The sequence below is a fragment of the Musca autumnalis genome, unplaced genomic scaffold, assembly GCF_047663935.1.
Source record: "Musca autumnalis isolate F117 unplaced genomic scaffold, ASM4766393v1 scaffold_2, whole genome shotgun sequence".
NCBI classification, from domain to species: domain Eukaryota; kingdom Metazoa; phylum Arthropoda; class Insecta; order Diptera; family Muscidae; genus Musca; species Musca autumnalis.
The window spans coordinates 26,144,429-26,288,607 of record NW_027411755.1 but is presented as its reverse complement, the minus strand read 5'-3'; the positions used below and the strand labels follow the sequence as shown (position 1 = coordinate 26,288,607).

Sequence of the window (144,179 nt, the reverse complement as noted above, 5' to 3'; positions counted from 1 at the left end):
AATTTCTCCACCCGCCGTATTAACTACAATTGGTTTAATTAAGGGTGTACTTCCGGCAGACAGGTCTGGGCTGCAAAAGTTTTTGTTCGAGCCGGTGTCGATCAAAAACTGTAATATCCTATTTTTTCGGTCTACGTATTCTATGTAAGGTAGGCTTGATGGCCTTCCTCCATAAAATTCTGTTCACTCGTCTCGTCATTGACTTCGTCAGGCAGTGCTTCCTCACTGATATCATGTGGATCAGGATCTTCACAATTAGCATCTAGGTGAAAAATACGCGGCTGTTTGTCCCTATTATGAATTTCAGATCCATGTCTTTTCTCAGGTTGCCTGGGGCGATTCATGTAATTAACATTCCTTGATTGTACAGAACGATCCACCTCCATAGGCTCATGCTTGATTTGCGGTTTCTTGGGGTATGGAACTGGCCTATAATTCGGGTTATAGTCATGACTGTTATTCTTTGATTGCCAGTTATTGGCTTTGAAGTTATTGTTCTGCCTGTTGTAATTATTGTAATGTTTGGGTGGTCGAGCTGGTGTAGGTGGAGATGTATCTGTTGGACTGATTGTTGACTGCGAATTCTTATGCGTTCCTGGATGCAAAATATTATTCCTCATTGTTAGATTTTGTAGTTCAAGACAAGCAGAATATGCCTCGGGCAATGTCCTTGGTCTTTGTATGATCACCATTCTGGACAGAGCCGGGGTAAGACCTCGTATAAATATGTCTAATGATATTATCATAATGAATGATAATATTTTCTTTACGTCTTTCCAGTCACTGTCGAAGATGTTGTAGGACACCAATGCCGTGTCCGCTTCTCCAATAACTTTTTGCCTAATACTTTGCATGATTGTCCTATATATTGGCTTATCCTTTACGATCTCGAAGTCCTTTAGGACCATCTCCACAGAGTGGACCCAAGAGACATAATGAAGCGGGTTACCGTCAAAAGTGCGCAACTCTTTGACACTATCCGGTAGCCGACATATTGACTTAAGGTCTTCCTCAGTTCTAGGAACTGCTAATGTATACACCGCTTCCTCAGTGTTTGGGGTTCCATTTTGCCTTAGCCGTTCTAACTCGTCAAGTCTCCTATTAAATTCCGTCATATCATTTGATTGTTCAAGTCTCCCTAGTCTATTCTCTACTAACTTGACCTGTTCTAAAAGCCTATTGACCGCCCCCGTAAGGGTTGTCAAAGTCGTTCTCATTTCCTCCATTATTGTCACAAATTGGAATGGTAAAAGGACTCACCTGGTTATACGGCTTGTTTCGTTTTTGAACACTCTCACTTCACTTCTCACTTTATAGGATTTTTTATTTAAGATTTATTTTCTTTTCTTTGGATTCTATTTGAAAAAATTTTAAGGATTTCTTCCTTTTTTTTCTCTCTCTTTCCTTTTTGGAATATTTTCTTTCTTTTCTTTTACAATTTTTTTAAGGATTTTTTCCTTTTTTGTTTGGTATTTTTGATTTATATTTTATTCTTTCTTTCCTATTTAAGGATATTTCTTTCCTTTGTGGAATATTTTTCTTTCTTTTTTTTCAATTTTCTAAAGGATTTTTATTCCTTTTTTGTGTAGTATTTTTGATTTTTATATTTTATTCTTTTTTCCGTTTAAGGATATGTATTTTTTGCTCGTTGAGCCTTAGTTACGCGACGCGACGCGATCGACTGGATATCCTTTGTTATCCTCGCGGAAGGTCCGTATTTTTCCTTTTTGGAAAACCGCTTTTATGCTCACGGTAACCTACTCGGGTACGGGTAGCTTCACATTCACTCCGGTAACCTTCTGTGATATTTTAGGGTTAATTGATCACCAGGAATACCGGTTTGGCGAAGGAGGATAACTAACAATGATTCTGGAGGGTCCCGTAGGATTCGCAGAATTTTTTGTTATTTTAAGGATCCCGCTTTTTTACACTTTTCACTTTTGTAGCGGTGTCCCTGCTCGGGCGCCAGTTAAGGATTTCCAGTCGAGTTAAATTAAAAAAATATATTTCAAAGGCAAACCACGGTGCCTGTTTCTTATTAGTAAAACACTGAAGTTATCACTTTTAATTCACTTTATTAATTTACTTGACACTTATATTATTACTTTGAATTACTTGACACTTTAATTATAAGACAACGTTTACAATCGACTGCGTAACTAAGACTGACTTCTGTATTCGATTAATGTCTCCAGCAGAACTCCCAATCGATGGTATTGCATATATTTTGAGTCGTGGGAAATGCATGATCAGGGAATAGTGTAATTGGGCCGGATGCGCGTGCAATGCTTGGTCAGTGGTTTTAGCTGGTCGTAAGTAAAGGTGAATGGAACTATGCTTTTGATGATGGTATGAGTTGGGCGCGTGCAGAATTAATATGCTGATTCGAACAATTATAATTGGTCGGCAGTGTCGACTACGTTCTTAACTATCATAATAATAATAATTATAATAATAATAATAATAATAATAATAATAATAATAATAATAATAATAATAATTATAATAATAATAATATTAATAATAATACTAATAACAATAATAATATTAATAATAATAATAACAACAACAAGAACAACAATAATAGTAATAATAATAATAATAACAAAAATAATAAAAATATTAATAATAATAATAACAACAATGACAACAACAACAATAATGATAATAATAATATGATAATGATAATAATTAATAATAAAAATTAAAAATAATTAAATAATTTTTTTAACAAATAGGTATTGACCGACATATTTTATATTGGAAGAGGATCTAATGTGCCAACCAGCTATTCTAGTTGGTCACATTAGGATTTTCCAGAGCTTTTTGGTAATTATGTTAAGAGGTACGGACTTGCCCACGAAAAAAATTCGTCTTGTGCCTTCGAACCTGTACCCAAAATAAGTTATAAGGGGAAAATTTTCAAGTGATTTTTTACAACAAGGCCTGAAATGAAGCGGGGTTGTCCGCATACACTTTAGACTTTACATATCCCCACAGGAAAAAATCTAACGGTTTGATATCACACGATCTTGGTGGCCAATCGACCTTCAAAAAACCTGAAATTGCCTGCTCATCGAATTGTTATCTTAATAAATCCATTGATTGATGTCATGTGGGGAAGAAGCGTCTCCTTGTTGAAACCAAATTATAGCCGAGACCACGCGCTTCTTTTTCAAGCACCAAATATTCGGCTATCATGATCGCGATTGAAGGTTACGTTCTCACCGAAATCATTTTGGAATAAATATGGGCTGATGGCCTTGATGACCTTGTCCCGTATGGGATGTTTGTGGAACAATTATATATGGGCTGATGGTTCTACCAGCGGACAAACCACACGAAACCGTTGTTTTTTCTGCATGAAGTGACACCTCTTTAATCTCTTTAGGTTGCTCTTAACCTAAATGCGGCTTCTTTCCTTGTTTACATACCCATTAAGCCAGAAATGGGCATCATCGCTGAACAAAATTTGGCTCCAAACACATTCCTTAAAGAAAGCGAATTTTCGTAATAAAGTTGAACAATTTGCCAAAATAACATGATACCATGACACGACTCACACGTGATCAGTCAACAAAGGCTATTGAAAAAAGTACCTCTAGTTGGATCACACTTTAGAATCGTTGTTACATAATGTACTTTGAAGGCCCATATGTCGCGAAGTATGGATTTCCGCAAGAATAAATTTATCGCACGTGTTCAACTCACGTTTTATAGTTTTCGAACTGTGGGTCCAACTCTTCATGGGTATAATTTCAAGAAGTCCCAACATTTTCGATATCGCAAATTGATTTCAGATATGGACTGCATATATTTCGGTAGCTAGTGGAGGCACATTTCATTCCCCCGTTGGCGCTTGTTCCCAGGTTTTATAGTTTTCGAACTGTGGGTCCAACTGTCCATGGGTATAATTTCAAGGCGTCCCAACATTTTCGATATCGGAAATTGATTTCAGATATGGACTTTATATATTTCGGTAGCTACTGGAGGCACATTTCATTCCCTCGTTGGCGCTTGTTCCCAGGTTTTATAGTTTTCGAACTGTGGGTCCAACTCTTCATGGATATAATTTCAAGTAGTGCCAAAATTTTCGATATCGGAAATTGATTTCAGATATGGACTGAATATACTTCGGTAGCTACTGGAGGCACATTTCATTCCCCCGTTGGCGCTTTTTCCCACGTTTTATAGTTTTCGAACTGTGGGTCCAACTCTTCATGGATATAATTTCAAGAAGTCCCAAAATTGTCGATATCGGAAATTGATTTCAGATATGTGCTTTATATATTTCGGTAGCTACTGGAGGCACATTTCATTCCCCCGTAGGCGCTTGTTCCCAGGTTTTATAGTTTTCGAACTGTAGGTTCAACTGTTCATGGGTATAATTTCAAGAAGTCCCAACACTTTCGATATTGGCTTTTTGTTAAAAAAAACGATACCTAATAATCATCTCCACCTACTGGAAAATCTCCCATTTTTTCTACGTCGAAAAATACATTTATGCCAAATTCCATGCCTTCAGAGTCAGTACTTATGTATCAAAAGTTATTTGTCGTATGGACCCTTTGCTCCTTTCACCAACATTTTATAACGATTTTTTAAAGTACTTAAAGTGAACTTACTCCCACCCAATGCCAATAATGGTGTTTCCTTAAACAAAGAAGAGTAATATTTGTATGCCAATACACTTACTTCAGTGCGGTAGCTCTGAATTTTATTCTTATTTAGTTTTTCCCACTGAAAAGTGCCCAGAATATAAAAGCGGAATATTAAAATAAGAAAATAATATTCCCACATATACGTAAATATTATAATGTTCTTATTATAGGAATAGGGAAACCCCCAATAAAAAATTGAACTTAAGTTTTGTAGCTTCCACCAACCCATTGCTCTGTTCCAGAACCTGCAAGAAGCTACTATTTTTTACTACAATAACATTTTTTCCTTTATATTATCGGAAAAAATAGTAGAAATTAGTAGATTCTTGCAGTACTGGAACAGACCACATGTAAATTTTTGCAATCAAAATATAGCAACAATTGAAAAGCAATGATAACAAAGGGCATCAAAGTAAAGACTTAAGATATGTCATCACCTTCCTTCCTCCCGCACACCCCAACGCTTTCTTTCATGTGTCTTATTGCTTTTGAACTTACCTGCAATGTGTATTTTTCTCCATCTACATCAATATCTTTGTTCATGAACTCAACCCCAATAGTATGGAAATTATTTTCATCATAACGATTAGAAACAAACCGATTCATAAGACAAGACTTTCCCACACCACCATCACCTAAAATTACGACTTTCAACAGGGTCGTTTTGTTGGGGGGACGCATATTCGTCATGGTTGGGTTGGTTGATTGAGCAGCGGAGCTGGTATTTGTATTAGGGTTTGGATCACGGGTGCGGGTAGTTGCAGTCTATTTTGTTTTCTGTTTTCCAACAGACGGAAACGATGGCAACAACCACAACAGCCTAAACTAAGTTTCCAAGTTAATGACACAGAAAAACAACAGCAACAAATTCAATTGCAAATACATAAACAACTATTACACAAGAAATCAATCTGTAAGAAAATAATACAATGGTTATTTTATTCATTTAAAAGGACAATTTTAAGCAGAACTTACATGTTATTATCCTTTTTGGCCAGAACAATCAGAATCTGATTTCTATTATTCTCACAACAATAACAACATTCCTTGATAATTTTGCTACCTATTGCGACTTCCGTCGTTACAATTACTCCTTGTTATTTATATTGTTTAATTAACTTTTAAATGGCATTTAATTGTATTTTTTCGGTATCTGTGTCTCCCTTATCTTTTTTATTGTCACTGTCTTTTTATTTTCTTGAATCGTTTTTTTTTTCTACCAAAAGAAAACAAACAAACCGACGCGACAGACAACCCGACACATCAACTTCATGAATGAAAGCAACAATGCAATTTTTATGACATTGGAAAGAAATCAAACATTTCATGTTTCGAGCTATAGATACATCATATTTATCACGAAACCCTAACTAGAGAACCCTGGCAAAAAAATAAAAAATATACTATGTTTACATTTACGAAATCCACTCGATTTCATCTGTTATAGGCCGTTTACATATAACCGGATTAACCCAGTGAGTCTGGGTTTCAAATGTCATTTCCATTGTGTATACTTCAAATAAATACTCATAAAGAAGGTTAACCCTGCAAAAAACTATAATATAAACGCCGTATTAGTTCCATTGTGTATACGTCAAATGAAAACTCATCCTGTAATGGATTGGATTTCATTTGATGTTTGAGCAATGGAATTGACAGTTGAAATCGAGTGGGTTTCGTAAATGTAAACATAGTATTATGCTTGGTTTACGAAAGCGTTTCGTGATTTCGCGCGGAATCAAGCAAAATTTATCATGATTTCGCATACAAAAATGAAATCATCTCATTTCGTGATTTCAGCCAAATCAACATCGAAATCACAGTACTCATGATATACAACCCTGCTTCTGCCTAAAAAAGTACCAAAAGTTACAACACTTTTCGCGTATCACAATAAACAAGGTAGATGGTCATTTGGTGCAACAAAAAATTTTAGTATCAAAATTTGTACAATGTAAAAAATATTAAATTACTTTGCTACAATGCTTTTCATTGTATTCCCGTACTTTTTAATGGTAATGTTAGCAAAAAGAGCTAATTGTCAAAAATTGTTTTCCAATACAAATTTCTTAAAAAATGCGGGAACGGAAAAATGACGGAAATTGCGAAAACTTCAGAAAAAATTCAAAAATCCATCGTTTTCAGATGCCAAACATGCTGCTATTTTCTACTAGGCCATTTTTTTTAGCAGAAAACAGGAGAAGTGGTTTTTATTTAAAAAGAAGTGCAAGTCTTGCTAGATTTCGAAGTACTGGAACGCATTTCTAGCACCAGACGGGAAAACTACTGCAAGTAGTAATATTTTCCAGGTATGATCACAAATTTTATCTATCAAAATGTATTAATAATAAATTATTATTATGATGTCCCAACGATAAAATTATTTTTTTATTTTCATTTTTTACTATTATACACAATTAATACGATATATAGATAATTTTACTATAATTTTCGAAATAAAGCAGTAAAGTTCTATATTGTTGTCTATTTTTGATGACTAATTCAATTTACAAAAACTTTTTTTGAAGATTCATGTTCGATCAGCTGCGCCTATGCATCTACCTTGATTATTGTGATATGTTTGAAATCAAGAAATAAATACAGTGCCCGAAATAAACATAGGTTCACATGTAAATTTGTAATTTTTTCATAATTCAGATGACTTTTATAGGATTTTATAATTTTGTATTTTGGAGTTGGGCATTCCCCATGATGTCAATATATGAGTTATTTGGTTTTGCGACAAAATAAAAATATAAAAATTTTTTTCCTTATTTTAGGTGCGAAATAATGATAGGTTCAGGGCAATTTTTGCGGATTTACGCGTATAAATTTGAGGAAAACTTTTTACACATCGTTGTTTTTTTAGATCGCCGATGTCCAACGAGTAATTTAGTTTAGAAATTGTCTCCGAATTATTTTCAAAATGCTGATTTGTTCAACACTTTAAAGCAGTTTTCAAGAAACAAATTTTTAACGTGGGAGAGGAGGCGAATCTTTAGTTGTCAGAGGCAAGGATCATTTCAATTTGCTGAAAAGAGTAACAATCAAACAACTAAATCCAATTTTTTAAAAAGTTTCATAAATTGGGCGCAAAATTTGAACGTCAAAAAAGTCTGAGGGTTCTCCAACACCACTTTGACGGCAAGAATCGCTTATTTTTCCCATTTATTGGAGTTAAAATAATTTTGAATCTCAAAACAACAGTCAACGTGATCTTCCGGTATCGAAAATGCGATTTAAACAAACGTTAGTAAGCTCGAATCGACCTAGGAAGAATACAAAAATTGCTAAGGAAAACAGCAATCGAGGCTGAAGAAGAACAGACGTAGGTTTAGGTAAAAATGCTTATGAAAAATGGATGGGAAATTGTTTGAGTAATAGAAAAAATCACAGAATTTTTAGTCGAAATCTGGCGGTTTTCTTTTTTGGGCTCGGTTGCAGTTTTACTTGGCAATTTTTGTATTCTTCCTTGGTGGATTCGAGCTTCCTAACGTTTGTTTACATCGCATTTTCGATACCTAAAGATGAAGTTGACTGTTGTTTAGAGATGCAAAATTATTTTAACTGCAATAAATGGGAAAAATAAGCGATTCTTGCCGTAAAAGTGGCGTTGGAGAACCCTCCAGACTTTTTGACGTTGAAATTTGCGCCCAATTTATGAAACTTTTTAAAAAACTGGATTTAGTTTTTTGATTCATACTCTTTTCATGCAATCTGAAATGATCCTTGCCTCTGACAACAACAGATTCACCTCTTCTCCCACGTTAAAAATTTGTTTCTTAAAAACTGCTTTAAAGTGTTGAACAAATCTGAATTTTGAAAATAATTCGCCAACAACATCTAAACTAAATTACTTGTCGGACATCGGCGATCTAAAAAAACAACGATTTGTAAAAAGTTTTCCTCAAATTTATTCCTGCAAATGCCCAATAATTACCTTGAACCTATCATTATTTCGCACCAAAAATAAGGGAAAAATTTTAAAATTTTACAAATTTTTATTTTGTCGCAAAATCAAATAATTGATATATTGATATCAAGGGGAGTGTCCAACTCCATAATACAAAATTATAAAATCCTATAAAAGTCATAGGAATTATGAAAAAATAGAAATTTACATGTGAACCTATGTTTATTTCGGGCACGGTAAGTGTAAACACCGGGATGTATTTCAGGTTTTCGCGAAATCCAGTGGATTTTGGAGCGTGAATGTAAACTTGGCATTATTCTTGGTTAACATATACGAAATCCACTCGATTTCAGCTGGCAATTCCTTTGTAAAGATTATTTTTATTCATCGTGGATGTTTTAAAGATTATTTTTTCATTCACTTTGGATTTTTAAATATTACTTTTCATTGATCGTGGATTTTTTAAATATTTTTTCATTGATCGTGGATTTTTTAAATATTTTTTCATTCATCGTGGATTTTTTAAATATTTTTCATTCATCGTGGATTTTTTAAAAAATATTTTTCATTCATCGTGGATTTTTTAAAGAAGAATTTTTAATTTCATCATTTTCATTCCATTTTACGATTCTAACTTTCCATCCCTGTAGTTCGAGAAACGAATTTACTGCCTTTGATTCATACAAAAGATACATGCTGTGAAAACTTAGTAAAGACTGCAACCGTTGTTTGTGTAACTAGGCGTTTACACACAGACAGTATTGGCAAGACAATAGCAAAGTTACATCCCTGTAGGAAATGTCAATAGTGAATCTATACTGACTTACTACTGACATTGTCAACAGTACTACTGACAAACTGTAGACAACTAATGTAATTTCCTATAGACATTTTATATGAACGTGTCATTCGAAAGTCAGTACTGACAATGGAACTAGTATGTCAATAGTAAGTCAGTAGTTCCTGAGGAACCATGTGTTGACATTGGAGGTAGTGAGTCAGTATAGACATTGGAAGTAGTAAGTCAGTATAGACGATGGAGGTAGTGAGTCAGTATAGACATTGGAGGTAGTGAGTCAATAGTACCAGATTTTCAATACTACATTTTTTAGCTTATTTGGAACTTTTCATAGATAAAACAGCTATATAGTACGTTTAATAAGAAGATGAAGCTACACATTTATTTAAATACTATATTTCATTAAAGAATAAAACAAATAATATTGAAAATGCTAAAAATGTACAAATTGCGTATTACAGTATTTTTATCTTTTTAAATGGCTAAGCCAAAGATTCCACATAAGTGAAAATTAGTAAATAAAGACAATGTTTTCAAGGCTTCTTAAACATTTTAACATATAAATAATAAAAAACGTTTTCGATTTATTTTCTTGGCCAAGTCGCACCAATGACTTGTCTGCTTAATATAGTTCTTCTTCTGTTGCACTTAACGTTTTATCAGGCGATTCGCTGAATGTTGATATAACATCTAGGAATTGAAAAGAATAAACATGTATAAATAAACATAAATAAAAAATATGTCATTAAATTTGCTTGCCTATTACAGCTGTATAACATTGGAAAAATCTCACAATCGATTTTAGCCAAATAATTCTTCAACATTGTAATTCATTATTATGTTTAGTTGCATTCAGCATTTCCAGCGAGACGGGACAATATATACATCAGGCTCCACAATCTTCTCTAAAGGTTCCACATAATGTCTAATTGTCCAAATTTCACCACAAATGTTAGTCGCCTCAGAATTCGTACTTTGCTATAGAATTGTTTATTTTTCACATGTCTTTTATATTTTCTTTTGCTCATACTTGTTTTTGAAATTATATGCTTTAAGTTTTCACGATATTTTATTGATTTTTAGAAAAACACTTTTTCACCAACCGCAAAAATTATTTTACGCCAAACAATTAAGAAAATTAAAAATGGATGCTTCGTTGGGCTATCATCTGTCAATATACACAATGCTTCTTCTTATTAAGGTAAAGGTATCAATAGTTGACAACCTGGTGACAAAGTGTTGACTTTGTCACCATATTAGTAGACAAAGTGGCGACATGTCAACACATGACCCCACACTTCCTACAGGGATTACAAACCATTTTCACCAATACATTCACACTTTTCTCTCATTGTAGAACAAATATAAGGTAAAGTTAATACTACAACAAATACAACTCGAACAACAACCACAAAGGAATTTGTTTTTGTTTGTAACGTTACTGCCAGTTGTATTTGTAAACAAAACAAGGAAATGTCTATAAATTATTGGAATTTAAAAAACTAATAATTTTTCACATTTGGTTGAATATTTTGGAAAACATGAATGAAAATTCGTTACATTTTCAATTTTTATGTTTCCACATCATTCCACTAAATGCATAAATTCTCGCAGAAAGTAGAATTCTTGCAGAAAAGTTTGGGGTCGCTGGAAATTCATAGAAAAAGGAGAAGCTGTTTCAATGTTTTGTTTTGGAAATCAATGAAGCACACGTTTATTAGGGCTATATTTTTTTTTAAATTTTAACAAAATACCTCACATATTAACAAACGTTGTATCGCCTCTACAAGCGGGGATTTACTGCGCGGCTTATCGTTCGAATTGGAGGAGGTTGCATATCATTGATATGAAGAAGTCTTTCTGGGAAATGGCTTTTTCCGAATGATATATTTTTTTCTAAAAAAATATATGTCCCTAATGTACATCGAAATAGAAATAAATGTATAAAATGTCATATGAAATTTGACACTAACGTTACAACCCAGTTCAGTCAGCTGTGTATTGCTGCTACCTTTTCTTATTCTACCATGCTTTTCTCTATACATATTTAAAAATTTATAAATGTAGTTGTGAAAAAGGTTTGTATTTTTGCTATTGTCTTGCCAATACTGGCATTTGTAAACGCAGGGTAAATATCAAACTCAAGGGGGTTAATGCTTGGTTTACATTTACGAAATCCACTCGATTTCAACTGTCAAATCCATACGCTAAACGTCAAATGAAATCCAGATGAGATTTCACTTTCATGCACTCGGCTCGATACATTTTAGAAGCACTCGCTTATAGATCCCTAGCCAAGCAAGCCAATTTTTTGATCCCTACAGTCGCATTCTTTTTTTTTTTTTTTTGAACACAAGAAAGAGTGTCTAAAATTATAAGAATTTGTTAAAAAAAAAATAAAGAAATACAAACTAAGAATACGAACATTAGCTTTGTTCCTTTACTTTTTAATGGTAAAAGTGGTAAAAGAGAAAAGTGTCCAAATTTCTGAAAATTACTCTCTCATGAACATTTTTACCAGAAAAGTAAAGGAACGGAAAAATGGTAGGATCTGGTAGCAATGTCAAAAAGAAACAAAAAAAAACATTTTCGTCTTTTATTTCACAGTTTTTAATTTAGTTTTGTCAGCGTTCTACTTTTTCTTCTGTTTTCTGACCATCTACCTTGTTCATTGTGATACGCGAAAAGTGTTGTAACTTTTGGTACTTTTTTAGGCAGAAGCAGGGTTGTATATCATGAGTACTGTGATTTCGATGTTGATTTGGCTGAAATCACGAAATGAGATGATTTCATTTTTGTATGCGAAATCATGATACGAAACGCTTTCGTAATCCAAGCATAATACTATGTTTACATTTACGAAACCCACTCGATTTCAACTGTCAATTCCATTGCTCAAACATCAAATTAAATCCAATCGATTACAGGATGAGTTTTCATTTGACGTATACACAATGGAACTAACTTTATATTATAGCCTTTTGCAGGGTTAACCTTCTTTATGAGGATTTGTTTGGCGTATGTGTAATGGAAATGACATTTAAAACCCAGTGGGTCTGTTAAATCCGGTTATATATAAACGTACTATTACAGATGAAATCGAGTGGATTTCGTAAATGTAAACATAGTATATTTTTTATTTTTTTGCCAGGGTTCTCTAGTTAGGGTTTCGTGATAAATATGATGTATCTATAGCTCGAAACATGAAATGTTTGATTTCTTTCCAATGTCATAAAAATTGCATTGTTGCTTTCATTCATGAAGTTGATGTGTCGGGTTGTCTGTCGCGTCGGTTTGTTTGTTTTCTTTGGGTAAAAAAAAGATTCAAGAAAAGAAAAAGACAGTGACAATAAAAAAGATAAGGGAGACACATGTTTGGTTTACATTCGGCGTCTTTTCGTGATTTCGAAGGCGTTTCGTGATTTCGCGCGGAATCAAGCAAAAATTATCATGATTTCGCATACAAAAATGAAATCATCTCATTTCGTGATTTCAGCAAAATCAACATCGAAATCATAGTACACATGATATACAACCCAGTTTGTGACTTAAAAAGTACCAAAAGTTGCAACACTTTTCACGTATCACAATAAACAAGGTAGATGGTCAATTGCTGCAACAAAAAATTTTAGAATCAAAATTTTTAAACAATGTGAAAAAAATATTAGACTACTTTGTTACAATGCTATTTTTCATTGCGTTCTCGTACTTTTTTAATGGTAATGTTAGAAAAAAGGGCGAAATGTCTAAAATTGCTTCCCCATACAAATTTCTTAAAAAATACGGGAACGAAAAAATTACGGAAATTGCAAAAACTGCAGCAATTCAACGTATCAGCTATCGTATTTAGATGATAATGAACATGTTGCTAGTTTCTACTATGCCAAAATTGTATGGCAGAAAACAGGAGAATAGGGTGTTATTCGGCGCTATTTTTGTTTAAAGAGAAGTGTAAGTCTTGCTAGACTTCGGAGTACGGGAACGGGTTCTATACACAATGAATACGATATATAGATAGTTTTACGATAATTTTCGAAATAAAGTTGTAAAGTTCTATATTGTCGTATATTTTTGATGACTAACTCAATTTGCAACAACTTGTTTTGAAAATTCATGTTCGATCAGCTGCGCGTATGCATCTACCTTGATCATTGTGATATGTATGAAATCAACAAAAAAATAAGTGTAAACACCGGGATGTATTTCAGGATTTCGTGAAATCCAGTGGATTTTAGAGCGCAAGTGTAAACTTGTCAACAGATACCGAAAAAATACAATTAAATGCCATTTAAAAGTTAATTAAACAATATAAATAACAAGGAGTAATTGTAACGACGAAAGTCACAATAGGTAGAAAAATTATCAACGAATGTTGTTTTTGTAGTGAGAACAATAGAAATCAGATTCTGATTGTTCTTGCCAAAAAGGATAATAACATCCCTGTAGGAATTGTGGGGTCATGTGTTGACATGTCGCCACTTTGTCTACTAATATGGTGACAAAGTCAACACTTTGTCACCAGGTTGTCAACTATTGATACCTTTACCTTAATAAGAAGAAGCATTGTGTATATTGACAGATGATAGCCCAACGAAGCATCTTTTTTTAATTTTCTTAATTGTCTGGCGTAAAATAATTTTTGCGGTTGGTGAAAAAAGTGTTTTTGTAAAAATCAATAAAATATCGTGAAAACTTAAAGCATATAATTTCAATAACAAGTATTAGCAAAAGAAAATATAAAAGACATGTGAAAAATAAACAATTCTATAGCAAAGTACGAATTCTGAGGAGACTAACAACATTTGTGGTGAAATATCGACAATTAGACATTATGTGGAACCTTTAGAGAAGATTATGGAGCCTGATGTATATATTGTCCCGTCTCGCTGGAAATGCTGAATGCAACTAAGCATAATAATGAATTACAATGTTGAAGAATTATTTGGCATAAATCGATTGTGAGATTTTTCCAATGTTATACAGCTGTAATAGGCAAGCAAATTTAAGGACATATTTTTTATTTATGTTTATTTATACATGTTTATTCTTTTCAATTCCTAGATGTTATATCAACATTCAGCGAATCGCATGATAAAACGTTATGTGCAACAGAAGAAGAACTATTTTAAGCAGACAAGTGATTGGTGCGACTTGGCCAAGAAAATAAATCGAAAACGTTTTTTATTATTTATATGTTAAAATCTTTAAGCAGCCTTGAAAACATTGCCTTTATTTACTAATTTCTACTTATGTGGAATCTTTGGCTTTGCCATGTATTACGTATTACAGTATACGCAATTTGTACATTTTTAGCATTTTCAAATATTTTTTTTATTCTTTAATGAAATATAGTATTTAAACAAATGTGTAGCTTCATCTTCTTATTAAACGTACTATATAGCTGTTTTATCTATGAAAAGTTCCAAATAAGCTAAAAAATGTAGTATTGAAAATCTGGTACTACCTCCAATGTCTATACTGACTCTCTACCTCCATTGTCTATACTGACTTACTACCTCCAATGTCTATACTGACTCACTACCTCCAATGTCAACACATGGTTCCTCAGGAACTACTGACTTACTATTGACATACTAGTTCCATTGTCAGTACTGACTTTCGAATGACACGTTCATACAAAATGTCTATAGGAAATTACATTAGTTGTCTACAGTTTGTCAGTAGTACTGTTGACAATGTCAGTAGTAAGTCAGTATAGATTCACTATTGACATTTCCTACAGGGATGTAAGTTCTGCTTAAAATTGTCCTTTAAATGAATAAAATAACCATTGTATTATTTTCTTACAGATTGGTTTCTTGTGTAATCGTTTATTTATTTGCAATTGAATTTGTTGCTGTTGTTTTTCTGTGTCATTAACTTGGAAACTTATAGCACGGTTACACTACAGCTTTTTGCCGGGTTAACCCACTTCATGAGGATTTATTGCTTAATCTGGTCAAATCTGACCAGATTTGCCATACAAAAATTAAATCCTCTCACGACTGGGTTTATTTTAAATCCGGCACAAATCCACCAAAAATACAGTGTTGTATTCGGTATTTGTGCAAAAAAATCCAACTCTACTCAAAAAGTACCAAAAGTTGCAACTGGTTTTGCAACAGAGTTAGTCGTGTTTTACACGTTTACGATTGGTCGCATGAGATTTTATGGAGTTAATAAATCTAAAGTTATTTGAAAATCATAAAATTATTTATTTTTTTTTTACATTAGACACTTTTTAACAAAAATTACGCTTGATATCATGATACAAAAATGTATCCCTGTGTGTAAAATATACCAATATTAGCAAAGAGGGGATGATATCTCATACGAGAAATTGTAAAAGTGTAACACACGACTTTATTAGTTATTTTGTATGTATACGTAAACAAACATCAGCTGACAGTTTATATCCTCGAAATGCTAAGTGTAACCAGCAAAGATTAACCCACTGGATCTATTAAACCCAGTGGGTTAACCTTCAATAGTGTAACCGGGGTATTAGTTTAGGCTGTTGTGGTTGTTGCCATCGTTTCCGTTTACTGGGCTTACAACTACAGAAAACAAAACAGACAGCCAGCCCGTACTAGTAGCAACTACCCGCACCCGTGTTCCAAACCCTAATACAAATACCAGCTCCGCTGCTCAATCAACCAACAAACCCCTCTACGCACATGTGAGTTGGGTACCGATACAAATTACGGATCATCATCAACACCTCTGCCACATTCGAATCAGAATGTGGTAAACATGTTGCGACTCCAATCATACATCGGATTTGAGCAATTAAATCAATCCGCGGCTAGCTGACAGCTATCCCAAAGTTAGTAAATGTTATTGATTGTCTGATGGACCAAATCCTTAGATTCCCCATCCTTGCTAGTGTTAATACTTACGCTCTTGTAGACGCTCTTCTAAAGCCGGTATTGCTGTCGTCCCTATTATCAGAGCTTATGACTTTCCAAGACGGTCTTCCAATAGCATTCAAATGATCCTCACTAATACTCATGGTGGAATAGGAAGGTGTTGCATCAAATCATACCAAACGTCAAATTTGGTCACAATAAGTACTTCTTATATCTCTTTTACTGAAAAAGTTTGTTATCGAACAGCATTTTGTAAAAGTTTGTACAAATTTGTACAAATTTTTGAGTCATCGTACAGACCTTATGTATTATTGTGTATTGCTTGTTTACATTTTGTATGTGTTTTTATTCACAATAATGAATTTTGACAACTAGTGTGACAACCAGCTGTTTTTGCCGCTATACCTGTATTATTGTTCCATGCATCAAATCATTGGTCTGTTCCTTTACTTTTAAAAATGGTAACAGTGACAGGAAATGGTAAAAGTGGTAAACTGCTATCATATAAATTGTATGCTATTAAAAGTAAGGGAACACTTTACAGGTTAAAAATGGTAACCTCAGGCACGTAAAGAAACAGAGCACATGTCAAACGTCAAATTTGCTGACAATAATGCATTACTGTGAATTGCTTGTTTACATTTTGACAACTGGTATGAATATCAGCTGTTTTTGGCGTTACACCTTATTATTCCACCATGCTAAGGGCGAACGCGTGTTGCGTGTGCGTTAAAAAAAAAAAAAAAAACAAAAACAAAATACATGTGTTTTAATTTGAGTTGAACAACTTTGTTACCCTTTCGGAAAAATCCCTCACTCTCTCTCTCTTCTTTAAAAAGACAGAGAGAAAAGGGAGTTTACATTCATGATCGGGCTCCATATCATTCGGTAAGTAGCAAATGTTGCTTTGTTGTAGCAATTCGCCGATGCAGCAGGTAATTAAATTGCGATTTTTCCTCACTTCATTACAAAATTGACCAGGAACTTCTACAAACTAGGACACCCGCTATCGCCGCTGTCGAAAATTGGCATCCAAGATGCCCAATTGGCTTAACCGAATCAACCACAACGAAGCTGAGAAGATATTTCGCTGATACATGTGAAAAAGAAAGGATGGCGGCCTTAGCTTCTACTCGCTACGAGTTAAGGTCCCAAATAGAAACCTTAAGAAGATGCAGTATGCATTCATTCTAACCGGCCTCTTCGAAGATTGGACAATTTTCATCGGCACATTAGGCCAAGAAAGTGAAACAACAGTGGTTGATTTGAAAAATTTATTAAGAATAGTGTACACAGCAGATGAAAACATCAACGTCAAAATTGTATACAACGTTTGCGACGCATTCAGTTTGCATTTAACGCTATTGCCAAGTCTGGGTATAGGAATTCCAATTTGTGATCCTGCCGGACGATTGGGAACCAGCCGCATGAAGCTTTGGGGCCTCGATGCGCATCATATCCTCGTCAACTTATCGAAAGCTTTCAAAAACAACAGATTGTGGTACCGCAAAACAAAGCTGAATTTTGAGTATGTTAAGAATTTCTGCAGCGACCTAGACCGATTTGGAAAACGGTATGCATATGAGAAATTTACAATGGAGACGTATAAGCAAGTCTTCAGCGCTAATGTTGCGCGAAATTTGAGAAATCGGACTGTGGCTGGTCACCAACGAAAAGACTTGGCGTATACAAAAAAGTTTGTATGCGTGACGACTAAATTCATCCGCCTATTTTGCCAAGATGTCCCTCTGGAAGTGAAAATAAGCATACTATCCGAAATGCGAACACTTTTTGAAAAACTTAGAGGGCCGAAAACAAAATATTATTTTAGTACTGTGAAGTCTTGGGAAGAAATGCTGAAAATACACGGCGATGTAAATTTTAAGAAATTAACATCTCATCATACCGTTGAAAATTTTTTCTACAAAATAAGAAGACGTTGTACCGGTACGCCAACTATCGGTACACTGTCTTACGCCAAACGAAGATTCGATGCGGCGATAGAAAATACCAACAATAATATAGATGCAAATAAATTATTTTGGGTCGATAAAAGATTCCCAAGATAAAAATTCCCATGTTAATGTTAATAATAAAACATTAAGAATTAAATTAAGAATTAAAAATTATTTAAGAATTAAAAATTATTTAAGAATTAAAAATTAATAATTATTTAAGAATTAAATAAATAAATGAATTGAAATTTAAAATTTTATGTAACTTCTTTAAAGGGGGTTTCTTATAAATTTTTTTTTTGAAACCAATGTTTCGTACATTTACTTCGGAAATACTTCCGGTATTAAAATTTTTATGGAAGGATCTTGCCTAGAAGACGATGACTGTTTTTAGCCACTGTACCAAAAGTATGGTGACAGTGAATCATTGGCGGCAGATGGCGGTGACTATTTCTAGTCGACACACAATTTAATGAGTTTTCTCCGTCATCGGAGTCAATTCCCATAACAGATGGGGAAGATCTTAGTGAGGAAATCTGAAATATCTGATATTTTCTTCAGCCCAAATTCTTGAAAATTCTGAATTGATCAATTTTATTGATTCAGTACAGATTCATAAAGAAGTTATTTTGATTCTACTAGAAGTTTCTCTCAAACGGAGTATTCAAACCAAAAAAAAGGAAAAATTTCTTAGACAACTTGTTAATCAAATACATTTTCGGTACAGAACCTTCTGAAGAATATAATTTTGCATTTTAAATTTCCAAAAATAAAAATAATTTTAGAGAAAGCACGTAATAATTTGTTAAAGTAGCTCAAAAAATGTATCGGACCAAACCATTTCGTACGTACATTATCTGAGTCTGTTTCCAGATATCCTTCATCATCTTGATGCTCTTGAACCACTCAGCGGCCATGACCCGTATATATATCATAGCTGATAATCGGGTATCAAAAATATACACAAACAGATTTGCAAACGCTAGCTGATTAATATGAAACTACATTCCATATGCAAATTTTACAAAATTCAAAAAAAATTTTATTGGCAGTACAGTTAGAATAGAATATGTTGCTCAAAATTTCGAGTGGATCGGACAAAAATAGGCTGAGAATATGGGCGTTTCATATACATATACACTTTCATACGGCCTCATTGAAATAATGGTTTTATGTTTGGACGAAATGTGTTTCAGACAATTTGGAATTGATTTAGCATGTTTTTGGGGCCCTAAAATCCAAGGTGGATCTGACTGATGTAGGTCTGTACCATTTTACCTTAACCCAGTCGTACATGTAGTACATCTATTATTTTTAGGTTCCAGTGTGGCAAATTTTTGGAGGAATCTTATGATATCGCAACTGTACCCGTCGATGATGGTGTGAATAATTACATTGCAGATGAAGATTCTGGACATGAAAATGAAGCTAATTTTAAAAAATTACCACCTCTATTATTAAAGGATGATGCTGTCTTTTTCGAAATTGTAGAGCATGTAATCAATAGATAATATGAAATTTCCAATAGCTCTTTTGTTTCAGCATACAAATGCGTGAGAAAATCGGACGCAGGTGATGTTCCTTCAGAGTCTTTCTTTATTTATTGTTCGTTGGCTTCCTTGACCAAATCAATTTTATTTTAAGCATCCATCATCACATCAATCAACCTCTAAAATTCATCTTTGGGATACCAAGATAATGACAATGGTGTCCTGACATCCAAATTTTTTAAATCTTGCTTCTGCAAATTTGTTTTTCGTACAGTCTGTGCCTACTACCTAAGAAGGATGAAGGGAACTACATATCTACATATGAAGAGTACTACTTACTTTTTTTCTTCAATTGCAATTGTTATTTCAAAATTAAATTTTTTTGTAATTTTATTCTTATTCATTGCAATTTTCATTTCATTTAATTCTTTAATTCTTCTAAATTAATTGCTTAAATTTGTAAATTTGATGTTTTGATGTTTACAAGCCAAGAACAAGAAAAAATAAGTTTATCTAAGTTGTCACTTCCGAATGAATAGATAAGATAAGTCATCTAAGTTATCACATCCGAATGAATTTTTTACACGTTTTTCCATACTCTCATATTACTCAGTAGTCACACGCGCAAAATTTGCGGCGAAACTTTCCCATTATTTTGGCGTTCACAGATCGAGTTCCATACTAAAGTAATTTTATGGAAATGCTGTATTGGGGAACTCGATCTATGAACGAAAAAATAATGGGAAAGTTTTGTCGCAAATTTTGCGCGTGTGATTACTGAGTTACACGCTAAAACTTTCATACGAAACTTTCCCATTATTTTGGCGTTCATAGATCGAGTTCCATACAACAGTAATTTTATGAAATTACTGTAATGGGGAACTCGACCTAAGAACGCCAAAATAATGGGAAAGTTTCGTATGAAAGTTTTAGCGTGTAACATAAGTGATAAGAGATAATTTCCATAATTTGACGTTTCGGTTCAGTTAGGGTACTCTAGATTGAATCCGGCAAACCTACATTTACATCAAACAAGATTTAAGATTTCAAATGAAATTTTTATGTATTCAAATGGATTGTTGTGACAACCCCACACATCAACTTCATGAAAGAAAGCAACAATGCAATATTTATGATATTGGAAAGAATATCAGACATTTCATGTTTCGAGCTATAGAGACATCATATTTATCACGAACCCACGAACCCTGTGAACCCTGGAAAAATAATGCTTGGTTAAGATTTACGAAATCTACTCGATTTCAGCTGTCAATTCGGCCGACTTCCGTATTGTCAGTTGCTTTGTCGATGGTCAGACCACCAAGGTTTCTTGAAACCAATTTCGTTAAAGTTTCTTTTCATGTTTCGTTAGTGTCCACACACGCTAACGTGAAATTTAAGATTTTTGCGTGTCCTCTTTATTTTACCATTCGCGTTTTTTGTGTTTCTCATACCAATAAAAACAAAACAAACATAAATAAACTAAAAAACAATACAAAATAACGCTGCAGTTACACATGCCAGTAAATTGGTGCCAGTTGAGTACATGTATTATACTCGAAAATGCTGAAAAAGTGTTCGACTGGCATGCAGTTTCCTTGTGTGTCTACAAATGCCAGTGCAAGTTCACTTTCAAAATTATTTGAAGCAGCATATAACACACAAAATTGCATTATATTTTAGATTTAAAACGTAATCCACAACATATTTTATTATTTTTATTTTATTTCGTTTTAAAAAGTTTGTCTTCAATCATAAACATAATGAATCTGGTATTGCCGTCTATTCAGTATTGTATAATCCCAGAGGGGACATTATTTGTCAACCTATATTTTCATGAAAAAAAAAATCAAAATTATGACTTTATTTATTATTGCAGCTACCGAGATGTATTATTTGTGTTTCATAACCTTTTGAAAATATGCATTAAATCTTTACATTCTTAAAAGAAACAAAAAGGTACATGGATTAAAAAATAGTCTCGGCAACTCTTTTTTCATTTTCGACATATCACTGTATGTATTGAATTTTTCGAACTGTCACTGGCATGTGTAAACGCTGGGTAATTAACATTAATAATTAAATTAATATTAGCTTTGTTCCTTTACTTTTTTAATGGTAAGAGTGGTAAACGAGAAAAGTGAAGGAACGGAAAATGGTAGATCTGGTAGCAATGGCACAAAGAAACACAAAAAATCAATTTTCGTCTTTTATTTCATAGTTTTTAATTTAGCTTTGTCCGCGTTCGACTTTTTCTTCTGTTTTTCGTCCATTTTTTTTCTTCATTGTGAAATAATCATCAAACAAAAGTCGAAAAATCAGTTCTACCTTTTTTTACCCGAAGAAATTTGTCTGGTAGCCTGTGGTAGAAGAGAAAGGCATATATGCTCTCTCTCTCTCTTCTCTCACTCTCTTAAAAATTGCTGCCGGTTTTACCACTTTTTGGGGTTAAGGAACGCTTTACAGGTTAAAAATGGTAACCTCAGGTAATACCCCGGTTACACTATTGAAGGTTAACCCACTGGGTTTAATAGATCCAGTGGGTTAATCTTTGCTGGTTACACTTAGCTTTTCGAGGATATAAACTGTCAGCTGATGTTTGTTTACGTATACATACAAAATAACTAATAAAGTCGTGTTTAACACTTTTACAATTTCTCGCATGAGATATCGTCCCCTCTTTGCTCATATTGGTATATTTTACACACAGGGATACATTTTTGTATTAAGTATCAAGCGTACTTTTTGTTAAAAAAGTGTCTAATGTAAAAAAATAAATAATTTTATGATTTTCAAATAACTTTAGATTTGTTAACTCTATAAAATCTCATGCGACCAATCGTAAACGTGTAAAACACGACAAACTCTGTTGCAAAAACAGTTGCAAATTTTGGTACTTTTTGAGTAGAGTTGGATTTTTTTGCACAAATACCGAATACAACACTGTATTTTTGGTGGATTTGTGCCGGATTTAAAATAAACCCAGTCGTGAGAGGATTTAATTTTTGTATGGCAAATCTGGTCAGATTTGACCAGATTAAGCAATAAATCCTCATAAAGTGGGTTAACCCGGCAAAAAACTGTAGTGTAACCGCACTATAAGTAAAGGAACACAGCTATTACTAGTTAAAATTTCACTATTTCATTAATGTTTTTATTAAATCTTTTTATGTTTGTTTTGTTGTTAACGTTTGCTTGAGAAAATAAAAATGAAAGAAAATGGAAGAAAAACACTTGCAACGAATAACAGGAAGAGGCAACACAACAAACACAGAAAACCATTTACATGGGTTTCACTACTTCATACCCCTCGCCTATAAACTTGACGTCGCCATGTTGAAATCGTGCTAGTCCGACCATCGACTTAGTGTCCACACACGTTAACGTAAAATTTAAAGCTTTGTTTACATTTACGAAATCCACTCGATTTCAACTGTCAATTCCTTTGCGTATACGTCAAATGAAAACTCATCTGAAATCCATTCGATTTGATTTGACGTTTAAGCTATGGAATTGACGGTTGAAATCGAGTGGATATCGTAAATGTAAACCTAGCATAAGATTTTGCGTGTCATCTTCATTTTACCATTCGCGTTTGTTGTGTTTGTTGTACCAATAAAAACAAAACAAACTTAAATAAACTAAAAAAACAACACAAAGTAATTAATAATTAACATTAATGAGATGAGATTGCTTAAGAAAATAAAAAATGAAAGAAAATGCAAGAAAAAATCTTGCAACGAATAACAAGAAGAGATTCGTGCATGAAACTAGGGGTTCTTAAATCGAGTTCCATACTAGAGTAATTTTATGAAATCGCAGTAGTGGGGAAATCGATATAAGAACCCCTAGTTTCATGGACGAATACAAAGCAACTGACAATACGGAAGTCGGCCTTTGGAAGTCGTCAAATCAAAATCTCATCCGAAATCTATTGGATTTTATTTGACGTTTAAGCAATGGAGAATTGACAGTTGAAATCGAGTGGATTTCGTAAATGAAAACCTAGCATTAGTATTATAGTACGGTTAAACTAGAGTATTTTGCCGGGTTAACCCACTTCGAGAGGATTTATTAGACGTTTGCGCTATGGAATTGACATTTGAAATCCGGTTAAGTGTAACCGGGGTATTACACTAAAGTTTTTGCCGGGTTAACCCACTTCGAGAGAATTTATTTGACGTTTGCGCTATGGAATTGACATTTGAAATCCAAACCCACTGGGTTAATCCGATTAAGTGTAACCAGGGTATTAAATTGTATTTCAAATCCAGTAGACTTCGTAAATACGTTTATATGTAAAGGAATTATTACTGTACAAGGGTATGTTTACATCAAACAAGATTTGATAAAACGCGTCGTTTGTTTATAATTTTATGTATTCAATGGAATTGACAGCTTATAAAAGGTGTTTTTAAACGCATTTTACACTTGAACTTATAACAGGTGTTTTGGGAGTTTACGTCATTTATTTGACAGATATTGTATGGAATTGACAACTCATATGATGCATGTTTTATAAAACATGTTAAATGTAAAATGCGTTTTAGCCCGTTTGAGTTTGATCATGGCAGAACTACCAGGTAGTGGTATCACACCAGCTGATCGAATATGAAAAGTCAAATCCCTTTATAAAAAAATATTTTTGTTGTAATTTCCCCAACAACATAAAGAAAGTTTTGACATAACATATTCATAACATATTTTACGATGCCACTACCTGGGTAATTGTGCCATGAGTTTGATATTACACACAAACAACACAACGGTTGCAGTCTTTACTAAGTTTTCACAGTATGTATCTTTTGTATGAATCAAAGGCAGTACATTCATTTCTCGAACTACAGGGATGGAAAGTTAGAATCGTAAAATGGAATGGAATGAAAATGAAGAAATTAAAAATTCTTCTTTAAAAAATACACGATGACTGAAAAAATGCTCTTTAAAAAATCCACGATGACTGAAAAAATGCTCTTTAAAAAATCTACGATGACTGAAAAAATGCTCTTTAAAAAATCCACGATGAATGAAAAAGTATTCTATAAAAATTAACGATCAATGAAAAAATATTCTTTAAAAACCCCACGATTTATGAAAAAATATTCCTTAAAAAATCCACGATCAATGAAAAATAATCTTTAAAAATCTAAAATGAAGAAATAAAAAAAATCTTTACAAAATCCACCATGAATTAAAATAATCTTTAAAAAATCCACGATAAATAAAAAAATATTCTTTAAATAATTCACGATCAATGTACAAATATTCTTTAAAAAATCCGCGATCAGTGAAAGAATAATCTTTAAAAATCCAAAATGAAAGGAGAAATACTCCTTGAAAAATGCAGGATGAATTAAAAAATAATCTTTAAAAAAGCCACGATGAATTAAAAAATAATCTTTAAAAAATCCACGATTAATGAAAAGATAATCTTGACAAAAGCCACGATGAATTAAAAAATATTTTTTAAAAATCCACGATATATGAAAAATCTTCTTTAAAAAATTCACGATTTATGAAAAAATATTCTTTAAAAAATCCACGAATAATAAAAAAATCCACGACGTATTAGAAAGTATACTTTAACAAATCGACGATGAACGAAAGTAAATTCTTTAAAAAATCTACGATCAATGAAAAAATATTCTTTAAAAAATGCAAATTAGTGAAGTTGAATAATCAGGATCAATCTCAAGGTAGTAAACAAGTTGGACCAAACTCACCCTCATTTGCCTAAGAGAAAAAAAGTTGTAAGAAGCACCGTTTCCTTCAGAAAGGTTGTATAGAAGCACATCTTCTTTCAGAAGGGGTTTATAGAAGCACATCTTCTTTCAGAAGGGGTTTACAGAAGCACTCTGTCTTTCAGAAAGGTTGTGTAGAAGCATTTCTAAATTCCTGTAGTTAGTTCTCTTTAAGTATCATGAGAAGTATGGACTTTCCCAGGGAATGTTTTATATCGTTGTGATCAGAGTTCCAAGGACTACCTATGGGAAAAATTTCAGCCCGATCAGAGAGGTGCCCCTAAACTAGACTCATTCCTTTTTTAAGATTTGTGATATATTTCAAGTGCATTTAGGTCCACCACTCTGGAGGGTATTTAGTTTAACCCACATAAAGCCACTGGCCGTTTAAACGCCACAAAAAATGGTTGCAAAAATTTACGAGTTTTACGGGCATTTTTAGATATTTTTGTGGGTTTTTTTTGCATTTTGCTATAATATTGTCTATTATCTATTATTACAAGCTTCATTTGGCCTCTGCATTTCCATGCAATTGGCCTCAAACCCAAGCTATTCAAAAAATGGACTTTTTTGTAATTTTAGACTTTTTAATGAAAAATTTAAATATGCGATAAAAATTTAATCATAATGGCCGCGGCACATACGGCACGTGGAGCGTCGCGTTACAACAACCACATGAAAACTTCAAGAACAAACTTGGTATCACTTACACATTTTTCATGTGGTTGTTGTTTTCAACGACCGTATGTATTTGGCCCATTAGAATCATATAAACTCAGGGATTTGTTAGGAATGTAGTAAGAGTATTTTCTTAATCAAAAAGAAAGGGATTATCATGTAAGAATACACCTGCATATATTACCCTTCAAAGTTTTACAGCAAAAAGTTATTAGGAGGGTTGGCGTTTTTTTATTTGGGATGGCAACTTCTATTTTGTTTTTCAAAATACTACAACAAATACAACTCGAACAACAACCACAAAGGAATTTGTTTTTGTTTGTAACGTTACTGCCAGTTGTATTTGTAAACAAAACAAGGAAATGTCTATAGGTGTGTACGATAACTTTCCCAGCAATAATTACTCAGTCAGTTCCAGCAACCTCTCTCAGTGAATTTTACTCTCACAAGCAAGAAAAATTTCAGAAAGTTATCGAACAGCATTTTGCAAAAACTAGCAAGAAAGTCAGCTGTTTCCGAAAATGTATGAAATTTGTTTTTGTTTCTTTTGGTATTTTAAACCAAACGGAACAAAAACATAAATTTTAAAATTGCAGTTGACTTATTTAATGCTATAATCCTATCCAGAACGCTTTAGAATCTAAAAAAATGTGAATTGTGAAATTTTCTTGGTCAAAAATGTTAACATTTCGATTTGTTTACATTGAACAGGTGATTAAAAGTCAGCTGATCAGACTTGCAAATTTTTGCGGGACAAATTTTCCCAGCAAAAATTTGCAACTTCTCAGTCACAAAACTCTCCAAAAATCTCTCCAAACTCGCTCTCTTTTGCTGGATAATTTTGTTATCGAACAGCATACAGCAAAAATTTGTACGAATTTGTACAAATTATTGGGTTATCGTACACACCTTATATGTGTGTTCGTTTACTCAAAATTTGTACAAATTGTTACTGGATGTTGTTCGTTTACTCTACAGTACAATGCAAGAGACCTTAGCCGATTACCAAAAGTTACTAGACTTGTAACAATTTGTACAAATTGTTGAGTAAACGAACACACCCTATAAATTATTGGAATTTAAAAAACTAATAATTTTTCACATTTGGTTGAATATTTTGGAAAACATGAATGAAAATTCGTTACATTTTCAATTTTTATGTTTCCACATCATTCCACTAAATGCATAAATTCTCGCAGAAAGTAGAATTCTTGCAGAAAAATTTGGGGTCGCTGGAAATTCATAGAAAAAGGAGAAGCTGTTTCAATGTTTTGTTTTAGAAATCAAAGAAGCACATGTTTATTAGGGCTTTATTTTTTTTAAATTTTAACAAAATACCTCACATATTAACAAACGTTGTATCGCCTCTACAAGCGGGGATTTACTGCGCGGCTTATCGTTCGAACTTGGAGGAGGTTACATATCATTGATATGAAGAAGTCTTTCTGGGAAATGGTTTTTTCCTAATGATATATTTTTTTTCTCAAAAAATATATGTCCCTAATGTACATCGAAATAGAAATAAATGTATAAAATGTCATATGAAATTTGACACTAACGTTGCAACATAGTTCAGTCAGCTGTGTATTGCTGCTACCTTTTCTTATTCTACCATGATAGTCAGGCTTAATCACATAGTCGTTGTTTTAATATTTTATTAAAACAACTTTAATTTATTAGTGGGAAAAAATTGGCGATGTTTACCAAGGGGTAAGGCAGGGAAGACTATAGTTTCAGATCTCGCCACAGATCTTCATCACTAATAAATTATAGTTGTTTTAATAAAATATTAAAACAACGACTATGGGATTAAGCCTAACTATGTTGAAAAACAAAATAGAAGTCGTCATCCCAAATAAAAAAAACGCCAACCCTCCTAATTGTGAGACCAGGGGGCTGGATTCTTGTTCTATGAAAATTTGAAATGAAAAATATTTCCTTTATAATTTTTTCATTTGACAGTTTTTTCCTTTATAAAAGTTTTCATTTCACATTTTCATAGAAACAGAATTGAGCCCAAGTTTTGAGTTTTCTCGCAAAAAAATTCTCTGGCTTAGAGGATTAAAAATATTTTTTTTTTTAAATTTTGGCGATTATTTTCTAGTTCGGGAAAGTTGTTATTCTTTCTGATAATTCCACCTGTGGCAGAAAACCGCTAAATTGACAACATTGGTCAATAGATAAATCCCACAACGGTCCGGTGAGAATCTCGGTGAGATACAAATGTTTTGCGAAAGCAATGCTCAATTTTAATAAAGATAAATAGGAGAGTAAAAAAATGGAATCGGTGGGAGAGTAGAAAATCGAGAAACAAATTTCAAATTTATTTATTTTAAAACTTTCAAAGCGAGAAGATGTTAACGTCGGAATAAATTTTAAATCTTAATAAAGCGGTTCGAAAGTTAGTTGAACGGTGTGCGATACTTATTTTTTAGTTGTTAATTTTAACGTGTGTTTTTTTTTTGTATTGAAAGGAAAGAATTAAAAAAATAATAATAAAAAATAAATATTAAATAGTAATGGAAGAGCGAGAGAGATGCATGGATTATTACACAAAAATTGTGATTTATTAAACAATTTCTTTTACAATTTATCCAAGAATAATGAAATAAAAGTCTGATCAACAAAAAAATACATCCAAAAAATAGTGTTTCAATTCTGCTTTGAAATGTTGTATTTGAAAAGAAGCAAACAAAAATAAGTATACATGAAGAAGAGAGGAGAAATGCGGTGGTGCGTGTGAGAGCGAGTGCCAAATAACAACAAAAATATAGCCCAGAAAAAATATAATTTTTTATGTAAAGGTCATTTGATGGGTAGAAAAAGAAGAAGCAGATGAGAAGAGTGTAAAAAATACAAAAGAAAAAATAAAATGTAAAACAACATCAGTGGAAAACAACAAAATAAATAAAAAACCAAAACAAAAAATAAATTTATTACGAAAAAATAAAGTGAATGTTGTGCATTTTATAAAAAAAAAATAGAATTTTTTGAAGAATTTTTTTATAACGTCGAATTTTTTATGAAAGTAAAACTAAGAATTATTACAACTGGATTTTGTTTCCCATTTACATTTTTCTTTTGTTACTAAAGGTAAGTTTGTAGTTTCCTTTCAACTTCTTTTTATTATTTATTTTCGTCTTGTTTGTATACCCACTTAACTACCAGTCAAGCCGAGCAACAAAATGTATTCAAATAGAAAAAGAAACAACAAAAACAACACTACAAATTGAAGGTTATTTTAACATGATGGCACGTAGTAGATACCCTCTCTGGCTCTATATTCCCTCTCTCTCTAGTTTATCTCATCTGTTTGAAATAACCTGCACTACTCTCTCTATATCTGTAGTTGCGTTATGACGACGAATGTAAACAAAAAATCAAGTGTTTGAATTTGTTGTTGCTGCTGTGTTTGCGGTGTTGTTATCAAGAGAGGGAGATAGAAAAAAACATACGTCCAATAAGCAGCAGTGTTGTTAGTACTTTTGAAAAAATTAAAAACGCCAAAATGAAAACATCTTTGGAAAATAATCAACCAAAGATTGGAATAATTTAACACAAAAAATTAAGTAAACAATAATTATCACTAAATGAAACCACAATAACTTAAAAATATGGCAGCTGCTAAAAATTAAAAAAAGTAAAACTAGTACTTCTACTATTTTTGAAATTTCCCTCAAATATATGTATAAAGGAAAAAAGATTGTAAAAATCAGCTGCCCCACCCTAGATCCTATTTTGTTTTGTGAAATTTAGCTAATTTTTATTTTTTATTAATATAAGTTCAAAATTTGTTTGACTGTTATTTCACATTATAGAAAAAATGAACAAAAACAGAAGAAAAAAAACCGTGTTTTTGTGCGATATTGGTATCGGATCTTACATTTTTTCGTTCCTTTACTTTTCTGGTAAAATTAGTCATGAGAGAGCAATTTTGGCAGTTTTCTTTTTTAGCAAACAAAGCTATACATACAGTGAATCACAGTCAAAAGTATCCACTTCAGTTTCTTTCATTAAAACTGCGATTGCTAAGAATTGGTTAATGATAGCGATTTCATTCCTTCTTATATTTTTACATTAGTGTCTTAACTTAAATATAATAAAATAAAATTAACGAAATTCTGGTAAATTTAGATAAAACAAGTTAAAAAGTGTCAGTCGGCTTTGCCGACAGATATATACCCTCAGCCAATGTGAAGTGAAACTTTCACCTACGGACAGATCGAATGTATTTAAGGTATCTTCAGAATTTTGTGACCCTTTTTGGACATTTAAACTTGCCTACAAAAATGTGGATTAGGAATTAACTGCACTACTTAGGGAGGACCTGCAGGTACCCTTAGAAGTTAAACTACATTTTGATAAAATATTAGATCCAAAGTTTGGACCAAATTGGTTGCCCCATTCTAGTGATATCGTCCTAGCATTTTAGTGAAATTTTTTAAGTATTGGGGAGATGTACCGAAAGTTGTGGACCGGTATTGCCCATGAAACTAAGTTTGGATATAATATGACGAAGACGAAATGTTGGGCCAAATGGGTTGAACTGTTCAAGAGTTATCGTGCTCTCCGACCGCCACATATGGTGACATAGGGGTTTTTTACACCTTTCGGGCTGTTTTCCCAAGAAATATGGACTTGCCCCTGAAAAAACTGTTACCGTCGTAATGGAGGTAGCGAATGCAAATCGCTTCAACAAAAATCAAAGTGATTCGAGAGCAGGTCTTAAAGTGAACTTGTCCGAAATTTTGTGTGAGAGGTACCAGAAGGAGTAGACAAATATAGTCCATATTCGAACCTGATCTATATCTAAAAATTTTTCCGAACATTTTATGGGGGAGGTACCTGAAGGAGTGGACCGATATAGCCAACTTCGAATTTAAACTATGTTTTGATATAATATTACGAAGGCCAAATTTTGGACCGAATCGACAGATCCGTTCGAGAGTTATCTTGCGATCCAAACACTACACAAGGTGTCATAGGGGCTTTTTGCACCTTTCCGGCCATTTTCTCAGGAAGTATGGACTTGCCCCTAATGAAACTTGTACCGTCGTATGGGGGAAAATGAATACAAGTTGCTGCAACAAAAATCAAAGCGATTCGAGAGCAGGTCCTAAACTGAACTTATCCGAAATTTTGTGTGGTAGGTACCCGAAGGAGTGGGCCGATTGAGTCCATATTTTCCCCTCATCTAAGTCTGGTAAAAATTGCACGATGTGCAAAGTATGGATACTCCCTTCAAGAGTTATCGTGCCCACAAATTTTCCGAACATTTTGGAACTTTTGTGGGGGAGGTACAGGAAGGAGTGGACCGATATAGCTCGTCTTCGAACTTAAACTAAGTTTGGACAAAATATTACGAAAGCCAAAATTTGAACCGAACCGGTTCATCCGTTCGAGAGTTATCGTGCGCACCAGCCAGACAGACGGACGGACATTGCTAAATCAACTCCAAATTGTCTGAAACACATTTCGTCCAAACATACTTGGGGTCTAAAACCATTATTTCGATGAGGCACATTTTGCCCTTTCTAGCCTAAAGGCTGAGGGTATAAAAATAAAAATGGTTAAACAACATCGATTTCTACCTCACAGTGAAAAGTATGCACTCTAACAGTTTCGTGAAACAAAAAGGATTTTTTAGGGTTTCAGCCCTTGATATGACATCCTTTGTTATCCTTTACAGCTTTTAGCCTTTTTATACCCTCAGCCTTTAGGCTATGAAGGGTATATACACTTTCATACGGGCAAAATGTGCCTCATCGAAATAATGGTTTTAGACCCCAAAGTATGTTTGGACGAAATGTGTTTCAGACAATTTGGAGTTGATTGAGCAATGTCCGTCCGTCTGTCTGGCTGGCTGGAGCGCACGATAACTCTCGAACGGATGAACCGAATCGGTTCAAATTTTGGCTTTCGTAATATTTTGCCCAAACTTAGTTTAAGTTCGAAGATGAGCTATATCGGTCCACTCCTTCCGGTACCTCCCCCAAAAAAATTCGAAAATTTTCGGAAAATTTGTGCGCACGATAACTGTTAAAGGGAGTAACCGATATGGTCCATACTTTGCCCATCGTGGAGCGTGTAAAAGACTTAGATCAGGTTTTAATATGGACTCAATTGGTCCACTCCGTCGGGTACCTCCCACACAAAAATTTGGAAAAGTTCAGTTTAGGACCATCTCTCGAATCGCTTTGATTTTTGCTTTAGCAACTTGTATTCACTGCACTCCATACGACGGTATAAGTTTCATCAGGGGCAAGTCCATACTTCCTGACAAAATAGCCTGAAAGTTGCAAAAAACCCCTATGACACCGTGTGATGAGGTTGGAGGGCAAAATAACTCTCGAACAGGTCTGCCGATTCGGTCCAAAGTTTGGTCTTAGTAATATTTTGTCCAAACATAGTTTAAGTTCGAAGATAAGCCATATCGGTCAACTCCTTCAGGTACCTCCCCCACAAAAGTTCAAAAATGTTCGGTAAAATTGTGCGTACGATAACTCTTGAAGAGAGTGGCCGAATTGGACCATACTTTACACATCTTAATATATCTACCAGATATAGATCAGGTTCAAATATGGACTATATTTGTCCACTCCATCCGGTACCTCCCACACAAAATTTCGGATACATGTTCACTTTAAGACCTGCTTTCGAAGCAACTTGCATTCGCTGCCTCAATTACGATGGTAAAAGTTGTTTCAGGGCAAGTCCATACTTCTTGAGCAAACATCCCTGAAGTTGTAAAAAACCCCTATGGCACCATATGTAGTGGCTGGAGATCCATTCTTTTTAGTATCTCCTCCGCAAAACTTTTGATCTCTAATCCTAATCAACATTTTTGTCAGTTAAAACGCCCAAAATTCCCTAAATACATGCGTTTTTTTTGGAAAAAAATTGTTTCAATATACACAGGCTGAGGGTATATCTCTGTCGGCCAAGCCGACTGATACTTTTTTACTTGTTGGCAAAGATTTAACTAAGTTTTCGGGGCAAGATATCGCCATTTTTCCCCATGCTTTTTATATTGATAAAATTGAAATGTTGTCCCAAATACCATTTTTTCAGCGCCTAAATTTCAAATTATCCTTTCATAATGTTTAAATAGTACATCTTATCCTTAATTCCTTCGATAAAGACACGATTTCCTACACCGGAAGCAGTCATACATCACCATACCACAACAGAGTCTCCTCTGTGCTTTACTTTTGAAATTGTGTGTTTGGGGTCCAAGGCGCTATTTGCCCTATGACATACCTTAATTGGTCCATATGATGAAAACAGGCCGCCAATGAAAGCAATGAAGACAACTTTAACCAGTGATGCACAAGGTTTACAAAGAAAATTCAACTATGCTTGGCTAGACCAATATGCGCCATGGTTAGTCTATTCTAAGCTTTTAAAAGGTGCTCTTTGCAAGAACTGTGTACTGCTTCCACCAGTTCCTGGAACTATCCGAGGAGTATTGGGTTCATTTATGATCCGGCCTTTTTCAAGATAAAAGCACGCGAGCATAAGTCTTCACCTAACTGCAGCCGCTGCAGCAAAGGCTTTTGTTGATGATGTGCTTATAGATGTGCAATTACAAAACAGTAACCAAAAAATTACAGAAGAAAATAGAAGCATAATGTCATCAATTATTTCATGCATTATATCTTGCGGAACTCACGATATGCGTGCTAATAGATTTAATAAACCTGAGGATCGATTCAGGTGACGCTATATTGAAAACCCATATAGAAAAAGGCCGCCGAAATGCAATTTACACTTCACCACAAATTCAAAATGAGTTAATAAAAATTGCCGGGGAAGTTATTAAAGGCCATATAATATCCGACGTAAAAAAACAGTTGCTTATTCCGTATTAGCAGATGAAACTGCTGACATATCCGGGAAAGAGCAGCTATCAAATGGTTTGCGCTTTTACGATAACGCAGAGGGTAAAATAAGAGAAGAGTTAGTAAGATTTACAGAGCTCACATCACAAGACGCGCATACACCATTGCTGCTGAAATAGACAAATTTTTGATTAACAGCGGATTAGCATCAGAATATTGCGTTGGATTTGGCTTCGATGGCTGTTCTACAATGGCAGGTAAAGAAGGCGGAGTACAAGCCATTTTAAGAAAAAAGTATACTCGCGCACAAGACTTCCATTGCGCTAACCACAAACTGAATCTTGTTGTAAATGACGTTAACGCGGTTCCACCAGAAATAAGAAATACTGTTTCTACAATAAAAGGTGTGATTAACTTTTTCCGAGAATCGACAACGCGTAGGAATAATGCTCCTAATATATCCCGTTTGCGTGAAACAAGATGGTCTGGTACAAAGCAATTAGTAAATTTGCTCAAAATTTTACTGATATTGTCAATGCTTTAATTAAACAAGCTGTCAATAGAGGAAAACTCTTGCACAAGAACGTTTAGCAGTTTTATTCTGCACATACAAGGCCAGTGGTCATCATAGCTTTAATGACAATTGTAAAGTATTCAGCTTTATTGGAACCTACAGCAAACATTTTGAAAACAAACTTCATTGCGGTTGGTCAGCACATTGAAAATATTTTGTGTGTGCTTCAAAATGATCGCATAAATGCAGAGGGAATCGCAGAGGAATTGATTGGCAAATCGCGAATGATTTCAACCGAACTAGGAGCAGAATTGTCTCTGCCACGTTCAGCTAAAAAACAGAAGTAATCCACCAGCAGCTAATGATAATGAATACTGGCGACGCTCTATAATTATACCGTATCTGGATTCACTAACAACATCTTTGCAACTATGATTTTCAAATGAAAAGACTCCGGCTTTTGCATTATCTAGATTGCACCCATTACATATGAGTGAATGTTCTATGGAAGAGGTACATAATAACTCTAAGCTTTTCCAATAGATGTATGACCTAGATATCGAAGGTGAATTGCTTATTTGGTACAATCTCTGGAAGAAAAAGAAATTGTGCGAGCAAGACTTGAAAGGTATTGAAGTTATTGAGCTATTTAATGACACAAACGAATTTCTTCCTACGATACATAATCCATTTCTATTCTGAGTGCTTTGCCATGTACAACAACGACTGTGGAGCGTTCCTTTAGGACACTTCGTAGAGTTAAAACGTGGTTGAGGAGCACAACTGGGGAGGAAAGACTTTCCGGAACATGTCTGATGAGCGTGCACAAAAAATTGTTAATGAAAACCATATGATGATTGAGAAGGAAATAATTGCAAATTTGCAGAAAAAGACAAAATACCAAATTTCAGCAAATTCGGTGAAATAATGAGGCTACAACTTTCAAAATACCGATAATCGGGAGGTACCGTTCATCAAAACGTTGACCTATACCGACACATTTCTGAGAGACATTTTTGTAGCCCAGAAAAATACTAAATACCAAATTTCAGCCACTTCAGTGGAATAATAAGGCTAAAACCTTCGAAATACCGAAAATCGTACGGTACCGTACCTTTGGGAGCTATATAAAGACGTTTTACACCCTCAACGAAGACTATGTAAAAATTTTTAGCCATTTCAGTGTTATAATGAGGCTAAACCCTTCAAAATACCGGAAATTGGGATGTACCGTTACATGGGGGCTAAATGAGGGCGAGGACACAAATTTCTGAGGCAAAGTTGTATACCGCCAACGAACACTAAATAAAAAATTTTAGCCAAAGAAATGTATATAGATGTAGAATTGTACGCTGATCAAGAATATATATAGTTTGTGGGGTCTGCAATGATTATTTCGAGTAGTTACAAACGGAATTCTTTTTTATTTACTCATCCGTTATCCGGATATAAGTGATCGTATATTACATTTTGTTTTTTAATATTTATCGCATTATATTTATGTTATTGTATCTTGCAGCATTGGGTCCAGTCCATGATGTTTTTGAGCCAGGATGTTTCTTTTCTTCCTCTAGCACGCCTTCCATCAATTTTTCCTTTTAAAATTGCTTGTAAAATTTTGTATTTGTTGTTCCTTAATTCGTGTCCAAGATACGCTATTTTGCGCCTTTTTGTTGATGTTATTAATTGCCGGCTTACATTCATCCTTCTTAGTACTTCGTCATTAGAAATTTTCGCAGTCCATGGTATTTTCAGTACTCACCGGTAAATCCACACTTCGAAGGCTTCCAATTTTCTTTCATCAGAGGATTTGAGCGTCCAAACTTCTGTTCCGTATAGCAGCACCGACCAAACATAGCATTTTATAAAACGTACTTTCGTTGCTACGTTTATGTCATGACTTTTTATAAGTTTTTTGTATTTGCAAAAAGCATCTCGCGCCATCTCTATACGACTAACTTTTAATCTCTTTCGAGGGATCCCATTGGTTTGGTCGTTTATTAGTATCCCTAGATATTTAAAAGATCGCACTCTTTCTATTTCTGTACCTTGTACTTTTAAGGTCACATCTGCATGGGGATTTTTTCTGCTTATGAACATATACATATTTCGTCTTCTTCATGTTGATTTTAAGGTCATATTTCTCACTTACACGTGCAAGTTTCTAGAGACCGGATATGCTTGACATCGTCCGCATACCTTATGTTGTTGACTATTTTCCCATGAATTTTTATTCCGACGTTTTCTCCTTCTAGCGTTTCTTGAAATATTTTCTCCGAATATACATTGAATAATAAGGAAGATAGAAGACATCCCTGTCTAACAACCCTTGAGATGCCAATTTCTTTTGTTGGTTCCCCACTTACTTCAATTCTTTCCCACTGATTCCAATAGAGACTTTTTATGCACATAAGTTCATTGTCTTTCATTCCTATATCATGTAATATTTCCATTAATTTGTCGTGTTTGACGGTATCGAATGCTTTTTCGTAGTCAATAAAACACATGAATACATCTTTCTGGGCATCCCTACATTTTTGTGTTATAATTTGGATGCAGTATAATGCTTCTCTTTTACCCATTCCTTCTTTAAACCCAAATTGGGTATTTCCCATGTGTGCTTCACATATTTTGTATATTCTACTATGAATAATCTTTAGAAATATCTTCAAGACATGACTCATTAAGCTAATGAGTCTGAGGTCACTGCATTGTTTTTCATTATTTTTCTTGGGTATTGCGATGAAGTTTGATTTTAGCCATTCTTCTGGATAGTTTCCAGTGTTGTATATGTAGTTAAAAAGGTTGACTAGTAGGTGTATATTGTTGGAATCAATAAGTTTCAGTAATTCTGATGGGATTTTGTCCGGTCCTGTAGCCTTTTTGTCTTTCAATGATTTTATAGCGCGTTCTACTTCGCTCTGCGTTATAGGCGTCCCTCTTCTTGGAATTTCCGAAACATCATCATAAGGTGATCGTTCGCTATCAGTAAAAAGATTGGTAATATATACCTCCCATATCTGTTTCCTACCCTCCAAGTCAAAGACAGCTTCATTGTTTTTGTTAATTAGAACCGGATTGGTTATTTTCTTTCCATATACTCCGGCGGCTTCCTCTAGCTTCTTGTGGAGGTGAAAATCATCGTGTATACTTTGTAGAAATTCAAATTCCTGGCATTTGGCATTCAAATTAGCATTTTTGGCTGCTCGGGTCGCAGATCGTATCTTCTTATTTATCTCCCAGTATTTTTCATAGTTTTTATTTCTGTATTTGCTTCGCTCATTCCATAGTTCTCGAATCTCGTCGGTAATCCATGCTTCTGTTCTTGATGATGTTCTCTTTCCCAGAGTGTTTATTGCAGTCGTGTTTATAACATCTTTCACCTTGTTCCACAATGCGTGCATATTTTCTTCATTCAACTGCTGTAATTGCCCATTTATTATTGCAGCTCATGTTTAATTGCCGAGTTTTCGATATTCATTTTATTTTGAGTTGTTTTGTCCGATTTGATGCGAGCTTAATTCGTATATTTGTGACTAGTAAGTTGTGATCCGATCGCACATCTGCTCCTGGGTAGGTCGAACATTTTGTAACACTGGAGAAATATCTTTTGTTTATTATTATGTAGTCTATTTGGTTTCTTACAATTTGGTTTTCATTGTCCTGTGGGGATTTCCAGGTGTATAACCGTCTGGGATGTAGGGAAAAACCCGTATTGTTCACTTTCATACAATATTCCTGACAAAATTGCACTAGTCCATCTCCTCTATCATTTCGTTCGCCTAGGCCATATTTTCCCGTAATATTTTTATTTTTTTTTTGCAAACGGAATGGCAAACTTAATATACCCCCCCATCTTATGGTGGAGGGCATGGTACAATAATTCATAGGTCGGCCAGGTATGAGAATCGCCAAAAAATACAACCCTGTCGCTATGGCGTAAAACGTCAAAATTGTTTTGATGAATGATAACGGATGAGTAAACAAAGAAGAAGAAGAAGAACGAAATGTTGAAGTGAAAACAAAACAGAGTTGAATTTTTTGATCAATAATAAATATCAACTCTGCATGTCAACACGGTTTTGACAGATTAAGCCATAACAAACCAAAAAATTGTAATCAGCTGTTAGCTGTGGCCTACCTAAGAATTATTGTACCATGGTGGAGGGTATAAAAATAGAAATACATTTTTTTGTCACTACAAGTTTTTTAGCTTGACTAACTTCCAATAGCGACCAGATTTCAAAAGATCCCACAATCGATTTTAAGTGATAGGCAATTGATGTTTGCAGGGAATTCAAACTTACTTACCTATTTGTTAGTAGACAAAAATTCACTTTTAATTTTGGTCTTTATAAAATTATTCTAAGATTTCTTATTCTATTTATTCGATTCATTCCATTTGTTTAAATTCGCCTTCCGTTTCATTGAGAACGCATCTTTTACATTTAAAATAATCGCCAAAACTTTCCGAAAAACATAGAGTTGACATTACTGTGCAATGAACACAGAAAGATAAATTCAATTTTGTTTTGTGTTTTTTTGTTGCACACACTGGGCGAGAGCGTGAGAGAGAGCGCAAGGTAAAATACACGGTTGCCACCGGGTAGAAAAATTGTCTACCAAAATTCTCCAAAAATATTACCAAAAAGTTACCAACAAATTACATTTGCCATTTCGTTTGTTAACATCGAACTATGCATCGGAAACCCTGTAAAATGTATATATGTCCCAATTTACATTAGGCGAGTTTACTTGCGGCAATTGTCAGTTTGTGGATGAGAGAGAGTGTTGAGAGGCAAAGGGTTACCATATACCTCCCCTTCTCTCCGTCAAACTGACAATTGCCGCAAGTAAACTCGCCTAATGTAAATTGGGACTATTGTAGATCAAGGCATATTTATATAAGTCGAAGGTCACACTAGAGTGGTTTCATTGAAACTTTTATGGATTTTTAAATCGAGTTCCCCACTACAGTAACTTCATGATTTTACTCTAGTATGGAAATCGACCTAGGAACCCTGGATTTCATGAAATTGTTTCAATGAAACCATTTAGTGTGACCAAGGACTAATTAAATGCATGAATTACAACAACTAACAAATTTACAAAAACAACATTGTTGTTATTGAAAATTTAATGTCAAAGAAAATATTGAATAATGGGGTCGTTTTAAAAAATTTCTCATGAAAAACATAAATACATTTTAAAAATCCTCTAAAATAGAACAAATTTGAATCAAAATGCAAATATAAAGCATACGGGACTGTCGCAGGTCATTGTTATTACACGTTTACGATGAAAAGAAGTCTTTTATGGTAGCAAATTTCGATGTTTCAAATTTCATGAGTAGACCCTATTACATTTTGAAAACCAATGGTATGTTCCCGTACTGCAAGAATCTACTAATTTTTACTATTTTTTCGATAACATAAAGGAAAAAATGTTATCGTAGTAAAAATAGTTGCTTTTTGAAGGTTCTGGAACAGAGCATTTATGGTTTGTTCAATCAAAACTTAAAAAAGTTACCAAACCAAAAACGAAGTTACCAAGTTACCAACCCTATAAAAAGTTACCAAATTTGGTAATATTCTACCAACTGTGGCAACCGTGGTAAAATAGCATTCTCTTGTTTTCAGTTGTTGTTGTTGTTTGAAGATTCCCTTCTCCCCCTCATCACTTCCCTTAATTATTTTCGCTGTTTTTACTATCCCAAACTAAAACTCTTCTTATTGACAATGGCACAACACGGCTGACGATTCTGATTGTTGTTGCCTAGGCTAGGTGTGCAAGAATGTTTGTGTGTGTGTGAAGATAGTGTGTTAGTCATTTGTTGTTGTTGTTTAGTATCGTCGTTCATTTGAGAAATGTCAATAAACTCTTCTTTATGTTTTTAATGTTTGTTGCTGCTTGGCGCTGCCCCTCTGCCGCTGTGTACCATAACGTTGTGATGATTGCCGGTCGGTGGTGATGTTTCGTTGTATCTTCTCCTGTTCTTATTGCCACCATTATGAAATCCGGATAGGTAATCAAATTTACTTGGGGTCCAATCTTCGCTTAGGGAATGGATTTAGAGAAAAAGTGTCATTTAGGCCTTAAATGGCCCTACATTTTTGGGTCACCTCTCGGCCATTTAGGGTCGCCCTAGGGTCTCAGTAGTACCCTGATAAAGTATACTTAGTCCTAGATAGAGATGGCAAAATATCGAAAGCACTATCGATACTATCGATATTTTATTTTTTGGGCTAATATCGATTGTTATTTTTCTATCGATATTATCGGCAGAATTCCGCCATTAGAAATATTGAATGAATAAGCAAAAGAATAACGCCAAAGTCAAAACAAATGAAAATTGTTTGGTTCAATCAGAACTGAAAAGTCTTTTTTATTTTTATATTTTTCTTGCCACACAATGACTAACCCGTAGGAAATCCATTGGATTTCAGTAGTCACCTTGCTCTTTCGTCAAATAAATCTTTGCAAATAAATCCAGTGGGTTTTATTTGACTTATTCTCTATGTAGTTGACATTTAAAATCCACCATTTTGATTTAAAATACAGGCGATGAAAAACTAACGATAGTATCGATATTTTTATAAGAAATATCGAAACTATCGAATGGTGCGACTATCGATAGTTTGCCAGCTCTAGTCCTAGAGTCCCTAAACCACATTTAAGCCGGATCTGAAACCATCAACGGATCTAGGGGTGTGTGGGCGCCTCTCGTTTTTTTCCCACAAAATTTTAGCATTTTTTCTATATTTCCTTCGTTTGAAGTTTTGTATAATTCTAATGGTCATTATTTCACTGAGATTTGATGGATTAATAATTAATTTGTAATAGTTTTATTTTTTTAACTTGTTTTCAATTTATATTCGTGGTCTGTTGCCAAGACAAAAAGAATATGTGGTTAAACTCTATGATGAAGACTTGATAATAATGCTTTTGAATTAACGCGGACTACTTGCCAATGATGTTTGCAACTTCATGATGATGATGATGATGATTATAATGATGACGTATTTATTTATTATCATGCCTATGACAATGATTTGTGGTTTTTTAGTTTGTTTTGCTTAAGGTAAGGTCACATTAGGCAAATATTTGCTCCAGCGACCGACATTGTGCGCTTACTGAGATTAAGTGGTGTTAATAACACTGTGATACAAAAGTGGACAAAATTTTTTTGCAGGATTTCTGATGCACAAATTCGGTTTTGTGGGAGTCCATAGAAGAAGAAAATACCTTTGGTTTCTTTGGGTCACTTCGGGTTTTGATTTTATAACGGTAAATGTAGTGAAAAATGGGCTTTCTTGGATTTTCATATTTAAACGGACATTACTTCATTTTTCCACAACCGACTTGCACACACTGTTTTTCATTATAAAGGTGAGAGTAATGCCTTTCGAACAAGCCATAGATCTTTAAAATTGGTTAACAAATGGCTAAGTAATAGTGGTTTAAGTGTGACAAAAACGCATTAAAAAACAGTAAAATGTTTTTCCTTGAGCTCTAGGCTGCGCAAACGACACCTAACAGTACAATTATTTACTGTTAACAAGTAGGAAATTTAGTTGGCTTTCCAAAATGGGAAAAACCAACGAAATCGGTTGAAAAATGAATGCGTTATGGCATTTTTTGTGTTTCAACTTTTTGGTTTTTTTCATATTTTCCTTTATAAAAGATGGGTATCTTAGCATGTAGGATTCTAATTGTGATTATCCTGCTTAACAATTACGCACAAGGTATCAATGCTTTATAAAGGAAAATATGAAAAAAAAACCAAAAAGTTGAAACACGAAACATGCCATAACGCATTCATTTTTCAACGGATTTTTTTGGTTTTTCCCATTTTGGAAAACCAACTAAATTTCCTATTTGCTAACTGTAAGTAATTGTACTGTTAGGTGTCATTTACGCAGCCTAGAGCACAAGGAAAAACGTTTTACTGTTTTTTAAGGCGTTTTTGTCACACTTAAACCACTATTAATTAGCCATTTGTTAACCAATTTTAAAGATCTATGGATTGTTCGAAAGGCATTACTCTCCCCTTTATAATGAAAAACAGTGTGTGCAAATCGGTTGTGGAAAAAAGAAGTAATGTCCGTTTAAAGCTGAAAATCCAAGAATGCCCATTTTTCACTACATTTACCGTTATAAAATGAAAAACCGAAGTGACCCAAAGAAACCAAAGTTTTTTTGGTCTTCTGTGGACTCCCACAAAACCGAATTTATGCATTAGAACCCCTGCAAATTTTCACTGTAGCACAGTGTAATACATTGAATTTAAGCTAACTTGCTCTCAGTAAGCGCACAATGCCGGTCGCTGGAGCAAATATTTGCCTAATGTAACTCTACCTTTAGTCATTATTTTGTTTTACTTTTTGCAAAGATCACAATTGGAAACTTTTCTTAAGGAAAGATTTACAATTTCTTACATAAAAGTTTCCATTTGAAGACTTTTCTTATAAAAAATGTCCATTTGGAGAAATTTTTTATGGAAAACTTGATAACTGGAGACTCTTCTTAAAGAAAATTTACAATTGGATAATTTTCTTATAGAAAAGTTTACAATTGGAGACTTTTCTCATAGATAAGTTTCTATTTGGAGACTTGTCTCATAAAAAAGTTGCCATTTTGGAGACTTTTCTTATTGAAAAGTTTCCATTTTGCAGAATTTTCTTATAGAAAAGATTCAATTTTGGAGAAAATTTTCATTTTGGAGACTTTTCTTATAGAAAAGTTTCCATTTTCGAGACTTCTCTAATAGAAAAGTTTCCATTTGCACACTTTTCTTATAGAAAAGTTTCCATTTGCACACTTTTCTTATAGAAACGTTTTCATTTGGAGACTTTTTTTGTAGCAAAGCTTCAATTTGGTGATTTTTTTTAGAAAAGTTGTCATTCGGTGAATTTTCTTATAGAAAATTTTCTATTTTACAACTTTTCTAATGTAAATTCGGAGACTTTTCTTATTGAAAAGTTTCCATTTTGGAGACTTTTCTTATAGAAAAGTTCCATTTTGGAGACGTTTCTTATAGAAAAGTTTCCATTTTTGGGACTTTTCTTATAGAAAAGTTTCCATTTTAGAGACTTTTCTTATAGAAAAGTTTCCATTTTGGAGACTTTTCTTATAGAAAAGTTTCCATTTTGGAGACTTTTCTTATAGAAAAGTTTCCATTTTGGAGACTTTTCTTATAGAAAAGTTTCCATTTTGGAGACTTTTCTTATAGAAAAGTTTCCATTTTGGAGACTTTTCTTATAGAAAAGTTTCCATTTTGGAGGCTTTTCTTATAGAAAAGTTTCCATTTTTGAGACTTTTCTTATAGAAGAGTTTCCATTTCGGAGACATTTCTTATAGAAGTGTCCATTTGGATACTTTCCTTATAGAAAAATGCTAATTTGTAGACTTTTCTTACAGAAAGGCGCTTACTGGTAGACTTTTCTACTGGAGACTATTCTTATAGACGTGTCCATTTGGAGACTTTTCTTTTAGAAAAGTGCGGATTTGGAGACTTTTCTAATAGAACAGTGTCCATTTGGAGATTTTTCGTATAGAATAGTGTCCATTTGGAGACTTTTCATATAGGAAGGTTTTCATTTTTCCATTAGAAAAGTTTCCATTTTGGAGACTTTTCTTATAGAAAAGTTTCCATTTTGGAGACTTTTCTTATAGAAAAGTTTCCATTTTGGAGACTTTTCTTATAGGAAAGTTTCCATTTTGGAGACTTTTCTTATAGAAAAGTTTCCATTTTGGAGACTTTTCTTATAGAAAAGTTTCCATTTTGGAGACTTTTCTTATAGAAAAGTTCCGTTTTGGAGACTTTTCTTATAGAAAATCTTCCATTTTGGAGACTTTTCTTATAGAAATAATTCCATTTTAGAGACTTTTCTTATAGCAAAGTTTCCATTTTGGAGACTTTTCTAATGGAACAGTTTCCATGTGGAGACTTTTCTTATAGCAAGTTTCCATGCGGAGACTTTTCTTATAGAATAAATCCATTTTTTTTAAAGTCTCCAAAATGGAAAGTTTTCTATAAGAAAAGCCTCTAGAATGCAAACTTTTCGATAAGAAAAGTCTCCAAAATGGAAACTTTTCTATACGAAAAGTCTCCAAAATGGAAACTTTTCTATACGAAAAGTCTCCAAAATGGAAACTTTTCTATATGAAAAGTCTCCAAAATGGAAACTTTTCTATACGAAAAGTCTCCAAAATGGAAACTTTTCTATACGAAAAGTCTCCAAAATGGAAACTTTTCTATACGAAAAGTCTCCAAAATGGAAACTTTTCTATAAGAAAAGTCTCCAAAATGGAAACTTTTCTATACGAAAAGTCTCCAAAATGGAAACTTTTCTATACGAAAAGTCTCCAAAATGGAAACTTTTCTATAAGAAAAGTCTCCAAAATGGAAACTTTTCTATAAGAAAAGTCTCCAAAATGGAAACTTTTCTATAAGAAAAGTCTCCAAAATGGAAACTTTTCTATAAGAAAAGTCTCCAAAATGGAAACTTTTCTATAAGAAAAGTCTCCAAAATGGAAACTTTTCTATAAGAAAAGTCTCCAAAATGGAAACTTTTCTATACGAAAAGTCTCCAAAATGGAAACTTTTCTATACGAAAAGTCTCCAAAATGGAAACTTTTCTATACGAAAAGTCTCCAAAATGGAAACTTTTCTACACGAAAAGTCTCCAAAATGGAAACTTTTCTATAAGAAAAGTCTCCAAAATGGAAACTTTTCTATAAGAAAAGTCTCCAAAATGGAAACTTTTCTATAAGAAAAGTCTCCAAAATGGAAACTTTTCTATAAGAAAAGTCTCCAAAATGGAAACTTTTCTATAAGAAAAGTCTCCAAAATGGAAACTTTTCTATAAGAAAAGTCTCCAAAATGGAAACTTTTCTATAAGAAAAGTCTCCAAAATGGAAACTTTTCTATAAGAAAAGTCTCCAAAATGGAAACTTTTCTATAAGAAAAGTCTCCAAAATGGAAACTTTTCTATAAGAAAAGTCTCCAAAATGGAAACTTTTCTATAAGAAAAGTCTACAAATTGTGGAGACTTTTTAAGACAATTTTTTCGAGGTATAAAAAATAAATAAATAACGGTGTCCACGCTATTTGGTTTTATTATTTAATGTTATAAACTCTGTAGAAGAACCAGATTTATTCTCCACATTCTTTCCTGTTTCAAGTTCTTCTACATCCGCCATTGAGCTGCTGCAGCAACACGTCACTGATTGAATTATCTCCTATACTTTGTGCTCTACATGATGTCTTATTCAATGTTCTCGATTTGATATCTAGCAAATACACAGATACAGATGTGAGGTAAATGTCAACACAAAAACAACAATAACAAAAAATAAAATAAGATAAATAAAAAATAAAAAATAAAAAATAAAAAATAAAAAATAAAAAATAAAAAATAAAAAATAAAAAATAAAAAATAAAAAATAAAAAATAAAAAATAAAAAATAAAAAATAAAAAATAAAAAATAAAAAATAAAAAATAAAAAATAAAAAATAAAAAATAAAAAATAAAAAATAAAAAATAAAAAATAAAAAATAAAAAATAAAAAATAAAAAATAAAAAATAAAAAATAAAAAATAAAAAATAAAAAATAAAAAATAAAAAATAAAAAATAAAAATTAAAAATTAAAAATTAAAAATTAAAAATTAAAAAATAAAAAAATAAAAATAAAAAACACAGTAGGTACCCAAAAGGCAACTACGTTTCAGGGATTAGTCATCAAAACAGGATCCAAGTTGCAGCTGAATGCGAGAAAATTAAACTTCTGGAAGAAACGAGTTAAAAAATTCAGGTTTTGCTATTTGTTGGGCTAGAAAAAAATCTTTAAAATCCACGTTTAGTGGTCCATTGACCTTAAAACCAGCATTCTTTGCTCATTGGTCCCATGGCCCTTGAAATAATGCCTTAAAAATGTCTCCAATGGAGACTTTATTTTCTTCTCCTTTTGTCAATTTTATTTATGATGCTGTTGTTGTACTTTACCAATTAAAAATGATTAATTATATCAACTTCGTTGTCATTGCTGTTGTTGATGCTGCTGTTTTATTTGTAAAACACCCCCATAACCTACCTTGGCAACGCTCAAGGTCATGCTGAATGATTTATTTGTTTAAATGTGGTCGTTCGCTTTGTGTATTTTGTCTGTCTGTCAGATTTGTAGACTATGATATCTTTCACATTTCTTTTGTTACCACAGACGATGATCAGTTTTGTGGGTTATGTGTTGGTGTTGCAAACGAAGAAGAAGAGAAAAAAAAAACAAAATTAACTTTTTTGGAAAGGCAACTTGTGTGGTGGACCCACTTGCAAAAATTATTAACGTTTTTTTGCTGCCTTAACCAAAAATATTTTTTTTGATTTCTGCTCTTTGCGGACGACACAAATTAATTTTTTGGGTTCGACCATTTTTCGCCAATTATGGCTGAGATATGCATTTATTTATGATTGTCGGATGGCTGGTTGGTCGGGAGATTGTATAATAACTACTGACCAGTTTTATGTTGTTATTTTTAGTCCGTCTCCCTGTCTCTCTTTTTCTCTCCTCACTCTCTTTTTGATAACTTCTTGAAATGCTTATCATTCGATTTTAAATATGCCGCATGGAATTGTGGTTGTCAATAAATTTAGGTCAGTAACCAGCGTCAGCAGCAGCGCAATTTTTGTTTGCTTTTTCTCCAATCAATTGTCAAAATTTGAAGTTCTGCAATTTTTGCATTTGTGGTTTAGCAAACTTTTGGAAGTCATTTGTGAACGTCTTATCACTTAGAAAATTTATTTATAATGCATAACACCCCTCTGCAGGTGTTTTCATTTCAATTTCGCAAGACTCCAAACAACAAACGGCGGGGAATCTTATCAATTTCCCTTAATTAAAAATAGAGCATTTTATGGGGGTAAATATTTGCGAGAAGTGAAGATTATTGAATTATTTATTAAAACACAACAACAAGAGGTGTGAATCATGGCACTTCAGAACAGAACTGAAGTAAATATTAAATAATAATGGGAAGGGCTTCTTTCAATTTTAAATGGCTTCAAATGGGGCCTTTTTTCTGAAAGACTTTTGAAATGGAAATATTTTAGAAGAAATGTCATTCTCTATAAAATCTCTAAATATAGACTTTCTATAAAAAAATCTTCAAATGGATCTTTATCGCAAAAGGGAAAGATTTCTGTAAGAAAAGTCTCCAAATTAAAATTTGTCTTAAAGGATTGTCTCCAAATGGAAACTTCCATAAGAGAACTTTACAAATCTAAAATTTTCTTGAAGAAAAGTTTCCCAATGGAAACTTTTCTAAAAGAAAAGTCTCCCCATAAAAACTTTTTTATAAACATTTTTTTTTTATCGTAAAAGTCTCCACATGAACTCTTTTCCATAAGAAAAGTATTCAAATGAAAAATTTTCTACAAAAAGGTCTCCTAAAGGAAACGTTTCTATAAGAAAAGTCTCCAAATGGACACTTTTCTATAAGAAAAGTCTCCAAATTGGCACTTTTCTATAAGAAAAGTCTCCAACTGGAAACTTTTTTATAAGTAAAGTCTACAAAAGGAAACTTTTCTAAAAGAACTTTCTCCAAATTAAAATTGTTCTTAAGAATAGTCTCCAAATGGAAAATTTTCTATAAGCAAAGTATTTATATGGAAACTTTTCTATAAGAAAACTCTCCATATGGTCACTTTTCTTTAAAAAAAGTCTCCAAATGGACACTTCTATAAGAAAAGTGTCCAAATAGACACTTTTCTAGAAGAAAAGTCTCCAAATGGACACTTTGCTAAAGGAAAAGTCTAAAAGAAAAGTCTCCAAATGGACACTTTTCAAATGGACATTTTTCTATAAGAAAAGTCTCCAAACGGACACTTTTCTATAAGAAAAGTCTCCAAACGGACACTTTTCCATAAGAAAAGTCTCCAAATGGACACTTTTTTACAAGAAAGGTCTCCAAAATGGAAACTTTTCTATAAAAAAGTCTGCAAAATGGAAACTTTTCTGTTAGAAAAGTCACCAAAATGGAACATTTTCTATAGGAAAAGTCTCCAAATTAAAACTTTTCCATAAAAAAAGGTCTCCAAATAGACACTTTTCTATAAGAAAAGTCTCCAAATAGACACTTTTCTATAATAAAAGTCTCCAAATGGACACTTTTTTATAAGAAAAGTCTCCAAATGGACACTTTTCTATAAGAAAAGTCTCCAAATGGACACTTTTCTATAAGAAAAGTCTCCAAATGGACAATTTTCTATAAGAAAAGTCTCCAAATGGACACTTTGCTAAAGGAAAAGTCTCTAAATGGACACTTTTCTAAAAGAAAAGTCTAAAATAGACACTTTTCTATAAGAAAAGTCTCCAAATGGACACTTTTCTATAAGCGAAGTCTCCAAAATGCAAACTTTTCTATAAGAAAAGTCTCCAAAATGCAAACTTTTCTATAAGAAAAGTCTCCAAAATGGAAGCTTTTCTATAAGAAAAGTCTCCAAAATGGAAGCTTTTCTATAAGAAAAGTCTCCAAAATGGAAACTTTTCTATAAGAAAAGTCTCCAAATTAGCATTTGTCTATAAGGAAAGTATCCAAATGGACACTTTTCCATAAGAAAAGTCTCCGAATGGACACTTTTCTAGAAGAAAAGTCCCCAAATTAGCATTTTTCTATAAGGAAAGTATCCAAATGGACACTTTTCCATAAGAAAAGTCTCCGAATGGACACTTTTCTAGAAGAAAAGTCCCCAAATTAGCATTTTTCTATAAGGAAAGTATCCAAATGGACACTTTTCCATAAGAAAAGTCTCCGAATGGACACTTTTCTATAAGAAAAGTCTCCAAATGGACACTTTTCTATAAGAAATGTCTACAAATAGACTCTTTTCTATAAGAAAAATCTCCAAATGGACCCTTTTTTATAAGAAAAGTCTCCAAATGGACACGTTTCTATAAGAAATGTCTCCAAAATGCAAACTTTTCTATAAGAAAAGTCTGCAAAATGGAAACTTTTCTATAAGAAAAGTCTCCAAAATGGAAACTTTCTATAAGAAAAGACACCAAAATGGAAACTTTTCTATAAGAAAAGTCTCCAAAATGTAAACTTTTCTATAAGAAAAGTCTCCAAAATGTAAACTTTTCTATAAGAAAAGTCTCCAAAATGTAAACTTTTCTATAAGAAAAGTCTCCAAAATGTAAACTTTTCTATAAGAAAAGTCTCCAAAATGTAAACTTTTCTATAAGAAAAGTCTCCAAAATGTAAACTTTTCTATAAGAAAAGTCTCCAAAATGTAAACTTTTCTATAAGAAAAGTCTCCAAAATGTAAACTTTTCTATAAGAAAAGTCTCCAAAATGTAAACTTTTCTATAAGAAAAGTCTCCAAAATGTAAACTTTTCTATAAGAAAAGTCTCCAAAATGTAAACTTTTCTATAAGAAAAGTCTCCAAAATGGAAACTTTTCTATAAGAAAAGTCTCCAAATGGACACTTTTCTATAAGAAAAGTCTCCAAATGGACAATTTTCTATAAGAAAAGTCTCCAAATGGACACTTTTCTATAAGAAAAGTCTCCAAATAGGCACTTTTCCAGAAGAAAAGTCTCCAAGTTTTCATTTTTCTTAAAGGAAGGTATCCAAATGGACACTTTTCTATAAGCAAAGTCTCCAAATGGACACTTTTCTATAAGAAAACTCTCCAAATGGACCTTTTCTATAAGAAAAGTCTCCTAATGGACCTTTTCTATAAGAAAAGTCTCCAAAATGGACCCTTTTCTATAAGAAAAGTCTCCAAAATGGACCCTTTTCTATAAGAAAAGTCTCCAAAATGGACACTTTTCTATAAGAAAATTCTCCAAAGTGGAAACTTTTCTATAAGAAAAGTCTCCAAAGTGGAGTTATCAATTGTTTACTTTTCTATAAGAAAAGTCTCCATTTGCAAACTTTTCTACAAGTAAAGTCTCCAATTGTATCCTTTCTTTAAATGAATATTTTCATATAACATTTTCGTTGGTAATAACAACCAAATATTTCCACAATGACTCATCGTATTGCAATGTGTTCCTAAATTGATGATATCGATGTCTACATGAACGAAAAAAACTGCAATTTTACTGACAAAAACCTGATATTTTTATATTTGCCAAGTGTTGGCTACAGAAAGTTGAAAAATTCTCAAAGAGAACCTCCTCAATTGTTTTTTTAAATGCCTTGAATCCACCAACAACTGCACCAGGTTGTTGTCTGTCAACCCACAAATCCGGCTGTCATATGCGAGCGACATAAAGCCTCCAAAAAAATTGATTTAAAATTTGCAGAATATTTCTTTTTTTTTCTTTGATTATTTCCACGAATTTGCCGAATGTTGAATGAATGGCAATTGTGGCAGAGCTGTTGTCACTGTTGCTGTTGTTGGTGGTTTTGAGGTGCCTCCACACAGCAATTCTTCTAAAGTGCAGCCATGCAACAATTCGAACATTGTCATTTATTTTTCTCCGGGTGCTGCTGCTGTTGTCTGAAATGTTAAAACAAATGAAAAAAGTAAACAATGATTTTTTTTCTTTTGGCTGCACAGTGGGACACAGTGTAAATCGAAAGCTTTTCTACCAAGAATCAACAAATAATTTCCCTAACTCCCAGGCATACCCACTGTTCCTCCTCGCTGCCATCCATTAGTGGTGGGTATGAACCACGTATTGCCTAGCCTGGCTCTGTTGTCTTTGTCGCCGCTGCATTCGTGTTCCAGTTGATTCCGTTATTTCGTTCAAATTTTGTTGTGATTTTATTTGGCCAACTCTTTTAGGCAAGCTTCTTGGCCAAAATGTAACAGCAACACGCATTCGGAAAATAAAAAAAAAACCCAAAAAGGGGGAACAACTGCATATTTGGTTCATTTGTAGGCAGCTCGTTCCGCTGGTGTCTGTCTACCAGCCTGCCTCCCTGCCTGGGTAAAGTGAAGTCTCGTTTCGTTGTTTTTTTTTGCAAACCTAAATGTCTTTGTTGTTGTCGTCATGTAATGCACTCACTCAGCCACTCAGTCAGTCAGCCAGCCAACCACCAGCCATACAGTTGCAGCAGCAACAGCTCACTAAAGTAACTGTTTTTTAGGTTAGTTTCCTTTTTTCCGCTACCTTGCTGATTTTTTCGCTATGGCCACCACCACAGAAGAGAAACTGGTTTCTTTTGTTTTTTGATTACTGGTGTTACCGATGTTGTTGTTGTTACTGCTGTTGTTGTTGGATATGGATGTGAAATTTCCTATACAGAAAATTTTTATTTAGGTTGCTATTGCATTTTAATTCATATAATTTTGCAGAGGGCACTGTATGAGAATCGTTTGGCTTTTTCGTTTAATGCTTAAGGGAGAGAAAGGTAAAATGTCAGAATAATGTTGAAGGTTTTAACGTTGAGAAAAATTCGTAATTGGAGACTTTTCTTATAGAAAATTTTACAATTGGAAACTTTTCATATATAAAGGTTTGCAATTGGGGACTTTTCTTATAGAAAAGTTTACAATTGGAGACTTTTCTGATAGAAAAGTTTACAATTGGCGACTTTTCTTATAGAAAAGTTTACAATTAGAGACTTTTCTTATAGAAAAGTTTCCAATTGGAGACTTTTCTTATAGAAAAGTTTACAATTGGAGACTTTTCTTATAGAAAAGTTTACAATTGGAGACTTCTTTACAGAAAAGTTTTCAATTGGAGAATTTTGTTAACGAAAAAGTTTTCAATTGGAGCATTTTCTTATAGAAAAGTTTACAATTGATGACTTTTCTTATAGAAAAGTTTACATTTGGAGATTTTTCTTATGGAAAAAAGTCAATTTGGAGACTTTTCTTACAGAAAAGTGTCCATTTAGAGACTTTTCTTATAAAAAGCGCCCATTTGTACACTTTTCTTCCATTTGGAGACCTTTCTTATAGAATAGTCTCCATTTGGAGACTTTTCTTATAGAAAAGTTTGCAATTGGAGACTTTTCTTATAGAAAACTTTTCATTTTAGAGACTTTTCTTATAGAAAAGTTTTCATTTTGGAGACTTCTTATAGAAAAGTTTCCATTTTGGAGACTTTTCTTATAGAAAAGTTTTCATTTTGGAGACTTTTCCTATAGAAAAGTTTTCATTTTGGAGACTTTTCCTATAGAAAAGTTTCCATTTTGGAGACTTTTCTCATAGAAAAGTTTCCATTTTGGAGACTTTTCTCATAGAAAAGTTTCCATTTTGGAGACTTTTCTTATAGAAAAGTTTCCATTTTGGAGACTTTTCTTATAGAAAAGTTTCCATTTTGGAGACTTTTCTTATAGAAAAGTTTCCATTTTGGAGACTTTTCTTATAGAAAAGTTTCCATTTTGGAGACTTTTCTTATAGAAACTGGAGACTTTTCTTATAGAAAAGTTTCCATTTTGGAGACTTTTCTATTTTGGAGACTTTTCTTATAGAAAAGACTTTTTTTATAGAAAAGTTTCCATTTTGGAGACTTTTCTTATAGAAAAGTTTCCATTTTGGAGACTTTTCTTATAGAAAAGTTTCCATTTTGGAGACTTTTCTTATAGAAAAGTTTCCATTTTGGAGACTTTTCTTATAGAAAAGTTTCCATTTTGGAGACTTTTCTTATAGAAAACTTTCCATTTTGGAGACTTTTCTTATAGAAAACTTTCCATTTTGGAGACTTTTCTTATAGAAAACTTTCCATTTTGGAGACTTTTCTTATAGAAAACTTTCCATTTTGGAGACTTTTCTTATAGAAAACTTTCCATTTTGGAGACTTTTCTTATAGAAAACTTTCCATTTTGGAGACTTTTCTTATAGAAAACTTTCCATTTTGGAGACTTTTCTTATAGAAAACTTTCCATTTTGGAGACTTTTCTTATAGAAAACTTTCCATTTTGGAGACATTTCTTATAGAAAAGTTTCCATTTTGGAGACTTTTCTTATAGAAAAGTTTCCATTTTGGAGACTTTTCTTATAGAAAAGTTTCCATTTTGGAGACTTTTCTTATAGAAAACTTTTCATTTTGGAGACTTTTCTTATAGAAAACTTTTCATTTTGGAGACTTTTCTCATAGAAAAGTTTCCATTTTGGAGACTTTTCTCATAGAAAAGTTTCCATTTTGGAGACTTTTCTTATAGAAAAGTTTCCATTTTGGAGACTTTTCTTATAGAAAAGTTTCCATTTTGGAGACTTTTCTTATAGAAAAGTTTCCATTTTGGAGACTTTTCTTATAGAAAAGTTTCCATTTTGGAGACTTTTCTTATAGAAAAGTTTCCATTTTGGAGACTTTTCTTATAGAAACTGGAGACTTTTCTTATAGAAAAGTTTCCATTTTGGAGACTTTTCTATTTTGGAGACTTTTCTTATAGAAAAGACTTTTCTTATAGAAAAGTTTCCATTTTGGAGACTTTTCTTATAGAAAAGTTTCCATTTTGGAGACTTTTCTTATAGAAAAGTTTCCATTTTGGAGACTTTTCTTATAGAAAAGTTTCCATTTTGGAGACTTTTCTTATAGAAAAGTTTCCATTTTGGAGACTTTTCTTATAGAAAAGTTTCCATTTTGGAGACTTTTCTTATAGAAAACTTTCCATTTTGGAGACTTTTCTTATAGAAAACTTTCCATTTTGGAGACTTTTCTTATAGAAAACTTTCCATTTTGGAGACTTTTCTTATAGAAAACTTTCCATTTTGGAGACTTTTCTTATAGAAAACTTTCCATTTTGGAGACTTTTCTTATAGAAAACTTTCCATTTTGGAGACTTTTCTTATAGAAAACTTTCCATTTTGGAGACTTTTCTTATAGAAAACTTTCCATTTTGGAGACTTTTCTTATAGAAAACTTTCCATTTTGGAGACTTTTCTTATAGAAAACTTTCCATTTTGGAGACTTTTCTTATAGAAAAGTTTCCATTTTGGAGACTTTTCTTACAAAAAATGTTCAATTTTGGAGACTTTTCTTAAAGAAAGTTTTGAAATTGGAGAATTTTTTTAAATAACATTTTGTAGACTTATCTTATAGGAAAGTTTATAATTGTAGACTTTTTCTCATAGAAAAATCTACAATTGGAGACTTTTCCCACAGAAATGTTTGGAATTGTAGACCTTTCTTAAAGAAAAGTTTTCGATTGGAGACTTTTCTTAAAGAAATTTTTGCGATTGGAGACTTTTCTTATATAAAAGTTAGCAATTGGAGACTTTTTATATAAAAGTGTGCAATTGGAGACTTTTCTTATAGAAATATTTATAAGCGGAGACTATTCTTAATGAAAAGTTTGCATCATTGAATAACCTTCGCCAAACTCCAATCTGATGCCCCAAACTTTTGCAAACAGACCAAAAAATTAAATTGAAGAAGTGGCTTTGGTTTTCTTCTGATCTTGACATGACTGACGCCCATAAAAACCTGAATTTGCTGTTAACCACAAAACGCAACAGCTAAAAGTTTGCCAAGAACATTGCCACAATCATCATCGGCACCACCACCACAATTTCATCATCTTCAACCATTTTCAAGTGGAATAGATTATCATATTACCCCTCCTCCACCGATCCACAGAGAAAAAAATAAAAAAAAAGAAATCAACAAAACTGATCCTCTTCCAATTTCTCTCTTCCTTACCGCCTCCTCCACAATACCTTAAAACACCTTCATTGTTCATAAGAGAGGAGGAGGACATGGTGATGATGATGACAACCACCTAAATGTTTTTTTTTTTTGTTCATTCGCTTAGTTTCTTTTTCATGTTTTTGCGCCTTAGTAGCAACATTTTGGCCGTTTCATTAACTTTATCGTCGTTGTTGTCATCGTCGCATTCGTGTCATCGTAAACCGAATAACCGCAAAAAATCATTAAAAATATGTTTTTATGTGCTAAACTGAATTATGATAGTTTATTGCCTGCCCGTCTTCTTCTTCTACTGCTGCTGCGGCGGATTTTATGTGCAACGGCAGCAGGCACTCTTCACTTTGCCATTGACTGCTGGCTGACAGCTTGTGCGGATTTTCTAGGTCAAATGCATTAAAAGGCAGAAGAAATAAAAACAAAATTAAAACGGAGAAACGACGTTCATAAAAAAACTCCTCGGCAACTGCAGTTAAATTAAGTTTTGCACCAACACACACAGCTAGTCAAGTCTCCAAATTGAATCTTTTCTATAGAAAAGGTAACCAATTGAACACTTTTCTATAAGAAAAGTCTCCAAATAGACAGTTGTCCATATTAAAAGTCTCCAAACGGACACTATTCTATAAGAAAAGTCTCCAAATGGACACTATTCTATAAGAAAAGTCTCCAAATGGACGCTTTTCTATAAGAAAAGTCTCCAAATGGACACTATTCTATAAGAAAAGTCTCCAAATGGACACTATTCTATAAGAAAAGTCTCCAAATGGACACTATTCTATAAGAAAAGTCTCCAAATGGACACTATTCTATAAGAAAAGTCTCCAAATGGACACTATTCTATAAGAATTGTCAAATGATCGATAAGAAAAGTTTCCAATTGTAAACTTTTCTATAAGAAAAGTCTCCAATTGCAAACCTTTCTATATAAAAAGTCTCCAATTGTAAACTTTTCTATAAGAAATGTCTCCAATTGTAAATTTTTCTATAAGAAAAGTCTCCAATTGTAAACTTTTCTATAAAAAAGTCTCCAATTGTAAACTTTTCTATAAGAAAGAGAAGTTTCCAATTGTAAACTTTTAAGTAAGAAAAGTATCTAATTGTAAACTTTTCTAGAAGAAAAGTCTCCAATTGAAAACTTTTCAATAAGAAAACTCTCCAAATGGAAACTTTTCTATAAGAAAAGTCTCCAATTGTAAACTTTTCTGTAAGAGAAGTTTCCAATTATTAAATTTTCTATAAGAAAACTCTCCAATTGTAAACTTTTCTTTAAGAAGTGTCTCTTCTATAAGAAAAGTCTCCAAATAGAAAGTTGTCCAATTGTAAACTTTTCTATAAGAAATGTCTCCAATTGTAAACTTTTCTATAAGAAAAGTCTCCAATAGTAAACTTTTCTATAAAAAAGTCTCCAATTGTAAACTTTTCTATAAGAAAAGTCTCCAATTGTAAACTTTTCTATAAGAAAAGTCTCCAATTGTAAACTTTTCTATAAGAAAAGTCTCCCATTGTAAACTTTTCTAAAAAAGTCTCCAGTTGTAAACTTTTCTATAAGAAAAGTCTCCAATTGTAAACTTTTCTATAAAAAAGTCTCCAATTGTAAACTTTTAAGTAAGAAAAGTCTCTGATTGTAAACTTTTCTAGAAGAAAAGTCTCCAATTGAAAACTTTTCAATAAGAAAAGTCTCCAAATGGAAACTTTTCTATAAGAAAAGTCTCCAAATGGAAACTTTTCTATAAGAAAAGTCTCCAAATCGAAACTTTTCTATAAGAAAAGTCTCCAAATGGAAGCTTTTCTATAAGAAAAGTCTCCAGTTGTAAACTTTTCTATAAGAAAAGTCTCCAATTGTAAACTTTTCTATAAGAAAAGTCTCTAATTGTAAACTTTTCTGTAAGAGAAGTTTCCAATTGTTAAATTTTCTATAAGAAAACTCTCCAATTGTAAACTTTTCTATAAGAAAAGTCTCCAATTGTAAACTTTTCTATAAGAAAAGTCTCCAATAGTAAACTTTTCTATAAAAAAGTCTCCAATTGTAAACTTTTCTATAAGAAAAGTCTCCAATTGTAAACTTTTCTATAAGAAAAGTCTCCAATTGTAAACTTTTCTATAAGAAAAGTCTCCCATTGTAAACTTTTCTAAAAAAGTCTCCAGTTGTAAGCTTTTCTATAAGAAATGTCTCCAATTGTAAACTTTTCTATAAGAAAAGTCTCCAATTGTAAACTTTTCTATAAAAAAGTCTCCAATTGTAAACTTTTAAGTAAGAAAAGTCTCTGATTGTAAACTTTTCTAGAAGAAAAGTCTCCAAATGAAAACTTTTCAATAAGAAAAGTCTCCAAATGGAAACTTTTCTATAAGAAAAGTCTCCAAATGGAAACTTTTCTATAAGAAAAGTCTCCAAATGGAAACTTTTCTATAAGAAAAGTCTCCAAATGGAAGCTTTTCTATAAGAAAAGTCTCCAAAATGGAAACTTTTCTATAAGAAAAGTCTACAGTTGTAAACTTTTCTATAAGAAAAGTCTCCAATTGTAAACTTTTCTATAAGAAAAGTCTCTAATTGTAAACTTTTCTGTAAGAGAAGTTTCCAATTGTTAAATTTTCTATAAGAAAACTCTCCAATTGTAAACTTTTCTTTAAGAAATGTCTCTTCTATAAGAAATGTCTCTAAAATGAAAACTTTTCTATAAGAAAAGTCTCCAAAATGGAAACTTTTCTATGAGAAAAGTCTCCAAAATGGAAACTTTTCTATAAGAAAAGTCTCCAAAATGGAAACTTTTCTATAAGAAAAGTGTCCAAAATGGAAGCTTTTCTATAAGAAAAGTCTCCAAAATGGAAACATTTCTATAAGAAAAGTCTCCAAAATGGAAACATTTCTATAAGAAAAGTCTCCAAAATGGAAACTTTTCTATAAGAAAAGTCTCCAAAATAGAAACTTTTCTATAAGAAAAATTTCCACAATGGAAACTTCTATAAGAAAAGTCTCCAAAATGGAAATATTTCTATAAGAAAAGTCTACAAAATGGAAACTTTTCTATAAGAAAAGTCTCCAAAATGGAAACTTTTCTATGAGAAAAGTCTCCAAATGGAAACTTTTCTATAAGAAAAGTCTCCAAATGGAAACTTTTCTATAAGAAAAGTCTCCAAAATGGAAACGTTTCTATAAGAAAAGTTTTTTCTATAAGAAAAGTTTTCAAAAAAAATGGAATGGAAAATTTTCTATAAGAAAAGTCTTCAAAATGGAAACTTTTCTATTAAAAAAGTCTCCAAAATGGAAACTTTTCTATAAGAAAAGTCTCCAAAATGGAAACTTTCTATAAGAAAAGTCTCCAAAATGGAAACTTTCTATAAGAAAAGTCCCCAAAATGCAAATTTTTGGAAGGGAAAAGTCTCCAATTGCAAAAAAAGTCTCCAATAGGTATATTTTTTATAAGAAAATGTCTAATTATAAACACTTCTTTAATTTCTGTCTACATCTTATTAAAATCTCTCAAAATAGTTCAACATAGCCATTGTTGTCCACAAAAATAACCTTGAGAGTTCCTTTAATGTGTTTTTATTGATGTTCGGTTTCTAAAAATATTAGCTGCGAACAAAAAATAATACATAAAGAACACATTTCCAAAGAACTTAGTCACTGAAAATTGTTTTTCAGATTTTAGTGAAGTGAAAAAAAGACACACAAAAGAATCCCAAACTGAAAAAAATAAGACATAAATCCTTGAAATTGTTGATGCTGTTTGTATAGGCATTTTTGAATTCTTGTTAAGAAAAAACAAAAAAAAAAAACTACGACTTACTACAAAAAAATCTTTTAGGCTTGTTCAAGGTCTCAACGCAGAAGAAGAACAAGAAGAAGCTGTAGCTTCTTTTTTCTACAATTTTAGTTTCCCATTTTGAATATTATCTCCAACTAAGATCAATATAGATGAATCATTTATCTTCAAGGAACTTCTGTGAACTTCAAGAAGCACAGCAGCAACAAAAGAACTTCGCATAGAACACAAAAGAAGATGTATTATTTTCTATAACCGACCAACCAACTAACCAACCTCTCAGCGAATCAGCCAATAACCATAATTAAGAGCCATTCATACAACAGCAACAAAAAATAATAATAATAAAGAACATGCTATGGCCATGAAGCCCAAACATGGAACGGGAATAAAGAACTTCAATAGAAGAAGCAACAAAAAAAGAAGGCAAGCAGGCAGCAAGATTTGCCAACTGGTAATGGAATTATTGTGGAAGCCAACAACAAAGTTGCTGGCTAACACTCAGCCAAGTCGCAGAAGTTGAAGAAAAGAAGAAAGCCAAACCAATTAAGGCAAGAAATCCAAAGTAAAGCCAAAGAAGCAGAAGAAGAAGTAGAAGTATAGAAAGAAAACAAAAAACACATGCCAATACCAGTAAAAACCGTGGCGATGCTGCTGCTGCTACATCTGACGATGATGATGATGACGGTGTTCAAGACGATGAACATGGCAAAGATGGTTGGATGGTTGTTTGGCTGGTTGCTTGCCTGATTGCCTGCCTGTCTTATAAGAAAGCAGAAAACAGCAGAGGTTATTTGCGGTTATTGACTTTGTCTCGTTGAAATGACCTTGCCCGAAAAATAACACAAAATACAAGAGAGCCACGTTTAACAACAAAAACAAAAGGCAAGGAAACACAACAACAATAAAAGAAATGTAGATTAAAAACAAACAAAGAAGATGAAAGAGGTGGAATTAAGATAAAGGCAACCAGGATGTCACACATACAAACACAATAATTTAAAAAAGGGATGTGTTCATCGTGTCTTCTATAAGATCCACATTTATGGGTTCTTCGACCCTTGAAAAATATTCTTTAAAAATCCACGGGGTGCTTGGACCCTTGAAAAACTATTCTGTAAAAATCCAAGTGGTCTTTGGAGCCTTGAAAAAATATTATTTAAAAATCCACGTGGTCTTTGGAGCCTTGAAAAAATATTCTTTAAAAATCCACGTGGTCTTTGGAGTCTTGAAAAAATATTCTTTAAAAATCCACGTGGTCTTTGGAGCGTTGAAAAAATATTCTTTAAAAATCCACGTGGTCCTTGGAGCGTTGAAAAAATATTCTTTAAAAATCCCCGTGGTCTTTGGAGCCTTGAAAAAATATTCTTTAAAAATCCACGTGGTCTTTGGAGCCTTGAAAAAATATTCTCTAAAAATCCACGGGGTCTTTGGAGCCTTGAAAAAATATTCTTTAAAAATCCACGTGGTCTTTGGAGCCTTGAAAAAATATTCTTTAAAAATCCACGTGGTCTTTGGAGCCTTGAAAAAATATTCTTTAAAAATCCACGTGGTCTTTGGAGCCTTGAAAAAATATTCTTTAAAAATCCACGTGGTCTTTGGAGCCTTGAAAAAATATTCTTTAAAAATCCACGTGGTCTTTGGAGCCTTGAAAAAATATTCTTTAAAAATCCACGTGGTCTTTGGAGCCTTGAAAAAATATTCTTTAAAAATCCACGTGGTCTTTGGAGCCTTGAAAAAATATTCTTTAAAAATCCACTTGGTCTTTGGAGCCTTGAAAAAATATTCTTTAAAAATCCACGTGGTCTTTGGAGCCTTGAAAAAATATTCTTTAAAAATCCACGTGGTCTTTGGAGCCTTGAAAAAATATTCTTTAAAAATCCACGTGGTCTTTGGAGCCTTGAAAAAATATTCTTTAAAAATCCACGTGGTCTTTGGAGCCTTGAAAAAATATTCTTTAAAAATCCACGTGGTCTTTGGAGCCTTGAAAAAATATTCTTTAAAAATCCACGTGGTCTTTGGAGCCTTGAAAAAATATTCTTTAAAAATCCACGTGGTCTTTGGAGCCTTGAAAAAATATTCTTTAAAAATCCACGTGGTCTTTGGAGCCTTGAAAAAATATTCTTTAAAAATCCACGTGGTCTTTGGAGCCTTGAAAAAATATTCTTTAAAAATCCACGTGGTCTTTGGAGCCTTGAAAAAATATTCTTTAAAAATCCACGTGGTCTTTGGAGCCTTGAAAAAATATTCTTTAAAAATCCACGTGGTCTTTGGAGCCTTGAAAAAATATTCTTTAAAAATCCACGTGGTCTTTGGAGCCTTGAAAAAATATTCTTTAAAAATCCACGTGGTCTTTGGAGCCTTGAAAAAATATTCTTTAAAAATCCACGTGGTCTTTGGAGCCTTGAAAAAATATTCTTTAAAAATCCACGTGGTCTTTGGAGCCTTGAAAAAATATTCTTTAAAAATCCACGTGGTCTTTGGAGCCTTGAAAAAATATTCTTTAAAAATCCACGTGGTCTTTGGAGCCTTGAAAAAATATTCTTTAAAAATCCACGTGGTCTTTGGAGCCTTGAAAAAATATTCTTTAAAAATCCACGTGGTCTTTGGAGCCTTGAAAAAATATTCTTTAAAAATCCACGTGGTCTTTGAAGCCTTGAAAAAATATTCTTTAAAAATCCACGTGGTCTTTGGAGCCTTGAAAAAATATTCTTTAAAAATCCACGTGGTCTTTGGAGCCTTGAAAAAATATTCTTTAAAAATCCACGTGGTCTTTGGAGCCTTGAAAAAATATTCTTTAAAAATCCACGTGGTCTTTGGAGCCTTGAAAAAATATTCTTTAAAAATCCACGTGGTCTTTGGAGCCTTGAAAAAATATTCTTTAAAAATCCACGTGGTCTTTGGAGCCTTGATAAAATATTTTTCATGAAAAAATATTTTTAAAAAAAACCACGATTATTGAAAAAATATTTAAAAAAAAAACACGATTATTGAAAAAATATTTTTAAAAAAATTCACGATTATTGAAAAACAATTTAAAAAAAATCCACGATTATTGAAAAAATATTTTTAAAAAAATCCAGGATTATTAAAAAAATATTTTTAAAAAAATCCACGATTATTGAAAAAATATTTTTAAAACATCCACGATTATTGAAAAAATATTTTTAAAACATCCACGATTATTGAAAAAATATTTTTAAAACATCCACGATTATTGAAAAAATATTTTTAAAAAAGTCCACGATTTTTGAAAAAATATTTTTAAAAAATCCACGATTATTGAAAAAATATTTTTAAAAAAATCCACGATTATTGAAAAAATATTTTTAAAAAAATCCACGATTATTGACAAAATATTTTTAAAAAATCCACGATTATTGACAAAATATTTTTAAAAAAATCCACGATTATTGAACAAATATTTTTAAAAAAATCCACGACTATTGAAAAAATATTTTTAAAAAAATCCACGATTATTGAAAAAATATTAAAAAAAAAAAATCCACGATTATTGAAAAAATATTTTTAAAAAAATCCACGATTATTAAAAAAAATTTTCTTTAAAAATCCACGATTATTGAAAAAGTATTCTTTAAAAATCCACGATTATTGAAAAAATATTTTTTAAAAATCTCCACGATTTTTGAAAAAATATTTTTTAAAAATCCGCGATTATTGAAAAAATATTTTTTAAAAATCCACGATTATTGAAAAAATATTCTTTAAAAATCCACAATTATTGAAAAAAAATATTTCTGAACTCTCCATTCTCAGATAGTGATAATGATGAAATGGAGAAGAGATTGTAACGTTTAGTTGCTACTCATCCATATTGTCAGCTGCTTCTTTGGTCTTCGGTTATCATCAACTGCTGCTAGTGGCTGCTTGACTCCATGACTACTTGCCTGCCTGCCAGTCTAACTCCCTACTTGTCTTTCATGCATAAAGAAGTAGTGCAATGACATTGACATCATTATAAATACATTCACATACAATGACATATAGACAGACAGACATAGAGAGAGAGGTGAGATTGTATCCGTCCGTCTATATAGAATGTAATTCATTTATACACACATTCATGACTATGCATAAAACAACCTATGTTCGTACATACATACGAAAGTTGTTCATGTTGTTGACGTTCTTATTCTGATTGTCGGTCGTTTCGCTTGGTCGTTCATTTCTGTTGTATTGCTGCTGCTGTTCTTATTTCAATATACTTTGTGGCTTTTATTGTCCTCTTCATGGAGCGAATGACAGACAGACTTCATGGACTGGCTGCCTGGTGCCCTGTTGTATGCACAAAAGTGCATAGAAGACACTTTACATACTATATATGTATATAAAAATATATTCTAGAGTGTAACAATAACAGCAACAACACAAAGCTAAAGGAATGAAAAATAAAGTCAATGTCATACGATAAGTGCAAACGACACCGTACTCTACTAAAAATAAAAAGGCAACAACTGAACAGAGAACAATTTTTGCATGACTCATACAAAAGGGTCTTAAAAGCGTCGAAATAAACCTTTACAGCCATTTGGCAGATTGAAATGTTAAAGCTGAACTTTCAAAGGGGGACAGGCTAAAAAAATCCCTTGGAAAAATATTTTTTAAAAAATCCACGCCTAATGATGTCCCTTGGAAAAATATTTTTTAAAAAATCCACGCCTAATGATGTCCCTTGGAAAAATATTTTTTAAAAAATCCACGCCTAATGATGTCCCTTGGAAAAATATTTTTTAAAAAATCCACGCCTAATGATGTCCCTTGGAAAAATATTTTTTAAAAAATCCACGCCTAATGATGTCCCTTGGAAAAATATTTTTTAAAAAATCCACGCCTAATGATGTCCCTTGGAAAAATATTTTTTAAAAAATCCACGCCTAATGATGTCCCTTGGAAAAATATTTTTTAAAAAATCCACGCCTAATGATGTCCCTTGGAAAAATATTTTTTAAAAAATCCACGCCTAATGATGTCCCTTGGAAAAATATTTTTTAAAAAATCCACGCCTAATGATGTCCCTTGGAAAAATATTTTTTAAAAAATCCACGCCTAATGATGTCCCTTGGAAAAATATTTTTTAAAAAATCCACGCCTAATGATGTCCCTTGGAAAAATATTTTTTAAAAAATCCACGCCTAATGATGTCCCTTGGAAAAATATTTTTTAAAAAATCCACGCCTAATGATGTCCCTTGGAAAAATATTTTTTAAAAAATCCACGCCTAATGATGTCCCTTGGAAAAATATTTTTTAAAAAATCCACGCCTAATGATGTCCCTTGGAAAAATATTTTTTAAAAAATCCACGCCTAATGATGTCCCTTGGAAAAATATTTTTTAAAAAATCCACGCCTAATGATGTCCCTTGGAAAAATATTTTTTAAAAAATCCACGCCTAATGATGTCCCTTGGAAAAATATTTTTTAAAAAATCCACGCCTAATGATGTCCCTTGGAAAAATATTTTTTAAAAAATCCACGCCTAATGATGTCCCTTGGAAAAATATTTTTTAAAAAATCCACGCCTAATGATGTCCCTTGGAAAAATATTTTTTAAAAAATCCACGCCTAATGATGTCCCTTGGAAAAATATTTTTTAAAAAATCCACGCCTAATGATGTCCCTTGGAAAAATATTTTTTAAAAAATCCACGCCTAATGATGTCCCTTGGAAAAATATTTTTTAAAAAATCCACGCCTAATGATGTCCCTTGGAAAAATATTTTTTAAAAAATCCACGCCTAATGATGTCCCTTGGAAAAATATTTTTTAAAAAATCCACGCCTAATGATGTCCCTTGGAAAAATATTTTTTAAAAAATCCACGCCTAATGATGTCCCTTGGAAAAATATTTTTTAAAAAATCCACGCCTAATGATGTCCCTTGGAAAAATATTTTTTAAAAAATCCACGCCTAATGATGTCCCTTGGAAAAATATTTTTTAAAAAATCCACGCCTAATGATGTCCCTTGGAAAAATATTTTTTAAAAAATCCACGCCTAATGATGTCCCTTGGAAAAATATTTTTTAAAAAATCCACGCCTAATGATGTCCCTTGGAAAAATATTTTTTAAAAAATCCACGCCTAATGATGTCCCTTGGAAAAATATTTTTTAAAAAATCCACGCCTAATGATGTCCCTTGGAAAAATATTTTTTAAAAAATCCACGCCTAATGATGTCCCTTGGAAAAATATTTTTTAAAAAATCCACGCCTAATGATGTCCCTTGGAAAAATATTTTTTAAAAAATCCACGCCTAATGATGTCCCTTGGAAAAATATTTTTTAAAAAATCCACGCCTAATGATGTCCCTTGGAAAAATATTTTTTAAAAAATCCACGCCTAATGATGTCCCTTGGAAAAATATTTTTTAAAAAATCCACGCCTAATGATGTCCCTTGGAAAAATATTTTTTAAAAAATCCACGCCTAATGATGTCCCTTGGAAAAATATTTTTTAAAAAATCCACGCCTAATGATGTCCCTTGGAAAAATATTTTTTAAAAAATCCACGCCTAATGATGTCCCTTGGAAAAATATTTTTTAAAAAATCCACGCCTAATGATGTCCCTTGGAAAAATATTTTTTAAAAAATCCACGCCTAATGATGTCCCTTGGAAAAATATTTTTTAAAAAATCCACGCCTAATGATGTCCCTTGGAAAAATATTTTTTAAAAAATCCACGCCTAATGATGTCCCTTGGAAAAATATGTTTTAAAAAATCCACGCCTAATGATGTCCCTTGGAAAAATATTTTTTAAAAAATCCACGCCTAATGATGTCCCTTGGAAAAATATTTTTTAAAAAATCCACGCCTAATGATGTCCCTTGGAAAAATATTTTTTAAAAAATCCACGCCTAATGATGTCCCTTGGAAAAATATTTTTTAAAAAATCCACGCCTAATGATGTCCCTTGGAAAAATATTTTTTAAAAAATCCACGCCTAATGATGTCCCTTGGAAAAATATTTTTTAAAAAATCCACGCCTAATGATGTCCCTTGGAAAAATATTTTTTAAAAAATCCACGCCTAATGATGTCCCTTGGAAAAATATTTTTTAAAAAATCCACGCCTAATGATGTCCCTTGGAAAAATATTTTTTAAAAAATCCACGCCTAATGATGTCCCTTGGAAAAATATTTTTTAAAAAATCCACGCCTAATGATGTCCCTTGGAAAAATATTTTTTAAAAAATCCACGCCTAATGATGTCCCTTGGAAAAATATTTTTTAAAAAATCCACGCCTAATGATGTCCCTTGGAAAAATATTTTTTAAAAAATCCACGCCTAATGAAGGCCCTTGAAAAAATATTTTTTAAAAAAATCCACGCCCAACGATGGCCCTTGAAAAAATATTTTTTAAAAAAATCCACGCCCAACGATGGCCCTTGAAAAAATATTTTTTAAAAAATCCACGCCTAATAATGATGGCCCTTGAAAAAATATTTTTTAAAAAATCCACGCCTAATGATGGCCCTTGAAAAAATATTTTTTAAAAAATCCACGCCTAATGATGACCCTTGAAAAAATATTTTTTAAAAAATCCACGCCTAATGATGGCCCTTGAAAAAATATTTTTTAAAAAATCCACGCCTAATGATGGCCCTTGAAAAAATATTTTTTAAAAAATCCACGCCTAATGATGGCCCTTGAAAAAAATATTTTTTAAAAAATCCACGCCTAATGATGACCCTTGAAAAAATATTTTTTAAAAAATCCACGCCTAATGATGGCCCTTGAAAAAATATTTTTTAAAAAATCCACGCCTAATGATGACCCTTGAAAAAATATTTTTTAAAAAATCCACGCCTAATGATGGCCCTTGAAAAAATATTTTTTAAAAAATCCACGCCTAATGATGACCCTTGAAAAAATATTTTTTAAAAAATCCACGCCTAATGATGGCCCTTGAAAAAATATTTTTTAAAAAATCCACGCCTAATGATGGCCCTTGAAAAAATATTTTTTAAAAAATCCACGCCTAATGATGGCCCTTGAAAAAATATTTTTTAAAAAATCCACGCCTAATGATGACCCTTGAAAAAATATTTTTTAAAAAATCCACGCCTAATGATGGCCCTTGAAAAAATATTTTTTAAAAAAATCCACGCCTAATGATGGCCCTTGAAAAAATATTTTTTAAAAAATCCACGCCTAATGATGGCCCTTGAAAAAATATTTTTTAAAAAATCCACGCCTAATGATGGCCCTTGAAAAAATATTTTTTAAAAAATCCACGCCTAATGATGGCCCTTGAAAAAATATTTTTTAAAAAATCCACGCCTAATGATGGCCCTTGAAAAAATATTTTTTAAAAAATCCACGCCTAATGATGGCCCTTGAAAAAATATTTTTTAAAAAATCCACGCCTAATGATGGCCCTTGAAAAAATATTTTTTAAAAAATCCACGCCTAATGATGGCCCTTGAAAAAATATTTTTTAAAAAATCCACGCCTAATGATGGCCCTTGAAAAAATATTTTTTAAAAAATCCACGCCTAATGATGGCCCTTGAAAAAATATTTTTTAAAAAATCCACGCCTAATGATGGCCCTTGAAAAAATATTTTTTAAAAAATCCACGCCAAATGATGGCCCTTGAAAAAATATTTTTTAAAAAATCCACGCCTAATGATGGCCCTTGAAAAAATATTTTTTAAAAAATCCACGCCTAATGATGGCCCTTGAAAAAATATTTTTTAAAAAATCCACGCCTAATGATGGCCCTTGAAAAAATATTTTTTAAAAAATCCACGCCTAATGATGGCCCTTGAAAAAATATTTTTTAAAAAATCCACGCCTAATGATGGCCCTTGAAAAAATATTTTTTAAAAAATCCACGCCTAATGATGGCCCTTGAAAAAATATTTTTTAAAAAATCCACGCCTAATGATGGCCCTTGAAAAAATATTTTTTAAAAAATCCACGCCTAATGATGGCCCTTGAAAAAATATTTTTTAAAAAATCCACGCCTAATGATGGCCCTTGAAAAAATATTTTTTAAAAAATCCACGCCTAATGATGGCCCTTGAAAAAATATTTTTTAAAAAATCCACGCCTAATGATGGCCCTTGAAAAAATATTTTTTAAAAAATCCACGCCTAATGATGGCCCTTGAAAAAATATTTTTTAAAAAATCCACGCCTAATGATGGCCCTTGAAAAAATATTTTTTAAAAAATCCACGCCTAATGATGGCCCTTGAAAAAATATTTTTTAAAAAATCCACGCCTAATGATGGCCCTTGAAAAAATATTTTTTAAAAAATCCACGCCTAATGATGGCCCTTGAAAAAATATTTTTTAAAAAATCCACGCCTAATGATGGCCCTTGAAAAAATATTTTTTAAAAAATCCACGCCTAATGATGGCCCTTGAAAAAATATTTTTTAAAAAATCCACGCCTAATGATGGCCCTTGAAAAAATATTTTTTAAAAAATCCACGCCTAATGATGGCCCTTGAAAAAATATTTTTTAAAAAATCCACGCCTAATGATGGCCCTTGAAAAAATATTTTTTAAAAAATCCACGCCTAATGATGGCCCTTGAAAAAATATTTTTTAAAAAATCCACGCCTAATGATGGCCCTTGAAAAAATATTTTTTAAAAAATCCACGCCTAATGATGGCCCTTGAAAAAATATTTTTTAAAAAATCCACGCCTAATGATGGCCCTTGAAAAAATATTTTTTAAAAAATCCACGCCTAATGATGGCCCTTGAAAAAACATTTTTTAAAAAATCCACGCCTAATGATGGCCCTTGAAAAAATATTTTTTAAAAAATCCACGCCTAATGATGGCTTTTGAAAAGATATTGAAAACAATTTTTGGCCTTTGGAAAATATTGTTTCAATAATCGCGGATTCTTAAAGAATATTTTTAAAGGATCGAAGGACCACGTGGATTTTTAAAGCATAATTTTTCAAGGCTCCAAAGACCACGTGGATTTTTAAAGAATATTTTTTCAAGGCTCCAAAGACCACGTGGATTTTTAAAGAATATTTTTTCAAGGCTCCAAAGACCACGTGGATTTTTAAAGAATATTTTTTCAAGGCTCCAAAGACCACGTGGATTTTTAAAGAATATTTTTTCAAGGCTCCAAAGACCACGTGGATTTTTAAAGAATATTTTTTCAAGGCTTCAAAGACCACGTGGATTTTTAAAGAATATTTTTTCAAGGCTCCAAAGACCACGTGGATTTTTAAAGCATATTTTTTCAAGGCTCCAAAGACCACGTGGATTTTTAAAGAATATTTTTTCAAGGCTCCAAAGACCACGTGGATTTTTAAAGAATATTTTTTCAAGGCTCCAAAGACCACGTGGATTTTTAAAGAATATTTTTTCAAGGCTCCAAAGACCACGTGGATTTTTAAAGAATATTTTTTCAAGGCTCCAAAGACCACGTGGATTTTTAAAGAATATTTTTGGGAAACTCCAAAGACCACGTGGATTTTTAAAGAATATTTTTTCAAGGCTCCAAAGACCACGTGGATTTTTAAAGAATATTTTTGGGAAACTCCAAAGACCACGTGGATTTTTAAAGAATATTTTTTCAAGGCTCCAAACGCCACGTGGATTTTTAAAGAATATTTGTTCAAGGCTCCAAAGGCCACGTGGATTTTTAAAGAATATTTTTTCAAGGCTCCAAAGACCACGTGAATTTTTATAGAATATTTTTTCAAGGGTCCAAGACCAAAGAATATTTTTTCAGGTGCCAACATTGCGTGTTGAAATATATTTTGTAACATTCAATTGAATTTTTACCAAATTAAAATGTGCTTTTTACCGTTGTTGTCTTGTTATAAAATAACTGGATTTTTTCATCTTTTTTATGTGTGTGTACGTGTGATGGCATCATCATTGACAAAGTTGTTGAAATCACGCAATGGCTTGGAAAACCTGGTAACCAACAATGTTGCCGAAAGCAGCACACAGGGGAGAATGAACACATGAAAATGTTTCCTTAAAAAATTGCAAAAAATCAATAGAATTGGGAAATTTTGACTAAGTGAAAACTGGAAATTTTTCAGGGAGAATGTTTTCCTCTATGAATTCTCTCAAGGAGAAAAAAACCAACCACGACAAGAAAGAAAGGAGGTGTCATAAAACAAATCTATACAAAGCAATCAAGCTTACACATATACATGTGAATATGTATGCATGTGCCGCTACATATTTCCAAACTACCATGGCTCATACCACCACCAACCAATCAACCAAGCAGCAATGCATTCATTCATCCATGTTATGTTGGTTGCCTGCTTGCCAGAGAATTTCCACAGAGCATGCAAAGCAGGTTGTGAACTCCTCCATGGTTAGAACTGAACTTTAAACGTTTTTGCATGCACCCAACAACCCACATTCTTACCAGCAGCGGCCTTTTGTTGGTTGGTGTTTGTGGTTTCACCACAATTGTGCAGTTTTCTTTGTTTAAATAAAGTCTGCCAGGCAGTCAACCAGCCTGCCTGCAACATAACACCCGCTTTTTTAGCGAACACGTTAAAAACCCACAATGGCTTTAAAAATCTTGGTCATTTCATACGGTTGCAGCCATGTATGCGTACCAGCAGCTCGCGCATGCGTGGTTTACCTATGCAGCTGGTTTTTGGTGCTGATGGTTTGACTTGTAGGTTGATCAAGCTGAGAGTTTAGTTTCAGATCGTTTGACTGCCACCAACCAGTTCACTAGAATTACTACATCACAATGCACTACTACACTCGCACAAATACATACACTCTCTTTTTAAGCATGTAAATGGAAAACTGGTTAAAAATTGCACCTCTTTCTTCTCTAAAGTTACAGCACGTCCTTGTACGCCACCTGAAGGGGAATATATTGGGTGGCCGTTTATTTATTTTACTTTGCCGATTTATTTGGGGTTTTTGTTTCTAAAAAAATAAAAATATTTTTTAAATGACCTTTGGAAAAATATTGGTTTAAAAAAATCCACGCCTAATGGCCTTTGGAAAAATATTGGTTTAAAAAAATCCACGCCTAATGGCCTTTGGAAAAATATTGGTTTAAAAAAATCCACGCCTAATGGCCTTTGGAAAAATATTGGTTTAAAAAAATCCACGCCTAATGGCCTTTGGAAAAATATTGGTTTAAAAAAATCCACGCCTAATGGCCTTTGGAAAAATATTGGTTTAAAAAAATCCACGCCTAATGGCCTTTGGAAAAATATTGGTTTAAAAAAATCCACGCCTAATGGCCTTTGGAAAAATATTGGTTTAAAAAAATCCACGCCTAATGGCCTTTGGAAAAATATTGGTTTAAAAAAATCCACGCCTAATGGCCTTTGGAAAAATATTGGTTTAAAAAAATCCACGCCTAATGGCCTTTGGAAAAATATTGGTTTAAAAAAATCCACGCCTAATGGCCTTTGGAAAAATATTGGTTTAAAAAAATCCACGCCTAATGGCCTTTGGAAAAATATTGGTTTAAAAAAATCCACGCCTAATGGCCTTTGGAAAAATATTGGTTTAAAAAAATCCACGCCTAATGGCCTTTGGAAAAATATTGGTTTAAAAAAATCCACGCCTAATGGCCTTTGGAAAAATATTGGTTTAAAAAAATCCACGCCTAATGGCCTTTGGAAAAATATTGGTTTAAAAAAATCCACGCCTAATGGCCTTTGGAAAAATATTGGTTTAAAAAAATCCACGCCTAATGGCCTTTGGAAAAATATTGGTTTAAAAAAATCCACGCCTAATGGCCTTTGGAAAAATATTGGTTTAAAAAAATCCACGCCTAATGGCCTTTGGAAAAATATTGGTTTAAAAAAATCCACGCCTAATGGCCTTTGGAAAAATATTGGTTTAAAAAAATCCACGCCTAATGGCCTTTGGAAAAATATTGGTTTAAAAAAATCCACGCCTAATGGCCTTTGGAAAAATATTGGTTTAAAAAAATCCACGCCTAATGGCCTTTGGAAAAATATTGGTTTAAAAAAATCCACGCCTAATGGCCTTTGGAAAAATATTGGTTTAAAAAAATCCACGCCTAATGGCCTTTGGAAAAATATTGGTTTAAAAAAATCCACGCCTAATGGCCTTTGGAAAAATATTGGTTTAAAAAAATCCACGCCTAATGGCCTTTGGAAAAATATTGGTTTAAAAAAATCCACGCCTAATGGCCTTTGGAAAAATATTGGTTTAAAAAAATCCACGCCTAATGGCCTTTGGAAAAATATTGGTTTAAAAAAATCCACGCCTAATGGCCTTTGGAAAAATATTGGTTTAAAAAAATCCACGCCTAATGGCCTTTGGAAAAATATTGGTTTAAAAAAATCCACGCCTAATGGCCTTTGGAAAAATATTGGTTTAAAAAAATCCACGCCTAATGGCCTTTGGAAAAATATTGGTTTAAAAAAATCCACGCCTAATGGCCTTTGGAAAAATATTGGTTTAAAAAAATCCACGCCTAATGGCCTTTGGAAAAATATTGGTTTAAAAAAATCCACGCCTAATGGCCTTTGGAAAAATATTGGTTTAAAAAAATCCACGCCTAATGGCCTTTGGAAAAATATTGGTTTAAAAAAATCCACGCCTAATGGCCTTTGGAAAAATATTGGTTTAAAAAAATCCACGCCTAATGGCCTTTGGAAAAATATTGGTTTAAAAAAATCCACGCCTAATGGCCTTTGGAAAAATATTGGTTTAAAAAAATCCACGCCTAATGGCCTTTGGAAAAATATTGGTTTAAAAAAATCCACGCCTAATGGCCTTTGGAAAAATATTGGTTTAAAAAAATCCACGCCTAATGGCCTTTGGAAAAATATTGGTTTAAAAAAATCCACGCCTAATGGCCTTTGGAAAAATATTGGTTTAAAAAAATCCACGCCTAATGGCCTTTGGAAAAATATTGGTTTAAAAAAATCCACGCCTAATGGCCTTTGGAAAAATATTGGTTTAAAAAAATCCACGCCTAATGGCCTTTGGAAAAATATTGGTTTAAAAAAATCCACGCCTAATGGCCTTTGGAAAAATATTGGTTTAAAAAAATCCACGCCTAATGGCCTTTGGAAAAATATTGGTTTAAAAAAATCCACGCCTAATGGCCTTTGGAAAAATATTGGTTTAAAAAAATCCACGCCTAATGGCCTTTGGAAAAATATTGGTTTAAAAAAATCCACGCCTAATGGCCTTTGGAAAAATATTGGTTTAAAAAAATCCACGCCTAATGGCCTTTGGAAAAATATTGGTTTAAAAAAATCAACGCCTAATGGCCTTTGGAAAAATATTAGTTTAAAAAATCCACGCCTAATGGCCTTTGGAAAAATATTGGTTTAAAAAAATCCACGCCTAGTGGCCTTTGGAAAAATATTGGTTTAAAAAAATCCACGCCTAGTGGCCTTTGGAAAAATATTGGTTTAAAAAAATCCACGCCTAATGGCTTTATAAGGGGTTTTGGACTATTTGACGGTTGCGTATTACTGTTGTCATCACTCATACACCCCAAGGCACCATGTGGACTCATTATCACTCTTTCCATTTAGTTTAGTTTTAAATTCCAGTAGATTCCTTTTAGAATCGAACATGGCTTAAAATTTCAATATCACTTTGTTCTTCATTTATTAAGATTTCTACAATTTATTCTTACATATCATTGTAAATAAATTTCAAAAATATTGTTGTTGCGTGTCAGTTTAATTAAACAAAAGCCAACGCCAACAACAGCACTATAGTGGTCGGCCACCACACACAAAACCAGCAGCAGCAGCCTCTCAGCTCGGCAGTAATATAACAATCACTGCAAACAACAATTGCAGTACCAACAACAATCAACCGCATAATATGGGCAGCAGAAATAGAAGCAAAAAAAGTTGTTTTGGGACAAGGTTATTTTGTTGCTTTAGCTGCCGCACCGCCGCCACTTTTAACTACAAAGTGCAGTTGTTGTTTTTGGATTTTTTTATAGGTGGCCATAAAATAATATCTGTATGCAATTGCATAAAATAAACCAACAATAAAAAAATTATCATTTTTAAATTCGTAAATATTTTTTTTGCAATTGCGTTAATTATTTAAGAATGTCTTGTGGAGGTTGTTTTTGTATTTTCTTTCAGATGTAACCCTACAGTGGGCAATATATTATAGGAGAAAAATGTATAAGAAGATTTTAACAGAAATTATCATTCACTTCCTTGAAATATTTCCAATTTTATGCTTTCATTCTATCATTCTATTCTACTCTATTTCTGCGCTCTGAATCCTAATGGCTTTTGGAATATATTCTTCAAGAAACTCCACTCCTAATGACTCTGGAAAAATATTCTTCAAAACAGCCGTGACTTACGGCCTATGAAAAAAATATTCCTCAGAAATCCATGCCTAACGTTCTTTGAAAAAATATTCTTAAAAACAATCCATGCCCAACGACCTTTGAAAAAATATTCAAAAAAAAAAAAAAAAAACACGCCTAACTGCCCTTAAAAAATTCCATCCACTTAAACGATCCCATATCGCTCAAAATTTGTCATATGCGCCGCTTAGTTCCTGAGTTATTTAATAAATTAAATTTTATAATGGTGGCGTATACATACTGTCATCAGTTATACGCACCTTGGTACAGCGAAGAAATTCATTGATATTGAAACCGCTGACAAAATATTTCTTATCCTTATTATATTGAGAAAATTAGTAAATACATTCCAAAGATTTTTTTATATTACGAATAAAAAGATTGAAGATTATTTGTTTGTAGAGTATCTTGTGGTTGACCTTCTGTTCTAAAGTTGCCTCCACTATCGAGGTGTTTCTTTATTTGATATTTTAAATACCATAAATGTAATTTAACTTGTAATAATTTTCTATATATGACCTTTAGCGGTGAAACCCGTTTCATAGAATAATTATTTTTAATAGTTTTTTTTTATCGTTTTCTCTTTGCAGATGTTTTATTATTTTAATAGTGGATATACCTAGATGCAATTGTCCAAATGCTTCCTATTTATACAAGACTAAAGGTAAGTTTAACGATGAAAATTTGAAGATTTTATAGAAGTAATTATCTTCACAAGATAACTAAAAAACATGAAGTGTAGTATGTGGATATTGGGAGTGCGTATACGTACTGACAGCAATCATTCGAAGAGGTACTCTGACACATTTTATATGAATCGCATTGTTGTAACAAGTATCTAAGGGACAGATAGATCAAGCAAAGTCAATAAAAAAATATATTTTCTTTTGAACAACAAATTAAAAAAATCCACGCCTAATGGCTTTTGGAAAAATATTCTGTACAGAAATCCAGGCCTAATGGCCTTTGGAAAACAAATTATTAAGAAATCCCCGCCAAATGACCCCTAAAAATATTATTTAAATAAATCCCCGCCTAATGATCGTTGGAAAAATATTTTTAAATAAATCCACGTCTGATGGCTTTTAGGAAATATTCTTTAAAAAATTTCACGCGCAATATTCTTTGAAAATTCCAAGCCTAATGGCTTTTGGGAAATATTCTATAAAAATCACGCCTAATGGCCCTTGAAAAAAATATTCTCAAAAAAATCCACGTATGGGGGCCACGTCTATTGGCTCATAAAAATATGCTGTAGAGAAAATCCACCTCCAAAAATATCATTTAAGAATCAACTTTCAAATGCCTTTGAACAATTTTTACGGTTGCGTATTAGTGTTGTCATCATTTATACGTCCCACGTTACCATGTGGACTCATTATATTTTTTTCATTTATAGAGGTTCTCTACCTCTACCTTAATATATTTATCAAATAAATCCACGCCAATATTTAATATTAAATATTAATACTAAATATTAAATATTAAATATTAAATATTGAATATTAAATATTAAATATTAAATATTAAATATTAAATATTAAATATTAAATATTAAATATTAAATATTAAATATTAAATATTAAATATTAAATATTAAATATTAAATATTAAATATTAAATATTAAATATTAAATATTAAATATTAAATATTAAATATTAAATATTAAATATTAAATATTAAATATTAAATATTAAATATTAAATATTAAATATTAAATATTAAATATTAAATATTAAATATTAAATATTAAATATTAAATATTAAATATTAAATATTAAATATTAAATATTAAATATTAAATATTAAATATTAAATATTAAATATTAAATATTAAATATTAAATATTAAATATTAAATATTAAATATTAAATATTAAATATTAAATATTAAATATTAAATATTAAATATTAAATATTAAATATTAAATATTAAATATTAAATATTAAATATTAAATATTAAATATTAAATATTAAATATTAAATATTAAATATTAAATATTAAATATTAAATATTAAATATTAAATATTAAATATTAAATATTAAATATTAAATATTAAATATTAAATATTAAATATTAAATATTAAATATTAAATATTAAATATTAAATATTAAATATTAAATATTAAATATTAAATATTAAATATTAAATATTAAATATTAAATATTAAATATTAAATATTAAATATTAAATATTAAATATTAAATATTAAATATTAAATATTAAATATTAAATATTAAATATTAAATATTAAATATTAAATATTAAATATTAAATATTAAATATTAAATATTAAATATTAAATATTAAATATTAAATATTAAATATTAAATATTAAATATTAAATATTAAATATTAAATATTAAATATTAAATATTAAATATTAAATATTAAATATTAAATATTAAATATTAAATATTAAATATTAAATATTAAATATTAAATATTAAATATTAAATATTAAATATTAAATATTAAATATTAAATATTAAATATTAAATATTAAATATTAAATATTAAATATTAAATATTAAATATTAAATATTAAATATTAAATATTAAATATTAAATATTAAATATTAAATATTAAATATTAAATATTAAATATTAAATATTAAATATTAAATATTAAATATTAAATATTAAATATTAAATATTAAATATTAAATATTAAATATTAAATATTAAATATTAAATATTAAATATTAAATATTAAATATTAAATATTAAATATTAAATATTAAATATTAAATATTAAATATTAAATATTAAATATTAAATATTAAATATTAAATATTAAATATTAAATATTAAATATTAAATATTAAATATTAAATATTAAATATTAAATATTAAATATTAAATATTAAATATTAAATATTAAATATTAAATATTAAATATTAAATATTAAATATTAAATATTAAATATTAAATATTAAATATTAAATATTAAATATTAAATATTAAATATTAAATATTAAATATTAAATATTAAATATTAAATATTAAATATTAAATATTAAATATTAAATATTAAATATTAAATATTAAATATTAAATATTAAATATTAAATATTAAATATTAAATATTAAATATTAAATATTAAATATTAAATATTAAATATTAAATATTAAATATTAAATATTAAATATTAAATATTAAATATTAAATATTAAATATTAAATATTAAATATTAAATATTAAATATTAAATATTAAATATTAAATATTAAATATTAAATATTAAATATTAAATATTAAATATTAAATATTAAATATTAAATATTAAATATTAAATATTAAATATTAAATATTAAATATTAAATATTAAATATTAAATATTAAATATTAAATATTAAATATTAAATATTAAATATTAAATATTAAATATTAAATATTAAATATTAAATATTAAATATTAAATATTAAATATTAAATATTAAATATTAAATATTAAATATTAAATATTAAATATTAAATATTAAATATTAAATATTAAATATTAAATATTAAATATTAAATATTAAATATTAAATATTAAATATTAAATATTAAATATTAAATATTAAATATTAAATATTAAATATTAAATATTAAATATTAAATATTAAATATTAAATATTAAATATTAAATATTAAATATTAAATATTAAATATTAAATATTAAATATTAAATATTAAATATTAAATATTAAATATTAAATATTAAATATTAAATATTAAATATTAAATATTAAATATTAAATATTAAATATTAAATATTAAATATTAAATATTAAATATTAAATATTAAATATTAAATATTAAATATTAAATATTAAATATTAAATATTAAATATTAAATATTAAATATTAAATATTAAATATTAAATATTAAATATTAAATATTAAATATTAAATATTAAATATTAAATATTAAATATTAAATATTAAATATTAAATATTAAATATTAAATATTAAATATTAAATATTAAATATTAAATATTAAATATTAAATATTAAATATTAAATATTAAATATTAAATATTAAATATTAAATATTAAATATTAAATATTAAATATTAAATATTAAATATTAAATATTAAATATTAAATATTAAATATTAAATATTAAATATTAAATATTAAATATTAAATATTAAATATTAAATATTAAATATTAAATATTAAATATTAAATATTAAATATTAAATATTAAATATTAAATATTAAATATTAAATATTAAATATTAAATATTAAATATTAAATATTAAATATTAAATATTAAATATTAAATATTAAATATTAAATATTAAATATTAAATATTAAATATTAAATATTAAATATTAAATATTAAATATTAAATATTAAATATTAAATATTAAATATTAAATATTAAATATTAAATATTAAATATTAAATATTAAATATTAAATATTAAATATTAAATATTAAATATTAAATATTAAATATTAAATATTAAATATTAAATATTAAATATTAAATATTAAATATTAAATATTAAATATTAAATATTAAATATTAAATATTAAATATTAAATATTAAATATTAAATATTAAATATTAAATATTAAATATTAAATATTAAATATTAAATATTAAATATTAAATATTAAATATTAAATATTAAATATTAAATATTAAATATTAAATATTAAATATTAAATATTAAATATTAAATATTAAATATTAAATATTAAATATTAAATATTAAATATTAAATATTAAATATTAAATATTAAATATTAAATATTAAATATTAAATATTAAATATTAAATATTAAATATTAAATATTAAATATTAAATATTAAATATTAAATATTAAATATTAAATATTAAATATTAAATATTAAATATTAAATATTAAATATTAAATATTAAATATTAAATATTAAATATTAAATATTAAATATTAAATATTAAATATTAAATATTAAATATTAAATATTAAATATTAAATATTAAATATTAAATATTAAATATTAAATATTAAATATTAAATATTAAATATTAAATATTAAATATTAAATATTAAATATTAAATATTAAATATTAAATATTAAATATTAAATATTAAATATTAAATATTAAATATTAAATATTAAATATTAAATATTAAATATTAAATATTAAATATTAAATATTAAATATTAAATATTAAATATTAAATATTAAATATTAAATATTAAATATTAAATATTAAATATTAAATATTAAATATTAAATATTAAATATTAAATATTAAATATTAAATATTAAATATTAAATATTAAATATTAAATATTAAATATTAAATATTAAATATTAAATATTAAATATTAAATATTAAATATTAAATATTAAATATTAAATATTAAATATTAAATATTAAATATTAAATATTAAATATTAAATATTAAATATTAAATATTAAATATTAAATATTAAATATTAAATATTAAATATTAAATATTAAATATTAAATATTAAATATTAAATATTAAATATTAAATATTAAATATTAAATATTAAATATTAAATATTAAATATTAAATATTAAATATTAAATATTAAATATTAAATATTAAATATTAAATATTAAATATTAAATATTAAATATTAAATATTAAATATTAAATATTAAATATTAAATATTAAATATTAAATATTAAATATTAAATATTAAATATTAAATATTAAATATTAAATATTAAATATTAAATATTAAATATTAAATATTAAATATTAAATATTAAATATTAAATATTAAATATTAAATATTAAATATTAAATATTAAATATTAAATATTAAATATTAAATATTAAATATTAAATATTAAATATTAAATATTAAATATTAAATATTAAATATTAAATATTAAATATTAAATATTAAATATTAAATATTAAATATTAAATATTAAATATTAAATATTAAATATTAAATATTAAATATTAAATATTAAATATTAAATATTAAATATTAAATATTAAATATTAAATATTAAATATTAAATATTAAATATTAAATATTAAATATTAAATATTAAATATTAAATATTAAATATTAAATATTAAATATTAAATATTAAATATTAAATATTAAATATTAAATATTAAATATTAAATATTAAATATTAAATATTAAATATTAAATATTAAATATTAAATATTAAATATTAAATATTAAATATTAAATATTAAATATTAAATATTAAATATTAAATATTAAATATTAAATATTAAATATTAAATATTAAATATTAAATATTAAATATTAAATATTAAATATTAAATATAAAATATAAAATATTAAATATTAAATATTAAATATTAAATATTAAATATTAAATATTAAATATTAAATATTAAATATTAAATATTAAATATTAAATATTAAATATTAAATATTAAATATTAAATATTAAATATTAAATATTAAATATTAAATATTAAATATTAAATATTAAATATTAAATATTAAATATTAAATATTAAATATTAAATATTAAATATTAAATATTAAATATTAAATATTAAATATTAAATATTAAATTATGACAATACGAGTGGGTTATGAGTTTCGGAAATTTAAGTGGGCGTATAAGTTACGACAACACGTATTCGTAAAATGAGATTGACAACACGTTAATGCCAAGGATTGTCTCTGTTTGCACCTTCTACCACTTTCCCATTCCCAACGGTATATAAACGAATCATTGACATCCATTTGGGTGTTGGAAAACTTTTCCGACATTTTCTTTGACTTTGCCTTCATTTTCTTTTGTATACGTGTCACCACAATTCTCATTTCCTTTATTGATTAAAGTTTTTTTGCTGCCTACCATTAAAGCCCGGTTAGTGGGAAAAAACTGTTGCATTCACAAACTTTGAGAGCGTCGAGGCGAAAAAAACAGAATTGCAAAACGAAGAAGACAACAACCAACGATGACCAAGTCAAAACGTCACATAGAAAAACCAGCAAACATTAGAGCCATCAATAAAATGACAGGAAAGAAAAGCAAAGAAGAAGTAGAAAAAACATGATTTTCAACAGGTGCGTCCATTACGGTCAAATCAAGTTTCCATATTTTAAGAGGTACTAATACACAGCCATCCAAGTGGGGGCTAAGTGTGCGTGCTATGGTCTCTCGGGGAACCCAAACAGAAGGTGGTGGTTAGCATACTCTCACACATGAACAGCTTCTTATTGACACTAAGTGTCCAGCAATTTTTTCTATTTTTTTCCAATAAACTTCTAAAGTGGGCCTGAAACGGAGAAGTAGAAGCCGAAGTAGTTGTGTGGCCAAAGTATTTTTGCATTTGAATTTCTTGTTTCTAATGGCTGAAAAAAAATCAGCAAACTCAGCAGAAAAAAACCAAAAGCCATCCAAGGCATTCATTGTTGATTTGATTGCTTGGCTGCCTGCCTGCCTGGCCTGGCAGTTGGGTGTTTGCAATTCAGCCACTTGGATTTCCATGACATGGTTGGTGTTATTGGCATGATAGTGTGTGGGGCTACAATTTTCTGCCATGTTTGTTCGTTCGTTCGTTTGTTCTATTTTTGTTGTCTGGTGTCATTTGAGTCCAGTTTTATCACGTTTTCAGATTATTGACACTTAAATAATTTTCTGTTTCTGATATCACGACGTTTTTGCTGCCACCACTCGACTGCTATTCTCTACAATAATGACTGCAAGGGTGTGGTGTCCAGGGAAAGAGAGACTGGTTGACTGCTGGGTAATATATGCCATATCTTTGATATTTCTCCAAGTTAATATCGCCATGGATGGCTGCTGCTGACTGCCATTGATTCCACAACTTGGTTGCTGTCACAAAAGACAATTTTAAAGATAATCTCTCTGTGTAATGACATTTTCCACACTCAGAGGCTGATATGCAGTTTTTCATACATACACAAAAAGTAACGTTAATTTTTTTACCATTATTATTTTCGATTGTTTGTATATTTTTATTGTGGAAAACATTTCAAACAATTATGTGGCTGGTGGAATTCAAGTCAAGGTCTTTTTTATTGGTGGAAATTTAGAAACATTTGGTTGGACAAAGTGCAGTGGAAGAACACAAAAAAAAATTCATAATAAATTATAAGTCTCTTTCTATAATTTTTTCTAAAATAGAATAGAAGACCTATTTTCGAGGGCTTCTCTACATTATAGAGGAGCCCTGATGAGATGTACAAAGTTTTAGAGCAACATGGTGCGTATAAGTGTTGACATAAATTATACGCCTCCGCTAAATTCATGCAAATGGATTAATACAGCAACAATTTTATTAATCTAATTTTGATAGTCAGTACTGATTGTTAGGTAGTCCTCAAACCCAATTTTTTACTAAAGAATGTCAATAAAGAATTACAAAAAATAATTTACAATGCCCCTTTTGAGCAATAAATTAGAGCGACAGTATTTGAAGTTCGCAAAAACTAGGGATGCGTATGATTAGTGTCACTACGTATACGCACTATTGACCCGAACAAAATTTCAAGGGCTTAGAAAAATTCATGAGATGTTTTTCTATTTTAATTAATTAAAGATGGACCATACATTAAAGTTATGAAGGTCCCTTACAAAGTATTTTCAAGAAAGTATTCCTGGATTGTTTGGAAAATTCTATATACCTTCATATACCCGTTCTACTTCATTAGATCATTCATAAAATATGCATATTAACCCTACCATAGAAGAACTCTCAAAAATCCCATATTTCAGATATGTAAGTCAGTAAAAGCCGCCATCATCATAGAGGATTTCCGCGGATGTTCTCCTCATCATAGAGTACCTTAAAAGAGTCTCTCTATACCATAAATGGCATCTTTAGAATAAAGGTCCTCTGTTTCAAAATACACGTCTGATCATATCTATAGAGGCCCTTTTTATCAAAGCATATCTTAAAATATATTAACCATTTCATAGAAGACCTCCCAAGAGGTCCTTAACATCAGAAAAAGTTCTCTATAAAGACGTCTCCATTAAACCTCAGCAGATGCTCTCTATAGCTCAGACAAGACGTATAAAAGTCCTCGGTTTAAAAATATACAAAACAGGTTACTTCTTTGTCAATCTATGCTGATTATTATAACGACAACCGATTTGTTTTTAAAATGTTAGAAAAATGATTTCTGTCCGAAACAGTCCTTCAAGTCTTCAACCATACACACTTGGTCCTCAAATGAGTAAACATCCCGTGATCCTTACTTTAAGCTTGCAAAAGTCCAACAAAGGAAAAGTCCTTCTATCCATAAATCACTACAAATTCCACCATCAGTACTTGAAGTTTTCAAAAGTCTACGATCACTCCTTAAAACCTTTAAAGGTCAACGATGTGACTTTGAAGTCTTCAATTGTAAACGGTCAAAAGTTTTTCAGTCCTCAAAAGAAGACGATGAAAGTCCTGCAGTAAAAATTTCAGTATCTATCCTTCAAATCTTCAAAAGTCCACGATCCGTAGTTGAATTCGCCCGCAATCAGTCGCTAAAGACTACGATCAGTTCTTGAGCTTTTAAAAGTTCTTAAGCCTTAGAAGTCTTCAAAAGTTCACGATCAGTTTTCGAAGTTTTTTAAACTCCACGATCAGTTCCTGAGGTTTTTTAAACTCCACTATCAGTTCTTGAAGTCTTTAAAATCCACTTCAGTCCTTTGACGTCTTCAAAAGTCCACGATCAAAAATATTTCAGTTCTTCAAAAGTAAACGATTAGGTCTTGAAGTCTTCAGAAGTCCACAATCAAAAATCTTTTAGTCCTTTGGAGTTTTTTTTTAGATTTCTCGATCAGTTCTTGAAGTCTTTAAAAGTCCACTTCAGTCCTTTGATGTCTTCAAAAGTCCACGATCAGTTCTTGAAGTCCTCAAAAGTCCACGATCAAAAATCTTTTAGTCGTTTGAAGTCTTCAAAAGTTCACGATTAGTTTTTGAAGTCTTAAACTCCATGACCAGTTCTTGAAGTCTTCGAAAGTCCATGATCAGTTCTTGAAGTCTTTAAAAGTCCACGATCAGTTCTTGAAGTCTTCAAAAGTCCACGATCAGTTCTTGAAGTCTTCAAAATTCCACGATCAAAAATCGTTCAGTCCTTTGAAGTCTATAAAAGTCCAAGATCAGTTCTTGAAGTTCTCAAAAGTCCACGATCAAAAATCTTTCAGCACTTTGATGTCTTTAAAAGTCCACGATCAGTTCTTGAAGCCTTCAAAAGTCCAAGATCAAAAATCTTTTAGTCGTTTGAAGTCTTCAAAAGTTCACGACCAGTTCTTGAAGTCTTCTAAAGTCCATGATCTGTTCTTGAAGTCTTCAAAAGTCCACGATCAGTTAAGGAGATCTTCGAAAGTGTACGATCAGTTCTTGAAATCTTCAAACGTCCACGATCAGTTCTTGAAGTCTTCAAAAGTCCACGATCAAAAGTCTTTCGGTCCTTTGAAGTCTATAAAAGTCCACGATCAGTTCTTGAAGTCCTCAAAAGTTCACGATTAAAAATCTTTCAGCACTTTGAAGTCTTCAAAAGTTCACGATCAGTTCTTGAAATCTTTAAAAGCACATGATCAACAATTTATTAGTCCTTTGAAGTCTCCAAAAGTTAACGATCAGTTATTGAAGTCTTCAAAAGTCCACGATCAGTACTTGAAATATTCAAAAGTCCACGATCAAAAGTCTTTCAGTCCTTTGAAGTCTATAAAAGTACACGATCAGTTCTTGAAGTCCTCAAAAGTCCACGATCAAAAATCTTTCAGCACTTTGAAGTCTTCAAAAGTTCACGATCCGTTCTTGAAGTCTTTTAAACTTCACGACCAGTTCTTGAAGTCTTCAAAAGTCCAAGATCAGCTTTTTTATGTCTTCAAAAGTCCACGATCAAAAATTTTTCAGCACTTGAAGTTTTCAAAAATCCACGATCAAAAGTCTTTCAGTTCTTTGAAGTCTTTAGAAGTACACGATCAGTTCTTGAAATCTTTACAAGTCCACGATCATTTCTTGATGTCTTTAAAAGTCCGCGATCAAAAGTCTTTCAGTCCTTTGAAGTCTTCAGAAGTCCATAAACAGTTCTTGAAGTTTTTATATGTCCACGATCAGTTCTTGAAGTCTTTAAAAGTCAAAGATCAATTCTTGAAGTCATCAAAAGTCCACGATCAAACATCTTTTAATCATTTGTAGTCTTTAAAGGTCCACGATCAATTCTTGAAGTCTTTAAATGTCGAAGACTAGCCCTTGCAGTCTTCAAAAGTCCACAAAAAGTCAGAGTAATCAAGATCGAGTATTCAAGTATTAGAAATTTCTACAATAAAGAAAGGATCAATCCTTAAGTCCTAATAAAGACCACAATCAGTTGTCAAAAAGATCAGTCCACACGCAGAGTGCCCCAGGATTTTTGGTATTGAAAATGAACAATATCGGTCCACATTTTGATGTAGTCCTCTCAGAACGATACCTCCCGATTTTGGGTATTTTCAGGGTTTCAGCGATATCATCTTACCAAAATTGTACCACGATTTTATTTACCCCCATAGAACGGTCCCACCCGATTTTCGGTATTTTCAAGGCAACGGTATTCTTCAATACTGCAGTTACCTGTAGTGCGATTCTCTAACTCATTTTTTGAGTTACCGACAAAAATCGGTAAAATTAAAACGCAAAATTATGAATGAAAAGTTAAAAAATAGTTGACAACACTCTTGCTATCGGTAGAACTTTACGACTGCTTTTTATTCGTCGCTAACTTACCGAAAAACATCGGTAATTACCGAAATAATAAGCATTTTAATTTTACCGACAATTGTCGGTAACTCAAAAAATTAATTAGAGAATCGCACTACTGGGGCGTATACGTGTTGCCATAAATTATACGACCTCCCATAACTTATACAAATTAGTTAATAACGTCATAAATCTACGATTCTAGTGGTGATTGAATATCGAAAATATTTTTAAGATTATCTGCAGCTTGGAGGATTTTTTTTTATAAAGGAAGGGTAGAGTTTATGTCTCCTTCCTTCTTAGAGATGCACTTGTTGTAGTTATCTCTGACATTAATGCTGCTATAGATTTATCTATCTAGGTAACGTGAATAGGAAAGCCTAATGATCTAGTGATAGGTGTTCACTGAGGCCTGCGATAAGGGGAGGGACCTGTATAAGGCCTCTCGCATATATATTAGAACAAAACAATGGTTTTCTCTAGTGTATATGACGTCTATAAATATATTCTCTAAATTAATCCGACGAATAGCTTCTTTATTGTGAGGGACTGTTGTGGAAGTATTTTCTGTTCGTGCCGACATCTTCTTCAATAGTGGGTGTTACATGGCGCGTATACGTATTGTCATAAATTATACGACCCCCCATAACTTATGCAAATCGGTTGATAACTTCAATAAATCAACGATTCTAGCAGTGATTAAATATCGCAAATATTTTTAAGATAATCAGTTCGGAGGATTTTTTTTTCTATAAAGTAAAAAAAATAAAGAACTGTACATAGCTCCCCTGTAAACAACTGTACATAGCTCCTGTGTAACATAAAAGACCTCCACATAGCTCCTCTCTAACAATCCTCTGTAAAAGAGAAGACTTCTATAGTGCTGCTCCGTAACATTTAATAACATTTTGACTCTATAGAGCTTTTCTGTAACATTTAAGACCTCTATAGAGATCCTCTGTAACATTAAAGACCTCTGTTAAGTTCCTCTGTAACATAAAGGACATCTACAGAGTTCCTCTGTGATATAAAAGTCCTCTGTAGACTTCCTCTGTAACATTAAAGAGCTCTATAGAACTCCCCCGTAACATTAAAGACCCTATAAAGTTCCTCTCTAACATAAAAGTCCTCTACAGAGCTCTTCTGTAACATTAAATATACTTATAGAGCTCATCAGTAACATAAAGGACCTCTACAGAGCTTCTCTGTAATATAAAAGACGTCTAAAGAGGTCATTTGTAACATAAAAAAGCTCTACAGAGCTCCTCTGTAACATTAAAGGCTTCTATAGCGCTTATCCATAACATTAACGACTTCTATAGAGCTTCTCTGTAACATTAAATACTTCTATAGAGCTTCTCTGCAATATTAAAGACCTCTATAGAGCTCCTCTGTAATATAAAAGACGTCTACAGAGCTCATCTGTAACATAAAATACCTCTACAGAGCTCCTCTGTAACACTAAAGACTTCTATAGGGCTTCTCTGTAACATTAAAGACCTCTACAGTGCTTCTCTGTAACATTAAAGACCTCTATAGAACGCCGCTGTAACATAAAATACTTCTACAGAGATCATCTGTAACATAAAATACATCTACAGATCTCTGCTGTGGTATAAGCTACCTCTACAGAACCCCTCTGTAACAACAAAGACCTCTATAGTGCTTCTCTGTAACTTTAAAGACCTTTATAGAACTCCTCTGTAATATAAAATACTTCTACAGAGATCATCTGTAACATAAAATACCTTTACAGAGCTTCTCTGTAAGATTAAAGACTTATATAGAGCTTCTCTGTAACACTAAAGACCTCTATAGATCTTCTCTGTAACATAAAGGACCTCTACAGAGCTCCTCTGTAATATAAAAGACGTCTACAGAGCTCATCTGTAACATAAAATACCTCTATAGAGCTCTTATGTAACATTAAAGACTTCTATAGAGCTTTTCTGTAACATTAAAGGCCTCTATAGAGCTTCTCTGTAACATTAAAGACCTCTACAGAGATCTTCTGTAACATGAAAGACGCCTATAGAGCTCCTCTGTAGCATAAAATACCTCTACAGAGCCCCTCTGTAACATTAAAGATTTCTATAGAGCTTCTCTGTAACATTAAAAACCTCTATAGAGCTTCTCTGTAACATTAAAGACCTCTGTAGAACTCCTCTGTAACATAAAATACTTCTACAGAGATCATCTGTAACATAAAATACCTCTACAGAGCTTCTCTGTAACATTAAAGACTTCTATAGAGCTCTCTGTAGCATTAAAGACCTCTATTGAGCTTCTCTGTAACATTAAATACCTCTACAGAGATCTTCTGTGACATAAAAGACTTCTATAGAGCTCTTCTGTAGCATAAAATATCTCTAGAGAGCCCCTCTGTAACATTAAAGATTTCTATAGAGCTTCTCTGTAACATTAAATACCTCTATAGAGCTTCTCTGTAACATTAAAGACATCTATAGAACTCCTCTGTAAGATAAAATACTTCTACAGAGATCATCTGTAACATCAAATATGTCTACAGAGCTTCTCTGTAACATTAAAGACTTCTATAGAGCCCCTCTGCAACATTAAAGACTTCTATAGAGCTTCTCTGTAACATTAAAGACCTCTATAGAACTTCTCTGTAACATAAAATACTTCTACAGAGATCATCTGTAACATAAAATATATCTACAGAGCTCTGATGTAACATAAAATACCTCTACAGAGCTTTTCTAAAGACTTCTATAGAGCTTCGCTGTAACATTAAAGACCTCTATTGATCTTCTCTGTAAAATTAAATACCTCTACAGAGATCTTCTGTAACATAAAAGACTTCTATAGAGCTCTTCTGTAGCATAATATACCTCTACAGAGCCCCTCTGTAACATGAATGGCCTCTATTGACCTTCTATGTAACATAAAATACCACTACAGTGCTCCCCTGTAATATTAAAAGCCTTTATAGAGCTTCTCTGTGAAATAAAAATCCTCTATAGACCTCCTCTGTAAAATTAAAGACTTGTATAAAATTCCGCTGTAACAAAAAATGCCTCTACAGAGCTCTTCCGTAGCATTAAAAAATCTATAGAGCTCTTCAATAACATGAAGGACTTCCTTTGAAACATAAAATACCTCTACAGAGCTACTTTGTACCATTAAAGATCTCTAAAGAGCTTCTCTGTACCAAATGAGACCACCTCCCCAGCAAAAAATACTCATTACAAATCCCTCTATTAACCCATTATTTCAACAAGGACATGTCGCGTGAAATAAGTAGTTAAGCCACTTGAGTAGATGGCCACTTAAATAAGTACTTTAAAAGGTAGTTACTAAAAGTCACGACTACTTATTTAACTACTTATTTAAGTGGACAAAAATAACGACATATTTCACGCGACATGCCCTTGTTAAAATAATGGGTTAGTAGGGGGTTTTGTAATGGGTATTTTTGCTGGGTCTACCGAGCTAAATCTACGATTTCAGCGGTGATTGGTAATGGAAAATATTTTAAGATTATCCGCAGCTCGAAGGAGTTTTTTTTTAACAATAACTTAGATCCCCCTCAAAAATCCCCCACAAAAGCCTGTCATAAAATCTTAAAAATAATAATTTCAAAACTATTTGATCTTTGACACCCCACCCCATTCGCCTTGTTCAAACAAGCAAATTTCCGACCAGCTGAACGAAGTTTAAACAGTTGTTTACAAGACTCGAAATTATTAAACATTTCATTGTTGTTGGTTGTGTTTTTTAGGCAAATGACGACGACAAATGTTATGTCTTGACAACGAATGTGATCGTGATTGGATTATAAAATATGTTTCTTTTTTCAATAACTGCAGAACATTTTATTGTGTCAATATGTAAATTATGCTTAAGAATGGCAGCAGCAACAGCTCGACCTAAACAAGCAACAGGAAATGTATGGTCGAATGTAATTTACAGCTTTTCTAGCACCAACACCGCCGCCATCACCTTCTTTCACTCCTCCACCACCTTCATTGGTAGAGATATTAAAATACATTCTTGTTGCCATAATGCACTAACGTTTGTTGTTAGCTTGTCCGACACATGCAAATATTGTTGGTTGGCTGGATGACTGACTGGCTGCTTGGTTCCAAAACCATAAAACAACAATTATAATCAGAACTCTCTGAAACAGGTATTTGCTTGACGTTTAATTGTACTGTTCTTGTAATTGTTGTACATACATAAATTTGAGGTGAGTTTAGAACAAGAATTTTTGCAATAATTTCAAACTATGGCACACCAGCAGAACACCATCAGGGACACACCTTGCTCTCTAACACCATATGTACTCATGTTAGCTTGCCAAACAAGAGACCCCCACCACCAATCGAATCTGTTCTAATACAGATTGGAATGTTTGTAAGAGGGAGAGGAGAAGAGGTTTCATTGGTTGTTGCACAACAACTTAAAATAGTGGGTATTTTTTGGTTTATAAGAAAGGAATGTTGATATGAGACGGCGTGGTATTGGTGGCTAACAATTTAAGAATAACTCAGATAGTAAAATTTTTTAAGGACGGGAGGAAGGTGGTGGTTGGCAAATGGTGTTGTTAAACAAAGGTTTAAGTCTGAAAAAATTGTTTTTGTAGGAAAAACATTTCAGACATTTCTACTCTGTAACATAAATGTCCTCCGCAGAGCTCCTCTGTAACATAAAGGACCTCTAGACAGGTGCTCTCTAACATAAAATACCTATGGAGCTCCTCTGTAATATTAAAAAACCCTACAAAACCTCTGTAGAGCTCCTTTGGATCATAAAATACCTGTATAGAGATGCTCTGTAACATTTAAGACTTTTATAGAGCTCCTCTGTAACAAAAAAAAAAAAAAAACTTTTATAAACTTCTCTGTAACATAAAAGACCTCTAACATAAAATACCTCTATGGAGCTCCTCTGTAATATTAAAGAACCCTACAGAGCTCCTCTGGAACATAAAACAACTCTACAAAGCTCTTCTGTAACATTGAAGACCTCTATGAAACTCGTCTGTTACATTAAATACCTGTGTAGTGCACTTATGCAACGTTAAAGACCTTTCTAGAGCTCCTCTGTAACAATAACAACATCTATAGAGCATAACATATAGGACGTGTGCAATAATGGACTTCTTCAAACCCCCTTTGTAACATAACATACCTCCCCTGGAACATTAAAGACCTCTACAGGTTTCTTCTTTAACATAAAAGACGTCACTCCACTGTAGCATAAAAGACCTCTCTAGAGGTACGCTGTAACATAAAATACCTCTAGAAAGCTCCTTTGTAACATAAAAGAACTATACAGACCTATACAGAATTCTGTAACTTAAAGAACTACTAAAAAGAGCTCCTCTGTAAAATTTGAGACCTCTATAGAGCTCCTCAGTAAGATAAAAGACCTCTAAAGAGCTCCTCAGTAAGGACCTCTACAGAGTTCCTCTGTAACATAAAATACCTCTACAGGGTTCTTATGTAACATTAAATACCTCTATGGAGCTCCCCTGTAACATAAAACGCCTCTTTAGAGATTCTCTGTAACATTAAAGACCTTTATAGGGCTCTTCTATAACATGAATGACCTCTATAAAGCTCCTCAGTATGATGAAAGAAATCTACGCAGCTCTTATGAAACGCTAAGGACTTCTACAGAGCCCCTCTGTAACATAAAATACCTCTACAGGGTTCTTCTGTAACATAAAAGACCTGTACAGAGGTGCTCTATTATATTAAATACCTCTATAGAGTACTTCTGTAAGATTAAAGACCTCTATAGAGCTCCTCTGTAACATAAAAGACCTCTTTAGAGATCCGTTGTAACATAAAAGGCCCCTATAGATCTGCTCTGTAACACTATATACATTTATAGAGCTCCTCTATGGCATAGTATAACTCTACAGAGCTCCTCTGTAACATTAAAGACCTCTATAGAGTTCCTCTGAACTCTATAGAGTTCCTCCACTGTAAAGTTAAACATCTCTATAGAGCTCATCTGTAACATAAAATACCTATACAGAGCTCTTCTGTAACATGGATGACCTCTATAGAGTTCCTCTGTACCATGTTTTTAAGGACTGGAGGAGGAGGTGGGTGGCAAATTGTGTTGTTAAGCAAAAGTTAATTGAATCTGAAAGAATTGTTTTTGTAGAAAGTCAATTCTGACATTTCGTTTTTATAGCAAATAGAACATCCGTTTTCTTTTAGAATATTTTTCTGCAGACCCGTGCTGAAATAGAGATTTGTAGTGTTCCATAAAGGGTATATGTATTGTCATCAGTTATACGACCTCCTCCAACTAATATAAATCTGTTCATAAAGTCACCAATTCTACGTTCCTATCGATAATAGTCAACATCCATAGACTTATGAATGTGTAGACGAAGAAATCCTCTCAGTCAAATTCTCTCACTCAATGAGAATTGAGTCAGTTTACGAGAAGTTTTAAGTTTTAAAAGTTTTAAAATGGCAATAACTATGAATTTTTAAACTATTTTTGATGGTAAAAGACAATATGTGGGTAGTATTTGGCTGGATCTACACCCTCATATAAAAAAAATCAAAAAAATCTTGCAATTTACCCAAAAATAAAATGCAATTGAATGAACACACAGCATATTGGTTGTAAGAGCGACCCCTACAAAAAACAAGCACGCAACAATTTCTCTGTCTATTCTTTTATTTGCCTATGGGTATATCAATAATATTTTTAAGATCGGAGGTATATTTTCTATAAAATATGACCTCAATTTATGTCTCCTCAGATATGGACAATCTCCTTCAAGGTATTCTGTAATTTAGGAGATGTCCAAAGAGACTATATGACCTTTGTGGAGGTGAATGGACTTTTGAAAATTATCCACAGGTCGGTATTTTTTAAGAAAGTCTCACTCTATGTTTTCTCTAATACAGAGATTATACAATATGTTTTGAGGCGATATGAAAATGGTAGAGGTTATGAACCACTTTTTCCTAAGTTTTATGTCATAAAATCCCATGTCGAAGGGTTGTAGAGCTCCGTGGTGCGTATACGAATTGTCATAAATTATACGCCATCGTATACAACCTTTGTAAATCGGTCAATAATTCCACTATTGTAAAGAAAACTGAATTTAATTATCTCAGGATTTTTTTCTAAAAAAATAATTGTAAATTTTAATAAATTAAAAATTGTTCTTTTTAACGTTTTCCCCTTTCATTATATCCCTGCACCTACACTCCTTTAATTCATGCCTTTGAACTTTCAACCTTACACCCATTAATAATTTCTTATTGTTTTCAACTATTTGTTTTATTCTTATCACCCACGGCTTAATGTCTATGAACTCTTCTTTAACATTTCTACAAGTTGTATTGACTCTCTTGCTGTTGTTGTTGCCTGTTGCTTTAGCTGGCTTCTGCCTTCATTGTTGTGCTTTAAAAGTGTCAATAACTTTCCACCACACACACAATCAAAAGGGTAATGAAATGAAAATGGCAATGTTTTATTAAAAATGCTAAGATGACATTGACATTTAGAGGAAAACAAAAGACTAGCAAATATATGGTAACATACATATATACATATATGTATGTATAAAATATCAAGAGAAAGAATAAAAAACAACATCCACGAATAGAACAAAATATAAAGCGAACAATATGGAGAAAGCAACTACTACCACAAGGTCACAAATTTGTTCCATTAAGGACAATGGTATAAAGTAACAAAGAACAAATCAATGATTGCGCGATAGCAATGCTAAAGAGTTTAGAGATTCTATATAACATAAAATGCCCCTATGGAGCTCCTCTGTAATATTAAAGACCTTTACAGGGCTCTTCTATAACATGAATGACCTCTATAGAGCTCCTCAGTAAGATAAAATGCCCCTACACAGCTCTAATGAAACATTAAGGAACTCTACGGAGCCCCTCTGTAAAATAAAATACCTCTTCAGGGTTATTCTGTAACATTAAAAACCTCTATGGAGCTCCTCTGTAACATTAAAGACGTCTATACACCTTCTCTGTAATATTAAAGTCCTCCACATAGCACATCTGTAGCATAATAGGCCTCTGCAGAGGTCCTCTGTAGCAAAACAGACCTCTACAGAGCTTCTCTGCAACATTAAAGACCTCTACAGAGCTCCTCTGTTACATAACAGACTTCTACAGAGCTCCTTTGTAAAACAAAATGCCTCTACATAGAACCTCTACAAGATAACAGGCCTCTACCGAGCTCCTCTTTAACTTAAATGACCTCTGCAGAGCTCCTCTGTAACATAACAGACCTCTACAGAGCTTCTCTGCAACATTAAAGACCTCTATAGAGCTCCTATGTAACATAACAGACCTCTACAGAGCTCCCCTGTAGAATAAAAGACCTCTACATTGCACCTCTGCAACATAATAGGCCTCTACCGAGCTCGTCTGTAACATAAAAGACCTCTGCAGAGCTCCTCTGTAACATAAAAGACCTCTACAGAGTTCCTCTGTAACATAACAGAATTCTGCAGAGCTCCTCTGTAAAATAAAATGCCTCTACATAGAACATCTACAGAACTCCCCTGTAACATAAAAAACCTCTGCAGAGCTCCTCTGTAACATAAAAGAACTCTACAGAACTCCTCTGTAACAATAAATACCTCTATACCTCTGTAGAGCTCCTCCGTAACATAACAGACCTCTACCGAGCTTCTCTGTAACATAAAAGACCTCTGCAGAGCTCTTCTGTAACATTAAAGGCCTCTATAGAGTTCCTCTGTAACATAACAGACATCTACAGAGCTCCTCTGTAACATTAAAAACTGCTTTAGAACACTTCTGTAGCATTAAAGACCTCTATGGAGCTTCTCTGTAAAATAACAGACCTCTACAGAGATTCTAAAGATCTCTACAGAGCTCCTCTGTAATATAACAGACTTCTACAGAGCTTCTTAGTAAAACAAAATGCCTCTACTTAGAACCTCTGCAACATAACAGGCCTCTACCGAGCTCCTCTGCAACCTAAAATACCTCTGCAGAGCTCCTCTTTAACATAAAAGACCTCTACAGAGCTCCTCTGTAACAAAACAGACCTCTACAGAGCTTCTCTGCAACATTAAAGATCTCTACAGAGCTCCTTTGGAAAACAAAATGCCTCTACATAGAACCTCTGCAACACAACAGGCCTCTACCAAGCTCCTCTTTAACTTAAATGACCTCTGCAGAACTCCTCTGTAACGAAACAGACCTCTACAGAGCTTCTCTGCAACATTAAAGACCTCTATAGAGCTCCTATGTAACATAACAGACCTCTACAGAGCTCCCCTGTAGAATAAAAGACCTCTACATTGCACCTCTGCAGCAAATAGACCTCTACCGAGCTCCTCTGTAACACAAAATACCTCTGCAGAGCTCCTCTGTAACATAACAGACATCTACAGAGCTCCTCTGTAAGATAACAGACTTCTACAGAGCTCCTCTGTAAAATAAAATGCCTCTACATAGAACATCTGCAACATAACAGGCCTCTACCGAGCTCCTCTTTGACTTAAATGACCTCTGCAGAGCTCTTCTGTAACATAAGAGACCTCTACAGAGCTTCTCTGCAACATTAAAGATCTCTACAGAGCTCCTTTGGAAAACAAAATGCCTCTACATAGAACCTCTGCATCATAACAGGTATCTACCGAGCTCCTCTGCAACATAAAAGACCTCTGCAGAGCTCCTCTGTAACATAACAGACCTCTACAGAGATTCTCTGCAACATTAAAGACATCTACAGAGCTCCTCTGTAACATAAAAGAACTCTATAGAGCTCCTCTGTAACATTAAGTACCTTACAGAGCTGTAACATAAAAACCTCTACAGAGCTCTTCGGTAACATAAAAGTCTTCGATATAAAATTGTGTCGTCGTAATAGGGGCTGCAAAGACAATCTGCTGCACTTTTGCGAAAACTGTTGACATTTTGTGGGTGAGGTACACGAAGCAGTGGATATAGCCAGAACATACCAAAAGCATTATAACGGTTAGGCAAATTTTGATCGTATCAACGGGAATATACACATTGAGACGTTCCCCCACAATAGTAAACCTTTACAGAGAGCTTCGAACATTTCACATTTTCCTATACTTCTCTTTTTAATACTATCTGCCCCTGTGTTGTTTAAAAATTAATTTATTCTATCACTTTTCAAAACATCGTCGTCACAACAGTGACCCGAGGGATTTGTTGTTACCTATAATTTTACCTGCTTTGTATCTGACTGACTGTTCGGATGTCTGTCTGTTTATTTATTTACTTTTTTTTCAATTCATCAGCATAAATTGTTGCTTTTGTTTCTGCCCCCCTTGTGTCTTCTCCCCTATTTTGAACATCACACTCACACAATCACACACGTACGCGCAATATGTGTCTTTCACCTTTTAGCCAAAAACAACAACAGTAGAAACAGAAGACGAATAAGAATTGGAGAAAATCCCAATCAAACAACCAACAATAACTACAGCAACAACAACAACGATAAAATGTTCTTAAACTAGTTTCACCACTTATTGTTTTTTGTTGCTGTTCCTTCTTTGTCTGTTTTTTCTTTCATACCTGACAAAACTACCTTGTACTGCTCCCTCCTGTATAATTCTTTACTTGTCGTTGGTGGGGATAACAGCAACAACAATAATAAGTAATGTGGACCTGAACCAGTAATTGCCACACCAACAACAACAACCACTACAACTGCTTGAAAACTACTACTATTTCTTTTCTTTCATCGTTTTGTTGTAGCTTCTGCTGCTGCCCGACAATTCGTCGTTTGTCTTATCTTACTTTGTTTTCTCCTTCGCACAATTGCCTTGTTTTAACACCTTTTTCTCGTTCGTCGTTATATGTTGTTCTGCTTCTTCTTTGTCTTGTTGATTCTGGCTGCTGGTGCTGGTCTGGCTGGATGTCTGCTGGAAAAAAATGTCGTATGTGTCCCAAAATTGGGAGAGAGGTCCCCACAATTAGTGACGCATAATTTTATTGGGAGGCAGAGATTAGCAAAAGAGAGAGTCTGAGATATTATCTGGATTTTTATGTTGAGAGAATTGCATATTCCCCAAAATCTCGCTGATTTTTTTTTGGCTCTCCCCTTTAAAAAGATGTGTAAATTTGGCAAAGAGACTACCACAGGGTTGGGAGCTTTAAATTGCAAGAAAAAAAATTCTTTAAAATCCAATAAAAATATTTTTAAAAAATCCACGATTATTATAAAAAATCCACGATTATTATAAAAAATATATTTAAAAAATCCATATTGATATTGTAAAAATATTTTTAAAAAATTCACGATTATTATTAAAATATTTTTAAAAAATTCACGATTATTATAAAAGTATTTTTAAAAAAATCCACGATTATTATAAAAATATTTTTAAAAAATCCACGATTATTACAAAAATATTTTTAAAAAATCCACGATTATTATAAAAATAGTTTTAAAAAATCCACGGTTATTATAAAAATATTTCTAAAAAATCCAGAATTATTAAAAAATATTTTTAAAAAACTCACAATTATTATAAAAATATTTTTAAAAAATCTACGATTATTCGAAAAATATTAAAAAAATCCGCGGTTATTCAAACATTTTGTTTTCAAAAATCCACGATTATTGAAAAATGTTTTAAAAAAATCACGATTATTATACAAATATTTTTGAAAAATACACGATCAATTTAAAAATATTTTTGAAAAATCCACTATCATTATAAAAATATTTTCAGAAATCCACTATTTTTAAAAATCACGATTATTGACAAATATTTTTCCAAATGCCATCAGACCACAAAACGTGGATTTTGAACAGAATATTTTCCAATGCCAATTTCACCACATAACGTGGATTTTTAAAGAACATTTTCAGGGGCCATTATAACGACATAACTTGGATTTTTTAAGAATATTTTCAAGCACCATTACAACAACATGGGTGCCACTGTGGTGCAATGGTATGCATAATCGCCCTACACACTGAAGACGTGGGTTCGATTTCCCAGCTAGGCAATATCAAACTTTTTACGGTGGTAAAATACCCCTCAGTAATGTTGGCGATATTTCCTGAGCATTTCAGCCCGTTTGAGATGTTTGTGGAACAAGTATATATAACAACAACATAAAGTGATTTTTTTAAGAATATTTTTAATGTCCGTGGATTTAATAAAAAAATATCTTTTTCAATAATCGTGGATTTTTTAAAAATATTTTTTCAATAATCGTGGATTTTTTAAAAATATTTTTTCAATAATCGTGGATTTTTTAAAAATATCTTTTCAACAATCGTGGATTTCTTAAAATATTTTTTTCAATAATCGTGGATTTCTTAAAAATATTTTTTTCAATAATCGTGGATTTTTTAAAAATATTTTTTTCAATAATCGTGGATTATTTAAAAATATTTTTTTCAATAATCGTGGATTATTTAAAAATATTTTTTTCAATAATCGTGGATTATTTAAAAATATTTTTTTCAATAATCGTGGATTATTTAAATATATTTTTTTCAATAATCGTGGATTATTTAAAAATATTTTTTTCAATAATCGCGGATTATTTAAAAATATTTTTTTCAATAATCGTGGATTATTTAAAAATATTTTTTTCAATAATCGTGGATTATTTAAAAATATTTTTTTCAATAATCGTGGATTATTTAAAAATATTTTTTTCAATAATCGTGGATTATTTAAAAATATTTTTTTCAATAATCGTGGATTATTTAAAAATATTTTTTTCAATAATCGTGGATTATTTAAAAATATTTTTTTCAATAATCGTGGATTATTTAAAAATATTTTTTTCAATAATCGTGGATTATTTAAAAATATTTTTTTCAATAATCGTGGATTATTTACAAATATTTTTTTCAATAATCGTGGATTATTTAAAAATATTTTTTTCAATAATCGTGGATTATTTAAAAATATTTTTTTCAATAATCGTGGATTATTTAAAAATATTTTTTTCAATAATCGTGGATTATTTAAAAATATTTTTTTTCAATAATCGTGGATTATTTAAAAATATTTTTTTCAATAATCGTGGATTATTTAAAAATATTTTTTTCAATAATTGTGGATTATTTAAAAATATTTTTTTCAATAATCGTGGATTATTTAAAAATATTTTTTTCAATAATCGTGGATTATTTAAAAATATTTTTTTCAATAATCGTGGATTATTTAAAAATATTTTTTTCAATAATCGTGGATTATTTAAAAATATTTTTTTCAATAATCGTGGATTATTTAAAAATATTTTTTTCAATAATCGTGGATTATTTAAAAATATTTTTTTCAATAATCGTGGATTATTTAAAAATATTTTTTTCAATAATCGTGGATTATTTAAAAATATTTTTTTCAATAATCGTGGATTTTTTAAAAATATTTTTTTTCAATAATCGTGGATTTTTTAAAAATATTTTTTTTCAATAATCGTGGATTTTTTAAAAATATTTTTTTTCAATAATCGTGGATTTTTTAAAAATATTTTTTTTCAATAATCGTGGATTTTTTAAAAATATTTTTTTTTCAATAATCGTGGATTTTTTAAAAATATTTTTTTTCAATAATCGTGGATTTTTTAAAAATATTTTTTTTCAATAATCGTGGATTTTTTAAAAATATTTTTTTTTCAATAATCGTGGATTTTTTAAAAATATTTTTTTTTCAATAATCGTGGATTTTTTAAAAATATTTTTTTTTCAATAATCGTGGATTTTTTAAAAATATTTTTTTTTCAATAATCGTGGATTTTTTAAAAATATTTTTTTTTCAATAATCGTGGATTTTTTAAAAATATTTTTTTTTCAATAATCGTGGATTTTTTAAAAATATTTTTTTTTCAATAATCGTGGATTTTTTAAAAATATTTTTTTTTCAATAATCGTGGATTTTTTAAAAATATTTTTTTTTCAATAACACTATGCAACACTGAAAATGCACACAGCTTCTAGTATGCATTTTTTGAAAGTACATATTTAGACTACAAAAACCCTAGTAGGGTTTTGTCCTGTCAGATCCAGTTCGGATTTTATGGCCTCATCTAAACCGGGCTAAATCTACACTTTTTTGCATTTAACAGGCCTTTATCTCAGAAACGAATAGGAATTTGGCCTTGCTGTCTTTGGTAATATTGTAGCCCTAAACTAGTAGAACTTATACTTTGAGATAACCACATAAGAAAAACTCCATATAGGGCATCAAAATCTATAAAATATAGAAAATTTTACATAATTGCTGAAATTGTGGTCAGTATCGGCTAAATTATTGGGAGTTGAACCAAGTCACCTTTTGCAAAAATCTTCCAAATAAAGTTCTCAACAATTCTTTAGAACATTCTGAAACTCTAAAATGCTTACTTCATGTTGTTTCAGCGGTTTTTGCATCATATCTTTTACAACACGTATTTCGAACACAGTTCACACCAACAGTTTATTCTCGCATTTGGGATTTCACTACATTATTGACATTTTTATTAAATCGTCGTTGAAAAATGTACTGAGAACAACGGCATAGAGACATTTAACAACAATGACACGTTCTGAAGAGTTGTGTATTACATTCCAGGGAATATTTTTCCAAATGAAAATATTCAGAAAAAATTAACGGTTTTGTATAAAAATTGTGGAATTTTTGCATATATTTTGAAATTTGAGGCAATAAAAGTAGTAAAGTAAAATCCGCGCTGTATCTGACACAACAAAACCCAACTAGGGTTTCTTGTCGTTTGGGTCTGTACTTTCAAAAAATCCTCAGTTCGAATTGTTTGCACAAGATCATCTTAAAATGTTGCACAGTGTAATCGTGGATTTTTTAAAAATATTTTTTTTTCATTAATCGTTGGTTTTTAAAAACATTTTTCAAACGGTGGATTTTTTAAAAATATTTTTTCAAGTCGTGGATTTTTTAAAAATAATTTTTAAATAATCGTGGATTTTTTAAAAATATTTTTTTTTCATTAATCGTTGGTTTTTAAAAATATTTTCAGTTCTGCACAGACCTTTCAAGCGAACACACGTGTCATAGTTGCGAACGGTTGAACAATTCAACGAAAAACAGTCTCTCAGTTATAAAAAAAACTCTTGTTTTGTAACCGAATCTATCCGCTCTCATTGAACTCTGTCGCGGTTCGGTTTTTTATAAAACGCCCAAATCTTTAATTTTTCTATGGCCCCGGGGGCCAAAACTAAGGGCAGGAGGGGGAGACCTCCTAATGCTCTAAAGAGTCAAAAAGCTTCAAGGCCTTTACGTGATCAGTCCTTGTTCAATTGGGCAAGTACTTCAAATCGATTTAGTGCTTTAGCTGATGAAAATGAAATGGATGCAACTCCGGAATCTAACATCATCAATGTACAACAATCAAAGCCTCCACCAATTGTTGTGGATGCGAAAAAGCCTCTAAAAGTGGTAATGCAACTTCTCGGACAAAATTGTCTGTACAAATCGACTTCAATTGGAACAAAAGTCTTTCCAAATACTGATGAGATGTATGAATCTTGTAAAAAAGTTTTATCGGAGAATAATTTTGAGTTTCACTCCTTTAACTCAAAACAAAATCGTCAATACACAGTATTTCTGTATGGACTCCCAAAAATTGATACTAAAGACATTGAAGAAGAATTAATTAGTTACAATCTTATGCCCTCTTCTGTTAAAGAGGTAGCAACAAAATACAGTTCGGAGAGTAATGCTGTTTACAAAGTCCAATTCCCACGTAAGAATTTTAATCCAAGCTCTCTTAAAAACGTGAGGAATATTTGCAAAGTCTTCATCACTTGGAGAAAATATAAAAACAAGAAAAATAACCAACCAACTCAATGTTGGAATTGCTTAATGTTTGGACACGGTGGGGAGCACTGTAATCGTCTCTCCGCTTGTATGATATGTGCTGGACGGCATCACACAAACAACTGTCCACTAAACAATAATGATAAACGACCTGCTATGTTCACTTGTTTCAATTGTAAGAATCATGGAAAGGAGAAATTTGATCACTCTGCTAATGATGTAAACTGTCCTCTGCGCGCCCTATACCTTGAAACGAGAGCAAAAGCAACATCAAAAAACAATCGTGGAAATAATAACACACGAAGAAACATACCCAACTCCAATTATCAAGCGAACTCACAACATGTTCGTAATCAAAACAACAACATGAATGGCGATGCTCATTTCAGCAGTGCTACTTATGCAAATCATGTTCGATCGAATAATGATTTATTCAATATCGATGATCTGTTTCAGATATTTATGAATACTTTAGATGATCTAAAGAAATGCAAAACTAAAATGCAGCAAATTAATGTAATTATGTCTATGGTGAAGTATGCATATGACATATAATCCTAACATCGACTTACGCTTATTTCACTGGAATGCAAACGGCATGTCCAACATATCTTGTTTGAGGCAAATGGAATATATTCTTGAAAGAGAAAAAAATTTCAATTGCTTCAATCAATGAAACTCATCTAAATGAAAACCATAAAATGTATATGAAAAATTATGTTGTCTATCGACTTGATAGAGAAGATTCTAGAGGAGGGGGCGTTGCCCTAATTATTAGAAAATCGATTAAGCACAAGCTATTGCCATTAACTCCAACTCATACAATTGAAAATATCTCAGCCGAAATTGTAATAAACAACAGGAAAGTTTTTAGTATTCTCTGCATACTCTCCTAAATATACTCGCAGTTTCAAAAATGATATTATGTTAATGACGTCTTCTAGCTGCGAATTCATCATTTTAGGCGATTTAAACGCAAAACATTCCTCCTGGAACTGTCATACCAATAACACAGCTGGTAATGTGCTTCACAATTTGGAACAAAGCTCCAACTTTTATATACTACATCCAAGTTCACCAACGTACTATCCGTATCAGCAAAACAGAAACAGCTCTACAATCGATCTTATTATTAGTAATTCTACCCTTAACTTGTCAGTAAATGTACTCGACTATGAAATTCCCTCTGACCATCGCCCTTTAGTTTGTTCGATTTCCCACTCAGAAGCGGTTCATGTTGATCTAAGCTATTATAACTACAAACTCGCCAATTGGCCAAGATATAAAAGTTATTTGGATAACTCTATTGTGCTGAATAACGACCTATATAATAGCAAAGAAGCTGTTAGTAATGAAATCAACAACCTGGTTGAGATTATCTTGCGTGCAAGAGATGTATCTATTCCAAAAGTTAATAAATCTGAAAACTATGAACTTCCCGCAGACATTATTAACTGCATACGAGTGAGAAGGACATACAGAAGAAAGAGCCAACGTGCTAATAATATAGCTGAGGCTAATTATTATACACAATGTTCTAAACTGCTCAGCAAACTAATCGATGAGAAAATTAAAATAGAAAATAATAGGAAATGGGATTGTCTACTTTCAAAAATGATGCCTGGGGATAAATCTTTTTGGAGAAACAGCAGGAGTCTACGTGGTAAAGGGAGAAATAATATTCCACCTCTTATACACAACAACAATAAATTCATAACCGATGGAGAGAAAGCTCAACTTCTTGCGGATACATTTATAAAAGCAAACAGTATAACCTCTGATTATACACATTCGATCGACACACGAGTAAAGTTGAAGGTTATTCAACTTTTATCAGAGAGTCCTGACACTGAAGGTATAGTCTACGTTACTCTAAATGAAATTGAAAATATTATAAGAAATCTTAAGTCATCCAAATCACCTGGCCTCGATGGCATATCAAACTTATTAATTAAACAACTTCCTACAAAAGCACTAAAACTACTTGTTTTAATCTTCAACAGTTGCTTAAAACTTAATTATTTTCCATCGAATTTTAAAACTGCGAAGGTCATTGCCATTCACAAGCCCAATAAGAAGAAGTCTGATCCATCTAGTTACAGGCCCATAAGTTTACTGAGCAACCTGTCAAAAATACTAGAAAAACTTGTTCATCAGCGGTTATTTGAACATGCAGAAAATAACTCGCTGATCTGTGAAGAACAATTCGGATTCCGCAAGGAACACAGCGCAGTTCATTAGGTCGCCAGAATTAAAAATATTATTACCGATAATAAACGCATCAGACGTTCTACAGGACTAGTTCTTCTTGACATTGAGAAGGCGTTCGACACCATTTGGCACAACGGTTTGGTTTACAAATTGCTGGAGGGCCGTTTACCAAAATATATTTGTAGATTGATATATGATTTTCTCGATTCGAGATCATTTATTGTTGCTGTAAACATAAAAATGCTGACCTCTGGCTTACCACAAGGATCTGTACTTTCTCCTTTACTATATTCTATTTACACGGCAGACTTTACTGCACCTACATATCTGAAAGTAGCTTATTATGCAGACGATACTGCGCTAATTACGTCCGCCAAACTAACTTCGTCACTTTTAAAGAAAATGGAAAAAGGATTGACGCTATGTAGGAAATACTTCACGAAATGGAAAATTAAAATCAACCCTAATAAAACACAAGCCATTATATTTCCTTTCAACAAATCGCCAAAAAGAATTCCCAATCGTCAACTCGAATTCGGCAATGAAATGATTAATATTAATGATGATGTTAAGTACCTTGGCATTACTTTGGATAAGAAATTAACCTTTGGAAAGCATATTGAAGAAATTCGCAATAAAGCAATGAAGACGATTAGATCACTTTGGCCTTTATTGCACAAAAAATCACGTCTCTGTCACAAAAATAAAAATCTATTGTACAAATGTATAATTAGACCAATTATTACGTATGGATGTCCTGTATGGTACAAAGCGGCTAAAAGTCATTTGAAGAAACTGCAAATAATTCAAAACAAATGTCTAAAAATTATAAATAGAAAACATTGGAGATATTGCACATCTCTACTTCACGATGAAACCGGTTATGATATTATTGAAGAGTTCCTGGACAAAATTATTTTCAACTATATTAATAAAGCAGAAAATTCCTCTTATCAGTTGATAAGGTCTTGTGTGGAAATATAAGAAATCACTAAATACTGTTGTTATGCTATAAACCTCATCAAATTGAAAATCATATGTTACTTTAGACTATTATTTATAATAACCTTTAGTATACATATTTATTTTCAACCCTATTTGACTTAGGAATTTATATAAAGGTTTTTATCCTATTTTTCCTTTAAAAATTATTATTCAATAGTAAAAGTAATCTCATGTTTAGATAAATATTGTTATTTGTTGTAATATCGTTAAAGATAGAATCTCATTATTATATTTTTATTTTTATGTACAAAAATGTTCCAACCAATAAAGATGAATATGAAAATTGAAAATTGAAATAAAAATATTTTCAAATGGTGGATTTTTTAAAAATATTTTTTCAAGTCGTGGATTTTTTTAAAAATATTTTTTAATGATCGTGGATTTTTTAAAAATATTTTTCAATAATCATGAATTTTTTAAAAATATTTTTTCAATAATAACGAATTTTTTAAAAATATTTTTTCAATAATCGTGGATTTTTTAAAAATATTTTTTCAATAATCGTGGATTTTTAAAAATATTTATAAATAATCGTGATGTTTTTTTTTTAATTTTTAAAATACTCGTGGATTTTTTTAAAAATATAAAATAATCGTGATGTTTTTTTAAATTTTAAAATAATCGTAGATTTTTTAAAAATATTTTTAAAATAATCGTGATGTTTTTTTTTAAATTTTAAAATAATCGTAGATTTTTTAAAAATATTTTTAAAATAATCGTAGACTTTTTAAAAATATTTTTTGAATAATCTTGGATTTTTTATATAGTTTTTTAAAAAATCGTGATTATTTTGAAAAATATTTTTAAATAAATACTTTTGAACTTTTTTAAATATTTTTAGATCGTAAATTTAAAAAAATATTCTTTTAAAATCCATATTTTGTTCTTTAAAGATCCAAGTTTATTTCTTGTTATTTCCTATTCCCAACCATGGCAAAATTTGCAGTCTCTTTCTTATGTTCTCTCAGTGGAATTCACTCTCTTTTTTCTTTTGTTAAAAAAATTCGGGAGCTAGTTCCCCATTATTATCTATTTAAAAAATAATATTCCCTTGAAATTATCTTTTTCTCTCATATTCCAATTAAAAAATTCTCTCTCTTCCCTAAGTCTCTATTTTAAATTTGTTCTCTATTTTCATGGGGCCATAGAAAATTTGTTAAAGAATTCATTGGGGAATATATTCCTCTTCTTATAAATCTCTCTGTGTATTTTGTTCTGAGAGTATTCATTTTAGTGTGGTTGTTGTTGTTGTTGCTATCTCAAACATAAAGTGTTTCCCTGCCTTCTTCGTGTGCTGGGTTAGTATCTGTTGTGTTTGTTTGAGTTTGCTTGATTGGAGGGTACTCCTCCTCGTCGTGGTCGTCGTTGATGTCGTTCAACGACGTAGTATTTTCGTGTAGTGCTGCTGTTGTTGTTGTTGGCATTATTGTTCGCTTCCTTAGCAAGGTCGTTTGCGTACACAAATTTACCATTACTTGAAGGTCGTCCTTTTTTGTATTTTGGTGTGTGTGTGGCAGTGTGTGTGTGAAGACTGTTTTGATGATGTCGTCGTTGTTCGTTGTTGTTGCTGTTATTATTTAGCGGCGCAACTGCGCTGGGTTGCCCTGACTCGACTGCCTGTACTTTTGTTTAATGACGACGGACCGTCGTGCTGTGTGTTTTGTTGTTTTTGGTGGTGTTTTTGTTGGGGGAGAAGAATATCTATGAGATTGAGTTTGTGTTATTATGGGGATGACGATGTTTTTTTGTTTTTGGTGTGTGATGAAGACGATGACGACTAATGGTGTCGTTGTTCGGCTTTCTGAGAATCAACAAACACACAATCACACACACACACCCCCAATTGATGACGACGTTGTTGTGTCAAGCATGACGTTGACAGAGGTGGTTTGCATGCATATGCAATGATGTAGTCAGGCTTTCCTGTGTTGTGAGGGCATGAATGTTTTTTCCCTCTGTGTGTGCGTGTACGTGTGTGTGACAAGTGCCCGTCGTTTGACCCCTTTGTGTTCTGTTGTTGTTGCTATATTTTTTCTGCTGTGGTTTTCCATCTGTTTTATTTCTATTTAAAATATCAGTTCAATTGCATTGTATATTCCCTCTGTCTCAGCTTTCCCCCACTCATGCTTCGTTCTCTGTTTGTTGCTTTTTCGCTGCTATTTTTATAACAAAATTGTGCACGTGAATTTTTTTTTGTGTTTTTATTGTTGTTGGTGGTGTTGTGCTGCGCAGATGCTTTTGTTAAAGGTCGTTGTCGTTGGCGTCCGTCCTCTCAAGTACGTTTGTAAACGTTGTCGTTATTGTTGTTGTTGTCTTCGTTTTTGTGTGATGATTATTGTTCTTGGTGGCCTTAATGATTTCATTTTCATTACACCCTCTTGATATTCATGACCCTGCTTGCTTGCGCTTGCACTCTCTCCCTCTCTTCCTTTATCCATAATGAAATAAAAAGGAAATTCAATTTCAGCTGTTTTTCTTTACAGTTTCTTTTGTTTATTAAAAGGGTTTTTTAGTGAGTAAATTTTATTGTCTTCCTCCTCCACCACCATGTCTGTTTTTTGGTATTGTCATCCTCATCATCTTCATTGTTTAAAATCAATTTCAAGTACCTTGTCCCCAAAAATTGGGAGAGCACTTGGAGAGTGAGAAACAAAAATCCCCCTCAAATAAAATTCCATTATTGTTGTTGCTGGCTGGCTGGCAACTGCTGTGTCTGTGTGTGACGTAGTTGGTTAGTCTCTCTTTTCAATTTGTATACGACGGCTTATCACTTTTATTACGGGTATCGCAAAAAAAAAGAAATAATATTGTAATGAAAATATTTTTGTTTTTATTCGACAATGTTAAAAAAACAAATGTGCGCGATTCTCTTAACATATTAGACTGACTATAATTAATTGGCTAAATGATACAAAATTAGTTAAAAAAATATGTAATTTACGGCCATATTAAAATTTCCTTAAGTGAATGGAATAAAAAAAGTGAGTGAAGGAAAACAAATACATAAATAAGAAAAAAAATAATAAAGAAATTAAGCAAAATCTATAAAATGTTTAAATGTCAAGAAAATTGCTAAAATCGTGTTAAAACAATAGTGCTATTGGATTTTTATTATCAATAAATTTTCTTCAACATTTTGTGCTATGTGATTGGGAACGAACTTGTTTCCAAAACTGTTGCACACACAATGAATTCAAATGTCGTGATGGATTTTTAAAAAATATTTTTTTTCATTAAATGTGGATTTTTTAAGCATTATTTTTCCAATAAACGGGGATTTTTTTAAGAATGATTTTTGTAATATACCTACGAGGATTTGTTTGAAAAATATTTTTCAATAAATGTGTAAAAAATTTGGATTTTTTTAAAAAATATTTTTTCACTTAACGAGTATTTAAAAAAATATATATTTTTTATTAAATGTGGATTTTCAAAGAATGTTTTTTCAGTGGCCCTTAGACCACAAAACGAGGGTTTTTAAAGAATATTTTTTCCTTCGCCATTCCAACACAAAACGAGGATTTTTAAAGAATATTTTTTCCTTCGCCATTCAAACACAAAACGTGGATTTTTTAAGAATATTTTTTCAATCCAAACACAAAACGTGGATTTTTAAAGAATATTTTTTCAATCCAAACACTAAACGTGGATTTTTAAAGAATATTTTTTCAAGGGCCATCCAAACACAAAACGTGGATTTTTAAAGAATATTTTTTCAATCCAAACACAAAACGTGGATATTTAAAGAATATTTTTCCAATCCCAACACAAAACGTGGATTTTTTAAAGAATATTTTTTCAATCCAAACACAAAACGTTGATTTTTAAAGAATATTTTTTCAATCCAAACACAAAACGTGGATTTTTAAAGAATATTTTTTCCTTCGCCATTCAAACACAAAACGTGGATTTTTAAAGAATATTTTTTCCTTCGCCATTCAAACACAAAACGTGGATTTTTAAAGAATATTTTTTCCTTCGCCATTCAAACACAAAACGTGGATTTTTAAAGAATATTTTTTCAAGGGCCATCCAAACACAAAACGTGGATTTTTAAAGAATATTTTTTCAAGGGCCATCCAAATACAAAACATGGATTTTTAAAGAATATTTTTTCCTTCTCCATTCAAACACAAAACGTGGATTTTTAAAGAATGTTTTTTCAAGGGCCATCCAAACACAAAACTTGGATTTTTAAAGAATGTTTTTTCAAGGGCCATCCAAACACAAAACTAGGATTTTTAAAGAATGTTTTTTCAAGGGCCATCCAAACACAAAACGTGGATTTTTAAAGAATATTTTTTCAAAGGCCATCCAAACACAAAACGTGGATTTTTAAAGAATATTTTTTCAAGGGCCATCCAAACACAAAACGTGGATTTTTAAAAAATATTTTTTCAAGGGCCATCCAAACACAAAACGTGGATTTTTAAAGAATATTTTTTCAAGGGCCATCCAAACACAAAACGTCGATTTTTAAAGAATATTTTTTCCTTCGCCATTCAAACACAAAACGTGGATTTTTAAAGAATATTTTTTCCTTCGCCATTCAAACACAGAACGTGGATTTTTAAAGAATATTTTTTCCTTCGCCATTCAAACACAAAACGTGGATTTTTAAAGAATATTTTTTGCTTCGCCATTCAAACACAAAACGTGGATTTTTAAAGAATATTTTTTCCTTCGCCATTCAAACACAAAACGTGGATTTTTAAAGAATATTTTTTCCTTCGCCATTCAAACACAAAACGTGGATTTTTAAAGAATATTTTTTCCTTCGCCATTCAAACACAAAACGTGGATTTTTAAAGAATATTTTTTCCTTCGCCATTCAAACACAAAACGTGGATTTTTAAAGAATATTTTTTCAAGGGCCATCCAAACACAAAACGTGGATTTTTAAAGAATATTTTTTCAAGGGCCATCCAAACACAAAACGTGGATTTTTAAAGAATATTTTTTCAAAGGCCCTTAGACCACAAAACGTGGATTTTTTAAAAAATATTTTTTCAAGGGCCATCCAAACACAAAACGTGGATTTTTAAAGAATATTTTTTCAAGGGCCATCCAAACACAAATCGTCGATTTTTAAAGAATATTTTTTCCTTCGCCATTCAAACACAAAACGTGGATTTTTAAAGAATATTTTTTCCTTCGCCATTCAAACACAGAACGTGGATTTTTAAAGAATATTTTTTCCTTCGCCATTCAAACACAAAACGTGGATTTTTAAAGAATATTTTTTGCTTCGCCATTCAAACACAAAACGTGGATTTTTAAAGAATATTTTTTCCTTCGCCATTCAAACACAAAACGTGGATTTTTAAAGAATATTTTTTCCTTCGCCATTCAAACACAAAACGTGGATTTTTAAAGAATATTTTTTCCTTCGCCATTCAAACACAAAACGTGGATTTTTAAAGAATATTTTTTCCTTCGCCATTCAAACACAAATCGTGGATTTTTAAAGAATATTTTTTCCTTCGCCATTCAAACACAAAACGTGGATTTTTAAAGAATATTTTTTCCTTCGCCATTCAAACACAAAACGTCGATTTTTAAAGAATATTTTTTCCTTCGCCATTCAAACACAAAACGTGGATTTTTAAAGAATATTTTTTCCTTCGCCATTCAAACACAAAACGTGGATTTTTAAAGAATATTTTTTCCTTCGCCATTCAAACACAAAACGTGGATTTTTAAAGAATATTTTTTCCTTCGCCATTCAAACACAAAACGTGGATTTTTAAAGAATATTTTTTCCTTCGCCATTCAAACACAAAACGTGGATTTTTAAAGAATATTTTTTCCTTCGCCATTCGAACACAAAACTTGGATTTTTAAAGAATATTTTTTCCTTCGCCATTCAAACACAAAACGTGGATTTTTAAAGAATATTTTTTCCTTCGCCATTCAAACACAAAACGTGGATTTTTAAAGAATATTTTTTCCTTCGCCATTCAAACACAAAACGTGGATTTTTAAAGAATATTTTTTCCTTCGCCATTCAAACACAAAACGTGGATTTTTAAAGAATATTTTTTCCTTCGCCATTCAAACACAAAAAGTGGATTTTTAAAGAATATTTTTTCCTTCGCCATTCAAACACAAAACGTGGATTTTTAAAGAATATTTTTTCCTTCGCCATTCAAACACAAAACGTGGATTTTTAAAGAATATTTTTTCCTTCGCCATTCAAACACAAAAAGTGGATTTTTAAAGAATATTTTTTCCTTCGCCATTCAAACACAAAACGTGGATTTTTAAAGAATATTTTTTCCTTCGCCATTCAAACACAAAACGTGGATTTTTAAAGAATATTTTTTCCTTCGCCATTCAAACACAAAACGTGGATTTTTAAAGAATATTTTTTCCTTCGCCATTCAAACACAAAAAGTGGATTTTTAAAGAATATTTTTTCCTTCGCCATTCAAACACAAAACGTGGATTTTTAAAGAATATTTTTTCCTTCGCCATTCAAACACAAAACGTGGATTTTTAAAGAATATTTTTTCCTTCGCCATTCAAACACAAAAAGTGGATTTTTAAAGAATATTTTTTCCTTCGCCATTCAAACACAAAACGTGGATTTTTAAAGAATATTTTTTCCTTCGCCATTCAAACACAAAACGTGGATTTTTAAAGAATATTTTTTCCTTCGCCATTCAAACACAAAAAGTGGATTTTTAAAGAATATTTTTTCCTTCGCCATTCAAACACAAAACGTGGATTTTTAAAGAATATTTTTTCCTTCGCCATTCAAACACAAAACGTGGATTTTTAAAGAATATTTTTTCCTTCGCCATTCAAACACAAAACGTGGATTTTTAAAGAATATTTTTTCCTTCGCCATTCAAACACAAAACGTGGATTTTTAAAGAATATTTTTTCCTTCGCCATTCAAACACAAAACGTGGATTTTTAAAGAATATTTTTTCCTTCGCCATTCAAACACAAAACGTGGATTTTTAAAGAATATTTTTTCCTTCGCCATTCAAACACAAAACGTGGATTTTTAAAGAATATTTTTTGCTTCGCCATTCAAACACAAAACGTGGATTTTTAAAGAATATTTTTTGCTTCGCCATTCAAACACAAAACGTGGATTTTTAAAGAATATTTTTTGCTTCGCCATTCAAACACAAAACGTGGATTTTTAAAGAATATTTTTTGCTTCGCCATTCAAACACAAAACGTGGATTTTTAAAGAATATTTTTTGCTTCGCCATTCAAACACAAAACGTGGATTTTTAAAGAATATTTTTTGCTTCGCCATTCAAACACAAAACGTGGATTTTTAAAGAATATTTTTTGCTTCGCCATTCAAACACAAAACGTGGATTTTTAAAGAATATTTTTTGCTTCGCCATTCAAACACAAAACGAGGATTTTTAAAGAATATTTTTTGCTTCGCCATTCAAACACAAAACGTGGATTTTTAAAGAATATTTTTTGCTTCGCCATTCAAACACAAAACGTGGATTTTTAAAGAATATTTTTTTACTTCACCATTCAAACACAAAACGTGGATTTTTAAAGAATATTTTTTTCCTTCGCCATTCAAACACAAAACGTGGATTTTTAAAAAATTATTTTTTTCCTTCGCCATTCAAACACAAAACGTGGATTTTTAAAGAATATTTTTTGCTTCGCCATTCAAACACAAAACGTGGATTTTTAAAGAATATGTTTTGCTTCGCCATTCAAACACAAAACGTGGATTTTTAAAGAATATTTTTTTACTTCACCATTCAAACACAAAACGTGGATTTTTAAAGAATATTTTTTCCTTCGCCATTCAAACACAAAACGTGGATTTATAAAGAATTTTTTTTCCTTCGCCATTCAAACACAAAACGTGGATTTATAAAGAATTTTTTTTCCTTCACCATTCAAACACAAAACGTGGATTTTTAAAGAATATTTTTTGCTTCGCCATTCAAACACAAAACGTGGATTTTTAAAGAATATTTTTTGCTTCGCCATTCAAACACAAAACGTGGATTTTTAAAGAATATTTTTTGCTTCGCCATTCAAACACAAAACGTGGATTTTTAAAGAATATTTTTTGCTTCGCCATTCAAACACAAAACGTGGATTTTTAAAGAATATTTTTTGCTTCGCCATTCAAACACAAAACGAGGATTTTTAAAGAATATTTTTTGCTTCGCCATTCAAACACAAAACGTGGATTTTTAAAGAATATTTTTTGCTTCGCCATTCAAACACAAAACGTGGATTTTTAAAGAATATTTTTTTACTTCACCATTCAAACACAAAACGTGGATTTTTAAAGAATATTTTTTTCCTTCGCCATTCAAACACAAAACGTGGATTTTTAAAAAATTATTTTTTTCCTTCGCCATTCAAACACAAAACGTGGATTTTTAAAGAATATTTTTTGCTTCGCCATTCAAACACAAAACGTGGATTTTTAAAGAATATGTTTTGCTTCGCCATTCAAACACAAAACGTGGATTTTTAAAGAATATTTTTTTACTTCACCATTCAAACACAAAACGTGGATTTTTAAAGAATATTTTTTCCTTCGCCATTCAAACACAAAACGTGGATTTATAAAGAATTTTTTTTCCTTCGCCATTCAAACACAAAACGTGGATTTATAAAGAATTTTTTTTCCTTCACCATTCAAACACAAAACGTGGATTTTTAAAGAATATTTTTTGCTTCGCCATTCAAACACAAAACGTGGATTTTTAAAGAATATTTTTTGCTTCGCCATTCAAACACAAAACGTGGATTTTTAAAGAATATTTTTTGCTTCGCCATTCAAACACAAAACGTGGATTTTTAAAGAATATTTTTTCAAGGCAATCCAAACACAAAACGTGGATTTTTAAAGAATATTTTTTCAAGGGCCATCCAAACACAAAACGTGGATTTTTAAAGAATATTTTTTCAAGGTCCATCCAAACACAAAACGTGGATTTTTAAAGAATATTTTTTCAAGGGCCATCCAAACACAAAACGTGGATTTTTAAAGAATATTTTTTCAAGGGCCATCCAAACTCAAAACGTGGATCTTTAAAGATAATTGTTTTTTTAAAAATATTTTTTTTCAAAACCACAAAACGTGGATTTTTAAAGAATATTTTTTCAACGGCCGTTAGGCCACAAAACTTTGATTTTTTAAAGAATATTTATTCAAAGATTTTTAAAGAATATTTATTCAAATATTCTTAAAGAATATTTATTCAAATATTCTTAAAGAATATTTATTCAAATATTTTTAAATAACATTTTTCATTTATTTTTAAAGAATATTTTTTCAAATAATTTAAAGAATATTGTTTTTTTAAATATTTTTAAAGATTTCTTTTTAAATATTTTTAAACAATATTTTTCAAAAATTTAAACAATATTTTTCTAATATTTTTAAAGAATATTTACTGAAGTATTTAAAAAAAAAAAAAATTTAATATTTTAATGAATATTTGTTTCAAATAATTTAAAGAATATTTTTTTCAAATAATTTAAAGAATATTTTTTTCTAATATTTTTTTAAATATTTTTAAAGATTTTTTTTTTATTTTTCAAAGAATATTTTTCTTTTAAAATTATTTAAGGAATATTTTTTTTAAATATTTTTTCAAATATTTTCAAAGAATATATTTCCAAATATTGGTGAAGAACATTTTTTCAATTATTTTTAAAGAATGTTTTTTAACATATATTTTTACTTTAAATTTTTTTAAGAATATTTTTCAAATATTTTTAAAAAATACATTTTTTTAATTTTTAAAGAATATTTTTCTTTTCAATTTTTTTAAGGAATATTTTTTTTCAAATATTTTAAAAAATATTTTTTTCAAATATTTTCAAAGAAAATTTTTTCAAATATTTGTGAAGAAAAATTTTTCAAATATTTTAAAGAATATTTTTTCAAATATTTTCAAAGAATATTTTTTTAAATATTTGTGAAGAAAATTGTTTTCAAATATTTTTAAAGAATGTTTTTTTTTTTTAATATTTGTGTACTTTTTAATTTCAAATTTTGACAGCAGATCCATCCATATATTTTTCAATTTTTGTCATTTTTTCATCTTCTTTGACATCAAAGTAAATTCAATTAGCATTTATTTTCAGCTCTCCATGAATTGAAAATCTTAATGATGTTTTCCAATACTTCCTACCTACCAAAAAAGAAAAACATGACCACAAGAAAATTACATTAACCTGTCATTAGTCATGTCAAAGTGTCAGATTTTACTGTGACACTTTTCCTTCATTTATTAGTTCTTTCATGGCAAAGATGTGGAAATGCTGTATTAGGGTGGTGTAGAAAATTTAAGAAATTTGGACCATGTCCGTTCATTCCTTTAGGTACCATACCGGAGAAATGGGCCCCGAAATGTCCCAATATATTATAGGCTGGCACTATTCAGCAGTCAGCAAAGCGGACTTTTTATTTTGCTTTTTTTAACTTTATTTGTTTTCTTTGATGCTGTAGCTAGCCAACCCAATGTGATTCTTGTTAGCACCTCCAATCTTTTGCTGTTGTTGGTGTCCTTCTTTATTGTCGTCATTGACGTTTCTTTTTTCCACTTTACATAGAATTGTCACACCATTCTTCTTCTTCATTCAATTCATTAACTTCTTTGATTCTTTGGCACGACATTGGCCGCTGCCGCCGCCACCATCAAACAAACGAACGTTGCTGCGAACAAAAAATATTGTAAATTCGGTTAAGGTTAATGTACCTAAAAATGTTAATTATTTGCTGTTGTTGTTGTTGCTATTGTCACCGGCACTGTTGCTTTGTTGTTGTTATTTATTATTATGCTAGTTTCCCTCTTACACAAGGTTCTTTGTTGTTGTTTCTGAAGTTTTGTATATACCAGCAGGTCATTGACACCTTTAATTTTTTTGGTTGATATTCTGACTTATTCTATAGCGTTCTGCTGCTGCTGCTATTGTGCTTGGATTTATTGACAACTACTCATCATTTCTAGCACGCTTAAGAATGGGGTATTTTAATGAGACAGGAATAATGGTGGTGTTGGATATGCCCGCCATATTTGACAACGACCTTGAATTGTGGTTAGTTACATAAAGTATGGGAATGGGAATTTGTTCTTGGAAATTTTTACTTGTCTAAAGAACTTTTCAAAATCAAAGGAATTTGTAAGATGTAAAGAAGAATCTTATCCAACAGAAGTATACCGTATACCCTCAGTACATGTATGGTCAGATTTTTTAAAGAATATTTTTCACGGCCCTTAGACCAGAAAACGTGGACCTTTTAAAGAATATTTTTCGAAAGCCCTCAGGTCAATAAACTTGGATTGTTTAAGGAATATTTTTCATGGACCCAAGGACCAATATACATATGTATGTACATGGATTTTTTAAGAATATTTCTCAAGGACCACCGGACTAAAAAACATGGATTTTTTAAAAAATATTTTTAAAGGGTCATCAGCTCAATAAACGTGGATTTTTTAAAGAATAATTTTTCAGGGGCCATCTGGCCAATAAAAGTGGATTATTAAAGAATAATTTTCAAGGGCCATCAGGCCAATAAAAGTGGATTTTTTAAGAAATATCTTTCAAGGACCATCAAATATTTTTAAAAATTCTACGTTAATAAATATTAAAAAAGAAAGCATAAACTATTAATAAAAAATATTTTTTAGAAATCCACGATTAAAACAATATTTTTGAAACAAAAATACAGGATTAATAAAAATATTGATTTTTTTTTTAAATATCCACGATTAAAAAAGTATATTTAAAAAATACACAATTAAAAAACTATTAAAAAACTACACGATTAATAAAAACATTTTTTAAAAAATCCACGATTAATAAAAAATAATTTTTAAAAACTCCTCGATTAATAAAAAATATTTGTTGAAACTAAAGATTTATAAAAAATATTTAAAACAAAAATGTACGATTAATAAAAAATATTTTTTTTTTTAAAAATACATGATTAATAAAAAAATATTTTTTAAAACACTCAAGATTAATAAAATATGTTATTAATAATACACTATTAATAAAGATTTTTTTTAAATTCACGATTAATAAATATATATTTTTAAAAATATATAATATATAATCTAATTGTTCCACAAACATCCCATAAGGGACAAGGGAGACTTCTCTCATATCAATGAGTGCACCCCGATTCATATTATCTCAATGATATGGGACCTACAGTTTATCGCCGAGTCCGAACGGCGTGTCTAAGACACCACTTTTGCAGAGAAGTTTTACATGGCTGAAATACTCAGGAAATGTCGCCAACAATACTGAGGGGTATTTTGCCACCGTTGAAAAGTGTTTTGATTTTGCCTGGCCGGGGAATCGAACACACGACCTTATGTGTGCAAGGCGGGTGTGCATACCATTGGCATATTTAAAAATACACGATTAATAAAAAAATATTTTTTAAAAAATCCACGATTAATAAAAAAATATTTTTAAAAAAATACACGATTAAAAAAAATACTTTTTTAAAAATACCCGATTAAAAAAAAATATTTTTTAAAAAAAATCCCTATTAATAAAAAATGTTTTGTAACAAATCCACAATTAATAAAAAATATTTTTTTAAAATCCACGATTATTAACAAATATTTTTCAAAAAAATCAACGATTAAAAAAATATTTTTTTTTTTTTTTTTAAATACAGGATTAATGAAAAATATTTATTTTTTTAATTATCCACAATTAAAAAAAAAATATTTAAAGAAATACGCGATTAAAAAATATTTAAAAAAAATAAACTATTAATAAAAATTGCATTTTAAAAAATCAACGATTAATAAAAAGTATTTTTAAAAAATTTTCGAATAATAAAAAATATTTTTTAAAAAATCACGATTAATAAAAAATATTTTTTAAACAAAAGATTGATAAAAAAATATTTTTTTTTTAAATTCATGATAAATAAAAAAATTATTGAAACTAAAGATTAATAAAAAAATTTTAAAAATTCTCGATTAATAAAAAATATATATTTTTTTTAAATACACGATCAATAACAATTTTTTTTAAATACACGATTAATAAAAAATATTTGTTAAAAAATTCACGATTAATAAAAAATATTTTTTTAAAAATACACGATTAATAAAAAAATATTTTTCAAAAATCCACGATTAATTAAAAATATTGTTTAAAAAAAAGTATTATAAAAATTTTTTTTTAATTAAATTTTTTTTTAAATCCACGATTAATAAAATTATTTTTTAAAAAATACACAATTATTAATTTTTTTTTTAAATTCACGATTATGATTGCTAAGTCTGGAGTTTCCCCCATTGGCTTAACTTCATCACTTTCCTCTTTGCTGAGAAAAATGTTTACAAAACGCACTGACAGCTTGCAAAATGTACTGATCGCTAAAATAAAAAATATTTTTTTAAATATCCGATTAATAAAAAATAATTTTTAAAAAATCCACGATTAATAAAAAATATTTTTTGAAAAATTCACAATTAATAAAAAATATTTTTTAAAATCCACGATTAATAACAAATATTTTTAAAAAAATCAACTATTAATAAAAACTAACTTCCAAAAAATGCACGGTTAATAAAAAATGTTGTTTTGTTATTAATAAGAAACATTTTTAAAAAAATCCAGGATTAAAAAAATATTTTTGAAAAAAATGCAGGATTAATAAAAAAATATTTATTTTTTAAATATCCACAATTAAAAAAATATTAAAACAAATACGCAATTAAGAAAATATTTTAAAAAAAAACTATTTTTTAAAAAAATCCTTAATCCTCGATTAATAAAATTTTGAAAAAATTCACGAATAATAACAAAAATTTTTTAAAAATTCACGATTAATAAAAATATTTATTAAACTAAAGATTATTGACAAATATTTTTTGAAAAAATTATGATTTATAAAAAATATTTTTTTTTAATTATTTTTTTTTTAATATTTTATTTTTAAATATTCACGATTAATAATTTTTTTCCAAATACACGATTAATAAAAAATATTTTTTAAAAATCCACGATTAATAAAAACCATTTTTTAAAAATCCACGATTTATAAAAACTATTTTTTAAAAATCCACGATTAAAAAAACTTTTTTTAAAATTCCACGATTAATAAAAACTATTTTTTAAAAAATCGACGATAATGAAAAATATTTTTTAAAATATACACGAATATTATTTTTTTTAAATCCACGATTAATAAAAAATATTTTTTAAAAATCCACAATTAATAAAAAATATTTTTTTTTAAATCCACGAGTAATAACAAATATTTAAAAAAAATCCACGACTAATAAAAAATATTTTTTTTTTAAATCCACGAGTAATAACAAATATTAAAAAAAAAAATCCTCAACTAATAAAAAATAACTTTTAAAAAATGCACGATTAATAACAAATATTTTTTTTTTAAAAATCCACGACTATTAAAAAATAACTTTTAAAGAATGCACGATTAATAAAAAATATTGTTTTAAAAAATCCACGATTAATAAAAATATAATTTTTAAAAATGCGCGGTTAATAAGAAATACTGTTAAAAAAATCCAAAAAAAATTCCTAATTAATATTTTTAAAAAATCCACGAATAATAAAAAAATATTTTTTTCTTTAAAAATCCACGATTAACAAATATTTTTAAAATAATCCACAAAAAATACTTTTTTGAGAGTAATAAAAATATATTTTTTTAAAATTTGCGAGTAGTAAATAATATTTTTTTAAAAATCTACGATTAATAAAAAATAGTGTTAAAAATCCAAAAATCTTCTAATTGAGTATCAGCAGGTCTTAAAATTAAATATTAGTGGGTCTTCTTATTGAAGATTAGTAGGCCTTCATTTAGAAGGCCAGGATGTCTTGTTATAGAACCCCAGTAGGTCTTCTTTTTTGATAGCCAACAGGTTTTCTTATAGATGACCAGCATGTTTTCTTATAAAATGCCAAAAGTCTTCTTATAGAAGCCAGAAGGTCTTCTTATAGAAGTCTAGAAAGAAGGCGTTCATAAAGATGGTCAGCTTGTCTTCCTATAAAAGCCCAACAGGCCTCTTTATAAATGGTCTGCAGATCTTGTTATAAGCTGTCTTGTTATAGACTGGTACTATCATCTTATTGACTGACCAACAGGTCTTCCTAATAACTGCCACTAGATCTTATAGACGGCAAGATGCCCAGCATGTCTGTTTATAGACGACCAGCAGTTTATCTTACAGACGACTAGCTGATCTTCCTGTAAAGATCAGTGGGCCTTTAAGACTTTTTATAGACGACCAACATGTCTTCGTATAGATGTTCCCACATACAATATACAATATTTAAAAAAAAATCCATGATTAATAATAAATATATTTTTAAAAAAATCCACGATTAAGACAAAATAATTTGTAAAAAATCCGCGATAAAAAATAAATTTTGTAAACAAAATATCAACAGGTCTCCAAATTATATACTGTCTAATTTTTATAATTATAATTTTGCAGATAAATAAAAACAATTTTCAATAAACATTTTTATTATGGTTAGGTCCGAAACTTTTCAGCCCTGATCATTAAAGGCCGTAGAAAAATTTTCTTTGCTGCTTAGTCCCAATTTACATTGGGCGAGTTTACTTGCGGCAATTGTCAGTTTGTTGGTGAGAGAGGGTGTTGAGAGGCAAAGGGTTACCATATACCTCACCTTTCTTTCCATCAAACTGACAATTGCCGCAAGTAAACTCGCCTAATGTAAATTGGGACTTATTACTAATTTTAATACAATTTAAAGTTTTTTGAGAGATATTTGGAAATATGGATCTTTCCAAAATATTGAAAAAAAAACTTGGGTCCGTTACTTTTCAGACCTTGCCAAAAATGGTCGCAGAACGATATTCTTTTTTGCATATAGCCTAAATTACTTAGAATTAGCGCTTTACTTGAAAATATCTAGAATAAAAGTGATTTTGAATAAGTTTTATTACCATGGTTAGGTTCGGAATTTTTCAGCCCTGGCAATAAATGATCATAGATAATTTTTCCTTTCTGGACATTTTATAATTTCGTCCACATTTATGGAAAAATATCTAGAAAAAAGATGTTTAAATACTTGACTTTGATTTTGAAAACATTTGAACTGAAACCCCAAAATAATTAAAATATTTTTTATTAAAAAAATCTCTAATAAAACACTGTAAATAAGTCTAACCTATTTTTTTCTCTTTTCCCTTTTCGTTTCAGGCATTAGTACAACAACAATATGATACTACATGATCAACGACATTTGTCAAATTTTTATAGAAAAACAACAGCAACAAAAACAACAACAAAGAATGCACTAAGCAATCAGAAATTAAGGAAAGACTTAAATCTAGATTAACCGCAACAACAGCAACAACAAAAACGCCAACTAGTTTAGTAAAGAAAAGGGGGCGTGGAACGCCCTCAAGTTAAACAAAAAGACTAAAACGTAGAAGAAGAAAAAACACAAATAATTTTAGCTGCAAAAAGACTTAAAATTTTTTATACAACAACACCAATTATGTCTACAATAAAAACAGAAAATATCAGTGGAGGAGCAGCAGCTGTGGTTACAACAACCACCACCACTATGGGTGGTGGTAATGGGCCTACAAGTTTCCAATTACCCGTCAATATGTGTATCACAGGAACATCTTCAGGAGCGGGCACTACCGGTGGAGGTGGAGGTGGTGTTCCCGCCGCCAGCTGTGTTGGTGTCATTACCACAACGACCACCACAACCCGCAATAACATTTCTGTGACAAATATAAAATGTGAGGTAGACGATGGAGGCACCTCCACGCCATCCAATTCTAGTGGCGGCGGCAATGGCAATATAGTTTCTGTAGGTTTTTACAATGGCTCGAGAACAGGTGCAATTATAAGCGGTGGAAGTGCAACAAGTAGTGGAGGAGGTGGTGTTAGTGGCATCATGGGTGGTGCGGGTGTTATAACATCTGGCCATGGTATACGCATTCCAGTGACAAAGGCGGAAGACAGCGATTCCGAAGCGGAACTGACAAATATTGAAAATTTAAAGGTTACCCGAAGGGTAACCTCATCCAGCAGCAGTAGTACGGTAATGGGATCTGCATCAACTTCCGCGGGTAATCATCACAATGGCCCCAGGCCCATGTCCTGGGAGGGTGAATTGTCGGATAATGAAGATACCAGGGAGGCTGAGCTAATGGACACCGATACCACAATGAGTAATGGCGGAGGAGAGGGAGGTGGTGGTGGAGCGGGCCAGCAAGAACCCTCAAATGCCGTGGCAGTTATTAAAAGTGAGGCCACCACCACCACACCTTCCATGTTTGTGGGGGGCGGCCAAGAGCCGCCCACCATTAAACCCGAAATGGATCTGCATCAACCAACCACAATTTACCACCCCAAACTGAAACTGGCCCCCACCCAAAGTGATCCAATCAACTTGAAATATGAACCACCCGATCATGCCTCACCCTTGGTGAATTCTCCCCTGCTGGCGAGACAAAAGTCCACAACAGCTTTGCCTCATCTACCTGCCAATCCCAGTCCAGATTCTGCCATACATTCCGTTTATACACACAGTTCGCCATCCCAGTCGCCATTGACATCGCGACATGCCCCCTATACCCCCTCCTTGTCGAGGAACAACAGTGATGCATCGCACAGCTCTTGCTACTCCTATTCGTCGGAATTTAGTCCCACCCACTCACCCATACAGGGCAGGCATCAGGCTGCCGGACATGTGGTCTATGGCAGCTTTAATGGCTCCAATGGCAATAGCTTACATCATTCCGCCTTACTTTATCGTCCCATGGTGGGGGGTGGTGGTAGTAATGGAGCATCATCCTCCACATCATCCGCCAAAATGGACAGTATGTCCAATGAAGTGCAAAATCTGTCCATGGATGCTTCCTCCACCTCGTCTTCTGGGGCCCCCACCACCACGGCCTTTAGTATGGCCACTGATCCCGCCACAGGATTACCAGCCTCTCCAGCAGCGGGTATATCACGTCAGCAATTAATCAATTCCCCCTGTCCCATTTGCGGTGATAAAATCTCCGGCTTCCATTATGGCATCTTTTCCTGTGAATCCTGCAAGGGCTTCTTTAAACGTACCGTCCAAAATCGCAAAAACTATGTTTGCGTTCGTGGTGGACCCTGTGCCGTGAGTATTACAACACGCAAGAAATGTCCTGCCTGTCGTTTTGACAAGTGTCTGCAAAAGGGTATGAAACTGGAGGCAATACGTGAAGATCGCACTCGAGGTGGCCGTTCAACTTATCAATGTTCTTACACCCTACCCAATTCCATAATGAGTCCCCTGCTGAGCCCCGAACAGCAGCAGCACCATAACCAGCAGCAATCTTCGGTTCAAAATCTCTTGAGCCAACAACAACAAACGCAGCTACAACATCAACTACAACAAAGATTAAATCCACCCCTGCATTCTCCCCATCAACAGCATCAGCAGTCGCAGCAGCAGCATTCTTCGGCCCATCATCAAAACAATGGTTTTGTGGCTGCTGGGTTGGCCACAATTAAAACTGAACTACCCGATGGTGGAGGTGGCTATGGTAAGGCCACAACACCTGCAGCCCACTCTCCCTCACTTAATGGCGGCTTACACAGTGCAGCAGCATCACCACGTAACCACACATCATCCTCTTCCAGCACCACCCCATCTTCCTCCCACCCAGCTATTAGTGGAGTTAGTCACACTAACAGCCACAACAATTCCCACAACAACAGTATTCCCCAACTTCTCCAAGAGATAATGGATGTTGAACATCTTTGGCAATATACCGATGCCGAATTGGCACGGCTCAATCAACCTCTGGCATCATCATCGTCTTCTGCATCCCTAAACTCATCGTCCACCGATTCGTCATCGACAGCAGCTGCCAGTCACATGACCAATCCACTGCTGGCCAGTGCAGGTCTATCGTCGAGTACCAATCCGGATTTGATTGCCCATCTGTGTAAGGTGGCCGATCATCGCCTCTATAAGATTGTGAAATGGTGTAAAAGTTTGCCATTATTTAAAAATATTTCGGTAAGCAAAATGGTCCGTAGCCCTGTTGGAATTTCATTATTAAAATTATTCACCTTCTTCCAGATTGACGATCAAATTTGCCTGCTCCTCAATTCATGGTGTGAACTTTTACTTTTCTCTTGTTGCTATCATTCCATTGATGTACCGGGAGAAATTAAAATGTCAATGGGCAAAAAAATCACTCTATCGCAGGCCAAGTTAACTGGTTTTCAGGTAAGTTCGAGAGGTATTGCAATTCCTTTGCAGAATTAATAATCCAATTTCCGTTTTTTATTTTCAGACCTGCATTGAACGAATGCTGAATCTGACAGACCATTTAAGACGTCTACGTGTCGATCGTTATGAATATGTTGCAATGAAAGTGATTGTTTTACTGCAATCGGGTAAGTGATGCAGATGTTTTCTTCAACTTCAAAATGTAATTTTAAAAAGAACATCTCAAAGAAGACTTTATGATCTTTCATAAGAAGACCTTTTGGCCGTCTAATATGAAACCTATTGGTCATTTATAGGACAATCCGCTGGCATTTGATAACAACTGCGGTTGGCCTTATTTTGGCCATCTACAAGAGAAACTATTGACCCTCTATAAGAAGACCTAATGGCCTTCAATAAGTACCCTTTTCTCAGAAAGGGTCTATAGAAGCGCCCTTTCTCTAAGAAAGGGTCTTTAGAAGCACACTTTCTCTAAAAAAGGGTCCATAGAACCACCCTTTCTCTAAGAAAGGGTCAATAGAAGCACACTTTCTCTAAAAAAGGGTCCATAGAACCACCCTTTCTCTCAGAAAGGGTCTGTAGAAACACCCTTTCTCTCAGAAAGGGTCTGTAGAAACACCCTTTCTATCAGAAAGGGTCTATAGAAGCACCCTTTCTATCAGAAAGGGTCTATAGAAGCACCCTTTCTATCAGAAAGGGTCTATAGAAGCACCCTTTCACTCGGGAAATGTCTATAGAAGCACCCATTCTCTCAAAAAGGGTCTAAAGAAGCACCCATTCTCTCAAAAAGGGTCTAAAGAAGCACCCATTCTCTCAAAAAGGGTCTAAAGAAGCACCCATTCTCTCAAAAAGGGTCTAAAGAAGCACCCATTCTCTCAAAAAGGGTCTAAAGAAGCACCCATTCTCTCAAAAAGGGTCTAAAGAAGCACCCATTCTCTCAAAAAGGGTCTAAAGAAGCACCCATTCTCTCAAAAAGGGTCTAAAGAAGCACCCATTCTCTCAAAAAGGGTCTAAAGAAGCACCCATTCTCTCAAAAAGGGTCTAAAGAAGCACCCATTCTCTCAAAAAGGGTCTAAAGAAGCACCCATTCTCTCAAAAAGGGTCTAAAGAAGCACCCATTCTCTCAAAAAGGGTCTAAAGAAGCACCCTTTCACTCGGGAAATGTCTATAGAAGCACCCATTCTCTCAGAAAGGGTCTATAGAAGCACCCTTTCTCTCAGAAAGGGTCTATAGAAGCACCCTTTCTCTCAGAAAGGGTCTATAGAAGCACCCTTTCTCTCAGAAAGGGTCTATAGAAGCACCCTTTCTCTCAGAAAGGGTCTATAGAAGCACCCTTTCTCTCAGAAAGGGTCTATAGAAGCACCCTTTCTCTCAGAAAGGGTCTATAGAAGCACCCTTTCTCTCAGAAAGGGCCTATATAAGCACCCTTTCTCTCAGAAAGGACCTATAGAAGCAACCTTTCCTCAGAAAGGGTCTATAAAAGCACCCTTTCTCTCAGAAAGGGTCTATAGAAGCAGTCTTTCTCTCAGAAAGGGTCTATAGAAGCAGCCTTTCTCTCAGAAAGGGTCTATAGAACAACCCTTTCTCTCAGAAAGGGTCTATAGAAGCACCCTCTCTCTCAGAAATTGTCTATAGAAGCACCGTTTCTCTCAGAAAGGGTCTATAGAAGAACCCTTTCTCTCACAAAGGGTCTATAGAAGCACCCTTTCTCTCAGAAAGCGTCTATAGAAGCACTCTTTCTCTCAGAAAGGGTCTATAGTAGCACACTTTCTCCCAGAAAATACCTACAGAAGCACCCTTTCTTTCAGATAGGGTATATAGAGGCAGCATTTCTTTCAGATAGGGTATATAGAGGCAACCTTTCTTTCAGAAAGGGTCTATGGAAGCACCCTTTCTCTCAGAATGGGTCTATAGAAGCATCCTTCTCTCAGAAAGGGTCTATAGAAGCACCCTTTCTCTCAGAAAGGGTCTATGGAAGCACCCTTTCTCTCAGAACGGGTCTACAGAAGTACCCTTTCTCTCATAAAGGGTCTACAGAAGTACACTTTCTCTCAGAAAGGGTCTACAGAAGTACCCTTTCTCTCAGAAAGGGTCTACAGAAGTACCCTTTCTCTCAGAAAGGGTCTATAGAAGCACCGTTTTTCTCAGAAATGGTCTATAGAAGCACGCTTTCTCTCAGAAAGTGTCTATAGAAGCACCCTTTCTCACAGAAAGGGTCTATAAAAGCACCCATTCTCTCAGAAAGGGTCTATAGAAGTACCCTTTCTCTCAGAAAGGGTCTATAGAAGCACGTTTTCTCCTAGAAAGGACCTATAGAAAGTCTCTATAAAAGCACTCTTTCTCTCAGATAGGGTATATAGATGCACCCTTTCTCTCAGAAAGGGTCTATGGAAGCACCCTTTCTCTCAGAAAGGGTCTACAGAAGGACCCTTTCTCTCAGAGAGGGTCTAAAAAGGCACCCTTTCTCTCAGAAAGGGTCTATAGAAGTACCCTTTTTCTCAGAAAGGGTCTATAGAAGTACCCTTTCTCTCAGAAAGGGTCTATAGAAGCATCCTTTCTCTCAGAAAGGGTCTATGGAAGCACCCTTTCTCTCAGAAAGGGTCTATGGAAGCACTCTTTCTCTCAGAAAGGGTATATAGATGCGCCCTTTCTCTCAGAAATGGTCTATAGAAGCACCGTTTCTCTCAGAAAAAATCTATAGAAGCACCCTTTCTCTCAGAAAGGGTCTATAGAAGCACACTTTCTCTCAGAAAGGGTCTACAGAAGCACCCTTTCTCTCAGAAAGGGTCTATAGAAGCACCCTTTCTCTCAGAAAGGGTCTATAGAAGCACCCTTTCTCTCAGAAAGGGTCTATAGAAGCACCCTTTCTCTCAGAAAGGGTCTATAGAAGCACCCTTTCTCTCAGAAAGGGTCTATAAAAGCACCCTTTCTCTCAGATAGGGTCTATAAAAGCACCCTTTCTCTCAGATAGGGTCTATAGAAGCCCCCTTTCTCTCAGAAAGGGTCTACAGAAGCACCCTTTCTCTCAGAAAGGGTCTATAGAAGCACCCTTTATCTCAGAAAGGGTCTATAGAAGCACCCTTTATCTCAGAAAGGGTTTACAGAAGCACCCTTTCTCTCAGAAAGGGTCTATAGAAGCACCCTTTCTCTCAGAAAGGGTCTACAAAGCACCCTTTCTCTCAGAAAGGGTCTATAGAAGCACCCTTTCTCTTAGAAAGGACCAATAGAAGCACCCTTTCTCTCAGAAAGGGTCTATAGAAGCGCTCTTTCTCTCAGAAAGGGTCTACAGAAGCACCCTTTCTCTCAGTAAGGGTCTATAGAAGCACCCTTTATCTCAGTAAGGGTCTATAGAAGCACCCTTTCTCTCAGAAAGGGTCTATAGAAGCACCCTTTCTTTCAGAAAGGGTCTATAGAAGCACCCTTTCTCTCAGAAAGGGTCTATAGAAGCACCCTTTCTCTCAGAAAGGGTCTATAGAAGCACCCGTTCTCTCAGAAAGGGTCTATAGAAGCATCCTTTCTCTCAGAAAGGGTCTATAGAAGCACCCTTTCTCTCAGAAAGGGTCTATAGAAGCACCCTTTCTCTCAGAAAGGGTCTATAGGACTAGCCTTTCTCTTATAAAGGGTCTATAGAAGCATCCTTCTCTCAGAAAGAGTCTATAGAACCAGCCTTCTCTCAGAAAGAGTCTATAGAACCAGCCTTTCTCTCAGAAAGGGTCTATAGAAGCACCCTTTCTCTCAGAAAGGGTCTATAGAAGCACAATTTCTCTCAGAAAGGGTCAATAGAAGCACCCTTTCTCTCAGAAAGGGTCTATAGAAGCACGCTTTCTCTCAGAAAGGGTCTATAGAAGCACCCTTTCTCTCAGAAAGGGTCTATAGAAGCACCCTTTCTCTCAGAAAGGGTCTATAGAAGCACCCTTTCTCTCAGAAAGGGTCTATAGAAGCACCCTTTCTCTCAGAAAGGGTCTACAGAAGCACTCTTTCTCTCAGAAAGGGTCTATAGAAGCACCCTTTCTCTTAGAAAGGGTCTATAGAAGCACCCTTTATCTCAGAAAGGGTCTATAGAAACATCCACGTTTCTCTGACTTTATGGCCCTAGAAAAATATTCTTTAAAAAATCCACGTTTCTCTGACTTTATGGCCCTAGAAAAATATTCTTTAAAAAATCCACGTTTATCTGACTTTATGGCCCTAGAAAAATATTCTTTAAAAAATCCACGTTTCTCTGACTTTATGGCCCTAGAAAAATATTCTTTAAAAAATCCACGTTTCTCTGACTTTATGGCCCTAGAAAAATATTCTTTAAAAAATCCACGTTTCTCTGACTTTATGGCCCTAGAAAAATATTCTTTAAAAAATCCACGTTTCTCTGACTTTATGGCCCTAGAAAAATATTCTTTAAAAAATCCACGTTTCTCTGACTTTATGGCCCTAGAAAAATATTCTTTAAAAAATCCACGTTTCTCTGACTTTATGGCCCTAGAAAAATATTCTTTAAAAAATCCACGTTTCTCTGACTTTATGGCCCTAGAAAAATATTCTTTAAAAAATCCACGTTTCTCTGACTTTATGGCCCTAGAAAAATATTCTTTAAAAAAATCCACGTGTCTCTGACTTTATGGCCCTAGAAAAATATTCTTTAAAAAATCCACGTTTCTCTGACTTTATGGCCCTAGAAAAATATTCTTTAAAAAATCCACGTTTCTCTGACTTTATGGCCCTAGAAAAATATTCTTTAAAAAATCCACGTTTCTCTGACTTTATGGCCCTAGAAAAATATTCTTTAAAAAATCCACGTTTCTCTGACTTTATGGCCCTAGAAAAATATTCTTTAAAAAATCCACGTTTCTCTGACTTTATGGCCCTAGAAAAATATTCTTTAAAAAATCCACGTTTCTCTGACTTTATGGCCCTAGAAAAATATTCTTTAAAAAATCCACGTTTCTCTGACTTTATGGCCCTAGAAAAATATTCTTTAAAAAATCCACGTTTCTCTGACTTTATGGCCCTAGAAAAATATTCTTTAAAAATTCCACGTTTCTCTGACTTTATGGCCCTAGAAAAATATTCTTTAAAAAATCCACGTTTCTCTGACTTTATGGCCCTAGAAAAATATTCTTTAAAAAATCCACGTTTCTCTGACTTTATGGCCCTAGAAAAATATTCTTTAAAAAATCCACGTTTCTCTGACTTTATGGCCCTAGAAAAATATTCTTTAAAAAATCCACGTTTCTCTGACTTTATGGCCCTAGAAAAATATTCTTTAAAAAATCCACGTTTCTCTGACTTTATGGCCCTAGAAAAATATTCTTTAAAAAATCCACGTTTCTCTGACTTTATGGCCCTAGAAAAATATTCTTTAAAAAAATCCACGTTTCTCTGACTTTATGGCCCTAGAAAAATATTCTTTAAAAAATCCACGTTTCTCTGACTTTATGGCCCTAGAAAAATATTCTTTAAAAAATCCACGTTTCTCTGACTTTATGGCCCTAGAAAAATATTCTTTAAAAAATCCACGTTTCTCTGACTTTATGGCCCTAGAAAAATATTCTTTAAAAAATCCACGTTTCTCTGACTTTATGGCCCTAGAAAAATATTCTTTAAAAAATCCACGTTTCTCTGACTTTATGGCCCTAGAAAAATATTCTTTAAAAAATCCACGTTTCTCTGACTTTATGGCCCTAGAAAAATATTCTTTAAAAAATCCACGTTTCTCTGACTTTATGGCCCTAGAAAAATATTCTTTAAAAAATCCACGTTTCTCTGACTTTATGGCCCTAGAAAAATATTCTTTAAAAAAATCCACGTTTCTCTGACTTTATGGCCCTAGAAAAATATTCTTTAAAAAATCCACGTTTCTCTGACTTGATGGCCCTAGAAAAATATTCTTTAAAAAAATCCACGTTTCTCTGAATTGATGGCCCTAGAAAAATATTCTTTAAAAAATCCACGTTTCTCTGACTTGATGGCCCTAGAAAAATATTCTTTAAAAAATCCACGTTTCTCTGACTTGATGGCCCTAGAAAAATATTCTTTAAAAAAATCCACGTTTCTCTGACTTTATGGCCCTAGAAAAATATTCTTTAAAAAATCCACGTTTCTCTGACTTTATGGCCCTAGAAAATATTCTTTAAAAAATCCACGTTTCTCTGACTTTATGGCCCTAGAAAAATATTCTTTAAAAAATCCACGTTTCTCTGACTTTATGGCCCTAGAAAAATATTCTTTAAAAAATCCACGTTTCTCTGACTTTATGGCCCTAGAAAAATATTCTTTAAAAAATCCACGTTTCTCTGACTTTATGGCCCTAGAAAAATATTCTTTAAAAAATCCACGTTTCTCTGACTTTATGGCCCTAGAAAAATATTCTTTAAAAAATCCACGTTTCTCTGACTTTATGGCCCTAGAAAAATATTCTTTAAAAAATCCACGTTTCTCTGACTTTATGGCCCTAGAAAAATATTCTTTAAAAAATCCACGTTTCTCTGACTTTATGGCCCTAGAAAAATATTCTTTAAAAAATCCACGTTTCTCTGACTTTATGGCCCTAGAAAAATATTCTTTAAAAAATCCACGTTTCTCTGACTTTATGGCCCTAGAAAAATATTCTTTAAAAAAATCCACGTTTCTCTGACTTTATGGCCCTAGAAAAATATTCTTTAAAAAATCCACGTTTCTCTGACTTTATGGCCCTAGAAAAATATTCTTTAAAAAATCCACGTTTCTCTGACTTTATGGCCCTAGAAAAATATTCTTTAAAAAATCCACGTTTCTCTGACTTTATGGCCCTAGAAAAATATTCTTTTAAAAATCCACGTTTCTCTGACTTTATGGCCCTAGAAAAATATTCTTTAAAAAATCCACGTTTCTCTGACTTTATGGCCCTAGAAAAATATTCTTTAAAAAATCCACGTTTCTCTGACTTTATGGCCCTAGAAAAATATTCTTTAAAAAATCCAAGTTTCTCTGACTTTATGGCCCTAGAAAAATATTCTTTAAAAAATCCACGTTTCTCTGACTTTATGGCCCTAGAAAAATATTCTTTAAAAAATCCACGTTTCTCTGACTTTATGGCCCTAGAAAAATATTCTTTAAAAAATCCACGTTTCTCTGACTTTATGGCCCTAGAAAAATATTCTTTAAAAAATCCACGTTTCTCTGACTTTATGGCCCTAGAAAAATATTCTTTAAAAAATCCACGTTTCTCTGACTTTATGGCCCTAGAAAAATATTCTTTAAAAAATCCACGTTTCTCTGACTTTATGGCCCTAGAAAAATATTCTTTAAAAAATCCACGTTTCTCTGACTTTATGGCCCTAGAAAAATATTCTTTAAAAAAATCCACGTTTCTCTGACTTTATGGCCCTAGAAAAATATTCTTTAAAAAATCCACGTTTCTCTGACTTTATGGCCCTAGAAAAATATTCTTTAAAAAATCCACGTTTCTCTGACTTTATGGCCCTAGAAAAATATTCTTTAAAAAATCCACGTTTCTCTGACTTTATGGCCCTAGAAAAATATTCTTTAAAAATCCACGTTTCTCTGACTTTATGGCCCTAGAAAAATATTCTTTAAAAAATCCACGTTTCTCTGACTTTATGGCCCTAGAAAAATATTCTTTAAAAAATCCACGTTTCTCTGACTTTATGGCCCTAGAAAAATATTCTTTAAAAAATCCACGTTTCTCTGACTTTATGGCCCTAGAAAAATATTCTTTAAAAAAATCCACGTTTCTCTGACTTTATGGCCCTAGAAAAATATTCTTTAAAAAATCCACGTTTCTCTGACTTGATGGCCCTAGAAAAATATTCTTTAAAAAAATCCACGTTTCTCTGAATTGATGGCCCTAGAAAAATATTCTTTAAAAAATCCACGTTTCTCTGACTTGATGGCCCTAGAAAAATATTCTTTAAAAAATCCACGTTTCTCTGACTTGATGGCCCTAGAAAAATATTCTTTAAAAAAATCCACGTTTCTCTGACTTTATGGCCCTAGAAAAATATTCTTTAAAAAATCCACGTTTCTCTGACTTTATGGCCCTAGAAAAATATTCTTTAAAAAATCCACGTTTCTCTGACTTTATGGCCCTAGAAAAATATTCTTTAAAAAATCCACGTTTCTCTGACTTTATGGCCCTAGAAAAATATTCTTTAAAAAATCCACGTTTCTCTGACTTTATGGCCCTAGAAAAATATTCTTTAAAAAATCCACGTTTCTCTGACTTTATGGCCCTAGAAAAATATTCTTTAAAAAATCCACGTTTCTCTGACTTTATGGCCCTAGAAAAATATTCTTTAAAAAATCCACGTTTCTCTGACTTTATGGCCCTAGAAAAATATTCTTTAAAAAATCCACGTTTCTCTGACTTTATGGCCCTAGAAAAATATTCTTTAAAAAATCCACGTTTCTCTGACTTTATGGCCCTAGAAAAATATTCTTTAAAAAATCCACGTTTCTCTGACTTTATGGCCCTAGAAAAATATTCTTTAAAAAATCCACGTTTCTCTGACTTTATGGCCCTAGAAAAATATTCTTTAAAAAAATCCACGTTTCTCTGACTTTATGGCCCTAGAAAAATATTCTTTAAAAAATCCACGTTTCTCTGACTTTATGGCCCTAGAAAAATATTCTTTAAAAAATCCACGTTTCTCTGACTTTATGGCCCTAGAAAAATATTCTTTAAAAAATCCACGTTTCTCTGACTTTATGGCCCTAGAAAAATATTCTTTAAAAAATCCACGTTTCTCTGACTTTATGGCCCTAGAAAAATATTCTTTAAAAAATCCACGTTTCTCTGACTTTATGGCCCTAGAAAAATATTCTTTAAAAAATCCACGTTTCTCTGACTTTATGGCCCTAGAAAAATATTCTTTAAAAAAATCCACGTTTCTCTGACTTTATGGCCCTAGAAAAATATTCTTTAAAAAATCCACGTTTCTCTGACTTTATGGCCCTAGAAAAATATTCTTTAAAAAATCCACGTTTCTCTGACTTTATGGCCCTAGAAAAATATTCTTTAAAAAATCCACGTTTCTCTGACTTTATGGCCCTAGAAAAATATTCTTTAAAAAATCCACGTTTCTCTGACTTTATGGCCCTAGAAAAATATTCTTTAAAAAATCCACGTTTCTCTGACTTTATGGCCCTAGAAAAATATTCTTTAAAAAATCCACGTTTCTCTGACTTTATGGCCCTAGAAAAATATTCTTTAAAAAATCCACGTTTCTCTGACTTTATGGCCCTAGAAAAATATTCTTTAAAAAATCCACGTTTCTCTGACTTTATGGCCCTAGAAAAATATTCTTTAAAAAAATCCACGTTTCTCTGACTTTATGGCCCTAGAAAAATATTCTTTAAAAAATCCACGTTTCTCTGACTTTATGGCCCTAGAAAAATATTCTTTAAAAAATCCACGTTTCTCTGACTTTATGGCCCTAGAAAAATATTCTTTAAAAAATCCACGTTTCTCTGACTTTATGGCCCTAGAAAAATATTCTTTAAAAAATCCACGTTTCTCTGACTTTATGGCCCTAGAAAAATATTCTTTAAAAAATCCACGTTTCTCTGACTTTATGGCCCTAGAAAAATATTCTTTAAAAAATCCACGTTTCTCTGACTTTATGGCCCTAGAAAAATATTCTTTAAAAAATCCACGTTTCTCTGACTTGATGGCCCTAGAAAAATATTCTTTAAAAAATGCACGTTTCTCTGAACGGATGGCCCTAGAAAAATATTCTTTAAAAAATCCACGTTTCTCTGACTTGATGGCCCTAGAAAAGTATTCTTTAAAAAATCCACGTTTCTCTGAACGGATGGCCCTAGAAAAATATTCTTTAAAAAATCCACGTTTCTCTGACTTGATGGCCCTAGAAAAATATTCTTTAAAAAATCCACGTTTCTCTGACTTGATGGCCCTAGAAAAATATTCTTTAAAAAAATCCACGTTTCTCTGACTTGATGGCCCTAGAAAAATATTCTTTAAAAAATCCACGTTTCTCTGACTTGATGGCCCTAGAAAAATATTCTTTAAAAAATCCACGTTTCTCTGAACGGATGGCCCTAGAAAAATATTCTTTAAAAAATCCACGTTTCTCTAACTTGATGGCCCTAGAAAAATATTCTTTAAAAAATTCACATTTATTGAGCTGATGGGCCTTGGAATGTGGGCCTTGAAATGGGCCATGTTACAATGAAATGTGGAAAATAGATAAAAAAATATTCTTTAAAAAAATCCACGTTTCTTGACCTGAAGGCCCTTGAAAAATATTCTTTAAAAAAATCCGCGATTATTGTGCTGATGGCCCTTAAAAATATTCTTTAATAAATCCACATTCCTTGACCTGATGGCAACTACAAATAATTTGTGATTTATCGATTTAATTTTTGTCATTTCTTTTCTTTTTTCAGATACTTCCGAACTTCAAGAACCCGTCAAGGTACGTGAATGCCAAGAGAAGGCCTTGCAAAGTTTGCAGGCCTACACATTGGCACACTATCCGGAAACTCCATCGAAATTTGGTGAACTATTGCTGCGTATACCGGACTTGCAGAGAACCTGTCAGGTTAGTTACAGCTTCCAATCACAATCAATAAAAATCATTAATGGCTTTTCCTCTATCTCTTCCCCCTCCCAGCTTGGTAAAGAAATGCTCAATGCAATCAAATCTCGTGATGATGGTGATTTCAATTTACTTATGGAACTTTTGCGTGGAGAACATTGACGAAAGCCTTTGAATAGAACATCAACAACACCAATATTTTACTGCATCTTATCATCATCAGCATCAACATCAAACAACACCATTAGGAAAATATTTTTTTTTTGCGAATACCACAATGGAAAAGTGGTATTCATGCGTACGGTACAACAACACAAAACAACAAAAAGCTCCTTCGTCGTCTACTTCTTCCTCCGAAAGAAGAGAACTTTGTTCCTTTTTTTAGGAAACAGAGCATTTGTTCTCTTTTAAAAATATAGATATTTATATTTTTATATAAAAAAAGAAGAAACATATTAATTCAAACATCAAGTTTATATAAAAATTTTTATAAGTATTTTTATACTATTTTTTTATATATAGAAAAACATAAGATAATGATAAAACTAAATTCTTTTTTTTTTTTTTGTATTGTAAGAGCAAGAAGAAAAAACAAACACAATTTAAGTAATACTTTTTTAAAATAATTAAAAAGAATGATGTGCCTAATAACAAATTAAAATAATAATAATAAAAAACAATTTTAATTATAATAAAAAATACTATAAATTTATGTGCATTTTTGTTTTGTTTCTGTTTGTTTTTGTTCTTGTATTCAAAAACGATGAAATATGAAAGAAAATACTATGGAAACATGTTTGCCAAAACTATTCAATCAATGATATTAGTATTTCAAAAAAAAAAAAAAATATAAAGAACATGTCTGAACATGTCTATATAATAGGAAAATAGAAAAAAATACAAGGAACAGAAAAATAGTAAAAGACTAGACATATACAAGAAAATTTACAAAAAATTGTGCACCATGATGAACACTGGTCTACGAGTGAAGCAGCTGTCTTAGCTATCCTAAAATTTATCCACTGCACTCCATAAAGTGCTTTTTATATGGCAATATTTCTTCTATACTTCAAGGATGGAATTCGTTAATCCACTCATTAGGTATATCCCCCACAAAAGTTGCAAAAAAATCCACTGAGTTCGAGAATCGGTTTGAAATTTTCACCGAAAGTAGTGCTTGTAAACCTAATTACAACAAGTATTTTTTTCGTGGACACGTTTTTCTGAAATAATGACCCAAAAGCGCTAAAATTCCCTGTGGCTAGCAACTAAAATGACTCCTGAGCATGATAAATCCCGAATTAAGAACTCGATTAGGTTTAAATTTTGTGCATCGTAATATCCACTCTGACCACTACAGGTACCTCCCTAATAACACTGTACAACACAAAAAATAATTACAAGATAATTCGACCAGATTATGAAAGAAGACCGAAAAAAGGAGACACGTGTATCGGCGTTTTAAAAGTTTACGTCGGGAAGTAAACTAAATAGGCGTGGCAAGTTCCGCCCATTTCTACAGGTTTTGAAATATTCGACATCAGATTCATTTCATTCCTTGGATTCCTTGGAATCCTTTTATTTTAGGTATAAAGTTTCTTTGGCAATATTACTGACAACAGTGCGGGGTATCTTTCTATGAAAAAATTAACCCTCATGCGAGTCACTAAAGGGGTGGTCCCTTTTTTCAAAAACGTTTAAAAACTCCTCGTATCAGATCAAAATATTCCACAAAATTATTATTATTATTATAGCTAAAAATTTCTTTTGTTCAGAGACTCATAATGAAATTTGATTTTGAACATTTCTTCTTTTGACACAATCCCCAAAAAGTGAGGTATTTTATGAGATTTTGACTCAGAATAGAATAAATTTTAATTAAGAGTCTAAAAGTTTAACAAATAATTTCTCCCTTTAATATCTAATTTTGTAACGTCATTTTCTTAACAAAGTATTTTACTCAGATATCTTGTTTGTTCTAGGATTTACAATGAAATTTTGTGTAGAGTATTTCTTCTTTTAACACCTTTCGTCTAGAACTAAATTTCATGTTACTTTCATGCATCAACTCGAAAAAAGAACAAAACAAATTTATTCAAAAAAAAATATTTGGGTGTTTTGTTGGCAAATTTGATGTATATATTTTCTTGATATATATTGCAAATACGTATTTCATTTATTCGGGGACTTATATTGAAATTTGATGGAGATTATTTTTGTCTTTGACATCTTCTATCTAGAATGAAGTTTTGTGGGACAAAACTTAATAAACTCAGATAAAGTACAACATTAACCCTAAAACGCGATTTTACTTTTGGCAGATTCCTGGCGTTTAGGTACGATTTAGAGTTTTGGTGTATTCGGGGACCTATAGTAAAATTTTATGACTGAACACGTCTTGTCTTTTCGATGATCGCACAATGAATGGCGTCTCTTTATTTTCTCTACATCAACTTAGCCTAGCGTACATTATTTTATCTCATCTTATCTATTGTATTTATCTGAGTCTTATGCAACTATGTGTTAAAATACAACTATGCGTGTAAATACGACTGTGTGTTTCATTAAATATATTGGGTGTGTTCCTTATTCTACTACATCTCGGCCAGCCTGACAGTTGTGACCGCCCCGGTCACACAGGGGTTAACTTAATTAATCAATGGTAATGTATCAAATATCAAACAACAAAATATGTACAACACTTAACCTAAACTATATACAACTAGATACAACTATATACACTACGGGCCAGAGCAGCCCTGGGCCTCGCCATCTGGGTCATTTGCCTTCCATAGCCTCATGTTACAGGCTTCTATCACCCCATCATAAGGAATCTGGGTGATTTGACAGTTTTCTATGTCTCGGACCACATAGCGGTCATTCGGTAAAACTTTCCACACGGTATATGGCCCTTTGAACTTGGGGATAAGCTTCTTATTTACTCCTATCGCGGTGTCCACATTTTTAATAACTACGAAATCCCCTACGTTAAAAGTGTTCACCTTATGTCCCTTTTCTTCTGATCTCTGCTCATTATATCTTTGCACTCTCGCTATGGCGGCCTCTGCCTTGTCTCTAATCTCCTTAATACCCCCCCCGGGGTCCAAAAAGTTCTCTTCTAGGTATTCAGACAGTTTATCTACTATTTGCCCTCTTTGGTTTACCCCAAACAAAACTCTACTAGGAGTGTCTCCTATTGACCGGTTAACCGTATTGTTGAATGCAAATTCTATCTTACTGAGCTGTTTTACCCAATCTGCGTGTGCTACAGGTTCGCTGAGTTTTGCTAGCATTCCTACCAAAGTCCTGTTGACCCGCTCAACCTGTCCATTCGCCTGCGGCGAGTGCACTGCGACCTTTACATGATCTATATTCTTTTCCTGCAAGAAATCAGCGAATTCTTTCGATGTAAAACAGCTCCCTCTATCTGTTATACACCTAACCGGCCTACTATAATAGTCGAAATATTTCAATAGTGCCGCCGTTACTTCCTTGGTGCTTGTCGTAAGAACTGGGTAAAGCCGAACAAGTTTTGTGAAAGCGTCAATTACGACCAAAATATGCTTTCTCTTCGACTGAAGTGCTGGTAATGGGCCCAAATGATCCAGGTGGATAGTGTGAAACGGTCGAGGTTCTTTCGGGATACTGTGCAATGCCCTTGCGTTTGGTTTATGGGGGGCCGAATACATAACGCATTTTAAACAAGTCTTCTTATGTTTGTCTATTTTATCTTTCATTTCCGGGAACCAATAGTGATTTTTCATTTTCAAATAGCATTTTTCTACCCCTAAATGTCCTAAATTCTCATGTATAGTTCTGATCACTTCAGTTTCCATGTCCTTCGGGACGAAAAATCGCAATGTATCGTTGATCTTCTTGTATACCACCCCATTTACCATATCGTACCCATTTACGGTTCCCTGTTCTAACTTCGATTTCAATTCACATATTTCCTTATCTCTAGCCTGCGCCGCACATAACTGGAAATCTATATCTTCCGCTTCGATTGTTGCTACTACCTTATTATTATTGTCTTCTTGCTCAACTCGAGACAAGGCATCTACGTGGGCCATTTTTTCTCCCGGTCTGTGCACTATGGTGTAGTTATAGTTTTCCAATTCTAGTGCCCATCGCGCAATCCGGCTATTAATGTTTCGTTTCGCCAAAGTCAAAGCTAATGAATTACAGTCCGTCATTATTTTAAACTTAATCCCTTCCAGATACGTTCTAAACCTCCTTAGGGAGTAGATAATTGCCAAAGTTTCCAATTCGAAACTATGGTATCTCGTCTCAGCGTCTGTTGTCCTTTTGGAAAAATAGGCTACTGGATGGAAAACGCCATCATCCTGCTTCTGTAACAGTATTGACCCGAATCCTATTGCACTCGCATCGCAGTGCAGTTCTGTTTCCCTACTCGGATTATAAATCGCCAGGATCGGACTTGATGTCAAACTTTGCTTCAATGTCTCAAAAGCTTCTTTACGTTCATCCGTTATTTCATATTTAACCCCATCTTTTGTCAACTCATACAGTGGTTTGGCTATTAGGGAAAATCCCTTCACAAATTTCCTAAAATATGAACATAAACCGAGAAAAGCCTGCATTTCTTTTATGTTCTTCGGCATCGGGTAACGCCCGATCGCTTCTACGTGGCTGTCCGATGGCTCGATACCTTTCCGCGACACCTTATATCCCAAGTATTCGATTTCCCCATAAGCGAATTTACACTTTTCGATCTTAATTTTTAATCCATACATGGCTAACCGGTCCATTACCTTTCCCACTAAACACATGTGTTCTTCTAACGTCTTTGAAGCTATCACAATATCGTCCATATAGATAACTATTTCGTTTCTCTTCAGAAAATCTTGAAAAATTCCGGCTATAAATCGTTGAAAAACTGCCGGTCCATTTTTTAACCCGAATGGCAATCTCAAGAACTCATACTGTCCGTTCGGTACCACGAAGGATGTATATTTCACCGAATCCTCCTCTAACCTCACATGGTAAAACCCTGACTTTAGGTCCATTATGGTGAACCACGACTTTCCCTCGAGGTACTCCAAGCAGTCCTCGATAAGTGGGAGGGGGTAGTTGTCCCTAACTATAATTTTATTGAGGGCCCTATAGTCCACACACATCCGGACCTCACCACTTTTCTTCTTGGTCAGTACAATGGGTGAAGCGTACGGAGAATTACTGGGCCGTATGATTCCCTTTTCCAACAAATCGGTTATGATTTTCCCCACCTCCTGTTTTTCTGCGAACGATAACCTCCTAGGTGAACAGTAGGTCGCATTTCCTGACGTCACTAGAATGGATGCCTTAAAATCAAATGTCTTCGGCTCACTTTCGAGTTTCCCGAAATAATTTTCCCGAATCAGTTTTTTCAACCTAAATCTGTCATCCACGCTCAATCTCGGGTTGACATCCCATTTTCCCTCAATGTCATCAGTCTCCACGTTGCCTACTACTCGTAGATGACTGGAATTTTTCTCGCTTTCTATCTCCTCGATTATGCATGAACCTTCCTCATCTCTAAATCCATCGTTACTTTCTTTCGTTTCATTAATTATTTTTTCAAAATTACTATTTTCGTTTCCTTCTCCCTTCTTATCATGCTCTTCAGTTTGCATAGGGTTGGTTTCCCATGTCTGTTCATCGCTCTCAACTATTCGTAAACCTTTACTCTTCATTCTCTCTCTTGTGCATGCTTCTTCTTGTTTACTATCCATTTCTACTTTACCAACGGTTATTTTTTCAAATTTATTATTTTCATTTCTTTCCCATGCTTCTTTGTTACTCTCAACTACTTGTAAACCTTTACTCTTCATTCTCTCTCTTGTGCATTCTTCTCCTTCTTCTTCACTATCCATTTCTACTTTACCAACGGTTATTTTTTCAAATTCAGGCTTTTTGATTTCTCCCATTTCCTTACCATGGCCTGGGGTCTTTGCAGGGTTACCCCCTTCTTCCTGCACCCCATTTTGTATACCCACCTTTCCTTGTTGCCCTTTATCCGTAGAAAGAACATCGCACATTTCAGTTTTAATTTTTCCATTTATTCGTGGCTTCCCTACATTTTCTTCATTTTTAGGGTTCACCATTAAAAATAGATTAATACATTTTGTCCCGACTTCGTTGCATGATTTATCTGGGTTCGGGTTCCCATTCTTCAGACTTAACACTATATTAAATAAGTTCAAAAAGTTGCGCCCAAGCACCAAGGTACACGGGGCGTTTTTCGGTAAAATAAACAAATTCATTTTTTTCTTCACTTTCCCAAACTCTATTGTGGCCTGGATTTGCCCACACACTTTCATTTTCTTTCCATCTAACCCCTTATATTTGGACATTCTTTTCTGCTTCATCTTAAGTTTTGGGGCTACTGACTGAACTACCGCTTGGTTTATGAAGCTACAGGGGCTACCGGTGTCGAGTAAAGAAGAGATAAAATGACCATTAGACCCAGATACACTAGAACCCAAAGCTACTCTTACCTGCATATTCCAATCGACTTCATCATCCTCTGGAATGGCTGCTACCGCCCGGAGTGGGCACTGTGCCTTCACATGGCTCGGTCTTCCGCATATAAAGCACGTTCGCACCGACTGCTTCTTCTGCTTGCAGCTCGAGGAATAATGGCCAACTCGCAAACAATTATAGCAACGCACTGTTCTTCCACTTTGGCTTATTTGAGCACTCGTTCGCTGTTCCCGACGGCGTTCCCGCATTAATTTTTCATATCTTGGGATCTGTTGTTTTAATTCTGCCACAGTGTTGACGTTGAAAAATATGGACGCCGCCACTGAAGTGTCCTCAAGGCCATCCACCACATACTCCACCAGCTCCTTCTCTGATATCGGAGCATCTTCTGCCAGTTCCTGCATCACAAGCACGTATCTGTATAAGCTTTCTTTTTCTTTGTTCCATTTACGGGCTTCTAATTCTCGCAAGGCCTCTTTTGCCCCAGTTACTCTGCGAAATTCTTCGATTAGTTCACCTTTTAATGTTTCCCAATCACGAGCTCTTGTGCGTCTCATAAAAAGTGCAGCACTGCCTACCATCATTCGTCGTGCATATATGAATTTTTCTTGATGGGTACACTGCATACTATTTGTGGTTTCTTCAAATTGTTGTACCCACTTCGTGACGGCATATGCACCATCTCCAGAAAATTTGGGTAATGCCCATGCTACATCTTCGAATGTGGCAACACTTTTTTCCATTTCTGCTTTTCCCTCTAATTCTTTAATCTCTTCCTTCAATTTCAGCAGCTGCAACTTTTTCTCTAACTGTTGCTCGATTTCGTCATCTTTCTCGCTTGCATGAACTGGTTTGCCCGCTGCCTTTGTTGTTGTTGTTGGCGATGCGTTTGCTTGTAGTTGTGGTAGTGGCGAAACATCAGCTTGTTGTTGTTGTTGCGATGGTGGCGTACGTGACGATGCTAGACTGGCCACCATTACTGCACCCAACAATTCACACAATTGTTGGAGAGTTGCTTCTTCTGGAATATTCACGCCAGCCAGCCTTAGCTGGGCTATAATATGTTCACGCACCATTTTCCTTTTGTATGTTTTTTGCACACACGCACACACAAATAGTTCTTTTGGTTTTCGTTTTCTTTTGCCTCACAGCGTTAATTCCACTTTTATTTTTTATTTCCTCAGTTCTTCAGTTTATGTTTCTTCAGTTAGTTTTTTTTTTTTTATTTGTTTCCTTTAATTTATTTTAATTTAAGTAAAACAATTTCGATTCATTTGTTGGCACGAATTTCACAAGTCTTTTCTTTGAATTTTTAATTTCACAATGTCGTGGTATTGCGTCCACACCTGAGCTGAACACGTCTTGTCTTTTCGATGATCGCACAATGAATGGCGTCTCTTTATTTTCTCTACATCAACTTAGCCTAGCGTACATTATTTTATCTCATCTTATCTATTGTATTTATCTGAGTCTTATGCAACTATGTGTTAAAATACAACTATGCGTGTAAATACGACTGTGTGTTTCATTAAATATATTGGGTGTGTTCCTTATTCTACTACATGACAAATAATTTTGTGGAATATTTTGATCTGATACGATCACATTTTAAAGGAGTTTTTAAATGTTTTTGAAAAAAGGGACCAAAAACAACCCTTTAGTGACTCGCATGAGGGTTAATTTTTTTCATAAAAAGATACCCCGCATTGTTGTCAGTAATATTGCCAAAGACACTTTATACCTAAAATGCAAGGATTCCAAGGAATCTGAGATCGAATATTTCAAAACCAGTAGAAATGGGCGGAACTTGCCACGCCTATTTAGGTTACTTCCCGACGTAAACTTTCAAAACGCCGATACACGTGTCTTCTTTTTTTCGGTCCTCTTTCATAATCTGTGCGCGGTTTCTTGTAATTTTAAAAAAAAGTCCGATTTTGTTGTACAGTGTAATATTGCAACATTTTCACTTATGTTCTTCTCAAGGGCTCTTCGAGGATGATTTTCAAATTTGCTGTCCATGTGGTAATCATTAAAATGATATAACTTTTTCCGTTGGCAAATTCCATATTTCTTAAGAAAGCTCTAAAAATCCCCCACTTAAATTGCAAATGTGCCCCACAACTTTCGAATGGAGTAACCGATTCGGTTTAAACTTTGGATATTGTGCTATTTCTTCCATATTAACATCAAGTTCGAAAATGAAATTTATCGATCCACTCCGTCGGATCACAAATGTTCAATTTTTTCGAGGATCGGTTTTTATCGATGGTAGTCCATGTGGACCTGATTATAATGATATAATTTTTTGCTTGGGCAAGTCCATGCTTCTTGAGTGAATGGCCCGAAAGCTCTAAGAAATCTTACTATGACGGACCAAAATGGTTTGTAGGCATGACAACTAAGTGAAAATAAAAAGGAGTGACTTTGTTCCAAACTTTGGACATAGTAATATTCACGGTGCTCTTGAAGCAACTTTAAATGGAAGGTGGTTACATCTGGGAAGTTTTTGCGGATTCTGAAACTACAATGTTCATAGATGAGAAAAATCAAAAAACAAAAAAAAAAAAAAAAACAAAAAAGAAATCGCCGGAGGGCTTTTTTAGGGGTTTTTAGGTTTTTGATTGGAAGCGATTTTGTGTTTTTTGTTTGCTAAAAGGAGAGAATTAGAAGATGATGTTGTAGAAGAACGGGAAATATTTAGGAGGATAGAATTGAAGTAGAAGTTGGGAAAGAAAAGCTTAATTGTTCATCGTGGTACTGGCAATTCTTCTTGCTGCAGCCATTTCAGACTCTTGGCAAAAAGAAGAAGACTTTTTGGTTCGGTTTCACAGAAGGATGAGAGAGACTGGATCGTGTGCTCACCCGTTATCCGTAGTCTTTTGCTCGTGAACATTGGACAGCGGCACAGTAAATGTTCGATTGTCTCAAATTCCTTCTCATCCTCACAAAGTCTGCAGTAGTCGGCGCCTTCGGTTCTACCCCATTTATAAGACATTGCTCTGATATTGCAGTGACCTGTGATTAGACCAACTGTTAGTCTGAGTTCGATCTTTTTCAAT

General features: G+C 31.9%; 3 protein-coding genes across 8 annotated transcripts in view; 1 reads left to right on the top strand and 2 right to left on the bottom strand.

The window, feature by feature from the left end:
* Positions 1–5,952, bottom strand: part of Rab9 (RAS oncogene family member Rab9) — a 23,834-nt gene extending 17,882 nt beyond the window's left edge. For 2 of the 4 annotated variants that reach the window (XR_012410193.1, XM_073967315.1), the window contains exons 1-2: positions 5,637–5,952; positions 5,160–5,572 (exon numbers count right to left, since the gene is read on the bottom strand). Coding sequence is in view for 2 of the 4 variants with exons in the window: in XM_073967315.1 (XP_073823416.1) it covers positions 5,160–5,351 (192 nt within the window). In the remaining 2 variants the exon portion in view is untranslated. The remainder of the gene's footprint in view (positions 1–5,159; positions 5,573–5,636) is intronic. The other 2 variants (XM_073967316.1, XM_073967314.1) reach the window with 2 other exon arrangements.
* Positions 5,953–28,428: 22,476 nt separating this feature from the next.
* On the top strand, positions 28,429–134,962 carry Hr39 (Nuclear hormone receptor FTZ-F1 beta). 3 transcript variants are annotated; one of them, XM_073967313.1, is made up of 7 exons: positions 28,429–29,199; positions 74,745–74,818; positions 121,042–123,862; positions 123,926–124,075; positions 124,143–124,245; positions 134,483–134,637; positions 134,710–134,962. In XM_073967313.1, exons 3-7 carry the CDS (start codon positions 121,343–121,345, stop codon positions 134,794–134,796), a joined length of 3,015 nt encoding a protein of 1,004 aa, XP_073823414.1. In that variant the 5' UTR covers positions 28,429–29,199; positions 74,745–74,818; positions 121,042–121,342; the 3' UTR covers positions 134,797–134,962. The 3 variants fall into 3 exon arrangements, with proteins under 3 accessions (XP_073823414.1, XP_073823412.1, XP_073823413.1); XM_073967311.1 differs by having other exon boundaries at positions 134,483–134,962; XM_073967312.1 differs by lacking the exons at positions 28,429–29,199; positions 74,745–74,818 and adding an exon at positions 107,570–107,823 and having other exon boundaries at positions 134,483–134,962.
* Positions 134,963–140,674: 5,712 nt separating this feature from the next.
* LOC141393808 (uncharacterized) lies at positions 140,675–143,694 on the bottom strand. Its single transcript, XM_073967309.1, has 2 exons — positions 141,135–143,694; positions 140,675–141,060 (listed from the first exon to the last, which is right to left on the bottom strand). The coding sequence occupies exons 1-2, from the start codon at positions 142,194–142,196 to the stop codon at positions 141,052–141,054; spliced, it is 1,071 nt and encodes a 356-aa protein (XP_073823410.1). The 5' UTR covers positions 142,197–143,694; the 3' UTR covers positions 140,675–141,051.
* Positions 143,695–144,179: the final 485 nt, after the last annotated feature.

What these genes read in the sequence shown, in the direction of transcription:
- Hr39 (XM_073967311.1), top strand. Translation starts at nt 121,343, where the DNA reads ATGTCTACAATAAAAACAGAAAATATCAGTGGAGGAGCAGCAGCTGTG. An exon ending in CATTATTTAAAAATATTTCG is followed by an intron (nt 123,863 to 123,925) that starts GTAAGCAAAATG and finishes ACCTTCTTCCAG; the next exon opens with ATTGACGATCAAATTTGCCT. An exon ending in GATTGTTTTACTGCAATCGG is followed by an intron (nt 124,246 to 134,482) that starts GTAAGTGATGCA and finishes TTCTTTTTTCAG; the next exon opens with ATACTTCCGAACTTCAAGAA.
- LOC141393808 (XM_073967309.1), bottom strand. Translation starts at nt 142,196, where the DNA reads ATGGTGCGTGAACATATTATAGCCCAGCTAAGGCTGGCTGGCGTGAAT.